The sequence below is a fragment of the Strigops habroptila genome, chromosome Z (assembly GCF_004027225.2).
Source record: "Strigops habroptila isolate Jane chromosome Z, bStrHab1.2.pri, whole genome shotgun sequence".
Classification (NCBI taxonomy): Eukaryota; Metazoa; Chordata; class Aves; order Psittaciformes; family Psittacidae; genus Strigops; species Strigops habroptila.
The window spans coordinates 15,409,989-15,529,560 of NC_044302.2; the positions used below are offsets into that span (position 1 = coordinate 15,409,989).

The 119,572-nt window shown below is 38.6% G+C and overlaps 2 protein-coding genes across 5 annotated transcripts; one reads left to right on the forward strand and one right to left on the reverse strand.

Annotated features, from left to right (window-relative positions):
- The first annotated feature begins 10,855 nt into the window (after positions 1-10,855).
- On the forward strand, positions 10,856-78,704 carry ADCY7 (adenylate cyclase 7). Of its 2 annotated transcripts, none has more exons than XM_030471079.1 (27): positions 10,856-10,983; positions 43,750-44,150; positions 45,406-45,606; positions 47,673-47,837; positions 48,650-48,799; positions 51,027-51,175; positions 51,491-51,602; positions 54,359-54,486; positions 54,729-54,887; positions 58,404-58,536; positions 59,816-60,001; positions 60,925-60,968; positions 61,804-61,884; positions 62,925-62,997; positions 63,858-63,955; positions 64,683-64,767; positions 66,430-66,567; positions 68,352-68,414; positions 69,006-69,044; positions 70,447-70,610; positions 71,816-71,897; positions 72,498-72,653; positions 73,362-73,508; positions 73,946-74,053; positions 74,866-74,980; positions 75,611-75,735; positions 75,835-76,284. In XM_030471079.1, exons 2-27 carry the CDS (start codon positions 43,980-43,982, stop codon positions 75,979-75,981), a joined length of 3,219 nt encoding a protein of 1,072 aa, XP_030326939.1. In that variant the 5' UTR covers positions 10,856-10,983; positions 43,750-43,979; the 3' UTR covers positions 75,982-76,284. The 2 variants fall into 2 exon arrangements, with proteins under 2 accessions (XP_030326939.1, XP_030326940.1); XM_030471080.1 differs by lacking the exon at positions 10,856-10,983 and having other exon boundaries at positions 43,488-44,150; positions 75,835-75,964; positions 76,151-78,704.
- Positions 78,705-79,963: 1,259 nt separating this feature from the next.
- BRD7 (bromodomain containing 7) lies at positions 79,964-95,290 on the reverse strand. 3 transcript variants are annotated; one of them, XM_030471083.1, is made up of 17 exons: positions 95,130-95,290; positions 94,537-94,745; positions 93,688-93,817; positions 93,227-93,284; positions 91,467-91,611; positions 90,043-90,153; positions 89,521-89,705; positions 88,525-88,648; positions 87,837-87,912; positions 86,827-86,934; positions 86,150-86,282; positions 85,161-85,272; positions 83,913-83,969; positions 82,923-83,034; positions 82,628-82,771; positions 81,424-81,567; positions 79,964-80,465 (listed from the first exon to the last, which is right to left on the reverse strand). In XM_030471083.1, exons 1-17 carry the CDS (start codon positions 95,176-95,178, stop codon positions 80,401-80,403), a joined length of 1,962 nt encoding a protein of 653 aa, XP_030326943.1. In that variant the 5' UTR covers positions 95,179-95,290; the 3' UTR covers positions 79,964-80,400. The 3 variants fall into 3 exon arrangements, with proteins under 3 accessions (XP_030326943.1, XP_030326944.1, XP_030326945.1); XM_030471084.1 differs by lacking the exon at positions 83,913-83,969; XM_030471085.1 differs by lacking the exons at positions 94,537-94,745; positions 95,130-95,290 and adding an exon at positions 94,051-94,154.
- Positions 95,291-119,572: the final 24,282 nt, after the last annotated feature.

Genomic DNA, 119,572 nt, shown 5'->3' on the forward strand with positions numbered 1-119,572 from the left:
GAGTTTCAATACTTTTGTGAAGATTTTGTGAATATATGAAAAATAAATGTTTAATCTAACTACTGCAGTTTATCACCATTCTTGACACTTAACCTGTTTTTCCTTCACAGTGCTGTGTGTGGAGAGAGCAGGCTACTCTTGTAGTCTTGCCACTGGTAGTCTACCAAAGACTGACTGAAATAGATAAATAAGCTGAAATCTTTATATATCTTGCTGTTTGACATTAGCTTGATTTGGTAACCCTTTTTTTGGTTTTTTTCTTAAATAATAGTTCAAATGGTGTTTATAGTTAAAAGGTGTGTATTACTTACTATTTTTTTTTTTTTGCCGGTCTTCTGCCTTGTGGCAGAAAAGAAGCTGAAATGTAAAGAAATCTTCCTGGTTGTGAGACCTGACATGGTTCTGTTTACTAACTTCCATTTTCTGTGCAGCTTTCTCAGAACTTACAGCTCAGGTTTTAAATGCTTATAATAAACTTGTTTTCCTAGAACTTAATCTTTAGAAAAGAGTAGTCCAATGGCTGGTGGCAACTCTTTTATGTACTTTCAAAATGGACCCTTCCCATTTTACATCTGGAGTCATCATGAGTACATCCTAAGAATAATGTGAGCAACTGGTTGGAAAGTAGTGTCATCTTGAAAATGCATGGCAAATAAAAGCAGCCAGCCATTCAACATCTTGATGGATGTTGAAACTCATGATAGATGTTAAAACTGAATGTGTGACTCCAACTTTATTTCCTGAAGAGTAAAAGCGAGAGCAGGTTACAAACTACTTATTCAAGAAGGGAATATGTTTACCTATATAGGGCCTGTAACAAAAAAGAACATGTAATTACTGTTAAAGTGAAAAATGTAGTGATTATTTATTCTGCTGACTCCTAGAACTTGATTCTTTTGCTTAATGATGCAAAATAGTTTTTGAAGAATCAAGTCTACCGTGTCTTTAAACTGTTCGTCTTGAAAGTGCAGAATTTGAGAGCTTAATTTTCTAGCTAATTTGTAGTGTTTCCACAAGTTTTCCTCAAAAATGTTTTCCAGGTGCAGTGACTTAAATGTAAATGTGTCTTGCCTGTATTTCCATGAGTCATTTACCATCAGTTGGTAGATACATATTCATAGTTTTATGTGTAAGTTGAAAACAGCTTTGCAGTTCTGATAGTGCTTAATTACCTCACAGTTGTAGATTTTCCTGTGCCAAAGTTATTGGGCTCTTCCCCATAGTAATTTGCTCTGAGTCTAATTAACTAATCTTCAAAGGTTGGTTATTAGGATGTTAAAAGGTGATCCCAGAGAACTACCCAATACCAAGAATCCTATGCAAATTACTTAATGTTCAATGCTCTGAGTAGCACAAGAATTAAAATTCAGATGGCCTTATCAGGTCTTTACAAGCCCAAAGTTTGTGTCAAGTATCTACTTGAAAACGAAATAGGAATGCAAGACCCAGAAGGTGGCTGTTACTTGCGCATTTGAGCATGGTAGTGCTAGACCAAATTAATCTTCATTTTGATTACTGTAAAATTTAGATCAGTCGATTTTGAACAGCTTTGGGTTTAATTCTTGGTCTATTTAGTGATTTCCTCACCATGGCCACTTTACCGATCTGTAGAATCCAAAACCTTGTAACAGAAGTCAGTGCCTTTGGCAGGCACCTTGACTGTGCAATTCAGTAGGCCTCTCTTGGCAGTAGCCAGCTGAAAAACTGCTTGTTCCCATTTGCTCCTTCCTATAGCAATGCAACCACTAGGGAACTTGGGTATGTATGAAATGGGAAAAGAGGAATGTGAATGTTGTTGTAAATTAATTGGTAAAAGCTGATGGGATCCTGAAAATCACGTACACAAGTAAGTAACGGAAGATGAAGAAATCTTGGAGATCCTCTGCATAAAAGCCCTTTGGAGGAACGCCGTCTTTCCGCCTTCCGGGGTGCACAAACAATGGGGTGCTGCGGGTCTTCTGATGAGCCAGCTTGCTCTGACGTTAATTCTTATCAGATATAGGATGACCAGAGCAGTGAGTCTGCTCACTACTGAAGTATGTGAAGGTTTCTACATTCTGCAGCAGGTTTAAAAAGCAGTTGTTTATTGGCAATTATACTGATTCTGGTATGTCTTGGTTCTGTTCTCTCCTGCTATGAGTCCTTCAAAAGACGTTCTTTCAATCCTTGATGGCTCTTTACATCTTAAGCTTGATGAATTGAGTCTCCTAATCCTTTTTCAACTCTGAGGCCACCCTTTTTGTTTCCTGTGGCCCAGAGGTTTGGTGGCGAGTATGTCATTTATCAAATTTAGGCCAATGGGCTATAGTAAAGCAGAAAAGGGATGGAGATTGATAACACTTTTAAAAGAATATTTTCTGCTGCTACAGCTGCTTTTTAAAGAAAAATAAAAACATAAACCTCATGATCTGAGTAGGCTGAAGTAAAAACATGTCCCCGAAGCCCTCATACAGCCATATTTAAAGCTAGTTTCTGTGCAAATCTGTGTGATGTTTGGATGCTAGGCTGATTTTTTTTAATTTCCTCCCTCCCCCCACCCCCAAGTCCTTCTGTATAATGAAATCCTAATTTCCCATAGTACAAAACACCTGAGGAAGAATCCACTTGGCTGAATGCAAGAGCTGGCTTGTAAGGAATGCGTTTGTGTGGCAATAGAGGAAGCCTGAGGAAGCCTGGGTGCAGAATGGTGAGGGTTTTGCTTGTTTAAGAAGAAAATAAATGCTCTCATATGGGTATATAAAACTATTTTTGCTTATGTATGAAGCAATGTTTGACTCTTGAGCTGAAATATCATTAAGCAATCAAATGCTTCTGAATAGCTCTTAGAGAAAGTAATCTGTGCTCTCAGCTGCATTTTCCCAGGTCTAAAGTTCATTTACTGTACCAGCTTTGGTGACGCTGAAATCTGAAAATAAACCTGGTTCAAATTGCTGTTTATGCCGCCTGGCAATGTAACACAACAATATCTATTCTCAACTTAAAGCTCCCATTTCAGAAAAACCCAAAACAAATCCACCTTACTGGTGCTTGTACTACAGATTGTAGCACCAGGGGTATGATGACACATTTTTCTTACAAAAACAATACAATGTGGTTTAGGTGAAATGCGCATTAATAGTTGCTGTTTTGCGTTTCCCTCCTCCTGTCGCCTATTTCTAAACAAAACTGATGTTCATTCGTAGACTAAGTAAGGGACTGACTAAAGCTGTGTTGGGTTTTTTTTTCCACTTCACTGTAGTGGGTCTTGACTCAAGCTCCCTTGTGGCTGCCTGGTAATCAGTAACTGTGAAAAGACCGTTCTCAGTCAGAAAAATCAATGGCCCACCCAACAGCAGCTATAAATCTTTCATATTGTCTTCCTTCAGCTCTAGTGTTTGCTTTTTCTTCTTAAAGTTTTCGACAGTGCAAGGGAGGAATAGCTTGTAAAATAACGTTATCTTTTCTGTAAGATCTTTATTCACCCTAAACATGTCTTACTAAATCTGTGTTATGATACCAACTTTTATCCGTCAAGGTAACGTAATAAAGCAATCTAATTGCTGAAAACTTCAAGTATTTCTGAACTGGTATGGGTGCCATCTTGTGAATTGCTATGTGCAGTGTCTAAGTCACATACTCCCAACTATGAAAAGTAGTTTGAAGATTCCTGTTTTATAATGTTATTTGTATGCAGACGAGCACCTTCAGGTTGTAGTAACTTCACTGATACTGCTGAGGTACTGCCTGCAAGTGTGTGTCCTACATTCCACAGAATCCCACTACTCTGAAGGTATAGCTGAGAAAACTGAATTTTGTTGCCTACAAAAGATATTTAAGCACTATTAGTAGGGTCAAAAGCCAAGGTGGTAAGAGTGGTACCTCCTACCAGAACAGCAGCCGGTGCAGTGGGTTGCCCCGACACCTCTGGCTGTGCAGGCGGGCGGCCTTCACCTCTGCCAGAGACCACCACAGCCAGCTCTCGCTCCCCAGGCCTGCTTCGGTACACAGAGTGCTTTACAGAAATGCATTTATCAGCTAAGTACTTCTAAATTCTTCAGAACAAAGTCACATGATGGCCTATCAAAACCAGAACAAACTTCTCAGAGAGTACAGGCAAACATAGAACTTGGGAATCTGAAAGCTGAAGCATGAACATAAAAGGGAAGGAATCCAACTTTGGCAGTTACAGAGAGCGCTGGTTTGGCAACTTCACCATGCATGGGTAGTCTGATTGAAAAAAAAACAACTAAATCAACCCCTGAATCTTCAAATGACATTACTGCACTTCTATTGGATAAAGTAATATTTTAGATTACAGAAGTGATTTTATAGGAGCATTTTTGAAGTAAAAGCAATAGAGCACAATAACAAGCCATGAAATAATGCTAGTTCTGTATTTTCTGTATTATATACTTTTTTCTAGTTACCAACATCTAAAAATCTGTCCCCAAAAACCAGTAGTTGTGAACACTAATTATTGTATTTGTAGTTTGGGAGGGTCTGAACGTTCTGGTGCTGCTTAGAACAGATAACTACGCTTAACAATTGTGACAAGTTGGTGACATCCTAAAAGGACATAAATTAGAACTGACATTTACTTTTCTGATAGCCTGATTTACTCTCCTGTAGCCTGAGCTGGCTGCTGGTATTGGTAAAGACTTAACTTTATGAGCTGGATGGATTACTGTTTAAACACAGCAAGTATCTGTTTTGTATACAATTGTGTTAGAAAGTAGCTAAGTTTGTCACCTGTTCTGCAGCCTGTCTACATGGAAGTTTTATCAGAAAAATACCAGTACGGTCCACTATCATGTGGACATGCTAAAGCCCTAGACAATCCTGATCCTGAAATTAATCACTTCCCAGCTGATCTGAGTTAACAATATGAGGTATGAATAGTGAAGTTGGAGTATGAACTCAATCTTAATGTTAGTGTATCATTAAAAATTCTTAGATTTTATTGCAAAGGAGAGAAACGTTCGCTCTTGCAAATTTAAGGTTACTGATATTGCCTCACTTTTAAGAATTACCACTAAAATCCTGGTTCTCTTGAATTTTCCCACTGATTTTAGGGAGATCAATTTACCCTGTTTTCTTCTCTGTTTTTTTTCCAGTCTCTTGATTTCTTCAAAGACTTTTAACTTTTTATAGGCAAAATCAAATGCTTATACATTGGTAGAGCAATTACAACTATGCAGACATCTTGCTCAGTTCCAGGCCACCTGTTAACAATTAGTGAGTTGTTCACACTTGAGGTTTGTTTAGGAGACAATTAATCACAGCCACAATGTCAGAATGCATGCCAACCCGCAGAGCACAGGTGGTGGTTCCCTGGAGGAGGGTGCATGAAGGACAAGGTGGTGCTCGAGGCCCTTCCTCCAGCTCCTGGTGAATGGGGAAGGACTTCCAGTACCACAGACTCCACTAGGGACAATTCCCAGCGCCTAGAACATGTTTGCCTTCACGAGCTAGATAACCAGTTGCCCACCATTTGATCTGCCAGGGAAAGACAGACTCTTAAAATCTCCTTATCCTGTATTGAGTAGTTTCATGATGTCTGGTAGTACCAGGGTGGCTTTAGATATTGGTCTTGTGAGCAACTAAATGACACCATCTGTCACTGCTGCAGCAGAGCACTGTGATCTCAGAATAGTAAGAAACTGAAGGATTTCCTGTCTTGGTCCCACTCAGCTGTGGGGTAGTTGTTATATTGGTTTGTTTGAAAATACAAGCTACTTGGAGGAAAACACACTATCTCTCAGCATAAAGGAAAATAAAGGGAGGGCTATGTTCTTGCTCTGTATTGTTTCTTTTAAAATCACCATTGCAGTCTAAATAAACTAATCTTCAAGAATTCAGTTACTTCCTTAAGCTTCCTTAAGTTAATATGAAAGGCTAGATCCTCAGGTAGTGTAAATAATTTTTACTCCATTGACTTCAATATAATAGGACTGTGTTGACTTAACCAGATGAAGTTTGTCCACACACTTTGAAAATCGCTTTGTAACAGAGTTTTGTTTTTTCTTTTCCTTTTTTTTTTTTTTTAGTAAATCCATGTTTTTTAGTGGATTCTTGAAGAACCTTCTCTTCTAGAGTTGTATTCCAATTTATGTAAAAGTGTCCTTCACTAATAATATACATGGGCCATTTGTTTCTTACTGATTTTTCCAAAGTAGTATTCTTTTCTTTCCAATATGCCCTCCTGGCTACTAACACAAAAATATTGGAAGTGCAAATTGAAAACAGTTAGCTAAATAGTTTCATCATTCACTGTGAAAATAAAACAGTCTGTTCTTTTCTGTGTTCTTTAAATCAATAACATCTTCCATTTTGTTACAAATTCCACCTGCAGTGTTACGGTACCTGACAGGGAAGTGGCCTCCCTTTCATTTATTTTCTTCCCCTGTGCAACTTACCAATTAACAAAAAGAAAGAGTGACCCCTCAATAAGACCATCTAACAGTTTTCTAGGAAGCCACAGACCATGCCTTCTGTCACTCAGCATTGTGGAGGGTAATTCAATTTCTAGAAGAAAGTGTTCCACTTTAATACGGGTCCACTTGAGTATGCAAAGAGATTTGGAAACAATTCTGATCTGTAGCCCTTAGTGCAGTCCAAATCGCACCTCCAAGTACAGGTGGAAGGCCTAAGTGATTAGCCAGGCACTGATTTTTCAAGGCTTACTGCATGTTCGCACTCTGGAGAAAGAACTTTAAGCATGAGCAGGAGAGCAGCTAGAGATGTATTTCCAATTCTCCATCCAAGAAGTAAAACACAGTCTCCTGGCCCTGGCTGCAGAGCTGCAGGCAGTAAGTTTAGAATTCCTTAGTCAAGTCCTTCAGTTCCTCTAGGAAAAGGAGTGTTAGCTCCTCAGTCACGTACTTTTTTGGACTGTTGGTACTTATCCTAATTTCTGTAATTTCACAGTGCTGTGAGTTTGCACTGGCCTTGAAGTTTTCTTTGGAGAAATTACTGTTGTAGAATTAAGACCTACTGGCTTTCGCAAGATCTGGAATGCTAGAAAATATGATCAGCATTGCAAGTCAGTTAGACTCGTGGACAACTTTTAAAGAAGTAACAAATAATGAATGACTTTTCATTTCCCTAAAGAAACATGTATAGCATTTATTGCTTTGCTTACAGAAAAGCAGCAAATGATTCCCAAAACTTTGTTCAATTGATCTAAGGGTCTAGAAATGCAAACTGTAACAGCAGTGAAATTCTACCTTCTCTTTGGTCTGGCTGATGCAGTATGAAACTCCTGCATTTAATAGCATAAACTTAATGGTCTTCAGCAATTGATTCTAATATTGTCCTGTAAATGAGGGTGGTAGCTCAAAATAATTTCACATTACATCCTCCCTAAGCCTGTAGTTCTTAGCACTTTAGGATTGTTCTATTATTAGAGATCTTTGATCTCATAAATTTACAGGAAGTAGCAAATAATTTACTGAAGTTATTTGTCTCATTCTCTAATTTGATCAGTGGCCAAAGAGAGTAATGTGAGTCCGTATGCACACTGGTAAACAGATGCTAAATCTCATCCAAAACAAAAAATTGTTCTAGTTAATACTTTCTACTGTAGCATTCATTAAATACAACATTTTACTCCTGGCTTTCAAACAGAATCATGAAGCTAGTGAAGAAAAGCAAAAGTCATTCTGGTCATTGTTTCTGGGTATGAGGGACTGCAAAACAGCAGTGTGGTAAGGCACGCTTTCCTAAATGCTAAAACTGCTGCAGTATTGCAGGATGTCAAAGGCATATTTGAAAGGAGTGAACATACTTCAAAGTCTACCTGCTAATTTTAAAAGTACTACTTAACATTATTGTGCCACTTAGTATTATATTATGTCTAATCCACAAAACAGTCTACTGTACATTAATTTCCAAATTATTCCCAAGGATTAAAAAGAATATTTTCTGAGGTTATAACTGTATTTCTGATTTGCTTTTGTCACATACTTATTTGTTCAGCAACAATCCTCTGGGTCCTAGCTGGCTCACTTATGGGACACACTGAAAACCTGAATGTTCAAACATTTTGCAAATAAAATGGTTTAGAAGGAACTTCATCCCCATAACTACTGTGAATAGTACAGACATGCATATACTGAAGGCAGATTTGACCCACAATGACTTACTAAGAGGAAAATGTAACCCCCACATGAGAACTATGCTTGAAGATTACTATGTTTTTCTGTTTCTGCTTCTTTTAAAAATAGTGATTTTTCCCTATTTCATAATGATTCATGGCGCTGGCTACTACGGCAGTTCGAAGCATGCATCTGAATTGTACAAATTTTGTACAGAATTGTACAGATTTCTGTAATGCTCTATAACTCCGTTTGTAAATGATACTGAAAGTAGGTTTGGTATAAACACCATAGCTACAAATAATTTAAATAGAAAATTGAAACATAGTTTGAATTTTACTTCATTAGATTTTTATCAGCTAATGTGCGGCATTTCATTTTAACTAAAAATCTAAAATTATTTATGATATAGTTATCCAGTTCAATCTTTGAGAAGATTAGATTTGTGTGTTTAATACTCTGGTTTTACACATTCAATATATATGTATCACTGTAGAGCTGCTGGACTGTTTTCCAAGCAAGAGCTTGAAAATAATAATGCTTGCTTGTCTATGAAGAACGCTTCTATGGAAGACAGAAGCAAATAAAACCCTAGGGATGCTGCATTCTAATTTGGACGAGAAAATTTCAGATGGACGTTTTATAAAGGGCAACTTATTCACAATATCAAACATTCGCAGCTACCACATACACATAGGAAACTTGCTTTAGGTCAATCTGTAGGTGCAAAAAGATAAGCTATTAAAACGACAGGTTAAGGCCATCACTTTTTCTCACCCAGGGCAGAACCTTACACTTGGGCAGTCGCATTGAGCAGGGCTCCCAGCAATGTCAGGGGTTCTCCAGCAAGGGGTGGTAGCATCTGCGTTGTGAAGATCAGCCTCGACGCTACTTCAGCTGCATGGCACTCGGGAGAAAAATTAGCACCAGAAAAAGAAAAGGGCAAGTCTATACTAGCATGTGCCAATTAAATGGATATTAATCTCCATATTTTGCTTTTTTCCTTTTACATCCATTTTGCTAAAACTGTGTAATTACCAGTAGTTTAAGAGTAATCTGCACAACAGTGTACATAGAGCACTTGGAGCGTTTTGGAACTGCTGCCATTAAAAATCTCTACAATGTCAGTCGCATTGGATCATGCAGGACTTTTAGATCTTACTCTGGGATAGCAAATATTTGTGGGTATACAGAAATGATGTTAAGCAATCTGTGTACTCGGAAGGTCCACAAAATTTTGATGAAGTAGTAAATGGAGTCCATCTGTTCTGAAACCACTCCATTTATGATCTCAGCAGAACAATGCATTTTCCATTTCCTGCAGTTATTAAATCTTGTTATCTAATCCAACTTTCAGTGAAGACAAGGAATTCTTTTAACAATCATTTTACTGAACGATCATTTTTCTCTTCTTCTCTAAGAAATATTCTGAATATCCTATGCGCTGCTTCCGTCTGAATGCTCCAATAATTTCCTAGTTCTTTTCAGATACACAATGTGCAAAACAGGAACGGCAAGACCTAGGTAATATGAAGTAACGTGCTCAGGACTGTGCATAAAAGTGTCGCAGGGCAGGGAACAGAGGAGCAGAGTCCAGCTCACTTGCTGCCCAGTCCTATATCTCAGGTACATAACCGCTTCTTCTCTGGCTGTATTCCTTATATACTTGTCCCAAATTGCTGAGACTGGATTGAAATTCCTTTCCAAGATTCCTATTCCTAACTGCCCAAGAGCATCCTAGTGGCTGGGCAGCTTCAGAAAGTACGTTTCCTATTTGCCTATTACATTCCAACAGGAGCTTAGAGTCAAATGAAGTTGTCGTGCTTGTGGTGTGTGCACTGATGTGCAGCTCCCTCTGAGAGGGTCAATTCAAGTGCATACCTCTGGCTTAGAGCGTGGAAAACACCAGCTGGCTAGTGGTGCGCAAATAGAAATGGTTGTATTTAGTTACTAACCTATGACTGCAGCCACGGTAGGGCCATGGATGACTAACACGTGGTTGTACCTGCAGGTAGCCAGCACACGCCTGCCTGCCAGGGGCTGTATGTGGTCACTGGTGACTAACACCCCCCAGATAAACTTGATCCAAAACTCCACGGAAACCAGCGTTTCTGCTGCCTACAGTGAGCTTTGTGTCGGACTTATGTGTGGTGGAGCCGGGCTTGGTCTGCACTAGTGGCCAGATGTTCGAGGCTCAATACACTGAGGAATCATTGCAGAATCTGGGAAACTCACCCAAAACATACTGAGAGGGTGAAAAAGCACTAAGCAAACTGAGGAATGGGAAGCTGGTGCCGTGGGATGGCCGCAGGGATGGCCTGTGAGGGTCAGGTCCCTCCTCAATGGGCGCAGCTTGCCTGTGGGAATCTCGGAGTCACACTGAAAGCACCCCAATATTGGCCAGATTTTAAAAACCTGGCTGTAAAGCTTCGTATTTCTTAAGCTTTCAGTAAGAAGTTTGTTTCTGCACCTCTACAGTGTGGATGCCGATGGTTAGTTACTCCGCTTGTGTGAATTGGGTGTGAGGGGGACGCAGACACCCTCGCGACCTGTGAAGGACGGGGTGCTGCAGACCCAGCCTTAGGGGGAGCGCAGCTGAGGGGTTCCCCTTCATGTCTGGCTGCTCAAATCCATCGGTCGAGGCGAGGCTGAGGCGAGCCCGGCCGGTTGTGTGCGCGGCGGGGTGCCCCATCCCTCATGGCCGCCTCTGAGGGGCCCGGCGGCGGTCCCGCCACCCGCCAGGGGGCAGGAGGGGCGCTGCCGCCGCGCGCGCGTCCCGCCCTCACCGCGACGGGGAGGCTCCGCGGGCCCCAGAGACACCTCTAGAGGAGGCGGGATGAGGCGGAGCGACCGGCCCCGGCCCTCGGCCGCTGCCCCGCCGGTGCCGCTGCTCTTCCGCCGGCTGCAGGTGAGAGATGGCGGGGGACCGGGTCCCGGGGAGGGTGAGGTTTGGGGGGTCGGAGCTTGCTGTCGCGGAGTGGGGTCGGGGGGGGGGGTCCGCGGGTGGCCGTTCGGCCACCCGCGGACCCCCCCCCGGCCCCACTCCGCGAAGCACTGAGTACTTTTTTAGTGATATAGGGCTTTAAATTGCCCGAAAAAGTGATTAAATACCAGTGTAAAACTTTAAATACCTGTAATTTGTGTCTTTTCGGGTGCTTAATAGGTGAGTCGCTCCTCGGCAGGACGTGTTACGGCATTTCTGTAACACGTGAGCGCGCTGCGTTAATGAAGGGATTAAAATGCTTTGATACACAGAGTACAGCGCTTGATCGTTGCTGCTGGGGTCTTACGTTTGCCGGTGGTAGGTAAAGTATATCATAAAGCAGGGGCGTATCATCACCAACGGGCCAGGACCATGCTAAAGTCCATTGAACGTGAGGTTTCTTTTATGGCCAGTAAGGATGTGTGGTCAGCAGAAGTGCTGAAGGCCGGCAAAGACATATTCAAAGCGTTTTCTGGACATGGAAAGTAAATATGTGGCGTAAACTTTGAAATTGGTTCGGCATAGAAGTGTGCTGTGCTCCTGTCAGATGTGCTGTGTTTTATTTCTGTTGCCGTGTGCCTGGCATGCTTGGCTGTGGCCCATGACCACGCTGTGCTAAGTGCTGGGCAAATGCAAGGTGGGGAAAATCCACACAAATGCGTCTAAAGACTGTGGCTTTGATTTTGAGGTGGTTGAGATTTACTATAGGAAATAAAATGTCCTGTGCTGGAGGATGCAAAGTTCATCATTGTGTTGTAGTACGGTGTAACAGTAGCTGTGTTAGTGACCGTACTGCTTTGTGCTAAGATTCATGATGTGGGGGTCTTTTTTTATTTAAAGAAAAAAATGTCCAGGAACTCTTTTTGGTGTGGTGTTTTATTTTTTTTTCTTTTTTTTTTTGTTTCTTGTTTGTTTGTTTGGTTTTTTTGTTGGTTTTTTGGGGGTTTTTTTAGGGAAAAAGAGTGACAGATGGGAATTTGTCTATGTCTAAAAAAAGAAAAGTACCACAAAGAAACTCCAGAGCTACTACATATTTTGAGGGTAAATAAGAATAATGCGGTGGTGTCAATTTTTTTAAAAAATACAATTGTTAAGCAAGCAGGATTCCAGGAGAGAAAGAGAACATGTCTAGGAGGGTTTAATGATTGTGTCTAGGTCAGAAATAAATAAACAGCTGGTGGTTGTATGCATGTTGGGGGTTTTGTTTGTTTAGGTATCCTGACCTTTCCAATGTTGAAGTCCTGATCTGGAAGTTTTTATTCGGTCCCCTCTAGGTGGAAGAGGAATGTGTTGCAGGTTTGCGTTAAGACCTGTGATAGAGTGTACTCATGGTATGTTTGTGTGTAGAGTGAACTAAGTACTTCAGAAAAGAAAAAAAATCTTCTTTGCAGTAGTTGACACTAAAACCAGTATTTGCCAAAGTCACCAACACGTCGACAGTTTCCCCCTATCCAGAAACGTAGAACGGAAAGTGAGGAGTGTGTGGAATAACACGCTGAGAATAAGCCAATATAGCTTTTCTATATTGGCCATTATAGCTTGTTATTTAGGCTTCCAGGAGTCATTACTAACAGCAATTAGGGTCACTGGGGGCTCTTGTAAGGCAGCCATTAAACTCCTTAATTTTTTTCTTAATGAAGGTAACGTCAACACCATTAAGAGTAAGCAAGGAAGATACTTCATTCCCCAGTGTACGTGGATATTTATGTTCTCATGGTTTGTGCTAAGTGAAAGAGCAGCTCCTGGGTGAGAGCTAATTAGTTTAGGTGTTAGCCTGGAGACAGATGACCGTTGTCTTCTGTTAATGTGGGTGATTCTGTAATTGCCAGTTGCTCTTAGATAAAAAAAAAAGAAAAAAAAAAAAAAAGAAAAAGACAATATCTGCTGTGGAATTTAAAACAAAACCAAACCAACAACAACAGAAAAACCCAACAAAACCAAACACCAAACAGAAACAAAAAACAACTCTAAGTTGAATTGCTAGATTTATTCTTGGGTTACATCTTTGACTTCGATTTAACATTACAGGATTTATCAAAATGACTCATTCTGATTTTAATTTACTATGAAGGCTGTAAAACGTAGGCTGAAATATTTCACCCAGCGATTGCTCCCTCAAACTCCCTCAATCTTGTGTCGAAGCTACATTTTATCTTTCTGCAACAGGACCCAGTCTGCCTGGATTTGCTTGGAGTTTTGGGTTAATAAAATGTGATGGTCAAACTGCACTAAGCATCTGCAGAACTTTTTGTGTCACAAGTGTTGTTTAAGACTTCGCATATATAGAAATATTCTTTTGTGTAAATCAAAGGGGGTTTTATCATCATATGTAATCAACCTGGGATAATTATCTGTATGAGCAGATAGCCAATGGAATTAGTGTTGTCCCCTTAAATTACAAAGAGTTGTCTGGCTCAGCGCTGTTTTGCCTTACCGAGATGCGAGGATCCGTATTCACTAGCAGTGAGCATGCGTTGGCCGCTGTCTGAGCTACTCACTTGTTGCTGCTGTTCTTTTGGGCTGGATTTGGTGCTCTGTGTGAGAAGCGCCTGTGCTCACAGGCAGTTCCAAAGATTATTAAAGTGGAGTTACAGACCTTAGTTAAGGTCTTTTTACTTAAACCAAAAAGGTTATTCAGATGAAAACTGGGACCTGTCTGAGCCAAAGATCGCTCTTTTCTTCTCTAATTAGAGCACAGTCAGTATTCAAATTCTTAAATGCAGTCTCTTTACAGCACCTTTTGACGAGCTAACTGGTTCTTTCAAAGACTGAGTATTGCATAAATAGGGAGACAAGCTATTAAACTAGCATCTGCAAAGTTTCAAGATGATTATTTGCTAAGTTGACAGGATGTTACAGTGTGAAATAGTTTGTAACCACTGTGCAGCTAGATCATCTGGTATTAAAAGAAGGAAGTGCAGCTTCTTCCTTTGATCATTATGGTGTACTTCATGAATAGTCAATTTCTTGTGTTTGCTGAAAATGTACTTTATATTTCACATTTTGAAGACAGTAGACATTGATGTTTGATTTCCTCTTACTCCTATTTAAAAAATACTATCATTTTCATCTGCAAAAAATTGCTGTCTTCAAAGAATTAGGAGTGTTATGACACTTTTATCTCATTATAAAAATCATTATCATTGTTATCTCCAGAGACTTGCAAATGACTTTAAATAACTATTGCTGCTGCTTGCCTTTTGCCTCTTATACCATCCTATCTTCCTGAGTCACCTCGAGTAGGATCCAGACTCTGTCTTGCAGTGCCAAGCAGCAAGGGTGCTCCATATATGCAGGCATATGAGCAAGCAGTACATTTGATTTTTCCTTTGGAAGTGTTTTTCTTTGCCTAATAAGAATAACATACAATAGTGTAAATATGCTGTAGTAGTATTTCCTGCACATCAGGTGTAAGTTGCTGCTGCAGAGTGTTACCTCTTCAGAGTTAGTAAAATTGAGTGTAAAGGGTGAAATAATTTTGCCTATGTTAGATAAATGACAAAGATAAATGGCAAAATCTAAGTAGAACATGGGGCTGCTGTTCCTTTTCTAAGCAATTGCTTTACCTCAGTAGCTTGGAGTTATGACATGAGTTTGTGTCAAAATGTGTCCTTCAAACTTACTTGTTTGCAGTAGTGTTTTTATAACTATCAAACAAACCTTCTCTTCTGTGGCAGCCAGACTGCTGTTTCGACTTTACAGAACCCGCAGTTCAGAGGCTTCAGTACTGTTGGTTCTTTAAAGACAAAACAAAGTCGAAGCTGGCTCTCATGTGACGTGGGGCCACACATACCACTTCTCCTAAGAGCTTCCTTCACAGCTAATGGCCAAAATGTTCCTCTGTCTAACAGCTGTTCTGTAATCCTCACCTCAGCATTAAAAGTAGCTTCTGGTCTGTAATTAGAGAGAAGGAACAAATAGGATGTGTTTAACTTCTCTTTCTGGGCATGAAACTAAGGGAATAAGAAAACCAGAAATAACAAAGACTACCAAGGTGTAAGTCAGAGAAAGGTGACTAGTTTCTTTGAATAGGGCTGGATCTTTCTGGCAGCTTCTCCCTGAAGTGCCCTGGTGCTGTGCATGTGTCTGTGTTGGCTGTAGTGTGTATCTGTTTGCTCTGCTCAGGGAGCTTGCAGGGCCTTCTGGCCAAGACAATTGTACATGATAATTTTCAGACCCCTTCTCCCATGTCCTGCATCATGGTTTGCTTAAGAGTAGTGGCTGGGCTTTGTGCTGTCTTCTGTTCTGCGTGATGCAGAAATAAGTATTGTTTGACATGCGAGTGGTCACTCAGCCCACAACAAAAGGAATGTGTTTCTCTGAGGTGCTCAGCAAGAATGGCGATAAATTATTATTATTATTTTTTTTTTAATAATGCTGCCTTGTAAATGGCTGGTTATAAAGCTGCAAGCGTACTCCTATAATACAATCAATATGGAAATGTTTTAAAAGGACTTTGGTTAAGTTGGGAGGTCTAAAGAGTGCGTGATTTATTTCAATGGAGGAGACAATATAAGAAGTGTTTTGTAGGCAGATAAATGTAGAAATAGTTTACATGTGACTGTATAACTTTGTTTTTTGATTTGTTACTTTTTACTCTGTGAAGTTTTGTTATAACTAATAATGATTAGTTAGCATTTTGATGAGTTGAATAAAATATTTCCGTAAGATGCTCTTCATTGCAATACAGCCTGCGCTTCAGTCACTATTTACTTAATGTACAATCTGTGATGTTAAGTTTATTGATACAAAAATATAATACATTCATTCTAGGGGGTTCTTTTAGAGAACTAGTTGGTGATCCAACCAGCTAGCAGTGACTAATTCTTACTCAGATACCGTTTTCCATCCACATAACCAAAATGGTGAGGAGACAAGGGTGCTAACAAAATGACAAAGCACGTGCAAGGGCTGGGTAATGAGTACAGCTGGGAAGGAGCTGTCAAAGGTGGATTCAAGCAGACTGAGCTCACTGAGGTTTATTCAAAGTCAGCCGAAATTAATGGAAAAGGGCAATAAACCCCTGATCATTTAAATGTCAGATAATCTTAGCACCTGGCTCATGTCAACCCCAGTCCATCTGTTACGGTATTTAAGGCAGGAGTTGCTTGGTGAAACCAGCTCAGGCTTAGGCTGTGGGGGGAAAAAAACATATTGGGTCAAGTTGAGAGAGGATGAACTTTGTACTGAGGCTCTTCTTTTTCTTCGTTATTGCTACTGAGCTTATGTGGGACTAAATCAAAAACCAAACTGCAGTAGCAGAACAGAATGTTGGTTTCAATTTCCTCCTTTGAAAGGAAGCTGGGGTATGGCTATCAAAATTTCTCACTTCCTGACAATTTCTGCCTGATCTGCTGCTGCTCCTTTGCTGGCAGTTTCAGCCTGCTGCCATGAAGGCGGCTGTCCTTTCAATGCCAAGGAAACGAACCTTTATATTTTTGTGACATACACATTTATTGGAATAATGATAGAAGATGTGAGAAATGTATGTAGTGATTACTAGTACATTTTAATCAGGAACTGGGTTTTGAGGTGAAAATGCTTTAAAAATTCTTGCCACAGATAAGCCAATAAGTCAATTCTGATACTTTAATTGTGCAAGTCCTTACTATCTTACTTATGTGTAGTACATATACTAGTGTATGTAGATCCTGTACAGTTTATTAAAAAATAGCACTAAAACAGAGGCAAAGAATACTTCCGTGGATCTATATCTTGTAGGTTATTGGCTAGATTTGTTTCAGTACACCATCAGAAGGGAGGGTAGGCATTGTGGGGCCTGTGAGCCTTTTCCTTGGTATTGGGTCAGAGGAGCATCTGCAATTCTGCTTGCGAGGGGAGTAAGCAAGCCTTGGAGACAAAAGCTGTGATCCTGAGGTGTGCCCTATGTCTGCACTTGGCCGTGGTCAGGGTAAACGTGCTCCCTTGGTTTGACTGTCCAGTGTGCTGCACAGCTGGAGCTCTGGTGGGGCCTGGCTGGGCATGAGAAGAGCCAGAAAGTTTCTCCTCTGGTGTGAAGCCTCTGGCAGTGGACTTCTAACGCCTCAAATCTTTTTTCTTCCTCTAGAACTGACATAGACTGCCAGTCACTTTGCAATCTTGTGAGCTGATTGAGGTTTGGGTTTTTGGGGCCTGATTTTGCTCTGTTGTGAAGTGTCCATGTAGCTAACGAATTTCACTTTTTTTTTTATTTATTTTTTTTTTCCCCCAGCAGGGGCTTGTATATGTATATAAGCAGGGCACAGCTTCTTTTGGGAATGTCCTGAGAACTTAAAATTTCTTTCTGCTCAATAATTATGTAAAAATGACTGATGATGGTTGATAAAACTTTTTTTTTTTTTCTAGAAATACTCTTATATGACTTTGAATATAAATGCAGGAGTAAATGCAATGCAGGGTGTGATTTTTATGGTGTAGCTAAGCTAGCTCAACCAGCAGCCCTTACTAAAAGAAGGCAGTGCCTGTGTTCCACCCCTCTCTGAAGTCAGCACTGGGGCTCATCTAACCTGCTGGTGAGATGATTCAAGGAACTAAATGGGCAAAAAGCTTTTTTTTTCTTTAGTAGGATAAGCATTTTTAAGTCTAACTTCTCCACCCCACCCCGTGTCCTACCCCCTGCTGTAGGAACAGAACAGCCAGGCATGATAAAGTGGCAAGAATGTATTGTTGAACTTCTGGAGATGCAGGCAAGGACAGTTCCCTCGTCTTCTGCAGTGGCTGTACTGTAAACAGTGCTCCAAGTTATCTAACTACTTGTTATCCAAGTAGTAAGTTATGCGTCTGCAGACATACTGGAAAGTGATCTGGACCATGTTTTGATTTGAGGTACTGCCACTGGAATTGTTAACTCAGTATCAGTACTTAAGAGAGAACTCTGCTCCTCTGCTTTACTTGTACAGCAGGAAATAAATGTGAAAATACTTCACTGTAGTACTTTTTATAAGTCACCTATAGTTTTTTGCAAGGTCTTGAGGAGTATCCTGTTCTGGATTTAGTAGTTTTTACACTTTATTTTCAATTTGCTAATTGTAATACAGTAACACAAGTCCCCCACTCCCTTTTTCCTCAGGATGCTGCACTTTTAAAATAAGGCAGAAAATGCATTGCAGTGCTATAGCAACAGTGCAGTGTTATTACACCTAACGTAATAATACAAAAGTCACAGCTGCTGGAAGGTAGACAAAGTAGGACTTGCTCTGAGAAAGCATTTAATTTTAGAAGACTATAAGCACCATGTTTAGATCTCAAAGAAATAGGGAAAACCCCTGTGTCTAATTACTTTGTAAAAAACGATTTGATGAAGTTCATATAGTGCCAGGATAGGCAAAATTCCACACAGGCAGTTGTATTTTCCCTGGCGAGCTGACGTGTTGATTATTTGCATGTTCAGAGCTCACTTGCAGAGTTGTAGAACATGATTTAGTGACACAGGTTGTCAGCGTGAGCAGAACTGCTTGTGGGTGTTAATTGCTTCTGGTCAGGTGCAGACCAATAAATTATAATGTTGCTAGACAAAGGAGATTAAATTGCAATTCATGAATCATATATTGGAAGAATAAAGGAGGAAAATCTGTGTTTCAAGATTCTGGGCAGATTTAGGCAAGAACTAAGAGTTGTTCTTTTCTTATATTGGCTGTGTGTTCCGTAACTGTTTATCAAGCATGTTCCCACAGGGAATTTGGATCTAGTTGTAGCTAAACTGGTTTACCAAAGTAGCATTAAACACTTGTTTTACATGTTGAGCTAATTTTTGTCCTACATGGTGCAGGCTGTTGTATTTAGAAATGCATTCTGCTGTGCTTTTTTTGAACTGTGTTGAAATATAAATACTTAATCAGTGATGGTTAGGCTTTTCTTGCAGTTGTCTCTGCTGTGAATAGAAATATGTGTATATAAGGTACATATACATTATATGTATAAATACAGAAAACTAAAGTGTCATTTCTGGAGGCTACAGTATCTGAAAGATACTGTGCTGGTTTCTTTTTATCTTCCTGGATGGCTTCTCATCATGTTCTGTGTATCAGTATCCCAGGCATCATTCTTTGGGCTTGTGCATTTACAAATGGATAACTAATGTTTTAAGAAGCACTTGCCAAAAAAACCCCCCAAAACAACCAAACTTATTATTTGCTGGTAAGTCTGAGGAGTGTTGGCTGTAGAAAGTATGGGAAATCTGGGAGTCAGTTGATTTGCTGCTTATTCAAACTAAGGCTAGGAGTGAGGCAGCACTTCCCCAGTGCAGTGTATTCAGCATAACTTCCGGCACACTGAATAACACAGTGTTTAGTTGGAGGAGTTGGAGAGAGGGTGAGGTGTTGCAGTTCTTACATGCTATAAGAACATTTTCACTAGAAATAAAGGGGCTTTCAAGAGAGAGGGAGAGAGATGAGGTGGGGAGAGGAAGGATTTCCTTAACTGTGGCACTGCCCTCACAGAAATCAGGTAACTTGTAGGTTGCAGGCAGAGGAGACCTAATTGTATGGTATAATAATACTGTAGTGGACCTAGAAAAAAACTTGCCCTGATCCAGAGTCAGGCTGGGTTAGTGATGGTGTTGAGATGCAGACTCTGTAGCTGCCAAAAGGGGAGAGGCAGCTTATGCCTTTTGGAAACCTGGTGTGTTTTAAAGCCACTTGTGCGTGCTCCTACCAAACACACTGGAGATCACATAAACAAGAAGTATTTTTTAGTTGCTGTGACCTGAACACTGGTCTCAGAGCAGTGGCCTAGCAGTGGGTAGGGGAAGTGTGCAGACTCTGAATGGGAAACAACTCCATCCTTCTTTTCACTGTTGTGGTTGAATTTTAATAAGTTCTCTTCTTGTATGCTAGTTGGTGTTAACCTGATTTGTGCCTTTTCTGCAAGACGCTGGCTAGCTGTATTTGTGTCTAAGCCATATGTGAGTGCTTTAAGCACCTTGGGTTCTGGATGCTGCTCTGTGGACTTGCTCATTGAGCTTATACCTTGGAACCAGCTGCACTGGACCTTAAAATCGCTACTGACTCTCTGCATCTGCTTGAAGTAAACTTCTCTGAAGTCCCATCTGCTAGGAACATGTAACTTTTGGAGACATGAAATAGCTGACAGTCACAAAGACACATAGCTAGTTGTGGGGGGAATTTTTGAAACAGTTTTCCAGGTGATGCTGGAGGTTGCTGGTCAATGCAAAACAAACAATACTGCATGCTGTTGCCAAATCTCCCTTCTTTGGAGTGTTCTTTGGGATTTGATTGATGCTCTCCAGAGTTCCCATGTTCCCTGTTCCTGTACTTGACACTCCTAGCACAGGCTTTTCTTTGCTCTGTGAGAAGGATCTGAGCAGACTTTGATTCTTTTGCCGTTCCCTCTGCTGCTGTGTGACCCTCTCATCAGTCGCAAACCCTTGGGTGGTCTGTTGCGTGGTTACCACACAATTTGAGTTCAGACCTGAAAAACTGGTTTTTGTAGGCACTAACCACTTGTTCTGGTAGGGAATGGCCCAGGTAATATGGATGGTCTTTAATGATGTGTTCAGCAGTGGAGGCTGAATGCTATTCCTCCCTCCCTGCAGTGCCGTACAACCGGCCCTTCCTAACTGTGCTACCCTTCTTGAACAAAAAAAATCTTATGTTTAAAAGAGCATTATTAGTGTCCAGCTGAATTTCAGAATATGTGTGTAGGTTCCTGCTATAGTCATAGGAATTTGTGATTGCAGAGCTGCTCATGATAACATTGTTTCCTTACTCACTCCAGAAGTGTATGCAGCCGGTCTGTGTGTGCATCTTCTTAGGAGAAAGTTGTATTCTTACAAGTCAGGGGAGCAGATTGGTCATTACAGCCATGCTAGTTTTTAGACAGTAATTGGCCAGGTAATAGGTCTGCATTCTACCCTAAGAGGATGACTGTACAAAATGTTGCCAGGGAACAAGTTAAATGCTTTAGTTATTACCTGTGTATAATGTTATCCTACATAAGGTAAATGTGAGGCAGGTTGTTCTACTTTCTTTTACAGGAGGCTATGAGTTTGTACGTTGGGAGTTACTATGGGAGATTTTACATGAAATGAATCCTCATGTTTTAATCATAGAATCATAGAATGTTTGGGTTGGAAGGGACCTTAAAGGTCATCTAGTGTCAACCTCCCTGCCATGAGGGTGATGATCTACTAGTAATGTATTTGTGTGACTAGGTAGGTAGTTTTCTTTACCATGGCAGTCTTTAAATAAAAAAAAAAAAAAAAAAAAAAAAAAAAAAATCCCCCAAAACACCCCACAGAAAATCTTTAAAATCTGGTCAATTTGATAACTTGGACAGACCCTTTGTAGAACACAAAATGTTGTATGCCTTTTGATTAGAAATAATACCTGTGTCAGGATGATCTCAAGATGTAGTTTTATGTAGTTCTAAGCTGCTTGGGATGTTTGCCTCTATTCCCATAAACTATTTATTATTGCTAAGTCTTATTTATGTTGATATGTAGCTAACAAAATGCAAAGTCAGGCAACAGTGATTTTTACCCACCTGCCCTTTCTCCACTTAAAAAAAAAAAACCAACAAGCCAATCCTTTTTTTACAAGATAGTAACCTGGGGGAGCCCCCTCCTTGCAATATTGACAAACAGCTTCTGGTTATGAGTCATTAAAAAGAGGAAAGGCATTTCAAAACTGTGAGGCTGATCTTTCACTTGCCTTATGAATTTTAATCTATTTTTGGCCTAAGTTGAGTTTTTCTCTGCAGTCAAGTGCTAAAAGCTTTGTTTAAAACTCAATTTTGTGATTTAGCCTCCACTAAAAATGTCATTAATATTCTGATAAAGCACCAGCCTTGTGAGCCAGTGGGCTAAATCATTCTTATAACTTCCTTCCTGTCTTAATGGAAAAGTCAGCAAACTTTTAAGCACTTTCTTTGGGTCTATGACTTACATTTTTACACATATTTCTCTATAATGAAATATTAATTTTAGATTTCAGGCACACTAAATGAAGGAATATATGGCTAGGATTATACGCTATGCTTTTGGAATATGCCACAGGGTTTGGTATTAATGCAGTTACCTTGGCTTTGTACTTTACTATAGCTTGTTGGTGCAAGAGACTAATTTCTGAACAAGAACTAGAGGTACAGCCTTCTCAAAGTACGAGTGCTGACACAAATATCTAGTTTTATTGAGGAGCGTCCTGGCTTTTCTTGTGTTTCGCTTCTGCCAGAAGGAGAATACACTTTCTCTTATTTGGGATTTCTTGATGGATTTACCATGCAGTCTGAGTTTCTTGATGCCTATATCACTGAATTGTCCCTATTTCTTAGGCTGACCTCCTCCCGATCCATTCTGTCATAAACCAACGGCAAAATGAGAGCCGCTCAAGTGCTTGGAGGAAGAGCAGTTGCCAGGCCAAGTCCTGCTCCCTGTCTGTCAGTAGGAGACAGACAGGGATAAAGACCTCTGCTCCGGTCTTTATCAGCTTTGGGAAGGTTACACAGGGCTGTTATCAGTGTTACTGGGGAATGGGTAGCTCTCCACTCCAGTGCTGCAACTGGCCTTCACAGTATGAACTGCAGGAAGAACCATTAGAATTACACACATATGTAGCAGTACTTAATTCAGCATTTTTTCTCACACAACTTTTATGTATTGTTTTTTGTTTAAATGCTAGGTTTCTAAACACATTCTTGTGCTAGCTCCTAGGTTTCATCTCAGCCAACAGAGGAAACTTTAGGGGAAATGTTGTCATGAATATAGTTTTCTGTGAATCCTGATATCTGTTTATTGTGGGTGGCTTGAATCCTTCCTTTATGTTCACGGTATTATTTCCAGCCCTGATGCTGATAAAGCAGGCAACTAGTATTTATACTACATGTAAAATATCTCTTGTACTTGAGATGCTTGATTTGCAGCTTTGATTTTACTTTATCTTACTTCTTTTGTTGTGTCATCCTGTCTAACAATGCAGGGTTTCATAAATCAGTGTTTTGAGTGAAGAGTTCAGTGAAAGTTAGTTTCTATTTTCATTGTCCCTAGCTATTATCTAAATATAAAAACTTTTTCTGAACACTTTCTTGATTTCTGCTTTATATCTGCCTCCAACAGTGCACAAGTTGTTTCCCAATGGGACACTTTTTTCTTTTACCCCACTGATTTGTTTGGAACATCGTTTGAACTGTTGACACCTTTCTTTTTGGCACCTTTCTTTCAAATCTGCTGTGTTCCCTCCCCCCTGACCCCTTTTTTTAAAGTCCATCTAAAACTGCGATTTTGTGTGAACAACAGTCTTTTTCTACGGTTGTCGCTGAACATATTCAAGCATTTCTGCCTTTTTGTAAAGACTGTGGAACAATTAAAATGTTTTGAAACCCAAGTTTTGACTGTTGCCTTGTGTTTAATTTCTGCTTGTTTTCTCGTCTGATTTTTGTGCTTGTATATGTTTATGTGTATACGTAACAAAGAGATGGTGATGAAATTGTTGCTGTAGTCCAAGTTATACGTGTCTGAATGCATATATGATCAAACAGTAACTGCTTACAGTCATTTTAAGGAGTTGATTAGAATTTTTGAACAGAAGTACATACCAGACATTTTCACTTAGATTTTGTACTTTTCCTTCCTCATTTCTGACTTCTTGTAGTGTCTGTATGCCTAGGCTTAATACAGTGATAAAGTACTAAAAGTCTGGATGTAAACCAGTGTTTCATGATTTAAATACACGTTGCAACATTTTTATGTCTGTGTGTAATACGTAGAGTAGCTAAAAATGTAGATGTGCCTGTTCTATGCATGGCTCAGGTCACTGAAGGGTTGCATATGGTTTATGTTTTTCCTTACCCTGAAACATTTGGCTGTTAGCTCCTGGATGAACTGGGCTGGCTCAGTGACAGATATGAATACAGGATTTATCATATTGTGCATGATGTTGTATTTCAGTGATTTCTGCCTCATTTGTTACACTTTTGCCTTTGAGACATTTTCTTTTTCAAGCCTCATGGTATTTCATAGTGAAAGTTTGTGAAGGTCAGCTAAATGACTTAATTTAAAACCAACAGGTTTTAAATTAAGGTCTAAGGTCTAAGGGAAGTGTTAGTGTAAAAGTGGTTGTTGGATTTGTAAATATTTGGAGTGTGTCACTTCAGAAACACTCTACACACATGTAAATGTTTGTGGCTTTTTCTTATGGGAACTTGTATGTCTTTCTAGAGTGGCAATCAAATGCAAAAATACTTGGTAGTGAGATTTGCTTAGGGAAGGTGCGTAAGATGTATAAAATATGTATTATGGTCCCAAAATGATTGATATTTTTTCAGCTTGTGTGCTAAACTCCCTTCTGACTAAAAGCTAAAGTTTTTCATCTAAGGCTTTTGGTTCTTTTTATCTTGAAACTCCCTTCATTAATCCTCATCCGTTTCCTGCACTTGAATACAGATGCATTTGGTATACACCTTGCCATGCAACAATTCCAAGTTGGAAGTAAAGAGCACTTTTGTTTTTTTATTTCCCTCATGAAATTACTGGGGTTTTTAAGGCAGCAAACTTGAGTGTGATTTAGTGGTGGAGGCATAAACCTGGAGGTAAAATAGTGTTCACAGGGTGATTCTAGCAAGTCAGACTTTTTTTCTGGCTTTTTCTTTCTGGAAAAAAAAGTAAGAGTACATGAGGTTTTATTTACTCATCTTGGAGGCCCCCAGACAAAAGTGGAAGCGTTCTGGACATTAACAGTAATTTGGCTGCTGGAAGTTGCCCAAAGTACTGGCAGTGTGTTCTTGCTCTTACTGAAAAATAAAGTAGCAGTTCTCTTTTTCTCTTAATAAGCGTAAGTCGGCTTGGATCCTGCTCAGCAGCCGGTTGTGAAAGTCATCACTTCTAATAGCACAGTGCCCCAGGGACCGCTGTAGGGCATTGACTGTCTCAATACTGACTCACAGCCTAAATTGTTGACACTGCTCCTCTAGAAAAATGATGCAATTATGACTCTCCTCCCTAGTCTGGGAAAGCATCTTGGATCTCCTCATTCACAGCTCCAGCTTTCAGAGCCAGTCTAACTGGGTGAGTCTTCCCTGCTTGTGTGTGTTTATTGGTCCCTGTTCTTCAAATTCTTGAATGTTTCCTCGAGTTGTGGACTGGGCATAACTAAACTGTTAATGACTTTATTAGGTGTTAAAATAGAGTATTACAGACTATCCTACCAATTTGTTTAGCAAAGACATTAAGAGGTCTCTTTTCCCCCAGAGAAGTTGATCTTTTCTGTTGCGGGTGCTTGCCTAACATCTCTCCAGGCTGCCCCTTGCCTTGGGGAATATGTGGGAGCACAATTCCTTTGATGCTGCAGCAGTCTTTTCAGGTTAAGGAGCACCCTCCTGCTGTCATCTCCTTGTCCTGCCTTTGTTTTGCAGCCCACCGCTCTCAGCTGTGCTGGCCATGCTGCCTGCAAAGCTGCGCTGCACACAATCACTGACCCTTGTCTGCCTTGTAGGCAAAAAGGAACAAAAACTAGGAGACACAAATGGTTATATTTGAGTTGATCTGAGTGCATGTGGGCCTAGGAAGAGTGACATCCATTTAACAAAAGAATGGTGTGGTGTGGTGATGAGATAGGAGCGAGTGGTGGGGAGGAAGAGGAGGAGAAATTGTTGAGCAAATATTACTTGTGATACCCCTGTTGCAGAGCCATAGGCAAGACCTTTGGGCTTAGTTGTTTAAAATGAGCAACAAAAGTTTCCTCTCTATATTTCTATTCATTAAGCTGATTTAAACCATGTGTAAGGAGGGTGCTCATTTATGAATATTTGCTGCAGTAGATATTTGTATTTTAATACATCCCTGGTAGTGATACCTCTCACTTCACACATAAGCCCTTCTGCCATTACATTTGGGTTTGTTAGCTTGAGCAGTGAGTTGTACTTTAGAAATAGGAAGTGATGGTAATAATGCTTGTGCCAGCTTGCACTGTATGTAAAAAAAGCAGTGTTCATGTTACCACTGTGTGAAAGGAATGAAAGGAACTTCATGATTTCATCCACTGCTCTGCATTACCATTGCTCAGAGATACTGATTTCATTTGCTACTGAAAAAACTGGTGTTAAATGAAACATTCCCCCTGCTTCTGTAACTGAATTTACAGCACTGATTTGCTGTGTTGGTTTTGTAACTGTCGTGTCTGTCAGTGGGAGCAGCAGAATGTCAGTTCTTCAATCCTGAACATCATGCATTCTTATTGAATTATATATTTATTTTAAACATAATAATATTACACAATAACTTAATTATTATTTTGTGTGATATTTAAAGCCCAGCATTAAGCTTCCTGCCACAGCTGAGCAGACATTCTTCTTGAGGGTTTATATCTGGAAGTATGAGATGGAAGTCCAACAAAAGATTCAAGTGCTAATGAAGGTGTTTACTATAATGCACTGTTATATTCCAAATTTATTTGTGTCTTATAAGCTTTGGGACTACTGTTTTCCTAAAATGTCTTGTGAGTATTCATTTGTTTTGCTGGCACCTTTTGTGGGTGGACAATGGTATTAGGTCAGCTCCTTTGGGAGAGAAGAAAGAGATACCACACACTCAGACCAGGCCAGCCAGCAGGATATCTGCAGGAGAGCCAAAAGCTCTAAAATGGAGTTTGAGTTCTTTGCTTTACCCACAGTGGTCATCTTTCTCATACAGAGGCTAAGGGCTTCAGAAGGTTTTGAGAATTTGTATGTGCACAGAACAGAAAGCCAGGATTACAGGCGAGAAAAATACCTCTGGAATTTATTATGCTTTAACCACAGGATGTGGTTTATGAAATAACGTTCTTGGGTTTCTGGCGTTATTTGGATCTCAGGCCTGCTCTTAAACTGTGCTGAACAAGTCAGTGAAAGTTAGAAGTAATCGGAATTTTGAAAAGCGGGGAAGTGTCTGTGACGCTAATTAAATGGGTAATTCATGCTTCTGCAGGAGCTCCCTGATGTACCGGGAAAGATTTGGCCAGTGGACTATCAAGCTTGGGTTCTCGTCCCAGACCTGGTCCTGGGGTGCTTCATAGCATGGGATTTGGTTGAGCACTTTCCCTGCGTGTAACTGCTTGCTTTTTCTTGGTGTTTCTATGTAGAATGTGAAGTCTTTGAATCATGGGTTATCTTTTAGGAAGCTACCAGCAGGTCATATCTTAGGGATATGGTTTAAGTCCATTATTAGTTTGTGTTTTGTTAGGGTGTAGTGTTCATGAAAACTTATTTACTCCCTCAAGATCAAAAGATAAACTTAGGTACTTATTGGATAGTTCAGTTACATTTTCGTTAAAGGATATTGCTTATTCTCAGTTTTGAATGGTTACTTACCACGTTGTAATTTCTGAATTTCCAGCACTTTTAATTTTGTATCTCATTGTGCCATTTGACCTGCTTGTAGGTGAATAGTTGAAGTCCACGTTGCGTTATTAGTTTGGCACATTTTCTCTCTCCTTTGGTTGATCCTGTAGGGTTCCGACTCTCTAGTGCTTTTCACTCAGGCTAGGTTTGGTGCCAATCCCTGTCACTATCAACCCTGTCAAGGTACGTGTGTAAACTAGGCGGCAGTATGAATGTGCTGAAAGGGAGTGCTTTGAACAGAGCCACGCTGAGTTTTGCCAAATGGCTTCCACTGAAGCTGGAGAGCTGCAGCTGCAAGAGCAACCACATATTCTTCGAAAAGGCCTTGTAGTAATGACATTTCTGTTGTTGCATTTATTTTAAAAGGTTGCAGTTTTATGTGTGAAATAGTTTAAATATGAACTACAGTTTCCAAAGTTCTTAACTAACTTCTTGTACCAGGTAGAAAAGCCCTACTTACTGAAACTGAAAACCTCTCCAGCAGTGCTACATAAGCTTTAGACCTGTCAGAGCAAGAAAGATTGTGCCAGAAACCATTTTAGCAGTACTTTCAAGATTGGCTCTGCCTCTGTGTGTTTTTACTTCAAACTTCCCACATTCAGGAAGTAATTCCTGCATTCACGAAATATTATTCCCAGGAGACCAGAAATCAGTCTTTGTGTACAAATGTAGTTTTCTAGGTATATCCAGAGAAGCATCTTATTTCATGTAAGTTTATAAGATAGTGGTGGCCATGTTCAAATGCAACAAGAGGTAAAATGAAGAAGGCAACTGAAAGCTGTTCCGTGAGTTGCAACATGTATAGTCAGCATGCTCCTTCATGTTGTAGTTTAGGAATTTCAAAATCTCTTTTATGGGAGAAATCAATAGACTGTCAACTTTTGCGGTTTTCAATGTAATTTTGAAAGTGGCATAGGAGGGGAAGTAGTGCCAGTTTATCTGATAGTGTTTGCTTTGTTCTGACTTTCTTTTTTGTTCCTGAGCATTTATAGCATTTCCACAATAAATTGTCTTGGATGCCTCTCAATAAAGTAAACTTTAAGATAAGCATCAGTTCAATTTGTATTTCCTTATACTATCGTTTAGGGTAAGATGGAAGTGATCTTTAAAAGATCTGTGTCAGCCAGGCAGTAAAGTAGGAAGAAGTATCTTAGTATTTGCAAGAGTATTAGTTTGATTCATAAATGATTGTTTATTTTTAAAAAAATAATATGAATTATACTTTAAACACTTCTGAAAAATATTGAGAGTTCTTCAAATATGGACCATATGTAGCTGAGGGGGAAATAACTCCAGCAGCATTATAAAACGGTGTCTGAAGGATCTCCCTGTTAAGATATAGGTGAAGTACAGCATGGTATTTTAATAATACAATCACATTTTGTTTTAAAATACTTTTGTTCAGTTAAAATTATCGTAATGAAATGAGTTTTTTACAGATCCAAAAAATACTTCTAAACCTGTAGTGGGTACGCATTATGCTACTGTATTTTGCTCTAAAAGGCATAAATGAATGTCAGTATTTCAGTTCAGAATATTTATTAAAGAAGTTCTTAAAAAATAATACAAGAGATTTTGTGTGAAACATTTCACTTCTCAGTGTAAATGTGGTAAATTTGAACTAAAATAAGGTATTTGTATAATTGTGGTTGTTCAGGATGAGCATTCATATGAGGGCTTCAGCAGTGTTGGCATTGCTGTTGTGCCTAGTAGCAGGGTAAACTCTTGAGACTCATGGTAACTTTGTACTTGTAAGTTAATAAATAAACTAAGTAGATAACTGAAACCTTGATGCACTGCAGTGTTTCTTGACAGAGGTTTGTGGAAGCGTTCACTAAAGCAGTCAGAAATTCTGAGTGAGGACAGTGGGAACACTTTTGAAATTAGTAGTCAAAGCTGTTATTATTAGTAATTTATACTTATGCTTAAAAAATGAAGCTACTGGTCAGAATACAAGGTACATCTCGCAACTGGATCAAAAGAAGAAAGAGAAGGGGGCTGCTGTATTGAAACAGGGAGTCAAACAAACCCGATGTTTTGTTAACTTTTGTGTCATTTCCAGAACCACAGTGAAATCTAGATTTACACAGTTTATTAAGTATTCTGGTGAACGATCAGTGAACAGATGTCTTGAATAAAACCAGGAAGAATCAAACAATTTTGCAAGTCTTTGCTCTAAACAAGTGTTACATTTGGTGAAGTGTATAAATCTGGGATTTCATAATACTAAAGTAATCCATCCTTCTATTCTGGGGTTTGTTATGTGAAATTTGTTGTTTCTTGAAGCTACCGAGGCCTCATGAAAATTAATTAAGAACTATTATCATGTGTGTTGTCCGCTACTGTGTGCTCTAATACTCCAAACCTAAAAAAGGAAAAATCTTGAAAATAGTCCTACAGAGGTGTTCTAAGCAGCAAAATGAAGACTTTATTTATTTATTTATTTATTTTTAAATACTGTAGGGTTTTTTTCACCTTTGACTAGTTCTAACCTGATAAAGTTTAGATACTTTTTAAAAAAACATTATAAACAGGTGCAGCATTGATCCACCAGCTCAATACTACACAAATAACAATTTGGTAGGTGTGAAAAGCAGCTGCTGTTAGAGCAGCAAGGTGTAGTGCTCATAATGTAACTGGTTAAATGTTCTTCAGTCAAAATGAAAACGACCTGCAAGCTGTTGCTAGGGAAATAGGTGCCTGTGGTTAGTGTTGAATGTGGAGGTGTTTGTCTGTCTTGCAGATCAAAAAATGGATCAAAGTACTTAGTCTGCGTATCGCTTCCGGAAGCTTTGCTGCTTATCAGCAGATGGTGCCCCTTGAGGAGCTTCAGTTACAAATATGCGGAGAAGCTTCTTCTGTTTTTTCTTTTCCCTCCCCCCCATCCTTACATTTTGATGTAGTCTTTCTCTCACTTGTTCTCTTTGCTTATGTCTGTGTGTGATAGGAAGCACACTGTCCTCAGGACCTGAGTCAGAGAACACTGCTTGGGGAGCAGCAGCTTGATCCCTCTGCAACAGGGTGATTCTTGCGCACAACTGTGTATCAGTGGGTCTGGTGAAAGTTCTGGTTTTAGACAAATCTTTGAAAAAAGTGGGGAAACGTTGTGGATCTGGCATAGTCGTTCAATTAGTTCTCTAAAAGTTAACTTGGTACATTGCAAGTTACACTTGTTACACTTAAGTGCCTTCATAAACATTGACAACAACAATTCTAGGTCCTTTAGCTCCTCTTCTGAAAAACTCTGAAGAATGTTGGTTCAGGCATGACTTTTAAAATCTGTCATAGGATATTATTTTAAAAGGCATTATGAAATTCCTGGAGACCTTAACTATTTGGGCAACCTGCCTATTTTCCCAACTGAATACCAATAAACTGCTGCCCAGCATTGCTCTACACACAGCACTGGTCCATTTCAAAGGAAAATGAGACCTCTCTCTGCTGATTACCAGGGACTCATCCTTAATACTGAATCCATAATAAGGTGAAAGTAAAGCAGCAGCTTATTTGGGCGTTTCAGGTTGAATATGTAACAGAGGTTAAATGAACTCTTCTTTTTATCTGCTTTTACACACACACAGAGCAGATTTGTATCTGCCTTTTCAGATGAATTCTGCAAGATGTCTTTTATTTTCCCCTGTGATCTATCTCCAAGGCTACCAGAAGACTTTGTTAGGTTCTTGACCTTTTTGCTAAGAATCAGCTCCAGTTTCCTCCTAACTTTTATAAATACTGATGCCTGTTTGGCTTGGCTAGGTGGAGCTAAATCCTGACCAAAAGGTAGTAGGACTTGGTCATAACTGTCCCAGGGCTTAGGTATGAACTGAACATTTAATCCATTGCGGCAGGATAGAGGAACCTATTTTGAGTGGTGATTAAAGCAGTCTGTATGTCCGAGCAAAAATTCATCTGAAAATAATTATAGGTTTATTTGAGCTTTTTTATAATAAAATACTTTGCATCCACTCTGATTTTATGCCCCATTATTTGGCAGTTTCACTTGCCTTTCGGTTTCCAGAGCAGGTCTCTAGTGACAGAGCTTTGGGGTGAACAACAAAGTAGATGTTGATATGTTCCCTTTCCAGCACAGCTATTTAACTTGTATCAGGTTTCCCACCGACATCGTAGTTCTGGTTTCCTGCTCTGGGCCTCTTCTCCTTTGGGTGGTTGTTTCAACACTGCATATAACTATTTACTTCCCTGCTTGGTTCCTGTCCCTGGTGAGTGTGTACTCGACTCCAGCAATGAATAGTGAACAACCATGCCTCCTGCTGGTGCCTTGTACTTCGAGGTATTGAACTTCCCTGGCATCTTGTCACATCTAAACAGTTGTTCCTGTACTGCATGTGAAGACAATAAAGTAGGAAGAGAGGAAGACAAAGCCAAGAGCTGTTACTTATGACACAGATTTCTCTATGGGAGAGTTGGTGTGCTGAGTTCAAGGATGATAACCCAACTATGGCTTCTGATCATCTGCGTCAATTCTTGATATCCTAGGAATGTGCCTTTCTGCCTTCCTCGTGCTCCAAAACAAGCAAACCTAGCGGTCAGAATCTTTTCATTTCCACACTAGCAGTAGAAAAGTCAAGAGCTGCAAGGTGCAGGGAGGGAATGTTTTATTGTTTTGTTTTGTTTTTTTAGTTGCTTTTCCTGCCATATTGTCGTATTTGCTATGATCTAGAATACCAAACAATATTTTATGCTGTTTTGAATTCTCTGTACAATGTTTTATAAAAATTTTACTTCTTGGGGTATTTTTTTCTTTTTCTTTTCTTTTTTTTTTTTTTTTTTTGTTTTTGTTTTATTTTATATTTATTACTGATTTATTTTATTGCTGATATTGCTGATGTGTAATAAAACTCACGGAAAAATCTTCGGGCTTTCATTATCAAGAAAGCTGTAAAAGTTAGTAATACATTCTTATCCTTAGCTGTCACACAGCCTTGGTTGAAAAGCATTGGGATCAGTTAGCATAAACATGATATCTCTCATCAGTCTTCAGCCCTCTGCTCAGACATTTCCATCTATCATTAAATATTTCTGTCAAGTTACATTAATGCTGCGGCTTGCCACAGTATAGTTAAGTATTTTTTCTTCTACTGATTGTCTGGTTAAAACGTTCATAGTGTGTGGAGGTGGAGATTGAGTAGTTTCTAACTCCTAAGAGGGGACGATAGAGAAGCATTGTTAATGTGGTCCTTGAAGTAAAGATTCCCTGTGTTGTTGGAGTTTGGTGTATGTGATATGTCAAAAGATTAGTAGCAAAGATCATACCTGAGTGGACTGCACTTGCTCAACTGCAGGAATTTCAAAATGATGGAACAGACCATAGTGGATTGGAGAAATATGACTTTTGCCAATGAACCCTGTGGCCTGTAATGGTAAGCAAACAACAAGCAAGTCGTCTCAGTGAGATTAAGGACCATAAACCCCCAGAGTAATGTGCTGTGTACAGCTCAGCATTACAGTACAAGGAAAACATGCATTCTCAATGGCTGCACGCAGCCCTGGAGTTTGGCTAGTACTGGTCAGTCATAACCCTCATTAGGAGAGTGGCTTTATACTTTGCTATTTTGGAAAGTTCTTCTGTGGACTTCATGTTGCTCTGAGGCAGTAAGTCCATAGCTTTTTAGAAAAGTGGTTTTTGCCATATCCTGAAGTTTTGCCATGGCTATTTTATTATTTCAGGATTTTGGTGTTAACTAATTCTGTTTTAACACTAGTTAAATGGACTCAGTATCAGCAAATCGAAAGGATAAAGCTATTTAAGAATAATTAATTTAATTTAAAAGTGTCTGTTTCATTTTTGGCTGTTGTCAGGTGAGATACCCAGATTTTCCTTGGCAACTCAGTGCTTTACATGGTGCAAATTTCCAGTATCCAGGTGGAGTTGGGAACACGAGGGCTGGCTGGCAAGCAAAGCTCTCAAAATGGTAAGGTGAAAGGTAGGACAAAATGAGGAGAATGAAAGTGATTGGATGTGTGTTCAGACATTCCATTCTCTTAGTAGACCATCAAAACTTAGCATGGAGAAAAAAAATCCCATGAAGCATGTTGGTTGTCTGTGGAAACCTGTCACTGCTTCTACGTGGCTTGGCTCTTTCCATGGTCAAAGAGCTTACCCAGGCACTCATGAATGCTTGGATCGTGTGGCATGTTGCCTGCATCAGTGAAAAATATGTAGATGACTCCTCACAATTTTGAAGTGTGTGTTGCTGTCAAGTAGCACTGAAAATACAAGATTCTAGAGGTTTGCATCCCATTACTGTTGCTTTATTTCAGAATGCGTTTGCAAAGGACTTTTCCTAAACCCTAAATGCTACATTTTGGAAAACTTCTTAAAAAGAATTGTGTTTTGGCTGCTGTTGTAGGGCATGACTGCAGAAACAACTCTTCTTTTAGAAGTCTAAGTATGTCTGCTTGGCGGTGTTTTGAATACTTAACCTCCAAGGGAGGGAACTTCCTTATTACAAGTGTTAGTTTTCATTTTAGTTTTTTTGGCTGTGAAGTACGGATGTGGTGGTGTAACAAATGTTGCTTGGTTGACATGTGAAGAAGTTTGGGGAACATTAAAGTTCCCCTGTAATAAATAGTATCTAGAAATAAGGTTTTGAAAACATCTACTTGATAGGACTTACTCTTGAAGTACTAGTCGTTAAGTAAAGGGTGGATTGGATTTAATCTGTCTCCTTCCCTTCCCCCTAGTTTCATAGATAGTATGAAGGCTTTGCTTTCCTAAAGAGCATTTTATACCTTAACAAAAATATTTGTACTGTAATATCATCCTGCAGTACATTGCTCCAGGTACTGATGCACAGCTGTGTTCTTTCCATTGTTCACCTCTTGGCCTTGGGCTGAAGTTTATTTCCAAAGCGAGGTTGCCAGTGCGTCTGCTTCAGGAGGAATACTAATCTGAAGGATGATAGAGATGAGACTGTTGAGTAAGCAAATTAAGATAGAAACAACCATTTTGACCTTCGGCAACAGACACAAGTGATATTGTTCTTACATTATGGTTTACAGTTGCTATTTGGTCATGATGTTTGACAAAATCACTTAAAGTACTTCTGTACTAGAACTCTGTACTGATAACAGAGTACAGCAAGAATACAGTGCTGATTTGTGCTTCAAGCAGCCTTAAAGTTCTGTTACCTACTATTCAGTGACACATTTTCAGTGCACGTGTCCCTGTTTATGCAAAAGAATTAGAGACTTGGGAGACAAAAATAGCCAAAGAAATGAAGTTGTTGATGTCAGCACAGTAGTTGTATTTCAGCTGCCTTTATGTATTTCTACTCACTTCAGCATTGTGGAAGTGATGTAGATAGGAGAGAGGTTTTTATCTTTGAGCCTCCTCTGTTTTATTGCTTTTAGTTGGACTGAACCTAAATAGCAAGTGTTTTCTTAACTTGCCCAGGTCAGGTTTTATCTTCTTCCCGCCCATAGCGTGGCCCTTATCCCTTGCCATGATTACACCTGTTCTGTGCAAATACACTATTTACCCTAGAGGTGGGAAAGATGCATTTCTGTGTTGAGCTGTAACACTTCCCCTAAATGACTGAGACAGGGAAAAAATATGAGTAATGTGTGGTGCCCCTTACACTCCTATTCACAGTGTGTGTGTGGTTGAATGTTTTTTAACTTTTGAAAGTCTGTTGGCATATCTAACCATAGTTAGAAAAGTCATGTTACATCCTCGTGCTCTGGCTCCATCACATCATCAGCCTGGGCTTCTTAATTGTTTTAGTGAGCAAAAAAGCTGAGGTGTATTCAGAATATTGCTATATAAATGAGAGATTTTTTCTAGCTGTAATTAATTAATTATATATTGATCTTAGGAAGTTTGTCTGCTTGAGCACTTTTGTTTGCCATATGCTTATAATTCTGTATCCTAAATGATAATGTCAGAAAAAACCTCTTGACAGTTTAAACATACTTTTATTGAAGTGTTTTGTTTTTTTTCTTATCACTAATTTCAATATAGTCTCAGTATTATGTAGTGTAATACACTTTTTTCCTTAAAAAAAGATCTTCTGAAAATATCAGGGATTTTAGTTTCTGTAAAAATCAGAGGTATTCTAGTAGAAATTGAGGCTTTTACACACACACACACTCCATCAGTATTCCTCTATCAGCTGAAAACTGTATTTTTCCTCATAGTGTTCAATTAAATATTCTCTATTTCAGTGTCACTTTGTTTTTATATTTTAATTTTAAATAGGTCACTGAAAACTTAAAGTGTAAGTGAATATTGACTTTTGTAGTACCAAGTTCAGTTTTAAACCCGTTAAAGTCAGAAAATCTATCTGTGAGAGGTGACAGGGAGTCTGGGAATCATGAAATAATCACACACCTTGGACTTTGAAAGATGCAAAGCACAGCTCAGTTCCTTTCTGGTGTGATGTATCTTTTTACACCCTGCAGTTCGCTGCTTATGAAAACCAGTATTATAAAAAGGCTACTTTCCCTCCCCTCCCTCCCCTGCTGAGCCAGACTCAGCAGTTAATTATAAGGCCTAATAGATTTGTTGGTTGAACCATCATGTGTTTGCACAATAAACTACCTTAGAACAGTAGTAAACCCTCCCATATAATTGAGTTGCACCGATCTGGTTATATGGATTCTTTCTTTTTCACTAAATTAGTTTGTGAGCTAGACTTAAATTACAAATCTTCAGTGTCCTGAGCCATCTTCTGTCATCATTTCTCTCTCCTGCCTGGATCGATAGAGATTTCTTTCTGTGACTGTAATCTCTCCTCAAAGCACATTCCGTAATAATCGCGGTATTTAAAAATGAGCAACAAACCCCCCCAGCTCTAGAAGTTAAATTCTTGCTATTCTTAGGCTGTGCACCTGTGAGACATGATGACTCAATTTAACAGCTCACTGCTACCCTTGCTTTCCTACTTGTGGTTTTCCTTTCCTTCCCATACACTGGGCCAGCTCCAGAGTTCATCAGTACCTCTGCTAGCTGTTGCACTTCACCATCCTGACAGAGAAGTGACCTGCCAAAAATGGTTGTATTCGTGGTTGTATTTGGTGAACAGGCTCTGAAGAGAGCCTGGACAGTGCAGGAGCTGGGTGCCTGGGCAGGCAGGCCCTGCAGCTGCACAGGATGGGTGGTCCCAGTGGCTGAGACCTCCTCCTTTGGGTGCTCTGAGCTGGCTTTGGGCTCGGGTCTGTTTGTGCAACCACAGCCTCTGGTATTTTACATCTTCCGTTTCTACTGGTGATCAAAAAGCTGTTTTCAAATAACAAACTTGTGTAATCTGAGATAAGAAGAACAGGTTATTCCTATTTTAAAGGTTATTATAGAAGAAATGTCATGAGAAGAAGCAATCTACTGAAATAAGATGGTGAATAAAGTTCCATCTCAATGCTTGCTTTGCAGTGCGTTCAGCACTTATTGTTGTGGCTCTCAGTGTTCAAGGGCACAGCCTAAGTAAAGTAGGGTCATATTTTACTGTGATCTTTCTGACATGTGGTGGGATATCTTATGCCTCCTGATTTTTATTTTTTTTTTAATTTTTTCCCAAATGACAGGCCACCTTTTTTTATTGATTTGGCTTTTTTATGTTAATACAGTTTTGAGTCATGATGTGCTGAAGTGGGTGTGCTCACTTTTTGTGAGAAAATAGTCTGTAAATATAAGTAAGGTTTTTCTGTATTGCAGAAGGAGCCCTTCAGAAATTAAACGTAATTAAGGTGAAATTTCACAGGAAAACCTTCACAATATACATATATATAAACATTTTACCTTTATAAAGAAACTTACCTGCACAAGTAATATTTACCACTGCTAGCAGATAGATCATTAAAAACCTATCTGTTCTCCATCTAATATTTTTGTACGAGTAGAAAAAGCTGAGGTGACTGCAGGCTAGCATTTAAAAGCAAAATCTAAAAGGAAGAAGTGTTGTCTTTAACATGAATGGTATTTCCTGTGGTGTATGTTTGGATTGCTAATGTTCATTTCCTAGACTGAATTAGTTGTGGAGTCCACTAGACTGGAGATTATTTTTGCCTGAGATTCATAATTCATCTACTGATCTCCTTCAATTATTCTACTGGATGTTTATAGATTCTTGATTCTCTTTTAATATCTGCAAATGGGTAATTACCGTCAGCAATCATTCTTGTCATGGAAATCGCTAAAGTAATTTCAGAAACACTGTTGTCATTTGCGTGAAACAGAAGATGTAATGGAAATCAAAACTGTACCGTCTGTCTCTGGTGGTGTAGTAGTTAAAGATGGAAAAACTGGTTCTGCTTGCTTTTGTGCAGCAGTTACTGAAAGGAATAAGGCAATATATATCACTTGGCTCTTGCTGTTAGGGTTTGTTTTAATATTTCATGGGTGAGACTGCTTTTAGTAAACACCTTTAGGGGGTAAGAATTGAGTCCTTGGCAAATGAAGAGCCAAGTGAAAAAAGTACTTCTTCAAATTGTCCAGGCGGATGTGGATGTGTTTGTGAACGCATCAGTAATTTTGAAATGAAGAACTGACCCGCAACATACTTGGATCCTATTTGGAAAGGCATTAACTTGGTCAGTAGCTGCTGTGAATGACTCTCCCAAGAGAATGGGGAAAGAACATGACCACTGGCCATCTGTGCATCCTGTTGTGTGAGTGAGAAAGGGGGCAGAAGGATGCAGGTTTACCAGATCCACTTCCCAGCCAGCAATGGAGCTAGTACCTGAAAACTGTTCACGCTCTGCAAATACAGAGATGAGCAGGGCCATCCCAAGAACTGTGTTGTTGCTATCAGTCTGATTTTTATATTGGGTAACACATCATTCTTCCTGTTGTTCTACCTTGCATGGCTGGAGGGAGCATGCTTTTTGTGCCACAGTTGGAGACAAGTCACTCTGATGAGTGGCTTTCTGCGCTCTTGATGCCTTCAGTGTTCTGTTTTCTCCCTCCACCGTCTGCCCTCGCAGTGCTCCTTGTGGACAGTTGGGAGGAAGGCGCTGAAGTTGCATCAACACCCTTGGACTGATGTGTGACCTGCAGTGATTTGAAAATGGAAAAAGAAAGAAAAAAAGGGCCTAGTGCAGTGACCCTGAAACAAATGCACCCGCATGTTATGAGGGCAAACTGACGAGCCTCTGCTACTTATTTGGGCTATAGATGGGATGGATGTGTGTAGCAAAGCAGCTTCTGCCTTTGGCTCCAAGCAGGCGGTGGGGACAAGGGAGCTTCTGGAGGCAAGGCAGCTGTTTATACAGCAGGAAAGGTCGCTGGAACTGAAAAATAGCTGCTAGATAGTGATCACTAACTAGTGCTGGTCAAAAGAGCTGGGGCCTTAGAGGAAAGACCCTTTAGTTATTACCAGGATAAAGACCCAAGCCAAACTTTAAATCTCAATATATTTTGAGAGGCATCTTGAGAAGGCTGGAGCTTCATGGCATTTGCCTGTTTCAGAGAAATAAAACCTTAGCAGCCAAAACTTCAAGGGGCTTATGAAATGCAAGAATTTGATGTGATTCTATTTCAAGTTGATAGAAAAATCAACTTGAATTTTCCTGGCTGTGTAGTGCTGCTGTGCAGGCAGGGCTGAACGAATCACTGGAAAGCAAAAATCATCTTCATTTCGCAAACTTTTATATTATTTTACAGATGGTCACCTCACCAGAGGATGAAATTTGAGTGGCTAACAAATTTATTTGTGTGACAGTTGGCTATTAGAATGGAAAATACATTGTTGGTGTACCTTTGAAAGTAGTAATAGCCAATTTAGAAAATAAGATGGGAGGAAGAATGCTCTGTTTAGTAACTAGCCATATTATGAAAATGCATTATGAAAATACATGATGAAAATGTGCCTGCAGTGCAGATGTGTGGGAGGAGGCTGTTACCTAGAGGTACACTATGCATTGTTTATGACAAGACTGGAGACAGGAAATGAGGGAAGTCCTTGCTGCTTTGAAGGCTCAGGGAATTACCCCATCAGCTGATTTGCCTCGTCTGCCCTGAACTTTCTGCTTTGCCTCATAAAAGGTTGGTCTGTATGATACATGCTCCCAGATTAGTTTTCCCTGTGAAGAGACTTGGTTCTTTTCTAGCTATTTACCTTGAGCAAACTGCCAAAGAAAGAGGCTTCTCTGATTTTTGTAACATGACTGGTAGTGTAGCTCATGATACCATGTTTCAGTTAGCTTTCTGTAAAACACTTGGTCTCTGTAGGCTCTGTAGCATGGTTGTGTCTATTCTGCAATGGTTTAGTCGAGGCCAGTTCCTAAGAAAACATTGCGTATAGACACAAAGCACTTCGAACAGTTTTAACTAGCCCAGGAGAACAAAAGAGCTTCAGTCCAAGCCTAGTAGCCTAATGAAATGTTTGCTTTTGTATGTTTTGTAAAGCCCTATGGTTTTTCAGTAGGAGACCAGAGAGTTTAGGGATGCTTGAAAATTCCTGTCTATGGGGAGGAGAGTACAGAGCAGTCAGAAATACCCAGATTTGTGTAAGATTGTTGTCTTTTTTGCTTGCAGATGAAAAGTAGCTGTGCATGTGCGCTAGGTCTTGCCCAGTATGTACCTAGTTAAGATTCTTTTGCAAATCTGAGCACAGCGTTGTTCCCAGTGGCTTGAAACAGAGTAGATTTGGAAGGCTGTAGTGGTTCTGACTGATGTTCTGTAAGGAATCCTATTGTACAGTTTTTTTATGCCTATCACATGCAAATTTCTTTATGTGACCAAATGTTTTTCATGGTAATTGGCACGCAGATGGCTGTGGAGCTCACCCAGATCTGACTAAATGATATTTGCTTGTTTGGTAGACATTCCTGTAGGTTCTTAGTGCAGTTTCCAACCCCTGTTGTTGGGGTTGTCTCTTATATATATCGATCTGGTTGACAAATTGTTCCTTCTCCTCTCTAATTCTTCAGAACACAATGAAGGCTTCTAAAGAAGTGCGTTTTTTCTTGATAAACTGATGATCAGAGCTCCATGGTTTTATGGCAGCAGCCTAGATCCAGTCCCCATTTGGCTTGGTGTGTTGCCAGTGATGCTTCTGGGGGTGCTGCTTGGTTTTTGTGGCCTGTTGCTGTTTCAGGGTTACTCCTCTCTTATGGTGTGAGAACAGCAGATCTCCAAGAAACAATGACCAAAAAAATAAGAGCAAAAATGATGCTGTGGTGCACAGGGCTTATGTGAGCCTTAAATACTTGAACAGGAGTGCATTAGATTGATGATTTTAGTAGGGTGCGATGCCGTCCGTGAGACAGAAGCTTTTTTTTTCTCTCTCAAGGCTGTCTTCTACATTTTCTGAAGGTTGCTGGAAAAATTATCAGAGAAGAAGGGGGAAGGGCACAGAAAGTGGTGACTTTCAGTCTACTCTGTGGAAGTTTCTTAAACAAAAGATTGTCTTGTGTGTTAATCCAAAGAGGTAATGCCAGTAGTGTTAAAAAAAAAAAAAAAAAAAAAAAATTAACAACAAGCTGATAAGTGTTTGTAGTGGTTTTGGAGCCAAAATATAATTCCTATGCTAATATACGTGTGTTTGTTTCTGGTTTTGATTGTAAGGTGATGATTGAGAGATCATTATGTTTGCACATGGAAAAATGTATTTGTTTAGCTAATGCATAATTGCACAATTCTCAACTAGCCAATTTTGTGTGTTGCAAGTAATTTGCAATCTAAATAAATATTTAACTTGTACTGAAGGAGCACAAGTTGCTCTGGTACTTCTAAAGGGGTGTGGTAGCAGCCGTGGGACAGGGGATGCAAATTGAAACTAGTTCAGAGTTGAATTATTCATCTCAAATTAGCATTTATGCAGTGTATTATAGATTCTTGTTAAACTAATACAGTACTGTTTGGAGGTTTCTTTACGTAACAGAGTTTTGAGAAGCAAATCTATGACATTCATAATTACTTGTATATCTACAAAGATCAGTAGAGGAATAAACAAATCTCTTTTGCATTAAAATGGATTAAACCATTGAAGAGACATGTCTCTTCAACTTGGTATCCTGTAACACTCTTAAGTAATATTGAGAGAGAGTTCCAAGCTAACATCTTTTTCGTCTTTTGAACATTAGATAAGTGAATCACAGCCACACAATATAGTTCTGTAGAATACAAATTGTCGCTGGTATTGTTTTCTCATTGACATAGAAGCATAAATTACAGAAAGAGAGCTGTGAAGTTATTTTTCTTGGATTTCAATATTAAGTAGCCCAAGACAGGATTGCTTGTCTCTCATAATTGTGAATGTATTACTACTTAGCAATGAAGTTATTTGTAGAAAATGGATTTGGTCCTGCTAACTGAAAAAATAATGCTGCCTCTCATAATACCCATTATGATAAAAATTACCCTCAAAATCATATTTCTGCAAGTTCTAAGTATATTAAAGAACCTTTTTTCATTGTTTTTATTCTGAAAACACGCTTTTTAGAGGGAACCAGGGCAGCAAACGTATCATCTCTTCTGTATATAGTAGATCACATCAAGCAGAGTGCATTCCTGCACTCCTGCCCTGATGGTAAAGGAGTTCTTCAGGCTGTTCAGTGAGTTGTTGGCCTCTCCAGTGCGCCACAGTCATACCCTTCCCACTGTCTATAGTGTGTTGTCTTTGTTCCTGAAAGATGAATTCCAACTAAAATATTTGCCCCTGATAGTCTCCTCTTTAGAAAAATCTGGCCTATACTCAAGTAATTCTGCAGACACCTGTATGACTTGGAAAATGCATTAGGGCATGATCTGAATGTTTCCATTTGTTCTTGGCATCTCCCTCACTTTACATGTCAGTCATTTCCAGGATGCACTTGCACACCTTTGCAAGAGCATTACTATGCACAGCAGATGTATGAGTACCAGAAGAATTCTTTTTTTCAGGTGAGAAATGGGAGGCCTTTTATTATGAAAAAAAGCTCAGTAATAACCAGTACAGGTGAGACATTAGGTGTACCATTAACAATACACAGGAAAGGTGTTTTGAAAGATGTCTTTTATTTCAGTTTTTAATACTTACATGAGGTTATTCTGGGTGTTATTGAATAAAAATCATACAGTAATCTTTTCTGGTTTTGTGATTAATCCAAGTTTCAGATAGACTCTTGGCATTTGGTTGTAGTTACACATTTTGCTGCAAAAGTTGTTTTTTGTCCAGTCTCACCATTGACATATGTGGTTTTGCATGCTTGGCCATTAGTAATTGGGTAGTATGCTGGTGTTTGGCTCTATTTACATAGGCTAAATCACTCAGTATGGCTTCTGAAACTTTTTCCTTTATACCACTGCTGGTTGTAGTGTGAATGCAATCTCAACACGTGTGTGTGGTTGAATATTTTGCCTTTTGAGAGTAACTGCCTAGGATCTGGCTTTTCTGTAAGTCTTTTAGTGGGTTCTTTCTCCCCAGAGCAATAACCTTGGGTACCATGGTGATGGCAGTGAAGTGGCAAAAAAGCTGTTGTGCTGCTATCAAGTTTTAATAAGACTTCTTCTGAAATCCTGTTTTTCATGCTTCCCTCCATTCCATCCCCCTGCTTTCTTTTTGTTTTACATCTCTTGGCATTGAGTGAACTGTATTTGTGAATCTATTTGAAAAACATTGGTCATTAGTAATTAACAATACAGTACATTCCTTAATGTTCATTGTTAACAGAACACACCTGTTGCCTTGGAAACACTATTAATTAGAGTTGAATAAAGTATATAGAACTAGATGTTAACTATCTTTCTTGTTTAAAAAAAAGTTTAGTGAATTTTCGTTCGGACAGCTGTATTCTTTTCTCTTTTACTATGCCTTTTAATTAAAGTGTGAAAAGAATAAAAAAACCTGATTTCTTAATTTTTAAGATGTATGTTCTGAAAAAGAATACAATGTATAATGTGATTAAAGCTTTCATATATATATACACACACAGAGACATGCACATTACTTCGGAAGGGTTAATATTCAGTTACACAACATGCTCATGGAAACTCAGTCATTTGCTCAAAAGGCAGCAAAACAGATTTAGTACGGTTTTGGTATGAAAATGTTTCAGCTGTTTAGAGCAGGGTGCAGTTGGCATGCGCAGGGCAGGCGCTGGCGAGCACTGCCTGAGCCCTGCCCCTGCGGCTGCCGGGCACTGTTGCCCACTCACAGGGCTGTTGGGCTTCCACCCTGCCAGCAAGAGACTGGTTGCTCACTGGTTAGAGCGTGCAGATAGGAAGTTTAAGGAATGTGCTTTCCCTTTTTTTGCCTTGGGCAACACTCTATACACATAACTGGAATACATTCAATTAATGATACTGTGTCTCTGCAGAGTTCATCCTGGGAAGTGAGATTCAAGATTATGGAAAGGAGTTAGAGACTTGCAAAATAATAATTAAGAAAAATCACACACCAAAACCTCTTCTTTTCACAAATACAGGTTGATGATGTCTTGCCTGTGGTTGTGGGGAGGCTAACTCTGTTGCTTCTGGTTGCATTGGAAATCTGAAGTTAATGCTCATGAGAAGTAAAACCAGAGAACGTGAGTTACTCAGTGTGCCTGAAGATTGCAGAGGCAGCAGCGAAAAGACAAACCTTCTCTTTGAAGCACTAGCTTCAACTGTGTCTTATTCTATGCACTGAGCACAATAGCAGCTAACCTGGGAGAAAATGCCAGCTAAAGGTAAATACTTCTTCAACGAAACTGATGACTGCAGGATGTCAGACCCACTCTATGAGAAGTACCGCTATACGAGCCAGCAGCATCCACTCCTGCTACTGCTGCTTTTCATTGCAATCATCTTCTGGACTACTCTAATTATAGTCTTTTTTACCACTGAGGTGAGTATACCTTTTTCTCTGTGTTTGATATTTACAAAGATGATGAGAAGTCACTATAACAGCACACAAAACACTTTTAGCTAAATAATTTTTTAAGCTGCCTGGTACAAAGTTGCAGTGTTAAAAGAAATCAAGTAATTATGTATGCAATGCTGTGTATGTTTTTGAAGGGACAGGGAAAAGAGGAGACTGTGTTGATAGGCACATGCAGTTACTATAAGTATTGTTCTTGTCTTCCTATATGTTATGAACAAATCATAATCTATGCTAAGTGGTAGCTAGGATAGTAAATTAGTAATAAAGGGACCAAGGAAGGAACAAGGACAGAAGTTAAAATGTACTTAATTTCTCATATTTTGTTTTTTAGAGTCAGCTAAGAAATGTAAAATAATATAGTGATTCATTGGTTTGAATTCCTGAGGTGATTTCTTTGTTTTTATTTAAGCATTTGTAGATATTAATTCAAACACAACAGGAATCTCCCAGATTCAACGGGTGATCCGTTGAATCAACAGTTAGTTAGTAAAGAACAGGGATCTTGTAGGCATAGGAAAGATGCAGCTTAAAGAATTTGTTGTTGTTTAGTATGAACCTTCTGTAAAGAAATTAAGTATTCAAGCCAGTCTAGTTGACAGCTGTTGAAAAGGGGAGTTTATTTAAAGATAATGTTGTAAAAAGTAATAAAGAAGCTGTTCTAATCCTTCATTGCCTTCTAACACTGCTCTCCAAATACTATGCTTCATGATAAAGTGCCTTTAAGTCTCTCTTTAGCAATGCATCTAATCTTACCAATTGCGCTTATATCCCTTTTAGCTTTTATTATCTTAAAAAAGAAAAGAAGTAGCAATGCTATTTATATGTAAGAAGTCATCTCCTGTAAAATTTAGGGAAAGAGCTGTTAAACAACTTTTTAGTAAACCTTGAACTCCTCAAATGCATTTCTTTGGGTACACCTGCATTGTACATATAGTATAGTTAGACCTTAGCTTAAAAGACAACCCCACTAATTTTGGAAATAATAATGGTGGAACTAGGGTAGACTGGGTATCTATAATAGTATGTATTATATTATCTCTGTATGTGTGAATATGAGGAAGTGTTAATGCTGCCACAGTTAGACTACTTAGGAACTCGGGTTAGCATATTTTAAAGCTATCTAAGCTGTTTCCAGGGCAGTATAGCATAGCATTTTATGTTTGTTTTTTTCCGAAGGGGACATTTAAACCAACTGTAACACTTTGTTTTCCTTTTGCAGGACGCACATTATCATCTTGCCTTCATTATTGCAGTATGTGCTGCTCTTGTCATATTTGCTGTCATGTACTTACTTTTATGTATCGAATCCCTGTTTCGGAGGTGGCTGATGCTATTTGGAGTTATGATTTGGATTTGCTTCTTAATCGTAGGATATGTATCACTTTTTGAAAGAGAAAATGATTACCAGCTGTGGGAACAGGTATGTATATCTTGTTCATTCAGGTACTTGTATGAAACTGGTAGCCAGTATATATGAATGTGTTTTGTGGGCTTTATTTTTTTCTGAAGATTATAATTGCACAATACATTTTTTGTGAGATTCAGATTCATGTTCCTAAATTGGTTTTATTGGTTTATTTTAGTAAATTTTACTTTGTATTCTTTATTATAGTGAAAATACAGTTCAACTGAGAAAATTGGATCACTGCATAAATTCGTGTGGGAATTGCATCTTTAAGTTGTAATTAAATGGTATTTTTATCTAAGTCTTTACTAAATCTTAATTACTATGATTTTGTCTTTGAGAGGATTTTTCATTAATAATACTTGCTTTGTTAACTTACAGGGTCGAAGTGGGGTTCAAGAAATGTATAAAGGAGTCTAGAGCTGGGTGTGCCCTAGGGAGCCTGTTTTCAAATCAGTGGGAGAGGTGAAATGAACAATGAGAATTAATGACACATCCTGGCATAGCTGGGTGTGGCTAAAGTCCATTGCTCAGTATCTCTGATCAGAAGACGGGCGATATCATGATGCCAAAAATACCATAATCTGTAGGAAACTCCTCCTAAGATCGCATAATATAAACAGAAGAGTTTTTAATGAAATAAAAATTACTTTGTATCTTGTTTTACTGACTCTTCCCCTCTTTATTTCAAATAACGAAAGATATGACTTATCAGTGAAACAACCAAAATCTGATTTGTATCATGGCCTAAAGCCAGCACTGTGTATTTACAGTTTCTGTTCAGTATTTTTTAACTTAAGGAAGAACTTATTTCTTTAGGGAAAAAAACAAAATTCAGTGTTCTTAACAAACATGTAAAGAAGCAAGATTTGGTTTTGCTGCTGTCAGTGCTGAAAGCCAGTGCCTTGTGTTGTTGTCATGTGGTAATAATTCATTAATATTGATTTAAAGCCTAAAATATAAGGAGATGCTAGATTAGAAAGTAGAAGTGAGCAGATTCATTTCAGACTTTTATCGTAAGTTATGAATTTATCACTAATTAAAGCTACTATTTAAATACAGGTATGACCTTTGCTTGTCCATGCTTATAAAACTGTTACACAGTGTTCAGAACGTTGTGCGATAGGGCTTGTACATACGGCAGAAAAGGTTGTTTTCAGTCCAGCTAAAATAGTAAAGATCATAGAATGGTTTGGGTTGGAATGAACATGAAAAGATAACTTTTGTTGAATGAAAACTCTTATTTTCTTGTTTGTCTGTTTATTATTGTCCCAATGAAGCTATCAATTCTGGCAAAACTTTTAAATGCAGAGTGGGCCTTGAAACTTCCTTAAAGGAAGCTCATGTCTGGAATAGCACAGGTTGAGTTGCAGTGATGAGATGGAGCTGAGCCAGGAACACTGCAATATTCTCTTGTTGGGGTTCTTACTTTCCACATATATGAGCTAAATACTATAGCAAAGCTTCAAGTATGAATTTAAGTTTTATAGACCTTCCATCTGCTCCCTAGTAGTTTAATGGACCATTGTGCCTTTTGTAAAATCTGCGTAGCTAAACATGCAGTTAGTGGCAATAACAATTACTGTGTCAGCAACAGGAAGTACTGGTTGGATTTATGGTTTTTATGAAATAGGGAGTAAATGTATACATGTGATTGGGTGGTATTACTATTAGAATAATAATTTGGAGAAGGTGAGAAATCTGATTCTATTCAATATTGCTATCCTTGCAACACACTGTTCCTCGTACGGGATGTACAAAGTGCATTTTCAGCTGTAATGGATAAATTAAGGATGGAAGGGCAAGGACAACTGAAAAACTTAAAGGTGATATGTCATGTTAAACTGTCGTATCTATAAATCTATAGCTGCTAATTCCCTCAAAGCTTTTAGGACTGCCACTGTCCTTATGGTTTTAATTGTGCTTTTGGAAATGTCAATATTTAATTGTTCAGCCTGAAAATGGGCAAGAATCCTGCTATTTTCCTCCTTGTTCTGTAGTGATTTTTGGCAGGCACCTCATGTCATGTATGTGTGATTATTTTCCTTTTTTTTCTTTCTTTTATGTCTTTATTTCCAAAGGTGCCATTCTTTCTATTCATAATCTTCACAGTTTATACCATGCTACCCTTTGGGATGCGAGGTGCTGTCGTAATTAGCGTTCTTTCTGCTCTCTCCCATATTATTGTTCTAAGCATTATGGTAAGCATGACTTCTCAGGAAAATAAGGAATCCATTCTATTTCAGGTAAGGAAATACTCCTTGATTAAGTAATTAAAAACCCTAGTCTTATTACCATTTGATATTGGCATAACTATCCTGTTTAGATAAGTTCCAAGCTTTCACAAGGATCTTTCAAATTCATGGATTTGGAGGCTGGGCCCAATGTGGCTTGCAAGCTTTTCATAAAATTGCAATTATTTTAGTCTAGAATGAATTTTGGTTTTCTGACGTAAGTGGAAGAAGCAGAACTATTATTTTAATTTCTTCATTAAGTTACTCAAATATGACAGACACTGTCCCAATCATTCTTCCCAGTCTGTGCTGTTTCAGATGGGTCTATCTAATTTTACCTGGCACTGCCTACCGGGTGGATCAAAAGAACTTTTGCTGCCCTGGGGGGTCAGTAGGACCTGGAAGTGCCGCTGGGTGCTTTTTAATAAGTTTCACCAACACTTATTAATATGGTGTGTTCAAAGGAGCACCTCAGCTCTTTTGATGCAAATGTCAGGCTTCACACAGCACACTGATGCATGAGTGTGTTTGATGCGAGTTTCTCCCTGCATCAAACACTGGTGCCTGCAAATAAATGCTAACTGATATAGCAGAATTTTCTGGTTTTTATACTGCTGTATGTTCGGACAGGAGTGTCTGTGACTGTGCAAGTTAACTGATATCCCCTGGTGCATCTTGGCTAGTTGCAACTCTGTGATTTGGTGTGAGACAGGGTAAATTGAACGTGGTCTGGGGTTGATGATTGTTTTTCAGGGACTAGTATATGTGTTAGTGAAGTACCAATGACTGTTCTGCAGTACGTAAATGTTTTTCTTCTTGTGCAGCTAATTGCCAATGCCATCATCTTCCTTTGTGGTAACTTGATGGGTGCATTTCACAAACGCCAAATGCAGGTTGCTTCATGGGATTTGTATAGATACACCTTAAAATGCATTCAGGTCAGAATGAAATTGAAGATTGAAAAGAGGCAACAAGTGAGTGAACAAATTCATGTTATGAATTGTTTGTTTTAATTTCTAAAGTCTGTATAATTTTATAAAGTTGGTGACTAATGCATGTTGAAAGGCTTGGTCCAATCTTTGTGATACCCACCTAGTGTCAAAAATAAAAGTTGTACCATTTGTAACAAAAGAAGGAAGTTAAAGGGAGGAAGCTGCTCTCTGTGGCTTGTCTATATGAAAATCACCGTATTTTTAACAGGAATGTAACTGCCAGTTATTTTAGGCACTTTTTTCCAAGTGTAACATGTTACTGGGACTGGCCCAAGGTAACTTAAAACAACATGCCCTTAATGCCCTGAAAAATACTTGTAATTTCAACAGTTAGTTTCATGGTTACCTTGGTCACATTTTTTTGCTTTGTATTCTGACATATTGTTTGTTCTTGTATTTTCTTGTCTCTCAAACTATTTTTCTTTTGCTAGAAGAAAATTGAAGCCTAAGGGAGAAAAAGAAATTGTGTAATACATTACAGCATTTGAGTATGAAATTGTTGATTTCCATAAACTCCAGTGGTATTTAAAGAATAAGCAAGAAACATAGATTTCTTATCAAAGCTGAAACTAGGGCACCTTCCCTCTGTTATCCTGGTATAAACAGGGTTAAGAACAGCAGCCCTAGAAGGCTGATGTACCAGGTTCTCTGCCCACAAGTTATTAAATAAAAGGAAGGGGCTGAAAAGTGGCTGACAGGATCAAATTGAAAAGAAGAAAACGCCACAGTGCTAATGTGATCTGTCCTCTGATGCTATTCTTGTGAGATGAGAGGACAAATCTGCATGAAAGTCCTGGCAGAACTTCCCCACACAGCAGCCAGGGAAGCATCTGAACAGCTTATACAGGCACTGTGCTCTCATTCCTTGGGTGATGTGGTAACTTGCATGGTTTTTCTGGTTGCTTGTTTGAAGTGTAAGTATGGTTGAAGTCTATGGATAGCTTGCTTTTCATCTATGTTGTAATTTGTCGCACAATTTTGAGTCTCCTTTTTGCCACTCAATTTTTCTCTGTGAAGATGATGTGAGAAATGCAGTTCAGGGTTCATCATCACTTCCTTGAAAACTCTGTAATGTGTCAGCCTCAAATGGCCCTGTTGTATTCACTAGGCTCTGCTGCCAGTTTAAATTGTTCCCCAGAGTTGACTCTCCTAGTATTAAAATGTCAGAGGAGGAGAAGGAGGTGTTTCTGTTTCTGGGGGCAGTCTCAAACTAAATTGTTGTGTATACGTAGTGTAGGGCAGTACTTGATGCTCAAGGGCTCCCACTGTGATCCCAAGGCATTTCATTTTGGTGGCAGGCACTGGTTAAGTAACCCTGGCAGCTTATTGCCCTCTGAATGTGCTGCATTGGGTATTCAGGAAAAAGGGACAGAAAAAAGAAAAGATTTGGTCCAGGAGAACAGCATTTTACTCAGTTACACAATGTGTTGACCTTGCTGGCGATGTCGTCTGAAAAAGTTCCTGCTTATAGCTGCTCCATGCAATGTTTCCTCTTCTGTGGTGATTCTGTCTCTGGGGCAGGGCCCTTCCTGGGTTAAAAGTACTCTCTTTTTGTCTTCCTCTTCTGCCCAGCAACTCAGCAGGGTTGTCTTTGAAGAAAAGACTTTTAAGCCAAAGCCAGTGTAAAACAGTGCACTGAACAGTCAAACAATGTAACTGGGTTTTGAAGAGTCTGTATTCTCACTCAGTTCGAAAGACTTTCTTTCAGAGGCATCAGTTCCTTTAAGCTATAGCAGCATGTTGTCGACACTTTGGTATCTGTTGCTGGTTTTCCAGCATTTGAGAATTCACCAGAGTTTTTAATACTGCATAGTTTTCATTACAAAATACAAGCTTTTACTAGAAGCTTTGTTGGACAATGCTAGCATAGCACTGAGATTGGTGGGCAAAATAAGTGTTTGTTTATACCGAAATTGTAGTACCAAATACTGAATTTTTGTGTGTGTTACAGAGAGATGTCACATCTAGGTTACAAGGAACAAAAGAAGAAAAAGACGCAATACCCTTACTTAGCTATAAAATCCGTGATTTTGAGAACAGAAACGTTAAAGTCTTTTCTGGGAATCCTGACATGCATTACTCAAAGGCTATTTGAATAAAAACGCCTCTGTTTTCCTTCTTGCAGTCACTGAAATCCTGCAGTTTCAAATTTGCTGTGTTGAGAATTTTGCATCATTGATTTTTTTTTTCTCTCCTCCTCTCCTTTTAGGAAAATTTGCTTTTATCCATACTGCCGGCTCATATCTCTATGGAAATGAAGCTAGCAATCATAGAGCGACTAAAGGAAACTAATGATAATAGGCAAATGCATGACAATAACTTCCATAGTCTATATGTAAAAAGGCACCAAAATGTTAGGTAAGTGAAAAGTCTAGAAGTAATTGTATTAATGTAAGCTGCTGGTTCTTAACAGTGTATATGGTCCAGTGAAATTAAAATTTGGAAGTAGACTTTCAGGCTGAATGAGCTTCTTTTCTGTTGTGGGAAGGTAACGTGTTGTGAACTAATGTGCTGTCTTCTAATCAGTTGAGATACTTGAACCCTTTTTTCTGGAGTTGTTTTCCAAGGAGAGAGATGCTTTCTATTAAATGCATTGTAATATTTAAGCTGACTGTAGAATAGACATATCTTCATTTTTCTATTATGTTGGTTTTCCCTTTTGTTCTTGTCTAGCATTCTTTATGCAGACATTGTAGGATTTACTCGCCTTGCCAGTGACTGCTCTCCTAAGGAACTAGTAGTGATGCTGAATGAACTTTTTGGAAAGTTTGATCAGATTGCAAAGGTAGGTGTTGCAGTTTGTTGTGCAGTAGGGACAAAGGCCACCATTGGAAAAAGAAATCTGTCTTTTCCACAAGACAGAAGGCAGTTGACATTAGTGCTTCTGAAGTCAGGAAGGGAAGACTGTTTTAGCTTTAAAGCTAACTAGCAAAATCACATTACAGCAAAATTTATATCAAAATTGGGAGATATAGGAAGTTGTTACTGTAATTCTAATTCTTGAGTCTGGAGGTTTATCTGTATTGTTCAGGGAATTGTTTGATGGAAAGAAATAGTTGTAATAGGGCTGGAAGAGGTAGTCTTTTGTAGCTCTATTGAGGAGCTCTATTGAGGAGCTTTGCTGTATTCAGTGAGAAGGATTGTTGGCTCTATAAATGAAGAACTCTCAGGTACACATTTACATTCATAAATGCAGTCATATTGCATCAGACCAAGGAGTTCTTTACTCAGGAGTAATAATTAGTAATGGGTGCTTACAGGAATATGTAAGAATAGGAAGTAGATTAAAACGGCCCCTATGACGAGATACCCTCACTACTGACCCTTCAGTCTGGCAGTAGTTCTTCCACTTCCAAGCGCTGCTTGAGGTTAATTTCTTTGCAACTGTAATCGCAAGCTGTTTTTGAGTTCTCACATTACTGTGAGACTGTATCATGTATGTGTTCGCATGATTTGACTCTGTGTGATGATTTTTCTTATTCTCTAAATCTGATTCTAATCCTAGGCATATGTTCTGTCATATCCATTGATTTTTCTATTAGTATCATGAGGCAAATACAGCTTTAGGAAAATAAACACTGTGTTTTGTTGCATCCTATGTGACAAAAAACCCACAACAAACCCAAACAAAAACCAACCCAAATTGTGCTTCTAGAAATCTAACATTGGTAAAGCATAAGTCAAGACTAGTGAGTGACAAGCTATCGAAACTTCGCATAGTTTAAAGATGTTGCTTTGATTTCATAATTTACTGTATTTGGATACACTCAGTGTAAATTAGAAAATTAATGGACTTGGAAAATCTTGGGCTTGTGAAATTCTATAAATTCTTCAGAAAAAGTGGAAAAACTCCGAAAATATTAATATAGCAGAGGAGTGAAATCACTTAATTAAACCTTTGTGGTAGTCACTGAATAAAATCTTAAATATATCACCGATTAAAACCTGGCTAAAAACCTAGTTAATGGTTTTGAGTAAGTGACATTGCTTATCTTTGTATGTATATGAATTTGGTTGTTGTTAAACTTACTGTAAACAGTTGCTGTAACAAAAGTACTGGCCAATAAGAGAGTCATACTAAATACTGTGTTATAGTGAAGCAGCTACTCAGAACACACAGAGTAAGCCATGTCATCTTAGCTGCCATGAGATTTTTTTATGTCAGAGTAGAAGCTGAGGTTAAACATATTTGGTCATTTTCTGCAACTGTTCCTCAGATATAAAAATATAAAAGATTCCAGATTTTGAGTGGTATGTTTCAATTTCTCCTGTCTGCAAATTGCACTGTTCAAAAATGTCTGGATTTAGTGAGTCAAGGTCTTTTGCAACTCTGTGGTTGAACTGTAAGAAGAGATTCCTGCTTTTTGAGCTATTTTTGTTCTGCTGGGGAGTGTTCTCAGTCATCTTTTCCATACTGTAAAAATGTTGTAGGCTCCGGTTTACCTAGTAAAAGTTGTTGGCTAACCTGGACACCGAGCTGGATGCTGAAGTTTAACAGCTCTAACCTAGGGCTGCGTTCCCCTGCTGATCATGTAAGCTTGTTGCTTGCTGCAGTGCTCAGAACCTATCGGATGGTGTAACATGGCGCAGAATGACAGACATTCTCTTAAGGCTTTGACTGATGAGGAAGAACAGCTTAGTTTGGCAAATTGCCAGTGATTTGGGATGATTTTTGAATTGACTGAAGAATTGCCAGGCTCTTCTCACAGCAGAGAGGGTTGGGCAGCTGAAGGTGTGAGCTGGCTCAAATGAGGCCATCTCTACTCACCAAATGCTATACAGCCTTGCAGAATTAGCCCTGGCTTGCTTGCAGCCTTTGTAGTTAAAATTCTTCAATAATGTTTTAGCAAAAGACAGTATGAGGAGCTCTTTGCTCTTCCCCTTTCCTCTCTCCAGCCAGTCATAGGCAGCAGTATCCTCTGTTGCACAGTTAGGAAAAAGTTTGCTGCTGCCAGATAGTATTGCATGTTTTTCATATTAGAGATAGCAAAGCGTAGTATGTGCAGCTTCCTTTTCAGTCATATTTGAAACAAAAAGCTGTATTCTGCTTCTGCAAAGTTACCAGGTTGGGCAGCTTAATTCCTCACTTCTCTCTAAATTCTGTGCGGGTCTTACGATGCTGCACAATGTTACTTATGAGGCTGCCATGCAAAAATTGAGGAAAAGGTGAACAAACTGCGTATAGTTCAGGTGTTAATAAAGACAGAGATTAAAAAATAGACACGAAGATTTCACCCTTTGAATGGTAAATTCTGTGACAGTTTTATTTTTATTTATAGTTTCTCAGTTACACACAGTTCCAAGAATAAAGTCAGAAACTAGTAAGATGACTGTATTTCAGAAGTGCTTGAAGTGGTCATCCCTCTTTCCCTCTGCTGAGCACTGTCCAGGCATTTGGATGTGGGAAAAGAGGAGTAAGTTTTGCTTTAACAAGGATTGAATGAAGCCTGGCTTTCTGAAAATGATACAGACAAGTCCTAGTTTTGGTGTCACTAGCCTACTTGTTTTTTCCTGTTAAATATGTTTACTATAATTTCACAGGAGAATGAGTGCATGAGAATAAAAATCCTGGGAGATTGTTACTACTGTGTCTCAGGCCTACCTGTGTCCTTACCGGTTCATGCCAGGAATTGTGTTAAAATGGGACTTGACATGTGTGAAGCAATAAAGTAAGTATAGCACAGAAGACTTTTTAATATATTGAGGCTATGAAGATACTGAATAAAGTAATTTTTGTCAACATTCAAAGTGTATTTGTTAGCTGTAGTTGAATAGCTACACATTGGGTCGCAAGTTTGCCTCTTGTCTTCTCTACTAAGCATATAATGAGACTAAATCTTAACGGATCTCCAGGAGGTGGGGAGAAAATCACAGGCGTAACTTATTCTCTAATACTCTCCTCCCTTCATAGGCAGGTGAGAGAAGCCACGGGAGTGGATATCAACATGAGGGTTGGCATTCATTCTGGGAACGTGCTGTGCGGTGTCATCGGCCTCCGGAAGTGGCAGTACGATGTCTGGTCACACGATGTGTCCTTAGCAAACCGCATGGAGTCCTCTGGCGTACCTGGGTGAGGATCTTCCCTGTCAGTGCTAATGCACTCTGTCGTCATGGTTTTTATAATCCTGGTTTATGAGTCTGGAACTGTAACTGTGCCATGACACAGATCTTCATAATGAGATGATGACAATAGGACGAATGTGTACTTACCAGAGCTGTAAAATGTTAATATTTTCTGATTCTGTTTTCAGTGGGCTATAAAATTCTTAGGCAAGAGACTGTTTCTTGACCTTCTCTTCACTGGAGAAACTTGTGTGTCCTCAGCAGTGCATTATGTTGATTTAGTTAATTCATGTGCAGAGGTATAATACTATATTTGTAAATTTACCTAAAGAATACATATGCTACTTATGTTGACAACGCAAAGCTCCATATTTACCTAGTGTTTCTGTTAATATATTGATGGGTACAACTCTATATTCACCACCACCCCACTCCCCCAAAAATGCGAACAACTCAAAAATTAAAATGCAGCCTGATGAGGAGCATCCAAGCAAGGAGAGTTTGGGCCTGTTGGTTGTTGCATCTTCTCTCTGTAGCATTTGTCATGGGCAGAACAGGAAGGAAAGTGAGTGGTCCTGAGTGGAAGAGCTTGAGGCAAAGCAGTAATGTGACTTGCCATGTGCTGCTCAGCAGTGCAGAGGATTAGATCTGAGGCGGGTATTCATGCTGCCTTTTTTAAGATGCTCATTGAAAAGGACAAATACAAGTGCTTTTAAAAGCCACCAGCATTTAGAAAAATATACTGTTTTCTAAGTTGAACTTGGGGATTAGAACTAAGATAAGAAACTTCCCTCTTCCCCCTCCCCCCCTGTATTAAGTTTCCCTTTTTTCATTCCCAAATAAGCCCATGGTTTCGTAGGTTTTTGCTAGGCTGTGCAAATTGGTACTTATTAATTGAATGACATTCATGTGGGTGTATGTTTAAGCATTAAAGTATTGGTTTCTTTTGGAAAGTGATCCTAACCATGGACATAACAGGGTTTCTTGTTATTTCTATGCTTCAGTCAGCTTTTAGGTATATGCTTGTAACTTAAAAGTTAATTTTTCCAAAGTGATAAGGAGATACAAATATAAAATTATTTTCCTGTATTGGTTACCAAAACAGAACAAAAACTAATTGTTTTTTGGTTAACAATTGCAATACCATCCACACTGAGTGTTTTAGTATGTTGAATCAGCATGATTAAACACAAACACAGAGTTGTGAAGTTTCTTTTGTTGGTAAAGCAAACAACATGACTGAATACGGCATGAAAACGTCATTTTCTTAGTCATGTTTAGGACCATTACCTAATCTTGGAAACTTTGATTATTCCATTACATTCTGCATGCTTGTGTTTGATAGTCTGTTAAAGATTAAAGCTGGTTGGCATGCTGATTCAGAAACATTACACTTACAATGCATTACAATGCATAACAATACTTCCTATATCTATACATGCCTAGCACTCACTTATCATGTGGTTCAAAATTATCCAAAGGAAACCTTTGACTTGTGGAAGGCTGAGCCTCACAGGCAGGAAGGGTTTCTATGCATTATGCAAATGTTGTATTTGTTTCCTGCTCTGCAGAAAAAAAGATGTGTTTGGGATTCCCCATTCCAAAGTTAGCTAGTCCTGCTCCTTTGGAACCAGAAGTTTTGTCATTAGAAGCAGTTGCAGGCTTTTATTTAAAATAGGAAGTATGTATACTTTGGGTTTCTATAAATGAAGGAATTCTAAAGACTTTTGAAAGGATGCAGGAAAACTTATTACTTTATAAATATTTTCTTTCCATTGACAGAGTATTCTTGTTCATCTTCCTTCCAATTTAAAAAATTATTTGCATTCCTAAAAACATAATATACCAGCAAAACAGAAAGGACTAGCATAAAACCAAAATTAAAGATGCATTTATGACCCATTCTCCCCAATATGTATATGCCTGAAAGATCAGAACACGGTATTCTCAGACCTGTAAGCATAGGAAACTGAATGCAGTACACTAGGTATTCTGCAAAAGCATGGGAAGTGCAATAATGTGTGTTACAGCTTGCCTTTGAGAGGCAGCTTTAGGAATAGCAGCTTTTGGTTGTGTATTGATCCCAGAATCCGGTAAGTGTTAGTAACTGCTGAGAAATCATCATCATAATAATTTAAATGGGAAGAAGTTTGCAGTAAGATCTGAAATGTCCCACAGCAGTGTGTGATTTGGGGAAAAGGGGAGAGAAAGCTTGGTAAAATGGACCATGGGGACAGTGAACAAATGTACTGCCTTTTGAGGAAGGTGGAAAAGCACAGAAAATGCACTGCAGTACATGACTGTTCCAAGGCTCAGTAAATACAACATCACCCAGGCTCTGTGGGAGAAAGTGATGCTTTAGAGAAAGCTTTAAAACTTCAGATTTGAAGATTTACCTTGATTGCAAAACTGCATAATCAGGGTAATGATTAAAAACCACATTTTTTTTGAGGCAGTTACCAGTAAACAAATAAAACCATGCATCCTCTATATTCCAGAACTCTTACCTTTTGGCTTTAAAAGCATTGAGGAATTTTTGGTCTTCCGTGTGGGAAGCCACAGCCAGTGGTCTCCAGGTCTTGGCTAAATTATCTCCAAGCAAACCTTCATGCAGCATAAGGAAGCAGAGAAAGATGGGATAGTGATTCCCTTGCTTTCTGTAGTTAGGTGGGAGTGCTGCACACTGTCAGCTTCCATTCTGGGAATGTTCCTTCCCAGCTCTGTGCTGATGTAGGACCAGCAGCAGTGTTTAACCCCTCCCTGCCAAGGAAAAGTGAGAAAAGCTGTGGGAAGATAAAGTAGAATACAAGAAAAGAAATGCATTTAATGAACACAGGTCTCTTGTTGAGAAATTCTATGGAAAGATATTAGTTGTAATTTATATGGAACTGTACGATTCAAGATACTGAACTAAGTAACGTTAAAGTGTGAATGGGTGCAGAAAAATACTAGCTGCTCCCCTTAGAAGCGTGCTGCTGTTGTTGCTGTGCTTTGCTCTCCTCCGATTGTTTCAGACAGGACAGGCTTTGGGAATTCTCCTCCTAGCTGACAAAAAACCTTTTCCATTTTTTCCCTCAGACTTTTGTAACCATCTCCTCCCCTCCTCATGCATTTCTAGCATGAGACAGTCCTCCCTTGTGCTTTGTTTGTGAGCTTTCCCTGCAGCTCTTGCCATCTGAAACAACCTGCCTGCAAGTCTGTCTTGTCAGTCATCAGATCTCCTTTGATCACATTTATTCTTGTTTCTTATATGTCTCTGCTTATTTCAATTTAATTTTATACTGATGCTATCTCATTCTGGAAGTATTTTTCAACATTCTTGCTATGAAAGATGCCCTGTGAAGAACTGCAGTAAAGGATTGCAAATATGGTTTCAAGCACTGGCAGGATTTTGCAGTTGGCTGCCAAATCACAAGATGGCTGAAAAGGAGAAATGTCAGCAGTGGTCATTGAAATGTAAATGAAATGCTTAATGTGACCTTTCTTTAAGTGTTTGGGTCTCTTTTCTTTTTCCCCTTCTCAGCCGTGTGCACATCACTGAAGCAACATTGAATCACCTAGGCAAAGCATACGAAGTAGAAGAAGGGAACGGACACCTGAGGGATCCTTACCTTGAATCCATGAATATCAAAACCTACTTAGTGGTTGATCCAAGGGTATGTGGTTGTTTTTAAATGTGTATTTATTCAAATATATACATGCATTTTAAGGACATAGGTGTCTGTGGTGCATATACCTTTTAAATTCAGCAACAGAATTAAATCATGGTATGAGCCATCTGAGTAGCTCGGATTTGGGACTTCAGATCTGAAAGCACATCTTACTGTTTTATGAGATGTAAGTGTTTTGCTGAAACCTCTTATGTGGTCCACTCAGAGTAAAAATACGTATTTGACTATATTTATGTGAAGGGTATCTCTCACAAATCCAGGTTAAAGGGTGGAATGAAGTCATGAAAGAATACCTGTACTGTGTGGCCACCTTCAGAAAGATATTCCCTGTCAAATAGCTTCTGACATCATCTTCCTCGCTATCTTGGATGTGAGATTCATCTTTTTTTGAGAGTGTAAAGCTAGCAACTGTTGGTTGTCCCTTTAGAGCCTGGTAACCACAAACACCTTGAGTATTGCAGGTTTGAATCAGCTTGTGGTTGAGAAGTAAAATATTTCAAAAGGAAAAAGAATGAAAACGACAAACTTCTTTCCTCCAGGATCTTTACAGGAAGGAACAGCATAGAGCCACTTTTAATTAGCAAGAACACAATCTTATCTTTGTTGCATGTTTTATGTACTTAACACTGCAACCCTCCCTACATGTACACAGCACATATCCCCAGAATGAGGGTCTAAATCTATTAAAATGATCCCTGCTTACCTGAAGATACCTGTGAAATGTTAGAGGATAACCAGTGATTGACATACTAGTTTATTCTGCAGTTTTAGCTTCCTTGTAGACCCACAAGGGTATTGCTGTACGCCCTGTATATATTGTCTAACTCATCACCTGTGACGTAGGGATATAATCTAATGTTGAGTCTGTAATTTGTGGGATCTGCTTCTTTCTAACCAGGGTTTTGATACGCCCTAGCTCAGGAACTGGGAATCTTTTCCCCTGATGAGGTGCTGACTGCAAGGAATTTGTATCTATTCATAAGATCCTGCAGTGTCTCACATTGTTGTAAGTAAAAAAGGAAGTTTGAATGTTGCAATATTACAAGTGAAGGCTTGTAAAGGCAGCTGGAGCAAATTAATTATGTCATGGTCTGCTTTAGCTCACACTAATTAAATTAGGTAAAGGAGTTGAGGTTGACTTGACACATTGCTGGTATGTGTTTAGGGTCCTACTAAATAGATTAAACTACCAAAGTACACAGAACTTCATTTCTTTGTAATTTGTGTTATTTCCTCGTTTTTAAACATGTGTGTTTTCTGTTAGTCCAAACAATGCATATCAAATAATCATCTCCCTAAAACGAGAGTTAATGATGGGCTGAAGATGCGAGCATCTGTTCGGATGACACGTTATTTAGAGTCATGGGGAGCAGCCAGGCCCTTTGCCCACTTGAACCACAGAGAAAGTGTGAGCAGTGACTCTTCAAGTTCACAAGGAAAGCGAAGAAAGGTGAGGTTTAAAGTAGCAATTGTTGTCTTACAATTGCAAACTGCTCCTTGTGTCTGTGGTGTGAAACTCGAAATCTGACATGAGTTTTGTGGCTGAAATTCTGCTATTACTCATGGTGTTAAATGTGTACACAGAACTAAGAAGATAGCTCTGAAACAACTACTTCTGTCAGAACTTAACAGTATTCAAACTCGGGCAATCTCTAGAATGCTATACTCATAGTAAACCTTCAAAGTGAAACTTCGAAAATATCTCTTCCCCCCAACCCTGGACATTTTTGCATCTTCTGGTCCTGCTCACTCACTACATGTGGTTTTGGAAAAAAGATAATTTATCCCAGCCTGCAGATGCACACAATATTTACTTAAAATGTATAGAAAATTTAACAGTCCATCCACAGGTTCTACCTGCAACAGGATTGTATCAGTAAAGGATTTCTAAGATGATGAATTCTAAAGATTTTAAAGATTTTAAAATTTAAGAAAATTCATTTTTCTTCCTGAAAGCAGAAATGAGGTATGCATGCTTTCAGGTGTGCTCCTGCAGGCGCAGCAAGGCTGTACTACTCTCTGTGGACAGATAGCTGTAGTAAATGTTAAATTAACTATTGGTCCATTCAGTTTTGTGGAAGTGGTTTCCAGTCTACTTGCCTCTGCTGATGTTGATTACTTCTGTGTGTGTGGAGAAAAATAAGAGGGAATATCTGTTCAATTATTTTCGAACAATTTTTTTGGCCAGAAAACACTCAATTGTTAAAGTAGAGAACGTTGCTGGAAGGATTGATTTTAATAAGCTTTTCTACTTGAGAAGGGTTCTTGATTTTTATTTTTGAATAAAAATGGTTTTGGCAGCTTCCTGAAGTTTATTTTCAATAGTTGTTTGCCATTTACTGAGTGTGTAACTTAATTCCTTATTTGATTTAGGAAATACCTTTGTGTTCCACTGGGCGCCAGAGAAACTCTGATAGGTTTGTCAAGTACTTTCTTCTTTTAAAATGATCCTGTGCTCCTCTTGCAGTTAAGGGTACTGTAAGCATGTGATATTTTGGCTGATTAATCAGTGTGTACAGTATCGCTGCATTAGAAAGGTTAAGCTAAATCTTTGGCCTTTAAAAGACTTCTCAATTGATGTTTGTTACTGTTAGACTCTAACAGGAGCTTCCCCTGCCTTTAATCTTGCTGGCCACTCAGTCATTCAGGTTGCATTTTACTTTATGGCCTGTAGCAAGATGGAAGGGAGTAGGGAAATAAGAGACCTATAGAGCATTGGAAAACAAATCCAGACACCTCATATATGGTATACATGTCTCTATTGTAACCGTTTGTGCTACCTCAGCTTTTAGTTTTCTTACACATAGATGCTAGATTTGTTTATAAGCATTATAGTACCAAATAAATAATTTTTATCATTGTATTATAAGTAAATATATGTTACGTTTTACAAAATAATGCCTTTGGTTAGTAATATTAATGTATGCCATCATAGTGTAAAAAAAAAGTTGGCCACTAGATGTAGAAAAGGTTACAATGGTACCTGTACCGCTGAGTTAACCAAGTAAATGATTTTCACTTTTCAAAAATTCTCTTAGTTTATCAAAATATTGTCTCGAAAAATGCATGGTTTGAATAACTAGAGAAATGCTCAGTAAAGTGCTTATGGATGTGTGTTTATCAGTTTGGAGCATTCTTGTTTAATGTCTCTGTGGTAGCTTCCCCCACTTATGTCCTTTGGAAGTGTGGTCCCCTGTAGCCATTTCCTGTTTCTGAATAGCACTTGTGACATGGAGTTCATTTCGTTCCCAGAAATTCATCTCAGAAGGGGAGGATAGAGGAAGATATTTATGATGAAATGATGTCAACCATCGAGGGCCTCAGTTCAACTAAGTATGCAGTATCTTATTGTTTTCTTCATCTTTTCTTTGAGAATAATCTGCACTCTCAATTTTAAGCCTAGATAAAAAATTTACTCAAAAATGAATAGTTACCAGGATTTTTGTTTTGCCCTTTTTTTTTTGCCTTTTTTTGTTTTTTAGTTATTTTAGTTGCTTTTTGGTTTTAATTTGAATGTTAAGAGAGTATTAATGCATTATTAGGGCAAAAAGTCAATGGTTACTACAGCTGTTCAATGTGGGGTGCTATGAAATAGCAAAATATTTGCTTTGTTTCTGAGCACTGTCTGAAGTAATAAGCTGAACTGAAGTGCGGATGACATAGAAAGTTAATGTTTGTGTTCTGCTTATTAAAATAAGAAGTGTCAGGAAACTGTGTGCAGGACTGAACAAAACCTGTGTATAAAGTTAAATCACGCTTTTGGGAGTAATAATATAGTTGCCTTAGTGCCTGGTTCACGGAAGGTAAATGGTGTATCAGTAGCAGGTGGTACGTTTGGCACTATATTTGCATTTAAAAGCAGACAAACACAGGCAATGCTGTTTGTGGTTGGTTTTTGTTTTGTTTTTAATTTAAAACAGTATTTAAATTGCCATCAAATGTAAAACAGTGGATTCAAGAAGAAAAATTCTTTCTTTCATCTAAATTATAGCAAAGCTGTTAACACTGTACCTCAGCTATTCCTAATGGGGGCCTGATATTAATTAGGGGAAGTTTTTGGAGGCTGTGAGCCATATCTAACATCTGCTATTATACTTTGCTATTTGTAAACCTTTGGCAAGGCCTGGTGTTACATTTTGCATGTAACTGGCAGATGCTGGAGTCTGTGAGAGTGTTCTGGACCTAACTGTCAGCTACATAACAACATAAGTGCTGTTGTGCTATGAAAGATAAAGAGCTTGCAGAACTGTCAAATGTGTGTAAAACAATGGCACTCTCACCCTGTCCACTGTGGTGTCCCAAGTACAGCGATGTTTTTGCATACTCTCCTTGGCCTGTTGCGTACATTTTGTAATGTGTCTCTCTGAATGCAGTCCGTGGTGCGGCAGATCGGATGACTTCTGTGGGTTTTCACTGATTTTTGCAGAACCCAGTCTTGAAAAAGAGGTTGGTAAAACCAAAATAATCCTTTTTGATCTTTGATTTGCACTTCAGAACAGCATAAGAATATATTTGAAACTATCTTAATTCTGAAACTGGATTCTGGAGGTGACTGCACATCCAAAGAAATTTTTGGCAACTAATGGAAAGCACATCTCGTGATTCGTTTGAGTTGGTCATTCTTTCTTGAGAATGCTAATTCTGTAGATTAAAGAAGATTGTCTCTAATCTGTGGTTAAATTCTTGCCATAAAGGAGTAAGTAGGAGTTTGGCAAGTGAATATGAAGATATGTTGGTATGAAGAACTTCTCTCAGAAGTAATAAGATTAAAAAAACCAAAAAAACCCAAACCACCCAAAACCCAAAAACAACAACAAAAAAACAAACCCAAAAAAACAACCAGAAGAATTATTTCTACATCCATAATGAAAATCCTTTGAAGATACTTTGCTTTCTGTGGTTGCTTCATTGCAAGAATAATTCTGCTATTTGTTAGGTCCAGTGTACTTTTCCTGTTTGAATACCTGTTCTTTAGTTTAATGTGCTGTGGTGCACTGTATGTAGAGAGATATACTTCTGTGTATATCCTTTTTTTATAAGGATTTTGGCTGTGCATCTGTGAAGCGCTGATTTACGTACTTGGTGGATTTCCCTCTTGGCCTGAAATTATCTTTTGGACTGGGCATTTTTTCTCAACAGATGTTTGAGTGAATTTTATTTGGTGGTTTTATTTTGTTTTCTTTTAGTTCTGTGTATATTTTTAATGATGCAGCATTAATTTGCATATCTGTATCATCACAAAAATGTAATAGAATTTTAAAACAGCCTGGAATCATCTTTAACATTTATTATAATTTGTGTTTCAGTATCGCACCATTCCTATTCTAAAACTGAAGAGTTACTTCGCATGTGCCAGTTTTGTGTTCCTCTGTATATTTCTGATACAGATGTTCATAATGCCAAAGTAAGTGTTAGTGTTTTAATAATTTATAATTCAAGTTAAGCAATAGCTAAAGTGAAACTCATGTGCATGAAACTTTTTACAGTCTTTTGGAGTTCCTGAAGGTTTACATTTAAGAAACATACACCTGTTAGGACTAATTTACACCTTAATAAATGAATGCAGTCATGTTGTTGGTATAACTGCCTAGATATCAGGATGAAAATAAAATAGAAATGTTTCTTTAATACTGTTTTTGCTTACTGCACACAGGGAGATGATCAGTTAAGTGTGAGATACTATTTTACAAGAATAGTTGGCTGTGAGCATATTGAGTAAGCAACAGAAAAATGGGATTACCTGGTTAATTATGTTCAGTGATCCTTTTGTCTGTAGAGATACAAGGAGGGAATTTTGAGCTGCTTCTTATACTCTGAGAAAGCAGACATTTGATAATTCTGAAGTTTGTAGTATTTGTTTTTCATGACTGTTGCAGTGCAATTTCCATGTGGTTTATGCAAGTGGTAGGGGTTCAGGCTGTCAGTGAGTAGTAGAACATCCTAAAGTAGGATTTGTGCCACAGAGCAACAATAACCTGTGCAATGTGATGGTCATCCAGTGCTATTAGAAGAAAAAGTCTATTTCAATTTAGAGAAACACTGTTAGCAAACGTTAGTCTTAGTTGTGGTTTGATTCTCCCCTTCCCTCCCCATTTAACACTGATTTGTTTTATGCTTTCTCTTCTGTTTAGAACTGCAAAACTGGGAATTTCCTTTAGCATTGTGGCAGTCATCATTGTACTCATTTTGTTTGTATGCTTTGCTGAGAAATGTATGGTAAGTTTATTTAAAACAAAAAAAGCTGCTTCTTTTCAGAAGCAGATGGATGTAATTCGGCACCTTGCTCTATCTTTTAGCGTGATGAATTCAGCTGTTAATTCCAATAGGAGTTACCAGAAGATTTTATTGCCTGAAACAGATTTTTATGTCTGAAAATTCTCACTGTAATTCAGAATTATTTGGGTGTCAGAATAGACGGGTAGGAGGAAGATACTAACACCCGCTGAGTGGGGTTGGGGTTTTAAAATTTATTTTTATTTTTATGTTTTTCCCTAATAGTAGTTTTGGTTTTAAACTTCATATTTGCTACACTGAAAAGAATATGAAAATAAAAATAAGTTTAAATGCAAGTTTTGATAATAATTTGTAAAGTCCCATGAAAATTACAAACATGAATAATCTATTGGCAACAATTTCACTGCTGTTAGAATTCCAAATTCACCATTACATCAATTAGGGCACTTTGCATTTGTAGTTCCTTTTTCTTTGTATTATTAAACATATGCAATTACTATATAAAAAAATACATAGTGACATAGAGACAGCCCATAGTGACATAGCGTTAAATGATACAAAATTAAAAAAAAAAATCTTTCTCCATTCCGAGAATTATCTGGAGGCATCTGTGGAGAGGGAAGGGATTTTAGGAAGTTCCTTACACTTGTCAAATCTATGTTATGCTAAACCATGGGTGGGAGGCAATTCTGAAGTTCTGTTGAGAACATGCCACCATCATCCTACAGCACAGTGGTGGTGGTGCTCTTGCAGGAAAACTGGTACAGAAAGACAGGGTCTCTTACAAATCCACGATCAAGTTGTGTAAAAGGGAAAGAAAAAACCAATATGATTACACTCTGTACACAGGACAAAGTTTTATGATTAATTTAAAAGTACAGTTAGATAGCATGTATGGATTTTATGTACCATAATGTTTTTCTATATATATGTATGGATGGTTTTTTGTATATAGGTTTGTCTATATATACACGTCTATGAAGAGAAAGAGGGAGAAGTGTGTGTATATGTGTGCATATATGTTTTCTACATATGAAAAAACACATGGAGAAAAGAAAAAGAGAATTCCATACTATAGTTGCATTGGGCTCGAGTTTTACACTGGGAGTGTTTTGGTATAGCACCTTGAATAACCCTTGCAATCATGAAAAACATGTTCTTTACTAGATGTTTTTCTTTGTAGCAACAGGTGGAAGATATAAGGATGGCAAGAAAGGGGACCATCTGATGGTTTTCAATTTAGTCATCTGACAATGTAGTTCAGATACAACATTACAGCTCAATAACAAAAAGAAAACCAACCCAAAACCATAGGTTATAACTATATTTTTATACATTTTTCTAAAGCTTTCAATCAGGTCATAATTTGTATTTTTAAAGCAGAAATTTGTATTTTTAAAGCAGAAATTCAGAAAAGTTTGGCACCCAGCCTCTTTGAAATAAGGAAGCATTATCTCTATTTTCAGATGTGAAAAGGCATTAGGCATTTGATCTGAATGACTAGCTTCAGGGCTCTAAATTAGGATTCCAGTGAAGACTCTTGACACTCTCCTGCAGGAAAAAAGTATTTTATATTTAGAAATCTTTTTGCCCATGTATCAAAGTGTTACCCATGCTACTAAAACAACCTAATTCTGTTTACAGAAGTGCTGCTCAGAACGCTGGCCTTTCCTGCGCTACCTTTGTGCTATCTCGGAAAAGGTGGAAACAATGCCTTTACTCAGGCTTCCCTTAGCAGTCATCACTATTGGTGCCTTGCTGATTATAGCCATTTTTAATTTCGTAAGTAATCACTTTATTCTGTGAATTTATTGTAACATCCACAGTTTAAGTAACTTCCTGTATTCTTTTCATCAAGTACTGTGCTTTTTGCTGCTTTTTCTAATATCTGATTTGCAATGTGAGTTGATTTACACAAGGATAATGCATGATGACATGTAAAAGCATTAGAAGTAAAAACTCACAGTTTGTAGAACTAAAAGTGCATGTGATAGACTTGAATTCTGTTTTACACCATCTTTTCTTGCTTTTAAGATGGAATTTACAATTACTATTGATTGTAATAATCATCACTAAGATATTCCTCCAATTTTCTTAATGTGGGTTTAAATGTGTGGCTGTAGCTGGTAGAAGTGTTAAGCAGCTTACTGTACTACTTGCTATTGCAATATTAATGCAGATGAGGGAGGGAAGAATATAGCTTGGCTCTCTTAAAACCCGAGATATTGTGGGTAGTTACTGCTAGACTAAGATGCAAATGGCATCTGTCTTTTAGCTGTAGTTTGAGTTATGTGCTGAACCTGGGATATATGCATTTGAAAAACAACCTTTTAGAGTTACCTCATGCTCATACTATTCTTCCATGTTATTTTTTTTCAAACAAGCTGTATGTGACACGTCATGTTAACAGTTAAACCTACTATCTAATAGGCAGCTACTAGAAGTGATGTCCTTCCAATCCCTCATGCTTCATCTGCCGTTCTTCTGATTCCCTGGAGAGTTTATTCTGAAACTCTGCAGAAAATGCTTGATTTTCTTTCGTAGCGTTGTTTTTCTGCTGGCTTAGGTCCTTGAATTGGCTCACAGTGGTGTCATGTGAACACCACCTGTCCTGAGTTCAGCTGTAACAGTAATTTTTCTTCTTAGTAGCTGGTGCAGTGCTGTATTTTCGACTTCAGCCTGAGAACAATGCTGATAACACACCAATGTTTTAGTGGCTCAGTAGCGCTTACTCTGATCAAGGACTTTTCAGTCTCATGCTCTGCCAGTGAGGAAGGGCACAGGAAGCCGGGAGGAAGCAGAGGCAGGACACCTGGCCCAAACTAGCCAAAGGGGTATTCCATACCACAGCACGTCATGCCCAGTGTGTAAACTGGGGGGAGTCATCCAGAAGGCCCAGATCGCTGCTGGGGTTGGGCTGGGTAATGGTCTGTGTGTGGTGAGCAATGGTATTGTGTTTTTTGTTTTATTTTCCCCTTTTAGTTTCATATTCTCTCCCCTTGTTATTTCCCTTATTGTTATTGGTGGTAGCAGTAGTGGATCTGTATTATACCTTAGTTACTGGACTGTTCTTATCTCAATCTGTGGGAGTTACATTCATTTGATTCTCTTCCCCATCCCTCTGGGAGCAGGGGAGAAGAAAAGGGGGGGAGTGAGTGAGCGGCTGCGTGGTTCTCAGTTACCAGCAGGGCTCAAACCACGACACCACCAGAGAGAGCCTGGAAGAAAACAGGAACAGCAGCTGTGAACCCAGGGGTGATACAGAACTGCGTGCGTATGCTAGTTAGCTCCTAGGTGAGCGTGGTCATAATGTGAAACATCACTCTGAATGAAAAAATGAGTAACTACTTGGCAATTTTAACCTTCTTACACCTCGTGCGTTCATATATGTTTACTACAGCTGTATGGGATATCACTGTATTTCAACACTTATGTTGCAGTAACACTGAAATATCAGATCAGGACACATTGTATAGTATATGGAGGAAAGCTTAACATTAGTGACTACCTGCTAAAAAGATTGTAAGGTGGTTTTGTTACTGTTCTTTTTTCCCCAATAAATCAAGACCACTGAAGGGAACAAACCTGCAAACTTCACTGGATCAAATGACCCATGTGCTACCACCTATGTGAGTACTGTCTTCATTTCTAAGATTAAACCAAAATGAGTCTTGGATGGTGTGTAAAATATAAATGGATGGCAGCATTTTGATATCTGTAATCTTTTTATGAAGGTAGAATTTTTAAATCATTGAACACAAAGACTTACTCGTGCCACAACGTAGTCCTAGGGATATTTTCTATCATTAGCTATGGTTTTACTCTGCATCTTTTTGGGATTTTTCAGAAGTCTGGAGTACTCACGGATAAAGCTGGAATCTTGGCTTATTTTGGTTACTCAGCACCTTTGAAAGGTGTTCTCGAGCATTTCAATAAGGATAGATTCATCACTTGCTAGTGACGCAAAAGGATTATTTCTGGGGGTTTCATTTTTTTTTACCTCTTTAATTCCAAACTAGCCTTCTATTTTGAGATCATGCAAATGTTTGGGATGTTCCTTTGTCATCTGGCAACTCCTTAGATGATGGACATGTTTGTGAACAAAGTGCACCAGGTTGCGCGAGGGCCCGCTCATTCAAGTCCTTACAATAAAAGTTATGCATACATAATGCACATTGTACTCATCTGGTAATTTCTGTTCTTGCATGTCTGTAAATCAGCCTTTTGGAAACACAACTCAACCCTGCCTTGAAGAAACTGTAAGTAGTGAATACACGTTACTTTAAAATCCAGATCTTTGAATATTATATGTATTACTGACAGCTGGCAGGTTCCGTTGCTGTATAAACCAGCTTTTTTAGGTATGTGACAACAGAAGAGTTCTTCATGAAATCAAGATGTCTCAGCTGCTGTTGCTGTGCTGAATAAAGTATGGGTTTGCAGTTTTTTGAAATTTCAGACTTAAAAGTAGATCTAAAACTTTGAGGAAAAAGCAGTGGAACAGAGTGAGTATGTTCAAGTCTGAGATGTGAGAGCTGTACTAGCAGTAAAGAATCTTACTAGAAGGAAAAGGCTTAAATGGTCAACAGACCTGTGCTAGCGTTCTCTAGGTAGTGGTTTCTTTTTCAGAGGTTTGGCATCAGGGTTATAAGTTTCGAGTGTTCATTACCTTTTGGAAGTTAGACTTGATGCCTTTGTGGGTGACAGAGGTGGTATAATACAATACTACATGGGCTCTGATCCTGAATTGCTCCATAAATTGTTCTGGTTTCACTTCAACAGAAGTGTGAGCTGTTTAGCTAAGAACCTCTCAGATCTGTGGTAGGTCTGTGATGTTGTGGGTGAAAATCTGTGCTTTGTACATAAAGAGAAATAAACTCTTCAGGAGCAGAAGCTGAGGTAATTTTGGAGTTGTTTGTAGACTGAAGTGTGCTAGCTCAGTGTCTTACACCTGTGCCCATGGCTGCAGGGAGCAATCCTGTCTGCACAGCACACTCTGTACCACCTGACAGTTTCAATGGTCCTGGCTGCATGGTGACCTCAGACACCACACTTGAACTGAGATTCTCTGGGACATTTTGCAGTAATTCCCTTGGATAATGGCCCCAGTTTGATAATGCTTATGAGCATCAAAATTCTTTCGAAGAAGTTGTGTCTAAGGTTGGGTAACAAGTCATGGTCTTCCCATGGTACTGGTGTAAGAGATGGGAATGGTATCTGCTTAAGGTTACAAAGGGGGAGCGCTGTCAAGAATAGAGCCAGAATGCTGGAGTTCCTGGTTCACAGTCTGTTCACTGGACTATGTACCTCCTTTAGGTTAGTCTTGAACTTTAAATAAATAATTGCTTAAATTAACATTCTTCAGAAGATAAATTCTCAATGTTCTTCAATTTTTATCTGTCACTGCTTATGTTGGTGTGATGCTTTTTCTTTAAAGCTTTTTGTTTGCCTTAATTAAAAAAAATAAACTTACAAAAGAAAGTATGAAGTTCAGCCTTTTAGTGCAATTAAAAAAAAAAATTAAGTGTATTTAGCAAGTGATTGTAATTTCTTCTATCTAAATTATAATGATTGTGAATTTAGAACATTTGCTATGGTTTGAAGGTCTCTTAGGCATAAAGCCTGAACAATGCAACTGCTCTTTCAATTCTTCTTTTACAGTATTATGCTTACTGCTGCATATTGGCGTTCATCGCTTGCTCAGTATTTCTTCAAATGAGCTTCGAACTCAAAGTTCTCCTCCTGTCCATTGCTGTGACTGTGTACCTCATCATTTTCAATACCGTTCAGCATAGAAATTTGAGCTTTTATGGCAACAGTACCAGGTGCAGTGTAAAGTTTTTTATAATTGATAATAATGTTTTATTAAAGGTATTAGATTTCTGTACACTTAGAGGAATGTTGAAATATCAAAATCATGTAAGTTGGACATGAAAAACCTTCCTGTAAAGTTAACGACATGAATTTTTAAAAAATTTTTTTAAAAGAAAGTGTTTTTTTCAGAAAAAATCTTTGATATGGTTTCTGAGAGCTCTGAGAGCTCAGCTTAAGTTAAAGCCTAAGAGGTAGAACATTACTTCCATAATAAGGTTGATCTTCTGTTAAACTATGAAGAAAAGCCTTGGTAAGGTCTGATGCTCAAGCTTGTGAGACCTTGCTAGTCAGTAGGTTAGTGAACTCTTCATTTACCTTACTAACTGCATGTATTTTGAAAAGTAACAGCAATTTACCAATCTAATTGAAGAAACTATAAAAATACTTAAGAAAAATCTTGTGAAAGGGTTTTATTGTTCAGTTGTAAGTCTGTCTCAGATTCTCAGCATAGTCTCATAGCTGAAGATTAGGAAGAATTTATTTTGCAGAGCCTATGAGCTGTCAGCACAGCTCAAAAAAGCCTAAATGAGCTCTTAATTTAGCCCAGGCTATTCATATAATGAGAACTTAGTTTGATGCAATTGTGAAAATTAATGGATGTGATAAGGCAGACTAATCTTACTATGAAATATGAGTGGCCTCTCAGATTTGTATGGAACTATATACAAGTGTGATCTCTAATGACTGTCTTTGTTTTAGCAATTCAGTTTTTTATTCATTATCATCTTTCCTCCCACGTACATGAAATTTTCTTTTCCTGCTTCCACTTGTGTTGTCTGTGTTTTTGTGGGGCAGCATGGAGTGGAAAGCTGCAACTTGGGGCAGTGGAAATTAAGATGGCTCCATTATGATAAAGACATGTTTACTTGAACACCTCACTACAATAGCTACTAAACAAAGTTTCAGCACCCATTTTGTCATTGTGGGAAACGCAGTTCATGTGCTGAACTGAATGATAATCGTTTCTCATTGTTAGGATAGGGCCTATAACCAGATAGGCACTGGCGCAAATGATCAATGGCATTAGTGGTGGATGTCTGAACAAGGACACCCTCGTCTGCTGTGCTCTTCTTCTTCTCCTCTTCCCCCCCAACCCTTAATCATGTGGATTTTCTTAGAGAATACAGATGACTTTGTATTGCTTTCTTGTTTTCAGGCTTTTCATCAAAGAGCCAAGGATAACAACTAATTTATATCTGGTTCTGTTTTACATAACCCTGATTTTACTTGCAAAACAGGTATGTATTTAAAAAGCAATAGGTTAGTTCTTTTACTTGCAGAAAGTTGATTTAAATAAAATGCAAAAGTGTTGTTCATTGAAATTGTGCTCTAAATGAGTACATATTTTAATATGAGTACATATTTTATATGTGTATGAGTAAATGAGTACATATTTTTAATATATTCTTGTACTTGGTTGTAGATAACGTACTCACTTGTACTTACAGATAATGTAAAACTTTTTACTGTGAAGGGATGGGAACATTTTTATATTTTTCAACAGTGTTTGCATTACAGAAGTCACAACTTTAAAATTCTTCCACTTTGAATCTATCTCTATTTTTATGTCAATATTAGTTATAAATAAAGGCAGTAATTCTAGATAAAAATAATCACCATATTATTAAAATGTCATTTTGGTAAATACACCTCATGTATTTGTACTGACTGCTTCCTATTTTTCTGACCTTCATTCTCAAAGCACGTTTTTTATAACTATATGGGCTCAAAAGGCCTGGAAGGAACTTTATTGCTACTACGCTTTTGAAATAAATTGATTAGTATTTTTCAGCAAGATATTATATAGCTTTGATTTATCATACTTTGTCCCTTTGCAGATTGACTATTACTGTCGACTGGATTGCCTGTGGAAGAGTAAGTTTAAAAAAGAACATGAACAGTTTGAAACAATGGAGAATGTTAACAGGCTCTTGCTGGAAAATGTGCTTCCAGCACATGTTGCTGCATATTTCATTGGTGAAAAACGAAATGAGGTATGTTTAGTCTCTGCTATGTGAAGGGCACTAAATTGGAGTTCTGTGACATAGAGTGCCATGCTAACAAGCACACAGAAGTCTGTAAGGGTCTTCACTGTTTGCCTCTTGGGTTGACCTTGTCATCCCAAGAATCTGCTGTCCGGATGGCCTCAGAAAAATGCCAACTTTTAGTGTTGGCCTCTGAAATCTGTTTTCAGAATTGGTAGTCCAGTTTCAGGACACAGTTTCAGTTTGGCAAATATTTAAAAAGGATTTACTGCTTTCTAAAGACCATGTTTTACCACAGAAGATAGATAGCTCTTAATTTTGAAGAAGTTATTTGAGGAACAGATAGTATCTCCTTGGTAACAACCCAGTGAGAAGTTCATTGATAATCTTTTTCTATTTTTAAGACGTCTATCTTATTCTGCCAGCATGCCATTAGAATAAATATTGCTGATTTCACAGCCATGGTGAGTGTCAGAAGACTGGCCTTGTCAAGAATAGATGAGAATCTTCAAGATATATAGATATCTCAGCTTTTCTTTAGGCAAGTCATTTTTGTTGATGGTTCTGGTAAAATGTGAGATGTCCACTGTGAAGTACTGGAGGTGACTTCATGGGAAGCTGTAATGTGATTAGTTGTTACAAACAATAATCATCGTTTTGAATACCTGTGGCATAAGGTGACTGCTGACAACATGTGAATATATTGTTTTCCTGTAGGACTGGTACCATCAATCTTACGACTGTGTCTGTGTCATGTTTGCATCAGTACCAGATTTTAAGGTGTTTTATACTGAATGTGATGTCAATAAAGAAGGCCTGGAATGCTTGCGGCTGTTAAATGAAATCATTGCTGATTTTGATGAGGTAATTAAGCTTCTGGCAAAAATGGCCTGGACTACATATTTACGGCAAAATAAAATGTTTCACTAGATCTGTGAGCACTGGGGTTGGGGGAGGGCTGTTATGCTGAACTAAATTCTGACTTCAGCCTTGCTATCTTGAAAGATATATTCCCATCTGATGGGGTTTTTCATTTACATCACCTAATGCATTTGTAGTATGGTTTGAAAGTCCTGAATTAAGGACTTTATTTCAGTACTTCAGTGCTTTTATTTCTCCTGTGAGTGGGTAGAGGAGTACTGAAACTAATGCTCAGTACTTTATCTGACCTTCATGTGATTGATCGTATTGCTAGAGATCTTTAGCGCTTATTGTAGACAGTGTAAGATTTCTGGCTAAATCCTGCACTGAAATATGGTATTAGAGTCTCAAGTTTCTGTTTTCCTTCCCTTCAAAACCAGCTCTTGTTAAAACCCAAGTTCAGTGGCGTTGAAAAAATAAAAACCATTGGAAGCACTTACATGGCAGCGGCCGGCCTCAGTGTTACACCCGGCCAAGAGAACAACCAGGTGCGTTGTCGCTGAAATCTGCCCTTAACTATTCTTTGTGTACTGGGGTGCATTTCAAGGTAACAAAACGTAATGTGATACCAAAGAGAAAATAAATCACCAAGAGTGACTTTCTGAAATATGAAAAAAGATTATAAAAGTGTACTGTCTGCTGTTGAATTCACTATTTGTCTCCTAGTTCCATTTTTTTTTTTCTAAGTGGGTATTAAACCTGTAAACCCAGCATACTTTTTACATCTTTAATCTTTGATTCCAGTAACTTAACATTTCTGGATGCATAATAGAATAGCTCTCGTAATAGGGAGGCCGAAGAATGGCTGCCAAAGACAAGGCCATCTCAGGACTGGACAGTAAGCTTTTTGTCACACCTCTTAACTGGCACATAAAGGGAATCCTCAAGTGCCACGTTAGATCTGAATCTGAAACTGTCTCCCAGAAGAATGAAAACCAATTTCTGTACTCAGGCTCACTTTCACGATCACAGGTTTGTGTGTGACATTAGGATACACGTATATAATATCTACAAAACATGCAAAATGAAACCTGAAATCCTAAAGGCCAGACAGAAATTCATTATAAAATTAAATCATGCCATGCTTGTTGCCTCATAGCCATTCTGGTTGATTTTATGTAGTTTTTAAAATCCATTCTGAATGTTTGTTGAATGTGTAATTCTGCACAGTGACAAGTGTGAATGCTCTCATCCTTATAAATACATACTTTATGCACTGATAGTATTGGTTTGGAATAGTGGCCTGACACAACCTTCTGTGTCATGACTTGATCATTAATATGTGTCATGAATTGTTCAGGATAAGGAGAGACAGCATGCTCACATTGGGATTATGGTGGAATATGGGATTGCCTTGATGAGTAAACTGGATGGCATCAACCGACATTCCTTTAACAATTTCCGCCTTCGTATTGGTAAGTTCAGTTTGTGAAGAACATGAACTCTGCAGTAAAAGTTAAAAATGAGGTAGGATGACTTAGGTAAATTGCTGAGTGCTGGGGAGCCCTTCTTGCCACTGAACACAGTTTTGTAACAGGATTGTTATAAAATGATGAATAGCCAAAGGCAGTGCTGTCTAGTCTAGCTTTTTACATGTGCCAAGTTCCTTCATGGATGGGCTGTTCTAATCACTGGAGGGAGCAGTATGAAGGCTGCAGCTGGATGAGTTTGGAGAATGTTAAAGGTACCGGTGAAGAGTGAAGTACCCTCTTATTAACTGTTGACTAAAGACAGGATTGTGATTATACAAATGTCCATTTCTGTGTATTACAAGGAGGAATTTTACTTTGGCATGAACTGTGCCCCAGCTCTTTTTCGGACTTCCCATTTTACACCGAATGAGTCACTTCACGTCTCCTGAGCAACAGTGCTAATATTTATAGACCAGTGTCAACACCACTTGCTAGAAACATGTGTAGGGTAAGGGGGTTGTTTTGCTTTTGTTTTTTTCTTTTCCTCTGAAGCTCGTGACTTACAGCTAATACTGAAGGTAGAGATCACATCACTTTCTGCTTCAGTAATGACACCCACTCTTGTTTATGCAGGGATAAATCATGGCCCTGTGATTGCTGGTGTGATCGGTGCCCGGAAACCTCAGTATGACATCTGGGGGAACACTGTCAATGTTGCCAGCCGCATGGAGAGTACAGGGGAGCTTGGGAAAATTCAGGTAAACATACGAGCCTGGAATGTCTAAGAAATTGTTTCTGATTGTTTATTGTGAATAATCAGAAGAATTTCACAAGCTTCTCCTTCTTTTCACACAAAGGTCACAGAAGAAACAAGTAAAATACTACAGGAGTTGGGATACTCATGCGAATGTAGGGGACTCATTAACGTCAAAGGCAAGGGAGAACTGAGGACTTACTTTGTTTGCACTGAGATGGCCAAATTCCAAGGTATGGGACTGAACTGAGGCTATGATGAACTTGATCAAAATAGACTTAGAACTGCCTCCCTTCTGTGAAGACTTAGAATTTCTCTCCTTATGTGAAGGACTTACTCTAAAACCATACGTATATTATTCGTGTTTCTTCTACATCTCAAGATAAGACAATGATTTGTTATTTTTGTTTTTTTTCAAGAGGAGAAGTTCTGAATAGTTCCTGGAAGGCTCGCAGCCACCAGCCTGAAAAAGGCTACCTTTTCCTGTATCGATTTGGGGATTTACCTGGAATTATCATGAAGCATTTTCAGTTAGTTCCTTTCCTTACCTGCACTGTGGGAGTTTAACAGCTCCAGTACCAAGAGCTGTGGATGCACAGCAGAACTCATTACTAGGTTGGAACATTCCACCACTTGGTTCTGCCCCACACCTTCTTACTACAGTATTGCATTTGTCACGGACAGCGAGGTGACGCTCTGGGTGCTGTGGATCCTGCTTTTAGTGCTAACCAGACTGCAGAGTGGAAGACGCTGACTAATGGGAAGAGGATCGCAAGTAAACTCAAATATATCCTGTGACAATTGTGCTGAGCTCCTTTGGGAAAGAAGAATTGCACAGCATCGGATCCCTGTTTCTTTGTCTTTGCCTCCTCGACAGCATACATCGTACTGCGCAAATGTTTTTGTGACCAACAGTTCTTCAGAGCTAACTTTCATCCAGTTTGGCATGTTTACATTACATGTCCTCCGTTGTGTTTCTGTGTGTCTGTACTGGTATCTGCATGCACATTCTGTACAGTCACCTAAGCGAGTGTCTTTAAAGTTCTGGCTTTAAATGTAAAAACATAGGCCCAACCTCGAGGAGCACTGGGCACCTGTGGTTTGTCCTCGTGCTTGATTAGACAGGCTCTGAGGGCAGCTTGTGCTGCTGGCGCCAGCGGGAGCTCTGTGTGCTGGCTGCATTGAGGGCACTTATGGGATCAAAAATAATCTGGTTTGAATTGTTTGGACACTGAAGAGCAGACTTATAAGGTCAGATTAGCAGCAGTAGCAGATACTGTATAGACAGAACTGTGTCTGAGGTGGATTTGGGTTTTTTTTTTCTGTTCTTACTTCCTTAATTTGACTAGCCTCTGGCTGGTTTATGTACCTTTTAAAGGCAATGCAGTTTTGGAACAGATTGGGTTTGAAGGCTACAAAAGGATGAGGGGAAAAAACATATTCATAATGGAAATGTTTCAGCAGAGCCTCAATACTGGAAGTACATGCAGAGTGTTAGTAAGATCATCACAGAAATGGACTTGCTGACATTGGTTTAGTTTGTTAACTCTTAAGCTGTTAATGGCTTTTGCTGTTTTCTAAACTAGTGTTTTTCTACTTATTGCAGTCACTTAGTCTGCTTTCTGTTGGTGGAGATGGTAGTATTTTGTAAGGCTAACAAACAGCTTGTGCCCAATTACAGGTATTAACTAAGGATGGATCCCCCCTTCCCCAGTACACCACATGTAGTATGATGATGCAGCATGGTGGTTAAGGAGTTCAACATCAATTTTGTTAAGCCTTACTCTTTTACAAACAAAGCAGTGTTTACTAATCTTTCTGGGTTTAGTACTAACCCATACCAGAAAAGTGTTTAACAAGCAGTCCTACGCATCACTGCCACTTTCCAATGACTGTGTGATTTCTCTAGAAGATGGAGTGACTATGTTTCAAGACAGGAAGAAGTCTAAATATTGGCCAGCTGTGGATTAAACATTGTGCTTCTAGCCTTTGTCAATTTGGTAGGTCAAACCTGTGCCTATAGCAAGTCTCCAACAAGAAATGGCAGGTTAGGAAACTCTGAGGTTGACTGGGTCATGCATGGACTTGCTGAAGGACGTTTCGTACTTTTCTTGTTAGTGTAAGGTCAGTGTTGTAGTTGAATAAACTTTAAAATGGCTTTTGCTACTCCTGTATATTGTATGTTTGTAGTAACAGATGCTCAGCAAGTGCTTGTTTTGAGATATTTATTTATTGTTTTCTAAGGACCACGCATGCATCAAAGGCTCTTTTTGGCCTTTGATACTGTACGTTAGGTGAAGTGACTATTTGCCTCATGAATGTTTTGCCAAGTGTGTTGTGCCTGGAGCTGGAGCTGGCTCTTAAAAGTGTCCCCGGTCGCAGACCTGGTAGGATGTAGATGTAAGTTATCTGTGAAAGAAAATTCCCCGTCTGTAACAGCATTTTGAAATGCTTTTATTTACACTGTACTGCCAACCTGCTTGGGCATAACTTCAACTGAAGCTCACTTCCAGAATGGGTATAGAGAGTTGCAGCTTCCAAACAGAAATAACTTGAGGTGTTGCATGTTTAAGAGGACACAATGCACTTGTGCTGCTCGCCCAATGTCCGTGTGCTATGCAAGGCACGCCTGGGAAGTGAGATGGCGTGTCACAAAGGAGTTGGATCTGGGGATGACTGAGGACTGATTTCTCATCAGAACTGGAACTGTGTAACATGAGAGCTATATTCAACCACCGAAAAAGTTCAATTTAAGCAGCAGCTGTATTTAAATAATTGTTTTCAACAGTTCTTGTGAGAGCAAACTGTGAAATTTAAGATCAAGGAATAACCTTGTTAGCAAAACCCTTCTTTATAGCATTATTGTTTCCTTAAACTGAAAAAACATTTGAAGAGCTAATAAAGTCTTGAACTAGCAGTCTATTTTAAAGAACAAACTTTTGGTTTTACCATTAAATAAAAAACTTCCTGAAACTTGTTTGGGTTTGCAGTGATTTTAAAGATCCCCATGAAAAGGAGGTACATTTCTTACACCCCAGAGTTAATAAGATTGCTTTTACTTGTAAACTCACCACTTACTATTTCTACTTTTTTTTTGTTTTTTTAAATTGTGCTGGTGGAAAATATGTTGTAAAATCTCTTATGTCAACAGCTACAAAATAGTTTCAATACTTTGTTTTCTGTCCTCTGTGTCTGCCTGCTCCTCTATCTGGAATGTGAGAGATGGGAAGGGAGATGCATGGTGCTTTTGCCTTTGGTCGTCTTCTCTTATAGCATAGAAATGACTTAAAATACCCATGGAAAAATTCATTCCCTGGAGTAGTATTTCAGCTGCAATTACCAAGACTGACTTGTGAAAAAATTCCAGTGGTGACTTTTACTAGGAAATTATCTGGGACAACTGGAACTAATGAAGAAAAACCCAGGTTGAGAGTTCAGTCCTTCTGGGATGGATTTCAATTGTAAAACTTCCAAAATATTCCTGCGACTGTTTTTAGAGAGGCAGAATAGAGGGATTGTAGTGATGATGCTGGACTGGGTGTAGGGGTGGAATTCATCATGATGCTTTGCCTCTGTGTTACCTTGTAGTTCAGTTCCATGGCCCTGCATGCTCTGTGGTTGCTGAGCAGAAGGACTGGCACACTGCACATCATTCCTGACCACATCCAGGGTTATACTGGAAACACTGGGCAAAACGAGCAACATCTACAAATGCTTCAGGATGCCTGTGGTGAGCCTATGTATCACACTGCCCAACTGCGTGAGAGTGACTGATGAGAACAGGGCACAGCCTGCCTGAGTGGTGCCACGGGGGTGCCCGAGTTCTCCTCTGTGCCCAAAAGCTGTGTGGTCAGTCTGCTTTGGCAGTGGTTTTGGTGAAAAGGAACTCTACTTTTAATGCTAGTTTTTCAACTAGGTGCTCCTTTCTGACAAGCCAGCCTAAAATCATCACACAGGTAGTGTTCAGTAGTACTTCCCAGTACTATAAAGAAGTGCCTGTGTGAGATTCTCAGAACTGATCATCCTGTAGCAGTGTGGTAATTCACCTGCTGGCAGCAAGCGGATGGGTTTGTCTCCCCTTACCAGCATGGTACATGTCTTGACTTGCCCTCAAGCTTTAGGAACGCTGTGAGCAGATGGCAGTGCCTCTCTGAGATGAGGTGGATCCACATTCAGAGTCTCCCACAGCCGATCTTCTGTTAAGACAGGCTCTGTCATTTGTATTTAAAAAGTTTATTTCTTAAAAAGTTTATTTCTCTTCCTCATGATCATTAGAGTTGCACAGTAATTTTAAAAAGGGACACTTGCCTGTTCAGATATTAGTGATTTCTGCCCCAACCAGACTGAGATGCAGAGTCTATAGATTGCTTTTAGAAACTGCTGGTTGAGTCCCTGCCCCATATACAGGTATGTTTTCACTTACGCTTTGACTTTTCCAGACATTTAACAATCCAGGAGAACTTAAATGCAGCAGAGGTACTGAGGAATGCCAAAACAATAATTTAGTGCATTTATGTAGCAGACATAACTCTAGTACAAACCATTCAATTTCAAGTGTCACCAGTCCCCAGAATCCATAAACAAAAGTAGTTTAACACACAAAGTACATGTGCCAGGTGAATGCACCTGAAGGAGGTTCATTTAGATGGCTGTAAACTGGACCAGAGCCTCAGACTGTGACTGGGCCACACTCGCTTTCTGGGATGGCGACAGTCTTCTTAGGTTCTTGAAAGTCTGAAAGGTTACAGCGGGTACCGGGTCAGTTAGCACAGAAAATGCCTAAATGCAACACATATTCCCTAGAGTTCTCCTGCCATCTGCTATTGGTGCACAGTCCCAAGCCAGCTGCACGCCCTGTACTAGCGAGAGTACTACTGCACTACTCTACTGAAAGCGCCATGTGTTGGCTGGCTCCGTAACATACCGTCACTTGTGCAGTGCTATGGAATAGAAAATGCTCACCACTTCCGCAACTGAAATTTCTTGAGCAGTTTCCTTGCAGAGCTAAGTTCCTGAAGTAATCCTGTGTTTTTCATTAAGAAATATCCTAACTGCAACCACAGACTGAATAAATGGGTTGTGTGTATTAGTTTCCTGAAAGGAACCACTCGCCCATTGTGAAGAGTGGGGAGGAACACAACTTTTACCCTTCATGTGCCACACAGCGGGGCTGGTTCTGGCACTTGGTTTTCCACTGACTCCTTAATCCCTCCAAACCAGCAGTAATTTTTGGCTGGAGAAGTGGGGTAGGGCTGATGCTGTCCACCTACAAAGCAGTGTAGCTGGCCAAACTAAGCAAAGGGCAGGCACAGCCACAAGCCTGGAGAAGGAGAAAGTGCAATATTCACATTTAGCAAGTGAGGAATTTTAACTTTTCTCTTGTAACTTCACACTAAATGGAAAAACTAAAATTGAAAAGATTGCCAAGCTTTAAGATCTAGCATTGCTGTAAGATGCATAGCAAAATAGCTACTTCATCTAGCTCAAACGAAGTTCCATACATCCAAAAGATTAATTCTGGACTGTGACCAAGCACAGCAACTTCCCATTTGAAACAGAATTTATAAAAGGGGAGAAGAACTAAAAGTTGGAACCAGGTTACTGCAAGTTCTACCGCACGCCAGTCTAATGATCTGCAGATGTGGTTTTGTTTTAGTTGAACAGATGCTATAATACATCTCTGTACACTCACCCTCTGTCAGATCTACCCAGCTGTCTTCCGTGTCAGGTAAGGGAACTGAAATTCCCATTGCTTTCCGGATTCCGTATGTACTAACAATGTCACCTGGAGTCACTTGTTGTGCTAGTTCTTTCAGGTTATTGGTTACTCTCTCAGCTGGAAAAGATAAGTAGAGGTGTTTATATGCTGCATAGGCACAAAATCCCCAAAATGAGCCCTTCACCCTGTAAAACCAGCTTAATTATTTAAGTACAGACAGAACTACATTAAGTATTGTATCTGCAACAGAAGCATTCTGTTGTACTGCATCCAGTCATGCAAGACACACTGGGAACTATGAGAGATGGTTAAGAAGAGGAGGAAGGGAAGAGCTGCTGAGCAAGGCTCAAGGAACACCAGAAGCTAAGGTGTGAGCTAACGATGCTTGGCTCACACTATTGCAACACCCAGGAGGAAGCTGGTGGCACCCACAACCACTGTGTCAGCACCAGAGGGCCTTCAGCAGCCAGCATTCAATTTTGTACAGACACCAGAGGCTCTGATCTTGTTGCTACAAATGTGGTTTTCCTCCCAGAAGGAAGCTGTAAGTACTTAAATATGTTAAGAAACATAACACTTAATCTGGTTTAGACTTGGTGTTATACCAACTTGGTAATATTTCTCCAATAATGGGGGATTTACCTTACCACCTCAAGGGAGTGATTTTATACCACATATGCTGCAGCTGGTACTGCACAAGTTGGTTTTACTTGCGCAAGTAAACACAACCCTCTGCACACAGTTCTGTCTTACAAGGCTGCCATTAACCCAGGCTGTGCAACTGACCTGAGAGACAGGCAGCTTGGTCAAACGATTAAAGAATGTATGACTGGTATTAACTGGTATAATAAAATAGACTGATAACCAGATCAAACCTGGAGTAAAGCTAGCCTTACGCTAAGAACTTAGTAATACTTAAGCAGGCCCTGTTCAAAGACCATGTAAAAATCAGGGAGTTAGAAGCATTTGGGTATTATCTGCCCCATGGCATACAGAAAGCTCCCAGTCAGTTCTAAGGAAATCTATTAATAAAGAGGAAATACTTGTAATTACTGTTCAAGACTTTCATCTGACTTTACATTGAAAGTTAAACTGTTAAAACTTTTGTCTTTCTTGAAGTTAATACAAGTTGGGACTTCATCAATTCTGCAAGAACGATCAGAAAAAGTGCATTTACCCAAGTGCATCTCTCTATAAGATGGACCCAGAAGACAAATCATATTAGGGGGTGGTTTTGTACTTAGTCGTTCATTTTGAGCATCCTGGAGTTCTCTCAACAGCTTTGTTGTTTCATCAAGTTTCCTCTGGAAGATTTCAGCCTCTGTGTAATGAAGAAAATAAATTCCTAACCAGTAAGAGAGTATATTCATTCACATTATGATATAAAATATAGTAAGGCTGACCATGCAAAAGGACTGAGAAAAAGAAACAGTTACAGACAGATCAGAAGTGCAAGTACCAAGAAAACTCACCCTCGGAATCAAACTCTTCTATAGGCATGCCAAAGTTTGTAACTGCTTTTAGTGCTGTAAGTCTGTCATTATTAGCAGAGTCCAACCTGGCAGCAATATCAATTTCCATAATCTAAAACAACAATAAAAAAGTAGCAGGTAGTAATTTAATAATATTTAGATCAGCCTTGAAACAACAACAACATTGCTTGGGGAAAATCCAAATGCAAAGTCAGTTAAAATTAATCTGCTCTACAAAAATGTGAACATATGGAGGGAAAGTTGAAAAGACACCCTGTGAACTTCCACTTCACTACAGTTACTCAGTTTATGATTCTATTTCATACTTGCACAGAAAGTGGCACCTGCCAAAACCACTGGGGGCATGCACAAGTGATAGAGAAACTTAACACCAGCATCCCAATTTAAAAAAAGAAAGAATAAAACCCCCTTGAGCTCACATAAAGCAGAGTTAAAGATTTGAGGCCAAAACTGAAAACCAGTCTGGGCACAGGCTGCAAGTGAACGCTCCAGGAGAGCAGCTCCTTCTCCCCCAGAACTGCTGCTACACTTTTTCTACGTGGGTGGAACGATTTTAGAGGTGTATTGTACGTCTACAGGGGACAAGGTATTTGAGAAAAGTTTCTCAAAGACAGCTGTGTTATCATGTGATATTCCCCACTTCTGTTACAAGTTCATGTTAAACCAAATCAGATTAAGGTAAGAGTAAAATGACTGTAGCTGCCAACCAGATCTAACACATGGTTAACTAATCAGAAACAAAATCTATAAGCATTTTCTTCCAGTTCTCTTGATGTAAACTCTCATTTAAGACTTAACTTTTTGGAGATTCTTACTCTCCAAATGCCTGCAAAAATCGCACGCTCTTGTCACAAGTCACAGAGTGTACCTTTACAGCCTGTCACTCTGTGTAGCTGAACAGGCCCTGCAGCTGTAGGCTGTGGGGTCAGACAGGTTGGTTAGAGTAGTTAATTGATTCAAAAGTTTTACCTTTACATCTCTCATTGCGTTGCTTCTTTCATGTGAGACTTCAGCTTCCTCCAATGGCTGAAGAGAGAAAGGATTTTTAAAGAGGGCATTAAAATTAATCTTCAAGTTCAAAGCAAAACCTTGCAAAATGCAGTATTTTTAAAGTGAGGTAAACATACAATGTCATAATAAGCTTCCTCTGCAAACCAAGTCACAAAGCAGCTGTTTTTTAGAGGGCTTTCTTCAGCTATTAACGTTTACTAAAGCTCATTTTTACAGCACACATTGTATTGTTTTTGCAAAGTCCACGTGCTTTTCCCCAGCAATGTCACATCAGACATTATTTACTGGGGGGCATGAAGAAAAGGAAGGATGACTTTTAGAGGCTGAAATGTATTCTGCTTCTGTGTAACTGTGTTTCTCTTAATACTTGCAACAGTAGTGGTTGAACCCTGTCAGTCGGTGTCACTACTGGGTACCAGTAAAAAGCTGAACTACTAACACTAAGCAAAGGTCTGAACTGGGGCTGAAGATTGATCTTTGACCCACAAACTATGGCTAGTATTAACTTAGCTAATATACGATCCATTAATAAAAGGCTATGCTCTGTTTATTTCAATAGTTTACACTGATGTGAAACTCAAAGCAAGACTTCTAGTTAACAGGAACTGTCCTGTGGAGATTCTCAACTCATTCTCAGATTGCCAATTAAGTTAACATTGTCAAATCAGCCCCTTTGATTCCCTTCATGTTTGGGATACACAGGTACTGAAATCTCCTAAGAGGTGAAGAGTAGCCATCTAGTATTCTTACATAGCACATACCTGAGTTTAAAAGCACTGTACCACGTAAAGGGAAAAACTAGTTACTAGTTCTCCTGAACTAAACAGTGGCTGCTAGGAACATGATAAACTTACTTCTCATGGAAATAGGAAAGCCTGTCCATGATCATCTCCTTTCTGAACTACTGCTTACTGGCATTTTCTTACTGAGGGGAACAGAAGCTAATGCTAATGGGAGTGGGAGGAGTAGACAGGGAAAGAATGTGTGACTGTCTCTCAATATTTTGTTAATTTTCATGTTTCACTAACTAAGAAGTCAAAATAATCCCTTTCCAGAAAATCCATCCACTGGAGACAAAGATCAGTCTTCACTTTCAAATTTTACCCATTAAAAAGGAGCCCATCAACAGGATCAGCATCACCTTTCCCTAGCTTTATAACTTGTGTGCTGAAACCACAGACAGACAGTACACATATCCACTCTTACCGCTTCCAGTTCTCTGAGAGCTCTAGAGTGTCCTCCTTTAGTTAGAACATCAAGCAAACTATCAGCCATTAAGAAAGGGTAATCCTGTGATTTCATCAAAAAATCATGGATACTAGAAGATCAAAAGAGTTAAAGTAACTATTTTAATAACAAACATTCAGTGGACAAATGCTACTTGAAGTCGAAACACTATGTACAGCATAGAAACACAAAAAGCAGTACAGAATTGGATCTAAACACTTTGCTTTAGTTTAGTTATCCATGCCTTCTGTAGCTGAGGAACCCATTCAGATTCCTAACAAAACCTGAAAAACTAGGAAAACTATACTGCCTCAGGCAGCTGCACTGAACTGAGAGCAAACCTTGCACTGTACCTCCCTTCAGTATTTCCACACCTCACACTAATTTATACTGCTGTGTATTCCATTTTTGAAATTCTCATAAATCAAAAGGACTTTAGTGCTGAAATTTTTTATAATCAAGAATAATAGAAACAGTGAGAATTATTTTTACTGTAGTAAATAATACAAAAATCAAGCAGTATACACAGTATTTAAGAACGTAACTGGGAATCACTGTCTCTGGACTCAGCTCTCCCACTACAACCATAGTAGTTTGGTCAGTATTTGACCAAAGATACGTCTCACTCAAGGCAGTAATTAAGTTCACTAATGTTAAAATATCAAGTTTGTATAAACACTTGTACCACTCAACATTTTCCTGGCTATGAACACAAGTCCTTCAGAGTTAGTCATAAGTATACCTAAATTTTAGTCTTGTGTGTTCCTATGCATCAGTAGTACCAAAATCCTTCAATTTTGGTTAATTTCACTTCACAGGCAAATTCTCTTATTTGCTTCTTAAGTCAAAAAAACAAAACCCAGCAGGCTATAAAGACAGTAGTGACATCATTCAACAGCAAAGACACAGTGACACACAGCTGCTTCTGAATGTGAAAGCTGTAATACACATCCTAGTTTTTTGATTACCTGAAAGATCCTTGATTAGACTCTTCCCCGTATGTTGAATAGATTAAGTCAGAATCTTCTTTGCTTATGTTGGCAAATGTGGAATCATATGTTGGAGCATAAGAACTATAGGGTCCGTAATTCAAGTATGTCACTAACAAATAACAACAGTATTAATTATTACCTCTGATATGTGTGCATCAGATAAAAGTGAGGAGTTGTAAAACAATCCCCAAAACCAAATTTTTAGGAACATATTTCTTACAGTGAAAACAAACTTTCATAGAATACCACCTGTTTACACCGTAAAATGTTTCAGTAGCATCTACTTCAAATGCATTTTTATTTAAAAATGTTTTATTAACAATACTGTACACCTTAACACAATATTAAAATTCAGTCTGGTGCTGGTAACAGCTTCTCAGGCTACCCACTATGCTCCCTCAAAGCTTGCAAAAAACTCTTTTCAATATAGATGAAGATTAAGTATGCCTCCCCTTTTGTATGTGTAAATTAAACCAGACTTTGTGATGTGCTGCTGACAGACATGCAATAATGCACTTTATCATGAAAAAAACCTTAGTTCGAAACTATTTGTGTGTTAATAATGAGATCAACATATTCTCTTTATAAAAGGAAGATGATTTATATTTAAAAAAAAGACCAACAAACCAAACACAAAACAAATGAGCACTTACCTGGAGTAACCTTGTTTCTTTTATCTTCTTTGAAACCTTGCAATGTATTAACTCCTGACTGAAGCCTTCCAGCTGTCATACCCAGCTTTACAGGACAGTAACCTGGCTCTACAATAGGATATACCAATACACAGCAATAGTGTGTTAAGCATAGTTAGGTGACAGAGGAAGACATGAAAACTCATTCAATACTCATAGCCAGAAACTTCAGAATAAAAAGGATAAAAACTCTCAAAGTTTTCCTCCTCAAATGCTTTGTAGTAAAGACTGTGTGTAGTCTTAAACGTGAATCCAGACTAAGCAAGTGGTAATACTGGTGAAGTGTAGAAAATCTAATGTCAATTCTAAGTTTTCATTATCAGCCTTCCTCCTTCCTGTCTTCCCCTAACAGAGGCTACAACATTAAAGAGGATCTGATTCTTCACGCGAAAGACCGCACTTCATTTGTTCTTTATGACGTTTTCCACTGCACAAATAGGGGAAAGGGAGAAGTTGAGTCTTCAGCCTGACTTCTGCCTGTTCTTGACCTTGTCAGTTCAGCTCTGTAATGAGCTGGCAGTTAAAAAGTCAAGCACCTGCACTTTTTTAGCTAGTGGCATTACACAGATGGCACCAACACATTCCCAGCGGCTAATTCTGGAACATCTGTGACCTTTCGGGCCAGGAGACACTGCACTCTGTACACAGACCAGACTTAAGGGGAGTTCAGGAATGAAATGTGACCAAGCATATGGCAGGTACTCTCTTCTCCAACAGCAAAAGCTTTCTAGTGCAGCTCCCACAAACAGGAGAAGCAGCAGCCATGAAGGGCTCCCTCCAGCTGCTCCTAATAACAGCCACAACTGGTCCGTATCTATATGCACCTTGAGCTGCAGCTTTTTAAATCCAGATCTTTATCAGACTGAAAAGAAACATTCAGTCCTTGGCCAGCATTTGCTGATCTCCCCAAGCAAAACAGCAGCAGGCCTGGTTGCTGAAAGCGGCTTGTTACCTGAATCGTACCAACCTACCTCCTGCAGTAAGGTCAACCGGATTAAGAAGGCCCAGAGTTGTTGTACCATCTGGTTTTCTTCTTTCAAATTCACACTGAAATAAGAGCAGACTACTTTAATTTCTTAAACTAATAAAACCATCTAATGAAATCGTCCTACTGATAGGAATCAGAAAGGGATCTGGAATGGTCAGAAGTGAGTGCTGCTTTAACTTTTTTATTTTCACTAATTTTTTTATTGACACAGGCACAAGGAATTAAGATATGATGATAACTACTGCTGTTTCTGTAGAGGCTAAGAGATAATACATGTAATTCATGTAGAAAAATGAAGTGGGCCCAGTATTACCAAACTGGGTTCCTTCTCCTGGAACATTAATAACCTTTGATCGGATACATGGCTGTTTCAGAACGACAGATTTTTGCAGGTCAGATTTCCTGAGGTTCCTACCATTCACATTTTTCTACTACTTTATGTAAAATTTCCAGAAATGTAAACTGAACTTGCTCTGCTGCTGAAATTCAGCATGGGTTCAGCTGGTATGCCTTTTTTTTAACCTTAAGATGTTATACAGAAGATCAGTTACGTGTAGAATGGTGTAAACTGTAACCAGTAAAAGCTACCTTAAGTTTCAGCTGACGCAAGATGCAAAGTAAGCCTATTTATGAAAAAGTGAAAGGCGTTATTAAATACACAAAGACTTAACCTGGCTGTTAGCAAGCCGTCTTGTTAACTTCCCTCCAGATTCTCTAACAATACGATCAATCTGCTCTTGTTCCCTTTCCAAGTTAGTGCTCCGCAATTTGTCTTCAAGTAGATCTTTGTCCTTCCTGTGAATAAAATGCACACAACTTAGTTACTATCTTTAACAGATAGGTTTAATAGACACCAACTGGTTAAATACCATGAAAGGATACAGTGAATAAATTGGTTTTGTGTCCTATGCAAACTGTTTTTGTAGGCAAAACAACTAACAAAACAAAAGTGCCACTGAATATAGCTGGCAAAAGTATGTGACAAATTTGCATCAGCAAATGCTTTTCTATGTTAATAACTGTAAAGGTCTTTAGCTTACTTCAGCCATATTAATGTCTGAGTTTAGCAGGTTGCTAGCTTTTATGTCATCACTCCCACAGAACTAACGAGGACAGTTTTGGTAAGATATTAGATACTCTGAAATTTACTGTCTGTATTTTCAAATCTGTGAAAATAAATTCTCTAGTATTTCAGAACACTGAAAAGAGTATTTCTAGATATTAAAAGACATTTCAGTAAGTATACATTCGGTACCTATGCATTTACATGTTTCAAATACAAAACCCCCCAACAGTACTTGAAATTGGCTACATAGTTATTTGTACCAAAATGTTTAAAAGCTCCTGTTTGCAAGCTTTCTCCAAAATACTACTACTTAAGTGAAATAGACCCTAAAACAGAAAATAATTGAAGGAATGGAGTTGATGAGCAGTACAGAGTTATCTACACAAAAAAAAAAAAAAAGGTATTGTAAAAGATTCTAAACTTATTTATTTTTGGTGTATGAGGACGTTTTATATAGATATTGCTTGTTGAGATGAGGAAGTCTTAATGTCTATGCAGTACCAGAAGAGAGAAACCCCCATCCACTGGTCCCTAAAAGTCATCTTGTTTCCACAGCATGTAAAGGGTGTATGCTGTAACTATTACTGAGGTAATACTTCACTTTTTGTGGTCTTTGCCAGGTGTTTTGAATGCTTTGGTATCACTATCCACAGTTTCTCCTTTGTCTTTTCCAGGACCATTTTCATCTTCCCCAGTTTGCTGCAGTTCTGGCTTGTCCTTCTGCTTCCTTGTCTTCTGCAGGTCAGCCATGAATTCTATACTTTGTTTCAGGCTCTGAATTCTCTCCTAAAAATCACAGAAATCCTTTTATTTGCTGCTTTAATGAATATTTTCATAACGCATAGAGTATTTTATTTCAGTTCATTCTTTCTTATGCTAGCAAATATAAAGGCACTTCAGAAAGTGAAACATTAAATACAAAATATCTGTTCAATAACTGATCTGGTAGCAGTACTGAGGCCTGACCCTTAAAACAATGTATTTAAATTCTTATATGCAAGCATTTGACAAATATGAAGTTTTTATTAGTTTTCACGAGATCCCTGTAAGGAAAGTGGAATGAAAGAGGGATCAGAAAAGAAGCAGTATATTTTTTAATATTTTGTTTTGTATTTTCTATTACCTGGCTCAGTATCTTCATCCCTGAGTGCAGCAGTTTTTTTGCAGCTTTGTAGTAAATGGTGTCTGGTTTGTTGTAAATCATTGCATTAGTACACATCAGCTTGAAGTTGTCCTGCACAGACATAATTTTGGAATGAAAATTTAAATTTTATAGTATACTGTATTAAAATCCTTGTCGCAAATGCACAATCTTGAGCTTGAGGGAAAAAATAAACTTCAAAGAACACTTTTAATCCATGAATCTAAGAAATCTATTTAATTAAAAATTTAAACAAAGGAAAGTTACAAGTCTCAAAACTAGCAATAAACATCCTGAAAGTATTCTCAAGTGTTCAGTATTGTCTGTAGTTTTAAAAGTGTTAATGGAAGTCCTCTCAGCTAAAATTACCCACTTCCCTGACCAATCAGCTGCCATTATAAGAAAAACAAGGTGAAGTGACATAAAAAAGACAATAAAGCTAACTTTTACAACAGAAAAGCTGCAATTCAAAGTTAAGTCATTATAAGGAATATGCTAAAGTTGCAATTACAATGAAGAAAGGTAATGTATGCTTGTTTGAAGTTCATTTCTTGAATGACTGAGCTAGAAACTTCACTTTCATACTCGCTGCAGAGCCTCTACATGCATATATGTTGTATCACATTCTCAGCTATTTACAAAGACAAAATGATAAAATGAAAAACTAACCAGAAACAGCTGAAACAACAGCGAATATTATTCTGAAGTTTTTGAGTTCTAAAGAGAAATGTGCTAGAAAATACAACCAATACTATTAACCAACATCCGCCTAAGTTCAACTGTTACACACAAATTACACTTCTTGAGTGCTCACCTAACCCCATAAAGAACTAGAGTATTTCTGCTGCAGAAAACAATAAAACAAGTTCCCACACCTTCTAAAAGTATTAGGGGCCTGCAAGACACACTACAGCACACGGTTAAGTGGTTGCTGCCAACAGACTGAGCTCATCTTGCCTTGGCTAGTTGTGGATCTACTAGATAAGCCTGGCTAGCAAAGAGGTGACTGGAGGCAAATAGGAAGTAGCAACAGACAGGCAAAGCTAAAAAATTCACCAGACTCCTTGTTTTTTGAGAAGCAATACATTCAAAAAAAAGAGAGAAATGCTAAGATGTTCATTCTTAAGTAAAGATCTAAAATGACACACTGAAGGACAAACTGACAGGTTCTATTTAATCCTGCATAAAACCTGAAACCATCCACATCTTTGAGATGTATATGTCCAAACCAGAAGTGTTTTCTCTTTCACTTCCAGAACTAATTTGCTCACTAAAATTCAACAAGAAACATTTCTTTAGGCAGAAGTATTGGTTCTTTTGGCACCTTCATATTCTCATAAAATACTGGAATTAAGTCAACTGAGCATAACACATCTCCATAGTCAAAATAAAATCTACAGAATTACCTTTAATTCTTCTATAGACTGGTACCCATTATTCTTGATCTTCTCTTTCATGGTACTAAAATCCATTGGGTTTTTAATGATCATGGAATAGCCAGGAGCAATAAAGTCAGTCACAGGAAATGAAAAGAAAGAACTTGGATCCTTTCTGTTAAGAAATGAAAAGAGTTTTTTGTTTCAATTTATAATAAAGAACATATTGAGCTTGGAAATTAAATAGAAAGGAAAGGCTTAAACTGAAAAGGAATCGAAAACATAAAGCTAGACGTGGCTTGTGTCAGCGCAGTATTTCACTTCTGAAGGTTGAACAGATCACAAAGCCAAACCCATACACCAAAAAAGTGCTACAAACACATTTTAGAAGTTAGTTTCACATTTTGATAACTACCTGTGCTCCTGAGAAGAACAAGAAAACCCTCCAAAAACAACAAAACAAAACGACCCCTTTTTAGGTTTTGGCTTTTCAAAAAGTGGTTTTGTATTATAAATTAAATCACTAAAAAATAAAGGGAACACATGTCATGAGAACATATACTTGTCATTCACTGCTTACTCTGAAATTAACTGAAGGGAAAGCTCGTTGTTGAAAGTTATGATAGAACTACTAACTAATGTTAATAGTTTTTTACATTAAAATTTCCCAAGACTTTCGGTGATCTCTGACATACACTGATGCTCCTGGGTGCTTCTAATAGCATTAAAATCAAAATACAGTTGGTTGGTATCTATCTTCTCCGTAGGATCAGGCTCAGCTGTAAGCTGGCAAGAATCTTGCCTCCCAAACCATTGTTTTTTGCTTTTCATTGAACTCTGCAGTGTGAGACTAGCCTCCTACACCAGTGCTGATACTACACTCACTGGTGGAATCCTTGGCATTTCAGGCCTTTTTCCTGAGGCTTACTTATGACTTAGGGATTTCTGCTCCAAGTTGCTACAGAACAGTGAAAATCCTTTTGCTATATATCTGCAGAACCATACAGGACAGATATTCTGTGACATCTGTGGAACACTCGCACAACAGCTTCCAACTAAGAGAAAGGATTCAAAAGCAAAAGTGACTGCTTCTTTCTGTCTGTGTGGGAAGGTACCCAAAAAAACACATCCTCTTTTTGATGGTTGTTAGTTTCTTGAAAATGACACCAAAGTCTTGAAAATTTGAAGTTAAGAGAAAACTTGTGAACCAAGTTTCAAGCTTAATCTGGTGAGACAGGTGAAAGGAGAGATCTTTCAAACACTCTTGTGCAAGACATACAGATATTCTTTAAGTCATGAAAGAAAAGGTTAAACCACAGACTACTTGAAAGAACTACAAATTCTGCAAATCTGATTGTTTTCATCAAAAGACATTCAATTAATAAGACAGAAAGAGAATGTGGTTTAAGTTTTCAATGTGTACTTCCTTTCTATAGTAAATAATGCTAAAAATAGAACTCCAGGTAAAAGAAGGATCAGTTCGGCAAGTTCATTCCAAACTCTTGCGCCTCTCTGAAAAAGGCTTCTTATAAAGAAAGCGTCACATTATTGGAAAATTGTCTCATTTTTAGAAGCTTTTAAAAAGTACTTTAATCTTGAAACTGGAGGTGTTTGCCAGAAGCCTAAGCTAAGAAGTTTTAAGTTATTCTTAAACTAGTACTTAAATTCCTAAACCATTCCTGTTAGCAACATATTTAGCAATATTTTCACTCAGCTTTTTATATGCCTCTTCCCTCAATGTATGTTATTTTCATTTCATAGCCCTGAAAGCATGTAGCACAGACATTTACCTCTGCAGCTGTCTCATGAGTTGATTCAGAGCTTCCTGAAGTGGTGTCTGCTCCACCTCTAGACCAAAAGGAAGTGGAGGGAGAAAGGGTGTGAGACAGAACTGACTGCAAGAGGTACTAAATGTCCAAGATACTAGAAATCAACAAAACAAAACGGATGCAACTTGCGAATTTATCATAAATGAAAAGAATACAGTGGAAAAACCCACAACATATATAGGGGATCTACTTTTCTCACTGGCCTTACTTGACATTCTGCCCACTCTGACACAGGTGCCAGGCACCATTCTGCGAAAGTGGTATACAGGAATGTAATTTCAGATTTTTGTATGAGATGCGGAAAACCACCAAAATGGCAACATCAATCAAGTTACTTGCTATAGAAACAAAGAACAATAAAACATGAGTCAATTAAAGAAAACTGCAATTAACAAAAGAAATGTCTTTCTTTCCCCCCCTACCTTCCTGTTTTGACAAAGTACTTGTCAATGGTTTCTCTGGTGGCAATTCCAATCTGATGGGGGTTTGACATTTCATTTCCTGTTCTCCCTCACTGTCTGCAGGGTCTCGGTCTCGTTTCCTTTTATCTTCCTAGAAAGAGAAATACTGTTATAGAAACTTAGAGAAGCTGCAAAACCAGCATTACCACTGTACATCATGCTCTCTGGATTGTTCAAAACAACTTCACATAGTTTAAAAAAATAAAAGTTGGAAGTCTTAAACTTTATGTACTGTCTCCATCTGCTGGACAATAAAGTAATTCAGCTACAGAATGCAATGTATCACAGGATTATTTTTTTTAAATGTGACAGACAACCACTTACAGCATGACAGGAACAACTCTGCACAGACAGTTGTCTCCAGGGAAGCTCCTCAGATGATATTTTAAGTTTTAGAAAAATAGGTATGAAACAGCCAGGAAATTTAAATTAGAGGTACCGATAATTCTTCAAATAAATGTGAATTACTTGCCACGTTAAGAATTTGACAAGAGAAATATTTTTTTCAGTTTGAATTAAGAACTTATGATTCTGTGGTTCTAACTTGTAAAGCCTTCATCCTGTTTTATATAAACAGATTTAGAGACAGTATCTTCCCCTTTTAAATTTTCTGTATTTTTTTAAAGATGAGAAATTTCAAATTACTTCATTCATCTTTTTCTAATAAAAATACCTGGAGAAAAGGAATCTGCAAAACTAATACAGTAAGTTTGAATGTATTTCAATTTAAGGATACAAGTTACAGTCCTATCTGCTCACCCTTTCATGCGAAGTTAAAGCATGGTTTTTTTTGCTAGCATGACTACATACCTTAACTTTTCTCTTTCTTTTCTCCTTTTCTTCTCCAGGAACTTGTTTTTCTCCTTTCTTCCTTTTTTTCCTTTTTCTGTCCTTGTGTTTTTCATGTTCGGATTTGTCTTCATACAGGCTGGAATCAAGTCCTGCATTTCCAGTAGAGAGCTCAGCGACTTCACTTCCTCCAACTTTCAGCACCAGCTTCAGTGGCTTTTCTACATATTCTTAAGACAGCAGAGAAACAAGCGGTGTGAGCACCGTGCTCCTGCCCTCAGCCTGAACCCGCCACCACACGCTCTCCCGCCCCAGCGCCCCTCCCCAGCCTGTCACTGGCGCACACCGCATTTGCGCTCGGGACCCGCTTCTGCCTCTCCCCCAAAGGAGTTAGCGCCGCCGGGCCGAGCCCCGACGCCAGCCCGCAGCCCCGCCCGGCCTCACCGGCGGCACTAGGCCGCTCCCCCCGCGAACTCGGGTTCGCCCGTGTTCTCAAACCGCCCGGCGGGTGGGCCCGGCCGGGCCGCGCTGCCCCCTTGGCGGGGCGGGCGGCAGGAAGGGCCGAGGGCCCGCGCCCGCTGTGGCATCTCCCTGCCCGGCGGCGCTGCACCCACCCTCGTAGGGGTGCTTGTCCGACTTGTGCTTCTTGTGCTTCTTGCCCATGGCGCCCGCCGGCCCGCGCAGGCCGCGCTGCCCTGGCGGAGACCGGCCCCGCCGACAAGCGGCGCCGCCCGCGACCGGCCGGAGGGGAGCGCCGCAGGGAGGCAGCGCCCCCTGGCGCGCTGGAGGTACGGCGAGCCGCGCTGCAGCCGGCGCATGCGCAGTGGCGGGGGGGGCCTCGCAATGGGTTTGGGCGGCAATGGCTTGCGGGGGCCGGGGCAGCGGCAGCGGCGGGGCGGTGACAGGAGGTTCCCGCCGCGCTCCCGTGGGGCCCGCACCCCCCCCGCAGAACCCGCCGCCCGCTCCCCTCAGAGCCGCCGTGTTTCCCCACCCTCGGTCTGCGGGCAGCGCAGCGCTTTGGCAGGATTCAGCCCAAGTACTCCAGTGTTCGCACCAGCCTGCGCTGCAGCAGCTCCCCTGCTGTGGCTGTAAGTGCTGCGGGGCGAGTGAGGTACAAGCGATAGGGGTGCTGGGAAAACCTGCTTTCCTGAAGCAGTTTTCATTGCACCTGACGAGGCATGAAGGTCAAGCACGCTTGGCCTGGCGTTGCTGCCAGAGGTCCGGCTTGCAGCAGACCCGCAGTCCGGGATAAAGGGTGCCAAGCAGTGGCCCACTGGTCCCAAAGGTTGAGAATCTGTGTCCAAATTTTGTACCAATGAGAAGAGCAGAGGCTGTATGTGCCTAAGGGAGGGTCAAGTGTGCAGAGGTGCGCTGAGATCTGCACTAATGGAAGGGACGGGTCTCTCCTGTACCCTGACAAAAAGCAGTGGTGGTTGTGCCAGCCCTGCGCTGCTGGGGCAGGCTCTGCCTTGCAGACTGAGTGACTAAACTGAAGGCTCACCAGTTTTGAAAGCAAAGGCTTTATAACCAGATTATTAATTTAAGGCAAATATATGTGTATTGTTCATTACATGTTAAAAATAACTTAGAAATGGTGGAAGTTAACGCGTTTGCCTTGCCTGGCAGTACTTCTCGAATCAAGCAAATGGTTTTCAAAACCAAGTAACACTGATTATATAGTCCTTCAAATCTAATAGTATATTTGCTGAGATCGCTTAAACTGGAGTCATGGCTGTTTCAACAACACTGTGAAGGTAATGTTTCCTGCTACCACCTATTCTGTATTGCCTCTTGAAATTTCACTTCTCTGAAGTTTAGTGTGCCAAAAATAAACTGCGTCTGTTTCAAAAGAGAAGCTTCAGTTTTATTCCTACGCAGTAGTCCTGTAAGTACTCCTCAAGTTTGTTGACTCACATGTAATATTTCATAGCCAAAGAAAATAAGTTAATTAGAAATTTATGGTATGAGTGGCTGTACATCTACACAAGGATTATTTTGAAAGCTTGGGAAGTTAGAGAAAAATCTCTTGTTCATTGTCCATTCAGACACTGGGAACGCAATCAGATGTGACAGCTTTGTTTTGCATTTTACTGGTTAGATTTACTGTCATTTGGTAACCTACTCAGAGAATTGTGTGGGTGGTGCTCTGGAACAAGCCACAGCTTTGCTGCTTGATCTTACTCCAGTAGTTTGAAATTCAGCTATAATAGACACAGTTGTTTTTCTAATTCACATCTGGATCCTTTAATACTCTTATTACACATGCAGTGAATGTTCTTAAGCATACTTTAGTGAGAGGTAGAGGGCTTTTGCTTGGGATGTGGCCACATGTAGAAAATACAAGACTAGTAAATATTTAAAGGACGTGTTTTATAGAATGAAAAAAAGTTGCTACATCCTCTATTCTTACCAGAGGACTGGCAGACTTTCCAAGGTTGTTTTTTTTTTTATTTCTTTTAAATGTTATGGCAAGACCATTTGTTCAGTTGTTATTCTGAGATTTCTTGTCCTGAATTTAATGAAATTTGAGAGAATTATACACAAACAAGTAATGTGAGATATTGCCAATATTGAGAGCTGCCCTTTCTGGTTGTCTCCTTCAATAATATTCCCTGGATGAGAGAAAGATACTTGTTCTTAACTGGTAGCACACACGCACACTGCTGGCATACACTGGGTTTGCCATCCTTGTCTCTAGCTCTCCTTTCCCATTAAAAGAGCAATATTTCTTTCCCCACAAAACTACTCGTTCAGCCTTTCAAAGCACTGTTCAGCTTGGGCAAGCTTGGAAAGAGAAGGTGCTGCATTCCTCAGCAATATTCAAGAGCATTGTTGTTGGGTTGTACTTGTCACTTCCCTGAGAACTGGCTCTGCTGTTACCTGTAGCACCAGAGGAAAAGTAAAGGAATCTTATCCCTGCCTCCTCTTCCAATCCATTATGTCTTCTCAGCCCCGATCAGGGACAGCCGTTCCAATTTCAGGGGAATTCAGTTGTGCAAAGAGGAAAAATGGAAGTCCTGGATGTTCTACAGATCAGCCTAGGTGCTGGTTGTGACTTGGAACAGCTGTCATTTAAATGCTTGAAAAGTAATTTGTTCTGTCACCTTTAAAAAAAGGTCTTACTGTGACCTGCTGTTTCCTATTGATGATGTTTCATATTTTCAGATAAGATGTTTACAACATCTTTGATTTTACAACAACCAATCACATTGTCCACACATTATACTTTTGCCCCATAAAAGTGAAGGCTGGTGGTGTTCAGACCTGACTCAAGGTCACAAGAGCTTTGCTGGGATGTATGCCTGGTGCCATGGCAGAAGAGCTCTCAGGGTGGCCAGAGCTGCAGACTTCAGAAGGCTGACTGTTTCTTTCACATTTATTGCAAGCCTCACACTGTTTAATGTTTTGCCGAATTCCTGTCTACTGAAACAATTTACTTAGCTGTAATTAAAAAATTAATTAAAATAAAATCTCTTACATACTGTTATTATAGAAAAAGACTTAGAAATGTGGCATAGGCAAACCCTAGGAAGTGGGAAGTCAAATAAAACCACCACATTCAAATAATCTACATTTTGCACTGTTTAAGTTAATCTGGTGACTTCCTTGGAAATCTGACTCTCAGACTTCTGGATCCTTCTCTTGACTTCTGTCTGATACTTACATCTGTTAGTCACATTCGAGATTTCAGGATATGGACCTAACTTGCCGTGCAATGCACATTCAAAAATTCGGGGTTTGTAATGCTTCCTGAATGGGCTGTTCTGCTGATTTGAATTGCTATGGCTAGGAAGATAATTTCAAAGCTTTTACAAGTTCAAGAAATGGATCTCTTTGTTTTTGTTTATTTTCCCAGTATATGACAATCCCAAGATTTAATCCCCACACAGCAAGAATACATCTTATATGTATTGTATATATGTATGCTATATATTCTATAGCCTCTTCCTGTCACTTGGATTTGAAGTAACTGTAGCATAAACCTCACTTCGAGGTGTAAAATTTGGCATCATTATTTGAGGGGTCAGCATTTCAACATGCCATGCCATGTTTTCCTCCTTTTCTCTCCTTTCCCTGTCTTTTTCCCCTCTCTTTCCCCCCCCCCCCCATTTCTTTCTCCTCTTCCTTTTCCTTTAACTTAAATCACAAGAGAGAGTAAAATTTATAACTGTCTCCACTGTACAGTCTTGCAGATGGCTGTGAAAGAAACTTTTGTTCTCCTAGTCTTTAATTAAAATCACACATTGGCATTTGATTTCTTTTGGACTTTTGCTGAAGGGCTTTAACTTTATTCCTAACAAATTGTCTTCAACAGACAAAGTATTTGATGTCAAACATTTTCTTTCTTTTCCTTGTCTTCAAAAAAGTGTTCATGGTGTATATTTGCACTGAAATAGACAAATTTGAATAAGGCTGAGGGCAGTTATTGGTAGGTTTATAGTACAGGGCTTTAAAAATCTGTTTCATGAAGCATGCGTTTTGATTACAGGCACAGCAAGACCTTCTAAAATATGTCAGATTACTGGAGTGTTCAAATTTCTTTCAACAGTCTTTAACTCCAGCTGGAAAATAAAAATGTATCCTATGTTTCTCTGTTGCTACCAAAAATTATATAATGTAATCTCATTATTTTCTGTTTGTGTAGAAATTGTAGGGCCTCCCATAAATAGGCTTTAACGTGAAGTAAATTAGCTGTTAGTTATTTTAAGATTTTTTGCATGATGTGTGCTATATACTAATACTGAGCCCACTGAATCATCTGAATCATCGTTTAATTGTAACATTCTTCACTTGTATACAGAATTATCTGGAAACTATGTAAGAAATATAATATAGAAACTTTCTATATAAGAAGTATCATACAGTAAGTTTCCAATGAGAACTATATAAGAAGTGTCATGGAAACAATGTAACACAGTTTCTAATATACAGCTTTCTGGAAAACAGTGTCAGATTTCTAAAAAGGAAGCTATTAGATGTTAACACTGGATACCAATGGGTATTTCCTTTATGTTCTCAAGTTAATCTGCAGTGAGGCCTTATAGCAGGACTAAATAGATGAGAGGTCTTCTATTTCTTCTGAAGGTTGCAGTAACTTTTGTTTGGTTTGATGAATTTAGTTTTGGGAGTTGATGATAAAGATTTTCCGTTCTTACATGCAACTTTTGGAAGTATATTTATCCTTCCTGTGTGATGTGTTTGTTTTTTGAGCAAAATACATTCTCTGATTGAGGGAATGCAAATAGAGAAGCTTCCATTATTTACAAAGAAAAGGACAATATTGCTTTGGCCCTCAAAATATTATGTTGTCACCTAGGAAAGTTAACCGGTTTTATTATTACTTGATCTGCATGTAGCTTCGTAACAAGATCTGCGTGTCAGCTGAAGGTGTATGATTTTTGCTAATGCAATAGCATGGTAGAATTCTTACTGTGACTGCAAGTTGAAGTGCATGAAGTGTGCATGTGTTTTGCTAATGTGAACAGAGATATTTCAGATGTCAGCTGAACGGATTCCAGAATTACATCACAGAGTAAGAAGGAAATTTGTTTCAGCTTATGCATACAAAACCCCAGAGCTGGGCCAGGGCAAGAACCTCTGTGTCAACAGTTGCTTCTGACTAGTCTCTTTGAACGCTCTTACCTATGCTCTTTGAAATACTTTTCGTTAGCAATTAAATAGCTAGCAGTAACTGTCAGCATGTAAAGCCCTACTTCAGGTCACATTGTTTCCACGTATGATATTATTCAGAAAATGTCTGCGTGGGCATAATTTCTAAAAAGCTATTTGTAAGTTTGATCACTGTCTAGTATTAGAAATGCAAGGTCTCTTTCTTGCTGGTTGAATGTGCAGGATTAATAATTTCCGTTCACTGCGTATTTTCTGAGGATCATGTTCCTCATCTTAATCAATGTCAAGTTTCTATAGCAACTAGCATTTAAGAGTGAGAGAAAATAATGCATGTTGCTATCACTGTTAGCTACTAAGAGTGATGGAGGAAATGTATGAAAATAGAAGTCCAAGTGTTTTCTCATGGACCTCCACCTGTCTTTTAAAGAATTTGGATGGAGATCTGTGGATAGCATAAAATCATATTAATCTACATTCATTTAACTAGACACCAAACATCAAATAATGTAATTATTTTAATTGGTCTTAGGCAGTGGGGTTTTTTATTGTTTGTTTTTTGTTTTCTCCCCCTCCCCCCCCCAAAATACTAAGCAAAGAAGGATGCAATAAGCACAGTCACTTCTGGGTATGTATTTGGTCAGTGTGTAAATAGCATAACCAATATAATTTAATGTGTTAACAGAGATGATGATAGAAAAACGAAAACCTCTTGCTAATGGCTAGTGTAGTCCAGAAGGAAGAGGTAGATTCTGGTAAAAGCAGAAGGATGCAAAGCTCGGGAGCCAAGTCTGCTGAAAGCTCTGGAAGGAGGTTTCCATGTGTGTACAAGTACGTAGAAGGGATACTAAAGTCACTGGGAGTTTTTCATAAGCAGGTTTGGTTTGTCGTCTATGACACAAAGAAACATTGGGTTAAACATTTTTTATGACAGACATTTATTTAAGCCCAGTATTTTACACTAGCACACCTTTCTAAAAATATCTGAACATGTATGGCTGAAGTAAAGAATATAGACAGTGTTTCACTGATTCCTGTATTACTATTAATATGACTTGTTAGCTAAAAGATTTGATATGACTGTTTTCTTGAATCTGTGACTGTTAAAGGGACAGTGTCGTTTGCCACATACATATGCCCTGACAAAATCTAGTGTGGCAGATGGAAATGTTTCCCTTAGCTTGAATAGACTGTCTCATCATTATGATGTGTTTTCTCTTTTTTACTTTAGCACTGAAGTGCTGCATATTCTGAGGGTGGTAACTCCCCTCTGGAAGCACATCATAAAGTATTAGTGGTGAAGAAATGGCACTTTAAGAAAAGTGATCCTAATTCATTTACTTGTGATAATAGGCGTAATAATCTGTTTCTATTCCAAGATCTGTAAGATTGTAATAAACTTTATGATAAGATTGTAATTCAGTTGTAATTATGGATGGTTACCTGCATATGATGTCCATAGAGCAGTCATATTGATCACGCTGTTAGATAGGTATGTATATTTGTGTAAGTCTGTGTGTTGTAAATACTTTTCCTGTGACCTTGTCCAAATCTTGTCGGTGCCTCTTTTAATAAACCTCTGTTGAAGTTATTTTATGCACCTGAAGAAATACCTTGTTGCACTCAACTAAAATAGCACGATTTTTGCTAGACATGCATGAAATTGCATGAAATTTAAATATTTATGACATTGGTTCTTGGCTGCTATTGCTGCACAGGTTGGGAAAATTAAACAGGATTCAGCTAGGTCCACATAGCTTCCCTCTCGAATGGAGATGGATGGACAAATGGGATTTATCCATCATTCCTGTTTCTCCCTAGTCAAGTGGAGGATTTAGAGCAAAAGAAAGCAGAAACTTGAATAGCAAACAAGTTGGAACTGAGGCCCGCCTTAGCAGTTGCAGCAGGTAAGTTCCTTAGGGGATTGAGGCATTACTGGTAGAGGTCTTTTTCAATGCAGGATATTGTCTTCTGTGGTGCCTTGTTCCACCCCAGTGGTTTACCTTCGTACCCTCCCTTTCTGTTTAGCTAGTCCTTTCTGAATGCAAATCACACTTGTATTCCTGAGTGGGTTTAGTTGAAATCTGCATACCGTTGTGTTGTTTATTTTGGTTACTAGTTACGTTCTTCTATTTCAAGCTTACTCGAAGGTGTTTAAGGCAGCAGCTATCATGGAGCAGACTTCCTGGAAAAAATACCTGGACAAAGGAACAGAAGCTTCACTCTGTGATTGCTGTATGTTTATAACCATGTAGCAAGGAAGTAGCTCTACTTCTGTGCATGTCTAGCTGAAATCTAGTGAGTGATGCATGCAGCCTGGCTGCTGTCTTTCTATGGTGCTTGAAACAAGAAGGTCCAAAGTTTTGCTTGGCATTTGCTATAATCGTACTGAAAGAAGTGTGTCCCTCAGGCTTGGAGGAGTATTTAACTCTTAATAAAATCCTCTCAGTAAGATAGCTTAAGGAATAAATTATTTTAACATAAAAATTCTAGCTCAACGTTGTCTAAATGGTGAGCTAATTGTTTAAATATGGAGCAGATCTCCAGAAAAGCCATGCCATCTTGTAGCAGTGTAAGATCAGGCACTGAAAATGAGCATGGAAAGTTTGAGCTCTAGTTTTAACTGGTGGGTGTGGCCTGATTTTTTTTGGAGATGAAACCAAATTATATTTAGTATTGATTCTGAGTCTGATCATGTTGCTCTTACTCACGTGTAGTCCTGCTCATTTCAAATACCTGCAAGCTTTGCTTGTTCCACTAAGATATTCCAGGCTTGTTCTGAATTTCTTTGGGTCACTTACTTGGCCAGACTTCATTTGAAGTCTTGAACCATTTTTTTTTTTTCCTTCCCCAGCAGTATATATTTTAATTGCTTATGTCATATTTTAAATTTAATGAAGCACCTGAAAATGCCTGTGTTCATAGCAGGTCCATCAGACTATGCCATTAGACACGTATCACTCAAACAAAGGTGGAAATGAACCTTTTCCTAATAAGGTTTAAGTTGCTATAAGAGGAGAAACAGATAGTAAAATTTACGCTTGTATTAAATTTGCACTTGTAAGATATAATAGGAAAAAGTTTAATACAAATGTGCAGCAGAATCTCAGATTATGCTCGGGTTGATTATTTTAGGTAGCAATTCAGTTTTTTAATTTTATTTTGGTTTATGTAGTGGTGTCTCTAGAGGAAACAGCGAACAGCAAAAAAATAAGAGCATTAGGCCACTTGGTGGTGTAATATGCAAAGGAAAACGAATCCGTTATGTTCAAGTGAAGAAAGCATACATAATAGACCATTTTTTACTTGCTTTTTATCTGATTAAACACAGTACAAGACATTACCATGAATAGCTACTTTTAAAAGACCTTTAAATTCAAGTAGGTAGTCAAGTACATTTTGTAGGGTAAATTCTGTTTTTAGCTCAGCTCTCACTGAAGGTGTTTATGTTCAAGCTATTAATGATGTTTGTTGGTTCAGAAATCCTGAACCAGTTCGCGGTGGAACATATATACTTTAAAAATGCAGAGGGCCACAGGGAATCTGCAGCCCGCCCTGTGCGTGACTTTAGCTTTGGTTTTCATCTGCTAGGGTCTGGAGTCCCGCACATTCACAACAGGTGCAGCAGCTTCTCCTCAGCTCTTTGTATCTTACACGTGAGCGAGATGCTCCGGCAAGGCTGTGGCACTGCAGTACTATGTGAGATACCATGAACTGCATGATCTGGGGCAAGAAAGCAGGGGTAATGGGCACCAACAGTCCGTTACGCTCTCCTGCGAATGTGTACACCTGCCAAAGTTATACACGAGTTTTCATGGTGATGCTGAAACACATGTATGTACACTTGTGCAGTGAATGCCAACAGGGAGGGTAACGTGTTGTTTGTGCTTGTTGATCAGGTTGGTGGGGCCCGTTTGTTTTTCTCCATGCAGTAAAAAGAATGAAAGGTCCAGCCTTTCCTTGGCTTTTAGTTCAAACTTCTTTTAGGCAGGTGCAAAATGTTTGAGCTCAGCAGGATGCCCAGGGTCTGTAAAGCACTGTGCAGGGACAAAAATTCATACTGTATGCACTGGTGTACATGTCAAGGGAGAAAAGTGAGGAAGAAAGAATCAGTATAATGCTGCTCTGCAAATTCTAGCAGAAGTAAAAATTTTCCCTGCTAAGTGGGGCCCTCTAAGGAATGTCAGTGTAGGCAAACTATTATTCTGAAATGGCAATCGGAATTTTGTCTCTGGGGAAAGGAAATAACAAAGGAAAAAAGAGGAAGGTTCCATTCCTGTTTGACAGAAACATCAAAATAACAGTGAAGTTTCATTTTGAGATTGAGGAAGGAAAAAATAAAGATGTTTTGACTTTTACTTGGCTTGAGTTTGGTTTGTCTTTTTAGCCTACAGCTGAAAAATGAAATAAAATTAAGAACGACTTCAGCCTGGGCTGTTCAGATGAAGCTGAAGATGTGGTTTAGCCTTGTCCTTGATGATTGTACCAAATCATTTCTAGGAACTGAAAGAAGTAGTAGGTACTTGCTAATTTTAAGAACAAGTGACCAGGGTGGTGTCCCAGAGGGTGCTAACCTAGTGGGACCTCAGCTTAGGTGAATTTATCTGTGTCATATTATTATGTTCCTTTGCCAATGCAGAATGTATAGTCGAAGGGAGGACTTCATGTGTTGCCTCTAAGGGCTGGAAGAAGTGGCTTACTTTTTAAATTGGTGTGGAGCGTACTATTGTGCTTCAGAAGACAGACAACATCAGTGATGGTTGATCTGTTGCTTATCATGCTCGTTACTGTGGGTGATGTCATCCTGGATCATATTCTTCCAGAATACCTTCAACACTCCACAGGTTTTTACATAAATTAGACCTGAAATATTTTTAACTTTCCCGTGACAAGCCAGGTGGCAGACAGTTGATCTTCTTATGTTGTACATACTATCTCCTGAAACTTCCAAAAGGTACTGCTGGCCAAAGATGTAGTGTGGATGGGGAACACACAATTTGTAGCATATTTCTATAGCTCCTGTGATATCCTCCACAATTAGGTTTTCTGAGAGAAAGCTTGGAGGAGGGCAGCATAAACAGAGTGTACTATAAGGTCACTTGACCCTTTAGATTGCTGGTTATATGTAGCTGAGGTAATACTATTTCAATTTCCAAATATTAAGGACCTGTTGCAGGCTATGAATCTGTGAGAAATCACTACCACATTAAAATTGCTAAGAACTTTTGGTTTAAGATTCTGCTTTTTATTTTATTCTGAAAACAGTAGAATACAGAGGCTTTAGAAGAGATTGGCTGTGATCAGAAAGTTGACAGTTGGAGAAAGGAAATGAAATTAAATGAAAACTGTGAGAGATTTGTCTGGCTAAGCTGATTTACTAAAACTTGCACCAGTTTTAGTTCTTCCAAAGTCTTCGTGAATAATTAGCCAGAGGTGGAATGAGAGAGGAGATGGGTGCGATCTGTGGGGAGGAACATGGCTCCACTGTGCTCTCATTTATGCTTCACTTTACTGTGCTGCTCTTCTGTTGGGAGGGTTTGCTAAAAAATGTGCTAAATGACAGCTATATGATCAATTTTTTATCACCTTTAAAGGAAAAACCCGCACCTCTTTTGCTTAAAGGAGTGAGGGAAGGGGTCTGAGGATGTAACTGTTCAGACAACTGTTCTGGTTGGTTAGACCTAAATTCCTTGTGTCATTGCTCATCAGTGTTGTTGTACCAAAGTGTTTATGCATGAGTGTCCGAGAAGAACTGGATGTGATCAATTCAAAATGGCCTTGTCAGCTTGCATGAAGAATTCACTCTGAGATACCTATGGAAATGCATGCTTTATCATTTATTCTGACAGAATATTCACGATGGTGCTCTAAGTATTTCTCCAAACCTTTTCACAGTAGATGACCAATTAGTGCTTTACTTATTCTTTCTATTTATTTAAAATATGAAAACAACAGTGTACCTGGTTCTCATAGGATTTGTATGTATCCTATGAAATGAAATCAATCAGATCAGTGGTCTGTTCAGTTCTTTTGCTAAGATTCTTAGATCTGCCTCTTGTTGCAGTGATTTCCTTGTTTTCCCCTCTAGCAGAAGGTTAACTGAATTACAGCACTCTGTAGGCCCCGGGGCAAGAATCAGATTTTGATCTTGGAGTTGGAATGGACTTTTTGTGGAGGTTTTTGTAAACTTTTCTTTCCCTTCTTGTCTCCAAAAGAGACTCCTAATTCTAAAAATTGCTTATCTTAGCAGGTCATGGAAGTTTACATAGAGTTGCACTAGGCAATTTAAATATGTGGTGGCATGTTGAACATTTATTTCTCTGAAGAACTTTGTCTGCAAGCTGAGGGTGGGATGATCCAATATTATCTGAAGTTTTAAACTCATGTTTTGTTTTTCACCCTGTTTTGTGGCAGGTGGTTCCACAGCCTGATTGGGCAAGAATGTGTTTTCTTTTTTAGCAGTGTTTTAAATTTTCTGTCCTCATTTCATTCACATGCCCTTGTTTTTCTACATAGAAAAGCATGAATTTCAGTTACGGTTAATTACCCTCACGCCGAATTTTCTTTGAAAACCAAAACTGCCTGTGTTCATAGCAATCTAGCGAGGTTTCTTTTCCCTAAATCCATAGTACTTTAAGTCATATAACTTCTTGCCTTCACTATTTTTTTGTTTTTTGGGTTCTCTTTGGGTTTTTGTTTGTTTGTTTGTTTGTTTGTTTGCTTTAAGGAGTAATTTTTCTTCTTTGTTGCTACAGAGTATAAGTTGAAAATGCGTATTCCAGAGAGTAAATTAAGAGAAAATGCAAGTGTACAATTTACATTTGTTTTAACGTAATATGATTATTTTAGTGGCAAGAGCCTAACTTGTGACATTTTGAATGCTTGGCGTAACTATTTTTTTCTCTCTTAAACCTTATCTTGATTGAAATATCTGAACATTAGAGGTATTTCTAAATGTAGCTCCTGATCACAAGCTACTCCTAAGTACTGTTGCCAAAATTATACATAGGAAACGGTTCAGGAAGAAGTTTTAGCTATGCATTAGATGGCACTTTCAGAGTCCTTGCTGGACCAGCAATATTGCTGGAAATGTTTGTTTCAGATGATCTATAAGGGGATGCTGCAAATGTTTTTCTGCTTTTTATAGAACCTGTTTCTCATTTGGCAAGTGCATGCTAGATGAAAGGGGCAGTGAAACTCCAGAAAAATAATTTATATTTTTGCTTTATTTAATTGGAGGCATAAATACAAGAGTCATACTTATTCAACTGAAATCTTATATTTATTGTTACCTACCAGAATTCTTACTTTATAGTACAGAGCAACACTTCACAGTTGCCAAGTTTCACTGGAGATGAAGTGATAATCTCTGGCCGTAAGTTGTAAATTGCTTTGGCATAAAAGGTGCTGCATAAATGTAAATTGTTACCTTATTAAATGCAAGTGTAGCATAACATGGTTTTCAAATTACTAATGAGTATTTTCTTTGCAAGTCTGATGGCTTTTTAAAGATAAAATAGCACTGGGTTTATTTAATCAGCCTAAAAGGTTCTTATCTAGCACATTGCAATACTTACTTTTATTGCTATAAACAAACGCTATTTGAAAGAATTACAGGATAATATAAGATAAAGTTTACAGTGCTTTTATTAATCTTAATATTTTGATTGCCAATCAGCTTGCTTATTTTTTCTGTTCAAATTAAAATCAATATTTTATGGTAATGCTTACTGAAATACTTCTTTCGTCTTGTTGATGTTTTTAACAACAGACAAGTCAAAATGTCATAGAATCTATTCTGCATGTGCAAAATGGTTAAAAATGTTAACATCAGTGAGGTTGTCTGGGGGATATGTAACTGAAGTACTGATGAATACCATTTTAAGATGTTTTTGTATGATTGTGTTACTTTGGTTCCTTCCCCTGATTTATGTGCTTGGCTTTCAATAGGGTGGAGGAACAAAAATCAATGAGACTATAATTTAAATTACTGTTTTTATCAGTAGGTTGCAGGATCATCGGATTTTTATCAGTCTAATTATGGTTGTTAGAAAGTTCTAGGATCTCTATTCTACCTAAGTTTGCCACTCATTTAAGCAACCATAAGGGTACAAATACATGTTTACATACCAATGACTGAAACTTGACAAGTAATATGCTTAAAATGATTTTGTTTCACAGACTTACTTTATCGAGGGAAGAAATGGAGCAAAGTAGCAAGGTTTTAAGTAGAAATTGCTAGGGAAGGACCATAGCTTGTATGTGGAGCGAACAGGGGAAAAAACTCCCAGATAACTGGAAATTGTGAAGTTTTCTTACAGTTGTGAGAAAATCAGCAAGCAAAGCTGATAACAATCCATTAAGGCTTAAAAAACGATGTAAGAGGTATTCCCACAGCATGTAGGACTAATTTTTATTGGACACTGGTCCCACATTGTTTTGTTTTGTACCGAACTGCTGTCCATTCATAATATGCACTTACATATTTTTAAGAATACTAAATGATGTATGTACATGATGAGGTTTTATGCCCGTGCATTTTAGCAAGTCTAATTTCACTCTCAGAGCATGTTCACATCAGGTAAACACTGTCATTCTGTGTTTTGGTTTGATTCATTATTATTCTGACATAATTTATGGTGTAAAACATGGGAAGGGAATAATGCTAGTACAGCAATAGGTGATACAGTGAAAACCGAACGTACGTTTTCCAGAGGTGTATTGCTAAACCAAGCTCAGTGCCAAAAAGGAATAGAAATCAGTAACTTTGGACTTGGCGTAAGTGCACACAAATGGCAAATGTTGGTGGGATATTAAGTATCTACAAATGTTTGTACCAAAACGAAGCTGTGCTTGTGTCCTGTATTAGTACATTTAAGGCAGCAATGAAGATAGAAATGATGTGGGCGTTATTAACCTGTATTTTCTGCAGAATTTTTTTGGGTGTTTTTTTTTTGTTTGTTTTTTTTTTTGACCATGTTGCAGTCACATCTTTGTTTTGCTGTTCCACCATAGTAACAGTAGGAGCCACTTTACCTAAGATTCACAACAGCTTCTATTTTAAAAGCATCCTACCTTGTCCCCTGATGGTCGAGTAGCGACTGGCTTGCTTTAGAAATAAAGAATGAAGGAGTGCAGGGAAAAAAATAATATGTAATTTAGGTCCTCTACTCCCAGCTCAAGATAACAGTTAAGCATGACTTTAAGAGTCTCGGTTCAGAATTCAAAAATAGAATTGTTCATGAACGTTGGCCAAAATGTTTGCTGTCATTTTCTTGGGGCAGGAGGAGAAAAGAGAGTGTGCAATTTTGCTGCACAATTCTGGAGATTTATTGCCTGGAACTCTTAATGGTTTCCGTGTACTGGAATATTTAATGTTGTTCCTACAGAAGTAATATTTATTTAGAATATTTGTTTACCTTAGGCTCTTGTGGTCCTGTCAATAGGACAGAGAGTCTCCTCAGGCTATTTCAGACTGTCATTAAAACTATATCATTCTGTCAAGGATGCTTAGTTATACGCCTTCACAAACTGATTTAATAAAAAAAACAGGGCAGTTGTTTTTCTAGGGTAAATTTGGAATTGAAATTGAGATGACGGTGTCAGTATTTTCACCTGTTTTACACAGGTGAAAAGTTGACTTAGATGTCCTTCAAGTACATTTCATTTTATAGTAAAGGAGTTGCATGGGGTATTCTTGACTATAGACATGTTTTGCTTTAATTCTATGGCAGCTATTCACTGACAAAGTTTTTCATGTTTTGCTGTATAAGCCAGCTAGATATGTGGAGCCTTTATGTTTATAACCAAAGAAAAAAAGCATGTGGCTTAATTGGGCTAGAGTGTGCTCCTGTCCAATTCAGCTAAATTGGGAAGTAAGAGAGTAAATGTGATGACTTCTCATAGCCAACAGGCAGCTAATAAATAACACATTTCAGTTAAATGCATAAGTTCTCATACCTTGAAATAAGGTCAGATTTCTCATAGGCTGTGTTAACCGATTTCAGGCCTCTTTGTATTAGAAACTGATTGTAACATGCGTCGACCGTAGGCTTTATGTTATTTTCCTTATACCAAGAAAGGTTATTGTGTGAATGTAAGATCCAAGGCCCTTTGCAGCCAGGATGTTCTTCTGTTTTTGTAATACCACCCTCTTGTCTACCATGTAAGAGAATTGAGATCAGGTTTTACCAAAGGTTAAAAATACTTGAATTCTCATGTCAGGCTTGGCAGTTGGGGATTTCACAGCCCACACTGGCATGTTCTAGAGATCAGAGGTTGATAGAAATACATGTTGACTAGAAAGAAAGAAGAGCAAAATAGGCAGGACCACTGTCTCTACTTAGGAATGCTGTAGTTCATAAACAGTTAAATGCTGCCTATTTGGAAAAGTTTAACTTAGCCCACAAGGGGAAAAAGACTATTTTAGTATTTTACAATTATTTGTTAGCACAGGACCTAGAGTATTTTAGCCCAAATTCATTCAAAACTCAATTTGGTTCTACAAATCAAGTTACTTCAGGATTACTTCAGTGCATACAACAGAAGAACTTGAGCTCTCTGTTGGCTTTCGTTATAAATAATTCTGAGTTCTCTTCCATAGACTTGACTTATCACTGACTGATGCAGAGCTGCAGCTACTTAAAGGTCACAAGAAATAAGATGAACATGTATTTTCTATTGGCTGTGAAAATATGCCAATGAGTGACACCTGTGCAATCAGTAAGGTGAATCAAGAGCAGAATCAAGCTTATTGTTTACTTCGCTATGAAGACCAAAACTGAAGTGCTGCAACCTCATTTCTGAATGATTTTTACTGTTCACTACCACATCCATCTGCATAAATATGCTTCCTTGCAGAATTTAGATTAATAGAAATGCCTCCTCTTTGGCTTTATTAATGTCATTTATTTTTAATAGAGGGGAAAATTGAAATAAGTTCTTTATGTGAAGTCTATTGAGGAAAGGAATCTGGGGAAAAAACTTAAAAGTTTGGGTTTTTTTTCTCTTTTTTATCTTGAAATCTTGTGCTTAGTAAGTGTTTAAAAATTTCTGGCAGTCCTGTTAGTAAATATAATTATTCACAGCCTTCTGGGTGTTGTGGATCTTTTCATTTTATATGTTCAAAAGAAAGGGGGATTCTTCCAAATCCTCAAATGTACAAAAGTACATTAATTTCATTTTCATCACATTTCTTCACTGCGTTAGATTTGCATGGATTTTTCACCCAGAGATTTAGCAGTAGTGTGGGAAGGCAAGGTTTTTTTTGCCCTTTTCTCCCCCCTCCCCCCCCCCCCCCCCCCCCGGAGGGCATTTTGGGTCATTTTAGATGAAAGAAACTTCAGTTCATGCTATTATGTTGGTTTCCTGGTTACAGTTCAGTTTCGATTCCTCCTCTAGAGGACACACGAAAGGGAAAAATGTTGGCAACTATATGGGACCTCTGGATGATCGTGTTCCTATTTAATTTTAGCACAGATTCTAGTTAATACTTTGAATAACAATAGCCTTCCTTCTCAGGTTAGTCCCACTGATTATCTTTTAGGCGGAAGGATATTTATTAATGGGGACTGTTTATGTAAAACTGTGCTGGTCAGTGTAACTAGAACGCTTGGTTGGCCAGGAGAATATGATTCTCTAAGAATAGACAAGACTTGCACAGTTTGACTAAATGTAAAATAACACTGCAGTTTACAGGAACAGTTGCAGGCACTCCAAGCACTGCATGATGCAGACACTATACAAGGATTTTTCTGATGAGGCCACTGTTTAGGGCTCAGTGTAGCATAAAGGCACAGGAGGGAAGGTTGGTCAGTGTTCTTTTGGAAAGGAGGGGTCTGGAGGGTTCCACAGCTAGTGAGTAGTCCCCAAAATATATGAATTTTTAGAGTGAGAGTATTGTAGCTTTTGGATAAAAGAGATTTCCTGAAGGAAAATACTAAAGTGGCCTCTCGGTGTGAGTTCTATGTTACATCTACTGCAGGTGCAATGGCCTGCAGTAGGTGCATTAAAGGTGCATTGCTCTTTTTAAATAAATTATCTAAATATATTAGAGCACATGGATTGTTGGCCATTTACATGGGTGTTTAGGAAGAACACCTTCCAAAACAGGGATGTAGGAATTTCTGTTGTCCATAACAAATTTGGTCATATTCTTTCTTTCATATTTATTTTTAGCCAAATGCAGATTTATGTTTCACTGTCTTTCACTAATCATGGAACCACTTGCTGAATGTTTCACAATGAGTCTTTTTTTCTGGGAGTGACTGGTACACTGAGTATTCTTAATGACAACTGGTACTTCATAAATGCAGGATATTAATAGCATAAGAGCTTTATTACTTCTTGTTTAGAGTTTTACAGGTTCGTGTTAAGAGAAGAAATTTTTATGTGGAAAGACACATAAAAGCAGTTCCTTATTGTACATTCTGCTTATCTAAACATGGTTGAGATCAGATCGCGGCAAATAAATAATTTCTTGGCTTATGGTTCCTAGTCCTTTGTTTTAGAAGGTGCACTTGCTCTCTTGCTTTCTCTCAGCTTTCTCTCAGGGATGTATTACCATGCCTTTCTGTCTGTGTCCTTGACTTTCCTGCTGCCTACTTTTTTTTCTTAGCCTCTGGCTGCTTGAAGTTGCCTTTATATAGTTGCATATGACTCTGCCAAAAATCTTCAGGCTTATTTTGTGATTCAAATGTGAAGGAAAACCTCAGTCCACCTGCCTCCACTTCCAGAACTTTAAGGCTGTGGGAACTGTGTTGGGAATGCTGGCTACCTTTCAGCTATGCCATGAAAAAAATGGCCATTAAGCTGCTCTCACAATGGCACATGACTACTGTACACAGAACGGTTTGCGTTGCAAGCTCCTGCTAGCCTGAAGGCAATTTAGAATACTACCAATAGGTCAAACCCCATTCCTAGGCAACTGCCTGATCTTCACTGTAACATTTTAGCCCTTAAGCCATTGACGAGCTTGGATGCATGCCTATTTCATGCACCTGAAGATCTTGGGAAGACAATTAGAAGGCTTTTGTGTATGACTTATACCACTTGGAATGTCAGTGTTGTGCTACTTCCTTTTTTGCCTCATTTTATTTGAGCATACTATTCAACATTCAGGTCAGCATTAATTCTCCAACATTACTGCATAGAATTGAGATTTGGAGATATATGAAAGGATATCTGACATGATTTCTGATTTGATAACAGGAACTACTACTTCTCTGTGGAACTGAAGTTCCATATTTCATTGTTTTAGTTCGGCAGTCAGATACGCATTTGCTTAACAGTAGGGAGAATCTTCTTTGTGCATCTATATGCATATTGATCACACAAAGAAAACATTGCTACCATCATCTAGAATAAACAATTATACTTTGTGATTATCAGACTGATATTAGCAGCTTGTTGGATTTCATGTTCCTGTGACAACTGTCACTGCTTTTTTATGGATTTTGATATCCTTAAACCTAATTTTTTGTTTCAATTAATATTAAATATAACACATTAAAAGGTTGTTTGTCTGATGTGTACTCTGGCAGCTGCTTTGTTGCTGTAGAGATCAAGGCTTCTTTGTGCTAGATGTTATAGCTACCTAAAGAAGATGGTCTTTATCCAAAATATCTTGCTAACTAAGTGAAAACTAGAATGGAGCTACAACTTTTTATAGTTTGGTGAAGTTACGGCTCAGAATATTTTCTCGTACCTTTACCTAATCATATTTTCAGTGACTCGAAATGTGATTTACATCAGCTCCCATTATAAAGCTAAAGACTTTAAAGCTTAGGAAAATTTTCCATCTCACAGTTTCATTTTGTTCACAGATTTGTACTTGTGTGATATATCATGTGCCTGGATTAAAAATAAATGAAGCACAAGGGGTAGGTAGAACCTGTGGTGCTGCATGGGGCTGTTGTTGTGTTTATGTGCAGTAAGACAGGTGCTTTCAGGGATGATTGGTTCACTGTGACTGTCATCTTGTTCATGTTGTGTTTATACAGCTTGAAGAGTTCAGAGTGATGGAACACAATATTGTAGAAGTAGGTCGTATCTGGGAATACAGAAAAAAGAGATTGCTAGGATTGAGTAGTAATTCTGGTGGTGTTACAGTGTTTACCACCCAATGACTAGGTGTCTCCTTTCTAAAATGATTGATTCTGTGCTTGTGTGGGAATTGTCAGTGTTTTATTTACATAGTTTGTATTCTTTTAGAATGACATGTCAGCCTTTCTTTAAATGCGATTCTTCTGATGTAACTCAAACCTTTATTTTAATTGTTTAATTATTTGGGGCTTTTGTTGAAGCTTCTTCTCTCTCCTCAGTGCTAATTAATTATGCTTTTATCCTAGATATTATACAGTGTATGGTGAAGCGGTCATTGAAAGATTATTTGACATACTGAAGGAAAGAATGAAGGTCTAGTGGGATGTGAATGTATAATGATAGGACAGTGTTGCAACTCAGATAAACGTCATGGGTGATTTAACTTATATGAGAGGTAAATATTATGCTGTAGAAAGTTCTCATTTATATCTTTACTATAAGATAGTATAAAATGCTCGTTCAAAAAAGAGTGAGTAATTTTGTCTAAATAGGTGGAAACTGTGTCAGTAATTGCTATTCTCATCATAGCAGCAACTTAAAAATATTACTTTGGGGATGCTATTTTGGATGAAAGAATGCTGTGTTTCAAGGCTAGTGGAAAGTATGATTAATGCTTTAGAAATGATGTATTTTGGATGTTTTTATGTGTGGAGTTACTGCAATACCACTATAAAGATTTAGTCCTGGATTGTAAATGAGCTTGAGCCCTACAAGTTCCTTGTATGAGATGCTTAAAGGTCACGTCCCTTTTAGGAGTTTTATTTCTGAAAGTAATGGAGCAGAAATAGTTTCCTATTCGAAATCTTTTTAGCAGAGGCAAATGTTGAATGCAAATTCAGTTGAGTCCCTTAGCAGTTCTGTTTTTTACTGACGCAGCTTGTTCTGGGGTACTTGCCTGATTTCTTTGCAGTGCCTGTCCCATATAATTACCTGTTTACAACTGCTAGCCCAGCTGCTTACAAGCAGGTAGCTGTTTGCAGCTGATGTGAAAAAATGACAAATGAAGTTGCAGTTTGAAACAGTGGCCTTTTATCATGTAATCTGCTAGTTTCTGGTTTTATTCTCTTTGGTCCTGTGATAGTGGAAAATAGTTTGAACTACACTGATTATATAGGTTGTATTTCTGGGAACATGATGATGGAATCTTTGAATGACATGAACCTTCTATCAAAAAAGAAGAGTCACTCTTTGAGCTAGTTTATACTGGAAGACTTATAGCATGAAAAGGATCTTCTGAGGCCAGAATGAGGCGATGCAAAGATTTAATATTTGCAACCCAAAAGCATGAGATGATAGAAAAAATCATGACACTGTCATTATCAGAAAGGAACTGAAAAAAGTAGTTAAATTGGAGGAGTTTAGGAGAGGAAGGAAGAACTGGAATGAGGTCATGAAGACCAGCATGGTCATGAAGACCAGCAGAGCATGACTTTGGAATGGAAGCAAGACCGTATTCCTTAACTACCTGGGATGAAATGGTGCAGGAAGTAGACTTGTTCATTCCTCCTTCTTCGTTTTTCTCTGAAAAAAAAGTTTGAAAATATTTCTATGTTATTGCTGTGAATAACATATAAATTTATCAATTGCACAATTTGTTTGGAGAGACTGCAGTGATATTTCACAGTGATATCTTCCCATTTTTATAAAATTTCATATGCTGAAAATTATGTGGGTAGCAATTGGAAAGAAATATTTCTTGAAAGATGCAAGGCATTCAGGACACCAAATGAGAACAGTGGCACATGGAAATCTTTTTTTTTTCCTGTGAAAAATGTTGGAAATCTTCACCCCAGTGAAGTAGTTCAAAGTTGCAGTTTACAAAGCTGTTGTTTGCAATGCAAGTGTGGAAACCAATCTTGTCATTTTTCATCCATATTCTACTCTGCAGCCTGGAATTGAGGAGAGCTTTGGAAACCCATAGCTAACATTGTAATGGTGTATGGCTTTACCAGTGTGAATTCCTTTTAATGTCAGTTTCTCTATGGGGGATTAGCCACCACAGATGTCACGGATCCTGGGAATATCTTCCATGATAAAAAAAGGAAAGCTGGCATCTCAACTGTCATTTAATAATCTACAGACTTGTTAATTTATATGTTTTATGATATTTGATACCTACAGATACAACAAACTTGTTCTTCAAGTGCTTGCTGGTTTGATTGCAAAATGTGTATTAATTTATGTTCTTGTAGAACAGTTAGTTTATAAAATGCCATGTTGTTTTTGCTTTGAATCTTTTAACATACCAGTGGATAAATCAGGAGTGCTGATCTTCCCATTAGACATGTCTTAAAGCAAGCCTCTTTGACTAATAATTTTTCTCTCTCTCCTCTCTCTGTAATGTTAGTCTAAAATGCTGATTAAGGTCAAAACAAGTTTATGCCGGTTAAAAACAGACATATGGAAAGTTCCAGCACTGAGCCCCATAAGCTATGAGGGAGGAATTTATAGCCTCGCAATGCTCCCAGCGCTTCTCTTTAATTAACTACTCTAAGCATCCTAAAATTCTCAACAACAATCTGCCTGACAACAGGGAACCCTCTAGATCTGTATATAGTAATAATCACTCTGCGCAACAGTATTCTATATAGATGAGTGTATCAGGTGTTCTGTGACCTCCTAGCAAACTGTTACACTTTGTTCTGCACTGAAGATGTGAAAAATAAATTTGTTCAATTGTTCTGCTCTTAATTAAAGAAGGGATATCCTACCTTCCACTTTACTATTTTTTCTTGTAAAGCATGTTTGTTTCTTTGTTTTTAAGAAATAGACAAAAAGAATTCCACAATGGTTTAAGCATGTAATCACATGTATTCCTCTTTTAAGTATTGTTGTTCTTTTATACAGAGTTTTCATTTGCTTGCTTCAAAAGAAGGACACTTAGCTGACCTCTGGAGGAAAAAGAAGAGGCGAGTGTGTCAGTATTTAATCCTTTTGAAAAGGAGGTCCTTGAGATCTGTATTCCAGTAGTGATCTAAAAAACTAAATGAGCCTACGCCATTGTTCTCAGACACTAGAAGAGTTATGTCAGTAGCACTTGTCACCACAGCATGGTACTGGGAGCCCATGCTTTTTGGGTTATCTATCTGCTACCTGTTAGGACCCTAAGGTCCTTTTTAGAGTTACTGCTTTCCAGAATACTTCATCCTATCAATATGACCACCTTCATTTGTTCACAGATACATGATCTCACATTTGGCTTTCTTTTTATCTGTTCTTTAATTGGATATAAATGGCCTGTTCTTGATATGTTTGAGCTCTCCAATTGTTACCTGCAGACTTTATCAATATTGATATATTTTCGTCTATGTCACTGTTGAAAATGTGAAACACCACTGACTACAAATTCATTTGGTGTTAGTAACAATTCAGTTTTTAATTCATTTATGTTTGCCTGTGTTTTTCTTACTAATTTTAATTGAAATTAAGAGCAATTATTCATCAAAGATCTTGGAGCAATTGAAATGCTTTATGTATGTACCTCCCACCTTCATTAACCAAACTTGTTATTTTATGAGAGAAGGAGACTAAGTAAATCTGATTTAACCTATGATTACTTCCAAGCTGCCTTGCGATTAGGAGATAGGCATTCCATGCAAGCAGCTAGAAATTTTCCTCAGTTTTTAGAATTCTGCTAGAAGCTTTCTTGTAATAACTGCAAAAATATGATAAGGTATATAGTAGTTATACAGTTGTCATTGATTATTATAATGACTAATAAGTTGAAACTTTTGTGTGGTGTACACATGTCCAAATTGGTTGGCCTGGGTCATTAATTACACCACAAAAGTTACAGGAAGCTGTAGCACCTGCTGAGGTTCAGCGTAAATATTAGCATGGTTAACATGTACTGTGATTTGTGCTGGTAGATTATCTGCTTTCAAACTAACTGGTTTAAAGGAGTGTTGGGTATGTTTACAAAGCTGGTGTCAAAGATGTGTTGGTAGGATGTAAGGCTTGGGGGACATGTTACAAAAAGGTACAGAAAATCGAATTCCTAATGTGTGGTTGCTGCAGTGGTACTAAAACCAAATGATGACATATTTACTTCCGTGAAATAATGTCACTATCCTTGGTTTCAAGTTTCAATTTCTCACTGTTAGGGGGAAGTGTTGATCAATTTGCTTTGTGGAAAAAATGCCTGGAAAAAATATGGTCTCTGGGAGGTTTAGTTATGTTGCCTTTCCATTTCTTTGGATGAGACAATGTTTTTGTTTAAAGAAATGGGTTAAAAAGCAGTGGCTGAGTTACATTCCATGTTACTTTTAAATCTTTGTTTTGCTAGCCTATATTTCTTTCCTTTTGAAGACAAATTCCCAGTCATCCCCATACATCTTTTTTTTTTACCTCTGTCCTTGACTCTATCATTACACTGTTGAACCCTCTCATGTATCTGTTACCTTTTTTGATAGTGACCAGAATGGGTCAGTGTCTCAGATGAGGACAGAAACATAGAAACATGGGATATCTCAAGTTGGAAAGGACCCATAGGGATCACTAAGTCCAACTTCCTGCTCCTCTCAGGGCTCCCTAAATATGTACGGGAGAATTTCTGAAGCTACAAAGGCAGTTAGACATCTGACTGAAAATCATTATTAACTAAATACTTCACTCCCTTTCTACCTTTGAAAATCTCACTGTATAATAACATTTCCCTCTGGAGTTGTCTGAATAAGAAAGATAACAGATGTCTGTGTATCGTGATTGCTTACCCAAGACATTGCTGTGTAAATCTGGTAAGTGAGGATCAAGATACTTTGTGATATGCTCTACCATGTCAAAATAGTGGCTAAATCTTTTCACTGAAGTGGTGATTAGGACATTTATATTTAATCCAAATAGTCCCTGAGTGCCACTACAAAGAAATAAGACTTAATTGCATCATTGTTTGTGACATATATTGTATGCAGTACAAGTTAGAATAACATGTATTGCATAAAGATTTTCAGTATCAGCTTTATTAATTGAGGGAGAGAATTTGAAAATTTTGGTGTATTAACATGCTAAATACATTTCTGCTTTCTGAAGTTTCAAATACTTTGACTTAAAAGTGACTCTACCAAAGGTGACTTGATAGAGGGAATATTTAGCTATGTTTCAAACTTGTAAGTATATACAACCACTGTGTCTGCTTCCTTTAGCAGCTAAGTAGGACGGATTTAGTAAAACAGTATGTAGTGTTTAAGGAAGCTGGAAAATGTGGACTGGTGGTACTGTACGGAGTCTATCCTTCCTCGTCTTGCAGGTCAAACTTTTAAAATGTGGACAAGATGCACAACAATCTTGTCAAGTGTCCACATGTCCCAGTAACTCTCAGTGAAACTTT

Coding starts and splice junctions, on each gene's coding strand:
- ADCY7 (XM_030471079.1), top strand. CDS start 43,980: ATGCCAGCTAAAGGTAAATACTTCTTCAACGAAACTGATGACTGCAGG. Junction 45,607..47,672: donor ATTACCAGCTGTGGGAACAG/GTATGTATATCT, acceptor TTATTTCCAAAG/GTGCCATTCTTTCTATTCAT. Junction 58,537..59,815: donor ACTTAGTGGTTGATCCAAGG/GTATGTGGTTGT, acceptor GTTTTCTGTTAG/TCCAAACAATGCATATCAAA.
- BRD7 (XM_030471083.1), bottom strand. CDS start 95,178: ATGGGCAAGAAGCACAAGAAGCACAAGTCGGACAAGCACCCCTACGAG. Junction 91,612..93,226: donor CTCATGAGACAGCTGCAGAG/GTAAATGTCTGT, acceptor ATTTCTTAACAG/AAAGGATCCAAGTTCTTTCT. Junction 82,772..82,922: donor AGAAGAGTTTGATTCCGAGG/GTGAGTTTTCTT, acceptor TTCATTACACAG/AGGCTGAAATCTTCCAGAGG.